General features: G+C 37.8%; 4 protein-coding genes across 10 annotated transcripts; 2 read left to right on the top strand and 2 right to left on the bottom strand.

Annotated features, from left to right (window-relative positions):
- Positions 1 to 13492: 13492 nt before the first annotated feature.
- Positions 13493 to 14915, bottom strand: LOC149818943 (proteasome subunit beta type-2-A-like). The gene is made up of 3 exons (XM_089984406.1): positions 14581 to 14915; positions 14209 to 14309; positions 13493 to 13815 (listed from the first exon to the last, which is right to left on the bottom strand). Exons 1-3 carry the CDS (start codon positions 14736 to 14738, stop codon positions 13793 to 13795), a joined length of 282 nt encoding a protein of 93 aa, XP_089840532.1. The 5' UTR covers positions 14739 to 14915; the 3' UTR covers positions 13493 to 13792.
- A 44791-nt stretch (positions 14916 to 59706) lies between these two features.
- LOC149818942 (BAHD acyltransferase DCR-like) lies at positions 59707 to 65205 on the top strand. Its single transcript, XM_089986535.1, has 3 exons — positions 59707 to 60163; positions 62857 to 63314; positions 64545 to 65205. Exons 1-3 carry the CDS (start codon positions 59729 to 59731, stop codon positions 64990 to 64992), a joined length of 1341 nt encoding a protein of 446 aa, XP_089842661.1. The 5' UTR covers positions 59707 to 59728; the 3' UTR covers positions 64993 to 65205.
- A 12882-nt stretch (positions 65206 to 78087) lies between these two features.
- On the top strand, positions 78088 to 120277 carry LOC149818941 (ATG8-interacting protein 1-like). 6 transcript variants are annotated; one of them, XM_089985953.1, is made up of 5 exons: positions 78088 to 78221; positions 78877 to 78919; positions 80168 to 80611; positions 80831 to 81183; positions 119909 to 120277. In XM_089985953.1, exons 3-5 carry the CDS (start codon positions 80185 to 80187, stop codon positions 119912 to 119914), a joined length of 786 nt encoding a protein of 261 aa, XP_089842079.1. In that variant the 5' UTR covers positions 78088 to 78221; positions 78877 to 78919; positions 80168 to 80184; the 3' UTR covers positions 119915 to 120277. The 6 variants fall into 6 exon arrangements, with proteins under 6 accessions (XP_089842079.1, XP_089842075.1, XP_089842074.1 ...); XM_089985949.1 differs by having other exon boundaries at positions 80834 to 81183; positions 119877 to 120256; XM_089985948.1 differs by having other exon boundaries at positions 119877 to 120255.
- A 1735-nt stretch (positions 120278 to 122012) lies between these two features.
- On the bottom strand, positions 122013 to 132602 carry LOC149818940 (sec-independent protein translocase protein TATB, chloroplastic-like). Of its 2 annotated transcripts, none has more exons than XM_089985957.1 (6): positions 132249 to 132602; positions 132022 to 132143; positions 130910 to 130969; positions 130519 to 130645; positions 122659 to 122778; positions 122013 to 122319 (listed from the first exon to the last, which is right to left on the bottom strand). In XM_089985957.1, exons 1-6 carry the CDS (start codon positions 132454 to 132456, stop codon positions 122264 to 122266), a joined length of 693 nt encoding a protein of 230 aa, XP_089842083.1. In that variant the 5' UTR covers positions 132457 to 132602; the 3' UTR covers positions 122013 to 122263. The 2 variants fall into 2 exon arrangements, with proteins under 2 accessions (XP_089842083.1, XP_089842084.1); XM_089985958.1 differs by having other exon boundaries at positions 132073 to 132143; positions 132249 to 132594.
- Between the last annotated feature and the right edge of the window lie 9439 nt (positions 132603 to 142041).

Genomic DNA, 142041 nt, shown 5'->3' with positions numbered 1-142041 from the left:
TCTCCTCCTGCCCGAAGAGACACTTCTCTCGTTTAACACAGAGGTCATTCTCCTTCAGCACCTGAAGCACTGTTCGCAAGTGCCCGACATGTTCCTCCATGTTACTGCTGTAGATCACGATATCATCCAGATAGACTACCATAAACTTGTCTAAGTAAGGGTAGAAAATCTGGTTCATTAGAGTCGTGAATGTGGCTGGAGCATTGGTCAACCCGAATGGCATTACTAGAAATTCGTAAGCACCATAGCGGGTGACACAAGTTGTTTTCGGCTCATCACCTTCGGCAATCCTCACCTGCCAGTAACCCGATCGCAGATCTAGCTTGGAAAAGATACGGGCACTGCCTAGCTGATCGAACAAGTCTGCTATCAATGGCAATGGGTACTTGTTCTTCACCGTGACCTTGTTCAAGGCCCGGTAATCCACACATAACCGTTTAGAGCCATCATGTTTCATCTGAAAAAGGACCGGGGCACCAAATGGGGCTTTTGATGGACGAACAATGCCTGCGTCCAACATTTCGTCTAGCTGCCTGCGCAGCTCCTTCAACTCTGCTGGCCCCATACGGTATGGAACCATTGCGGGAGGTTTTGCTCCCGGGGTCAACTCAATCTTGTGGTCGACCTCGCGTCTTGGCGGAAGACGCTTTGGCAATTCCGGAGGCATCACCCCCCGAAACTCCTCCAATAGAGGGGCTAGGGTCGGCGGCACTGCTGCTTCTACCTTCCCTTCATCTGCACGCACTGCAACTAGGAATGTCTGCTCCCCATGCTTGACACCCTTCTTCAGTTGCATTGCTGATAACACTGAAGACTTGCCTTTCTGCGTGAGGCACTGCACTGTGTGGGACAGGTCTGATCCCATGATCGTCAACGTGTTAAACTTTGGCAGCATCATCACATTCTGGCTTCGCAGAAACTCCATGCCCAGAATCACCTTGAAATCGTCCAGGGGCACCACAGAGAAGTTGGCTTTGCCGACCCAACTCCCCACTTGAGTAGCCACATCTCTTGCTTCACCAAGAATGGGCTTGGCCTCAGAGTTTACTGTTTTGATAGTCCTCTACTTTGGCCCAGTTTTCAAGCCCAACCGCTCTGCCTCTTCCCGCGAGACAAAGTTATGTGTGGCCCCGGAGTCTACCATTGCCGAAGTAGACTTTCCATTCATAATGACTTCTACGTACATAAGTTCCTTACTGACCTGCATGTTCTTAGCTGCGCAACTTCTAGCTGCGTTAATCGATCGCATGGCGCCCATCCTCGGTTGCATGGTCTCAGTGTCACTGCCTTCAGTGTCGCTGCATTCTTCCTGTGCAGCATTGGCTTGCCCGTTGTCCTTTACAAGGCGCTTTGGGCATTGCCGGGCGATATGTCTATCACCACAGAACCAACATGTCACAACCGCACCCTTGTTGCTGTTGTTATGCTTTGTGTAGTTCTGTTTCTTTTCGGATTGATGGCGTGTCGACGCCTCACCTTTATCGTTACGCTGCTCATCCTTCTTGCCTCCGTGGTCAGGCTTCTTCCCAACTTTGGTTGATGGGGTGAAAGGTTTGCGCTGAGTATCAACTAAGCGCTCCGCCGCCACATATGCATCTTCCAAAATACGGGGGTTGCTCCTTTCCACTTCGGACTGTGCCCATGGTTGAAGTCCCACAATGAACCAGTTGAGCATGTCGTCTTCTGGCATGTTAGGTATCTCCAGCATAAGCTTCTGGAACGTTCGGACATAGTCTTGCAACGAACCAGTATGTTTGAGTTCACGAACCATCCGGTAAGCCTGTCTCTGCGCATTTCTTGGCATGAAGTAGTTGCGCAACTCTACTTTGAAGTCGTCAAAGGTGTCTATCACACATTGACACCTCTCCATGTCATTGCGCTTCCGCCTCCACCAAGCGATAGCATCACCATCAAGTAAGGCCGCTGCAGCCTTGATCCTCAGATCTTCAAGGGTCACATTTTGGATATCCAAGTAGTCTTCTACTTGGAACAAGAAGTTCTCAATGGCCTTGCTGTCGCGAGAACCATTGAATTTTGCGGGTCTAGGTACATCAATCCTTGACGATCTCTCACCATTTCCGCCATTCAGGGTCACCGTTCGCTGTAACGTACGGTTTCTCAACTCAAGATCGGCCACTGTAGTCGTCAACGAAGTGACCTGCCCCATTAGTAAGTTCACCTGCTCTTGCAGGCTCGCCACCACATCATTCAATCCATTGAATGACTCACATGCACGTGAAATCGCTTCATCATGCGAAGTCACATCTTCCACCAGCTTATTAACAGTTGCAGCCAACTCTTCTTGGCCCTGAGGTGAACCCATCTCCTCAGCTTCGGCAACTGCCTTGCCTCTGGTGTTGCGCAAGTGTTGATAAGGCGCCACGATGTCTTGCTCACAAATCGCAGCCTGTCGGCGTGTCTGTCGACACCGACTCCGGAGTCCCTTCCCCAGCACGAGAACGGGCTCTGGTACCACTTATCACGGGCCTATTTCCTTCAATGGGCCAGCGCGGCGCGACGGTCCTTCCTTACCGCCGCAAGCCTACTCGTCAGCTCGCTTGCCGGTCGCGGAAGCTTATGATCAGAGTGCAAGAGAGCAAGAGAGAATAGAGGGAGAGAAGTTGCAATCACAAGAAGCAATCACAACGAGGGTGAACAAAAGAAAGCTCAACGCATTTGATTCATTCACAATTTTGCCCGCAGGCTATTACAGTTCAAGTATACGGGCTGCCCCTTCGGGGTATTAATTCACCTAAACCGGGCAGCTTACATCAGACTCAACAAAAGCAAAACAGACTCTAAGCGCAACTGTACACTGTAAGTCGCAAGGGAACAATTTGATTAGGTTTTTATAAGGTTGAAAAATTAATGGTCTACAATTTTCATAAAATTTTGAGGCTTCAAATACCATTTTTTTTCATCTAAAATGCATGATTCAAGTGTCAATTTCTAGTAAATCAATCATGCTGAATACATCTTAAGGTCAGAATTTTGAAAAAACATGGAAAAAATTTGTAGTGGTAGGTGTGATAAGTTTTCTATTGGTAGGTTTTTATTTATCTTACACTATATATATATATATATATATATATATATATATATATATATATAGAGAGAGAGAGAGAGAGAGAGAGAGAGAGAGTGGAAATCTCCCAAATGAAAACCCTCCCAAACCTCTCCAATGATATTTTTTTGATATTTTTTTCAAAATTCTGTGTTCAACATGATTGATTTACTATATATCGAAACTTGAATCATGAATTTTGGATAGAAAAAATGGTATTTGGAGCCTAAAAAAATTATGAAAATTGTATATTGTTGTTTTTGAAACTTATAAAAACTTGTCCATGTATAAATTCAAATGCTCCAAGAACTGATTTATATAAAAACAAACATATAGATCACATCTATATGTAAACCTAAAAAACTCATTTAGCACAAACTCATTAATATAAATAATATATATATATATATACTTAAACTTAATGGAGTTGAGCCAAGTTGAACATTGTGATCAAGCTCAACTTGCCTAAGCTAAACAAGCTGATCATGGTTCTGCTCGCCAGCTGTTAAACGATAATGAAATTTTAGAATGGAAAAACAAAATTTTAGTGAGAATGATAATCATCTTACTTATGACAAATATTACAATGCTCAACTTGCCCAATTATTTACGGTGATTATTGTCAATAGACACTGAACAATAATGAGCTTAGCCACAAGAGCAAATATTTTGTGGTAGTCAAGGCCCTCTATTTATGTATATCCTTTTGCAACAAGACATGCTTTATAATACTCCACCTTGTAAATTGCATCGATAGGATGTTTTACCTGGTGAAAGATGTGTAATTATTCAAGTTTGGTTGTCTTCGAGGGCTCAAATTTCGGCTGCCATCGCTTTCCTCCAATGAGCACTCCCTATAGCTTGGGAAAAGGTTTGGGGTTTGGGGTTTTTGTTAATGGCTACACGGAAAGCAAGGTGAGATGGAGAAAATTTTTTATATGTGAGGTAATGAACAAGAGGATACCTTGTACCTTTTTAGTTAACAATCTAAGCATATGTTGTGGGCAAGCAAAATGCAGTGTAACATTTATAATCATTAAGATGAGTGGGTTGAGTTCTCTCCCTAGAGAATTGCCTGAATGGAACAAAAATAGGTGGTTCTGACTGGCTCAAACTAGAAGGGTTTGGATTAACTAGAGAGGGAAAAATAGATTAAAATGGATTGGGACAATCTTGTGAACTCTGTATGCTTTGATTTAGGGAATCAGGTATATGCCAGCCTGAGTATTAGTTGCTTGGATTGAAAATGTACCATATGGTGTGAAATCAAAGGAAGGAATGGGTATGACAACATCTTCATTATTAGGTGGTGCACATGTATCAAATTGGATTGAAAAAATGTGTTCATGAAAGATCATGACTCTACTGGTGAAAGTAACATAGAAATCAAGGTCATACAAACGATATGTAGCTTGGCTATATAGATATTCAATGAAAATGCATTTTCTCACTCTACTATCAAATTTATAAAAGTGATTTATATTATGAGCATAGCAAAAACACCCAAAAACCTTGCGGTGTTTATAATTAGGACTTTTGTATGATAAAATATCATGAGGGGTTCATCCATTAAGGGCTTTGTTAGGGATACAATTTATGAGATATGCGACAATCATGATACATTCCACCAAGAATTTGATAGAAAGATTTGCTTGAAAACACAAGGCCCGAGCCATATTGAGAAGGTCTCGGTGCTTGCGTTCAACCACTCCATTTTGTTGGGGGGGGGGGGTATATATATAGCTATGTTGATAAAAAATACCCTGGCTGTGAAAAAATATTTACATTTCATTGGAAAAAATTCACTCCCATTATCACTCCTAACATTTTGGATTTGGATTTGGATTTTAAATTGGGTTTTGATCATGGCAAAAAAACTTGAATAAAAGAAAATGTTTCAGATTTATAATGCATTAGATAAACCCAAGTTGGGCGAGAGTAATCATCTACAATAGTTATAAAGTAATATGCACAAGATAATGATGGAGTTTGATATCCTCCCCATAAATCAACGTGAATGAGTTCAAAAACTGATGCGAAGTTAACAACATTGTTTGGAAATAAAAGGCATTGTTTAGCCAAAGGACAAATTGAGTATATTCCATCAAACTTGCAAGAATTTATTTTATTAGAATCAACAAGATACTGAAAACGAGAATGTGAAATATGCCCAAGACGATAATACCAAAGATAAGTAGGGCTGAAATTAGAGAGTACAATTCCACTCTTGATTTCAAACATATAAACTTCATTTTGCATTTTACCCACTCCAATCGTTCGCTTTGAGCGACAGTCCTAAAAAATACATAATCCATTGGTGAAAACAACATCACATTGTAAATCTTTTGTCAATTTGCTAACGAATATCAAATTGTATTTTAAGCTAGGGACACATAAGACATAAGTTAAGCATATTTGTGAATTGATGCTTGCACTGCCAATGTGAGTGACTGGAGCAAACAATCTGATGGGTAATCCTATTTGTAGACAAACAATGGGTTATGGAAAATGTAACAAATCTAAACTAGAAACTATGTGATCGGTGACACCAATGTCTATTATCCAATAAGAAAAGCAAGAAAGAAAGGCTAAAGTTTAATTTGCTACGTTGACTTGTGGTTCCGGTTTACCTTGTGACATAAGGGTTACGAGATGTTTATATTGTTTGGGTGTGATCTGAGGTATGATAGCTCCTTCACCTGATGCAGCCGAATTCACCCATGCACTTGTTTTGCCATTGTTGGTTACATTTGGATAACCAGAAGTTGATAACATCGATCCTTGATGTGACCCAATTTACCGTAATGGTCACATTTGGGTCTTAGACGATTTGAACATGGTCTTTGTTGAAAAAATCTTGAATTCATGCCTTTAGCATCCTTATGCTCAATTATGGTAGCCAACATGTCGTGTTCATTTGGTGATAGAGGAAGAACTCGCATCTCTCTTTATCTTTCTTTTTGAATGATGAGGACATATGCCTTCAAGACAGATGGAATCAGTTCCATTAAGAGAATCTGGCTTCGAATAGAGTTGTAGCTATCATTAAGCCCCATCAAAATTTGCATCAATCGATCTCTTTGTTGCATGTCTTGAACTGTCTTCATTGCTCCACAAGAGCAAGTTCGATAAGAGACATATGAAGTTAATTCATCCCATATTCTTTTAGGCTTCGTAAAATAAACGATAATGGATGACTGATGTTGCTTGTGGTTAATCATATCAAATTGAATTTAATAGATGTGTGGTACATTTGATTGAGAGAACTGCTCAGGGAGTTCATTCCAGACATCAAATACAATTTTTGAATATATAACACTTGAAGATAGATCCTTATGAATTGAGTTCAAAATCCAAGTACCATATCATTACATTTTTGTCATGCCGCAAACGAAGTACAATAAGCATCTGGTCTTGAGACCGTTCCATCGATAAAATCGAGCTTATTCTTAGCGCTTAGAGCCATACACATAGCTCATTTACATGTCGAATAATTATCCCCAGTTAAAACCTTGGATACCAACACCATACCTGGGTTGTTTGAGTGATGCAAAAAATATGGGTTAACGGGTTGACTCCATTGATGAATCCCCTTCGGTGTTGGTTTATTTCATAGTGTTTGCAACCATCTTCCTTTTCGTAATTTGCGTAAACATGCTCCACTGTTGCGATTGAATCGACTGTTGTCGCGAACTACAGCTTATAAGTGGCACTTGATATGGCTTCTCACGTTCATACGATTATTGAAAAGAATAACATCAACGAGTTGGTGCTCAGTCCAGCAAACAAAACAAGCAATGCATTGCACGATGCAACAATGAAATATCGAGATGAACAAAAATAAACGACACCGGCTGATATCATGTTAAACAATGATGGAATTTTAGGATAGAAAAACAAAATTTCAGTGAGAATGATAATCATCTTACTTACGTCAAATATTACAATGCTTTTATACAAGAAAAAAACTATGAGCTAAAAATCTCATGACTTTAGGATAGCTCTTATCTATCGGTTATTTACAACAAATAGATCTCGATCACTTCCAAGATTTGATTGGATAAGAATTTTAATCAAAACTGCAACTATTTTGTTGAGCGCTTATCCACAATTTCATGCATAACCGATCAGTGGGATAACAATAAGGCCGTCTAGTCGATTGATTTATCTCTAACATATACGAACGGTAACGAGCTGCACTAAGCCGACTCATGAGCTGCTAGGTTTACTTACCATCTCACGCAAGGGGGTTTCGAACTTGTGACAACCCTTCAGCTTGGTCATGTTTGTGAGCTAGCCCGTATGATATGAGCATAACCGTTGCGGTTATCCGATGCGCGCATACGTATGTGATCACAGTGACAAGTTTTGAAAGGCAAAAAAGAAAAAAAAGGCAGCCAATTCTTTCAAGAAGAGTTTTGAATGGCCATAGTGGCCCATTGTATCAGCAAAATGTTGTCTTAAATAAATAAAACACAAATCAGGAAAATTATATGAAAATAATAAAAACAATACATCTATGAAAATATAAAAATTCCATCTTTTTCTTGAGATATAGCAGATGAAAGATAAAATATCATGACATTTCAAAATATCATTAAAATCTCACGATATTTGTCAAACTGCAAGTTGATTGTGATCTTGGAATGCAAACGGCCCATCAGATTCAGTGAGACCACTAATCAGAAATTGATACATTATTCTTGGATATAGTTCTTAAAATAGAACCTGAATATGTTTTTGTCATACCATGCATTTGGTCCTAACTAGGTCGATCCATTTGTGCTTTCTACGTATAAGATGAATGTTTTTCAAAACATAATTATCAGAAAGAGAAATGGATGAAGCAGAAGGGAGGAAGCAAGTGTTAAAAAATAGTTGTTAATTTAAAAAAAGGTCAGGTGTGTTTTTTGAAAGTTGCCCTAAAAATTAAAAGGTCTTAAGAATATCATTAAACGTGCATTAGAAAAGAATAATATAGAGCTTTGACTGAGGGGGAGAGCACACACGTAATATTTGCAGATAAAAACTTTTCTCTAAGCTACATTTATTCATTGCATAAAAAATAAAAAAATAACAATGAAAGACTGTCAAATCCCTTACAGTTACAGCGGACGGTTGTGGGAAAGGAAAGCTGATGCAGTCATCGCTCACCAACAGAGCCCTACCAGCTCTTTTTGGGCGACGATCGTTGGGGGAGATAAAAGGGTTCCATCCGAACCTGTTGCAGCATTCCGAGTAAGTGGCATTGAGGTCGCCCCGAAGGTAAGGATTCCGGCAAATCGGTATAGAGAACTTTTGGAAACCCTTAGATGGACTGTCATCGTCGGCTTCCTAGGCCGATTGGGCGAGAAAACGCTTTCATATCGCTACACGTTCGAGAGTCTAGCTGCTCAGTGGCCACAGATGCCAGGATTGACCCTCTTCATTCTCAGGGATGGTTTGTTCCTGATTTTAGTACAACAAGAGGAGCAATATAGGATTGTCACTCACAAAGGTGCTTGGCGAGTGACGGGAAAGACTCTGATCACCAATCGGTGGAAACCAGGGGCATCGATCAAGCTTGAGGTATCGTCCACCCTCCCACTCTGGTTTCAACTTTCGGATGTGTTCGAGGGGGTTGCCACCGCATTAGGAGGGGAATCGTGGGCATTGACGTCTGAACTAGGACGAAAGAAAGGCGCCACTTTGAGAGGATTAGGATGGACGTTCCCTTGGATTTTCAGCCCCAACCGTCAGTCACCATCGAAGTGGAGCACAATATCTCATACCTGCAGGAAGTCGTCTATGAGAGTAGCATCAGACTCTGCGCGTTATGCGGCTCGATTGCCCCTACTTCTGAAGGCTGCGATAAGAGATCATCGAGCAGGACCACCCCCCGAGGCGAGGAGGCATATGCACAGGGCTGGACCCAAGTTCGCGTCTCATCCAGAACCCGCAAACGCGCTAAAGATACCCAAAATCAGAGGGGAGGCTCTAGATTTGAAGTTCTTCAAAAGGAGCAGGGCTCAGGCTCTGGTGAACCCCTGGTCCAGCTGATCCCGGGAGGTCCTTCAGACCAGGATCATCACGAAGGCTCTCAACTGAAGAGCAATGGAACCACGCAATGAACAACCCTCCCCAGCAATGTTGATCGGAGTCTTAACCCTCCATTTGCAACACCCAAACTCGGAAAACAGGGCCTCATGCCTGCCGCAAGAGGAATCTCTTCATGTTTGATGTTTCAACCTACAGATTCACGAAGGAATCAGAGTTAAGTGGAGAAGACAGTGTCATGTGAGGATATGGACGGGGACACGGTGACCTCGGGCACGAACACTCCTTAGCCCAGTGGCTGGAAGAAATGAGGTCTCCCACAGCAATCCCGATGCTCTCTGGGCTACATCCAGCAAACAGAAAGCGACAGCTAGCCTGCAGGTACCTATCACTGCCCCTGTACTAACAAGTGACAACATCTGTCCTGATAACCTGGTTGGCAAGAAACTGAAACCCCACCTGGTTTTCCCTTCATGGTCCCTATTTGAAGCAGATTAGACCGAGACTTTTAGGGTGGGGTCTCAAACAACATACATTTGACGACATAGTTATGCCATCTTTGCATCCTTAGATCATATGATTACTTCGTTGATTGAGGCAGAAAATTCGTAACACCTTAACGAAATAAATCTTTTTTTGTTGAAGAGATATACATTACACATTACATCTTTAGTGGTTTATCAGAAATGTTGACTTTAATTAGGCGTTCAGTTGGTGACTTAGTGATTACTTGAAAAACCTGAAGCAGTGTTTTGCGACTTTGAAACTCTTCACTTAAGAGTTTCTTCACCAAATAACATTTTGCGTGGAATAGGATATTTAAAATGCTTGAGCAATATAAATTAGTCATGATAAATATATCCTATACATATACATTACTATTATTATGCAATTACATTTACAAGCAGAGCAGGTACGCTAAACACATATATGCCAAATAAATGCATATAATAATATATATTATTTTTACGCATAAAAGCATGGCAATGCATGAAAATGCTTACAAGACTAAATAGATGCGTATATAATCATAAAATAAGTATGGTTGTGTACGAGAAATGCATACACCTAAATAGATGCACATGTAATTGTAAAATATGCATGACACTGTACTAAAAATGCATACACTCAAATAAATTCATACACATGGCCTAGGCATAAAACAATGTGTCAAGTTAAATAAATTGTGTAAGCACGTGACCTAGGAGCGAAACAGCGTATCAGACTAAATAAATTGTAGACAAAAAACATATACAATATATGTATTATATAGTGAGAATGTAGTTACAAGGATACACGAGTAAACACCTGGTGATCCTATATCGTACACGTGAGAATGTAGTCGCAAGGATACTCAAGTGAACACTTACCGCAAGCGCACACAATGGCCTACATGGCGCAAACCGATAACTAAGACCCTATAACGTGAATTTTAACATATTAATAGTGATGTTATCGACGTACAAACCTACCTTGTGTTTGTAGACGAGGCTAAGCATAAAGTCGCTTCTGGATCGTGGTTGGCATGTATTTTCGTTCGGTGCACTTATGACAAGGTCGATTTGCTTGAGAACAAGGATATAAAAGGAAAATAGAGTGATGCTGGTGGCACCGACTCGCGCCATGCACCTTTATACAATTGACTCACGAAAAGAGCAAGAAACGAGGGATATTGGCCAAGAACAAGTCAGACCTAGCTTAGGTCAAAGTAGGTTCAACCCACTAGGTGGAGCATAGTACTGGTTAGAGAGACCCGAACCTAGGTTCAGTTCGATCCAACTAGGTTAGAAAAAAAGAGAAAAATAACCTGCCAAGGTCAAGTGTTTTTTACCCAGGTAGGCATGGTGTAGGTCAAGTGGGTTCAAGTTTACCCCAAGTGGGTTTGGTCTAGGTCAAGTGGATTCAAACTCACCTCAAGTAGGTTTGACCTAGGTAAGTTAATCAAGAAGAAGCAAGGAAGCGAGAGAAAAACTTGGCTAGGTCAAGTGGGCTTGACCCAGGTAGGCTTAGTCTAGATCAAGCAGGTTTAAGCTCAGCTCAAGTGGCTAGATCTAAGTCAAGTAGGCTTGACCTCAGCAAGAATCAAGGAACAAAAGAGAGAGAGAGAGAGAAACCCAAAAGCAAACGTGCTTTTTCATGAGGGTTCACCTCTTTTTATAAGCAAAAATATGGGTCTTGGATCTAGATATGGGTCATATTCAATCCAGATCCAAATTCAAAAAGTAATAGAATAACATTTATGTCCCTGTGAAACTCACCAATTACTTTTATGGGATATTTATGTGAGGCCTGCAAAATATTTCATGGGGCCTGCATATTTCGAGGGCCACCAATATTTTTTGGAAAAAACAAAAATTCGTCAAAGTTTTGTCTCATCGAGACTAAACTGTTTGGTTTGATAAAAACTTCTTGTTTTGCTTAACGAACCCGATATGACTCAGATTTTTTTCAATCCTTAGGTCAATAAAATGAATATACATAAAAAAATCTTGTATATTTGACTCAAAATACTATAAAAATTCACAGATCTTATAATATCGTCCACTATAGGTATGGATCCGGATTCGAGGATGTCGATGCGAAACCAATCCAAGTCACTAACCAAAGGGTGGAGAAAAGGATAACGCTGGAGTCGGTTCCCAACTTAAAACAAGCTTCAAAAGCAAGGGCCCGACTTCCCCTGCTATCCTTAACAACTCAGTGATATCTCAAAGGGTTGCTTTAGGAATGGAAGTTGATGTCTCTTCAACAGAGGCTATGAGGGACTTCCAAGCGATAGCTAAGAAGCTTCAAATGAAGATGCAACAACCTCCAAGGAAAGCTGCTATCGATGGAGCTACTACTAATGTGGAATGTTAGAAGCTTGGGTCAACATTGGACGCGGAAACAAATTTGGGACACTCCTAAGACCAACCATGTTAGCCTTGAGTTCCTATTGGAGACAAAGGTGACTTTGGAGAAGATCCTTTCTCGAATTTCCGCAAGCTCAAAGGTTCGACTTGAGTCGGGCATAGCTGACATTTTGCCAAGGATTAGAAGCGTCTTGGAAGGAAGAAATACTGAAACAAGTATTTTTGCTCATATTAGATCCTTTTTGTTTAGTTTTGACACTCATTGTACATAAATATAATTTCATTTTAAGTAATTTAGCGAAACTAGTTAGGGGGATCAAAATTTTTTGGAAGGATCACTCCCCCTTGCGGGAGCATACATAATCATTATACAATGTTAATTTTCAATGAATTTTGGTAGGGGTCTACCTAACCCTACCTGCTAGGAGTTGTTAGGACCTCCCTACTAAAATCATTTTAGGTACTGAGTAGCTAAGACAAAATGATTGCAGAAAGCTGAGGCGACGTTAAAGAGCCAGTCATTTTTTTTTCGGGAACTGAGTTTTTGAATGAACTTCACTAGTTGTTTTGGAAAACATTACTGTTATTCTATATTTTGTAAATTACTGTTTATGGGATAAAATCATTTTGGAAAATGTTAATTGCCTTAAATTCAGATTGATTGTGAACGATTTTCACTGGCACAGGAAGTGCGCCAGTAGTTTTTGCTGGCGCAGGATCAAACTTTCTACCTTGATCTAATCACCTTCTTACTACCAGCAAAAGTTAACAAGCTTTTGACCATAATTCAACGATTGTGTGTGGGTGTGTGAAACTTTTATCAATAAACAAAAATAGGTGTCTTCTTGTATTAAGCAGGCAGAACCTATCAATCATGGGTGCCTTCCACTTCCCTTTATAGTTGGGATTCTTGATTTTCTGTCAGCAGATCAATTCTGAAGAATCAAATATCTAAAGTTCTACGCAAAATCTAAAGTTAAACTATGAACATATTTGCGTCATGCATACCTGACTGAAAAAGTAAAAAAATGAGCAACTCAAATATAGAAACTCTAAAGTCGATAAAAAAAAAAAATTCTAGAAACTCCAGGCTTTGGCTTCATCAGTTTTACCTTGATAAAAAAGAAAGAAAGACGGAAACCCATATCCCTGTCCATTCAGAGTTGTGACTCCATCAGATTCTTTGGATTCATCTTTGTTTAAGATCTCTATTTTCCCTCCCTCGATCTTGTACATAGCATCTACCAAGCATAAGGCACTCTCGTACGATACCACATGAACAATGTTCATCAAAAGAAAAGTAATCTGCCTCTAAAAAACTATGTGCCAAAATTGTAGGGAAAAATAAAAAAGAAATGCATGTCGTAGTAGATATTGAAGTCTTTTTCTTGGTGCATAGAAATGAAAAAATTTGTTCATGCATAAGCAAAAATCAGAGTGATTGGACCATAAGCAGCACAAAAAATAAGTGTAGCGAGGCAGCAACTTAATGCCACCTTCTATTTTACTACAGTGAGAAGATATTATTAGATACTATGTCAAAGAAGTTTCTGCATCAATTTTGTCCAACAGATCATAGGAAATTATTTGTCATCTCATGAATTCTCATTCTGCTCCAACGTGCTCTCTAGAAAAATTTAAGTTAAACATATGCTGGAAAGAAATATTTAAAATTTCACTCTATCATGCATTTAAGCCCACCTTCATACTCTTTCCTGAAGCATACCAGCAGGCCACCTTCATACTCTTTCCTTTCCCACGTATCAAATTTTTAGCAGTCCATCTGATCATTCAATATTTTATCCACATATTTCAAATGTTTCTTAGAATTCTCTCTTCCTCAATCATGGATGAGAACAAGTTCTGCATGGAACAAAACTGGCTAATAAAATAATAATAAAGAATAAATGTTGTAGGCAACGCTTGTTCAGAAAGCATGTGCTAGGAATTTACAGAGCTTTTCTTCAAGGTTCTTCACAATAAGTTCTTAGAGAGACCAATTATTAATAGCAGTAGAGGTATAACTGGCCATCAGCATCAATCTGGCCACTGTCAACAAATTAGTTTCTTTTGTTTCTTATTTCTTCAAATAAATTCTTTCTCGTTTATACACAGATCATAGATTCAGCGTTAGAAAATAAAAGGGGCAACTTACCCCTTTTCTCTCAAAGCCCTGAAAGGAAACCAGTTCTGTTCCTTCACGAAAACACCAAAACTGTAAAACCCCAAATATTTTCAAGAAGATCAAAACAGTACCTCCTCGGGTGAAATTCGCTGCCGCGACAATGGTGAGAGGGATCCCGTTGCGGGACTGATAGAGATGGACGTTCTTCTGGATGTATTTCGTAAATTTAACCCTAGATTCCACACATATTCAATAAACAAACAGAAAAAAAAAACTTGCACAAATTTTACCTTTTTCCTATAATGAAAAGTTAAACTAATCCCTAAATCATACGAATCCAGCTATCCAAAAAAAACCCCAAAAATACAGAATAAGCAAAAATGCCTGAAACCATGGAAAATATAAATTTCACCCAACTTCATACAAAACCAATGATTGTTAGGATCTCAGAACCCAAAAAAGAAAAAAAGAGAGGAAGAAATAAGGAGAGAAAGCAAAGAGACCTGTTGCCACTCTTGCCGTTGGTGCCCATGAGCTTGTGGGAGTCCAAGATCATGATCTTGTCTTCGTTGGATTTGTGGACGAGGATGTTGTGCACAGCTGACGTATCGGCCGTGATCAGAGCGATCCCATCACCCACCAGCCCGAACACACACTTCATCTTCCTTGATCTCTCTCTGCCCTCTGCATCCAATCTAGAGACCTTTTTTCTGTCATGCAGGAGAAGAAAGAAATGGGTTGAGGGTGGCTGGAGAGGGAGAGGGCCGACGACGGTGGTGGATGAAGAAGGAGAGGGCCAAGGGCTCGGTGGTGGCCAGAGAGGGTCAGGACTGAGGGCTTGGTGGTGGCCGGAGAGAAAGGAAGGGGGTTTTCGAAAAGGAAAAAAAAGGCCTCAAATTAATGTAAAAACACTTTTACATGAGTTTTGAACTAAAAACAACATTACTTTTTGTTCAAAATATCAATTAAACCAGAGAATCTTATCTTTCCAACAAGCTTTCAAGTAGATTTCACTTTCAGTGCATTTTTTTATCACCAAAACTATTGAATTTGATTTTGCAAAACTATTGAATTTGATTTTGCACTTAAAAGATGAAGTAAAGTTGTGGATGGTAGATTTCTAATGCACCAAATGGTGTCTTAATATGATATCTAGATAGAATGTTATAACCAAAACAAGTTACTTTGTCATAATTGATCTAAAGTATGACTTAGGTTAAGCATAAAGATCTAAAATTTTATTACCTTATCCATAGAAAACCTTTAGAAACCTCATTCACATATGTCATTTGGATAAAAACCACCAAAAAGCTTATCATTGTCTTTCTAGAGAATAAAAACATCAAAATATTCTTAAATTCTATCATACCCAAAGTCTTATCTCAAGCATAACTCATCTTGGATGAGTCTTATCTTCCATAAAAATAAAAACAAATCTATTTGAGTTTGATTCAAAACAAAATATTCTTAGATCCATATTCCATGTAGAATTATATAAATAGGGGTTCACACCCTATAGTCTACTCATTTGGAAATCACAAAACTGAGTGTTGATCTTGGAGAGAAACCCATAAGCCCTTTTTGCACTGTTATGAGACCATTGAAGAACCCTTATACTTACGTGAAAGTGCAGTCAAACCAAAAGGCGTTTGAAAGAACTAAATGGACTCACGTGTTCAAAAAAGGTACCTTTTAGATCCTTGACTCATTTATCTTGATTTTATACGATCTGTCAATCGGTGCTTATACAAGTTTAATCTTTATTTGCTTACCTGAACCTGTGATTGTATGATTGGAGCTACAAAAATCAAGAACCTATCTGGGCTTTACATTTTCTTCGGGCAAAAGATGATCAAGACTTGTAAACGGCATTCTCAAATATTTCAAAAAAGATTTTGGTAAAATCCGGGTAAGTCAAATCCTTCCCCTCCACAAAATTTTGAACACTAGTGAAAATGAAGTCTTCAACAAAACAAAAAATCTGTGCCAATAAAACTGGGTTTACATTGGCGCTACCGCCCGACTGCGCCAATAAAACTCATTTTACATTGGCACTACGGTCGGGATGCACCAGTAAAACATAGATTTCCTGTAGTGCAACCAGATAAGCAGTAAGGTTACTATGAATGCCATAGGCGACTTTGGCTTGTCTAGCATAAACATGAACCATTTCCAAGGTACATCTCTGGCAAACAAAAATTATAATTACGGTGTGAAGACTAAAATTTCATGAAAAATGGGTTCTTGAATTATCATATATAAATCACTGGTATGTTGCCAGGATGTACCCGATCATTGTCACCAGCCATTTTCCATAAGGCATAAGGATAATTAGACTACTCCTCGTTTACTTTGTAAGGAGTCGGTCTATTAAGCCAACTTTATTTCTCCATTAAGTTAGTTAAGTTTAACATTAGATAGATTCAACCTTGTGAAAATAAGTAAAATATATTTAAAAAATAGTATTTTTGAAAATGCAAGGTTACTTTTTGAGGCCAAAAAAACAAACTTTGATGGCTTTATAAAGTTATTGTTTTGAAAAAAATGTTTGACTTTTTAATTTTTTTTCATGTTCAAACGACCTATAATGCTAAAAAAACAATCTTTGTATTTTAAAAATATCATTATTTTAAAAATATTTTAATTATTCTTATAAGGTGGAATTCCATCTGATTTAATGGTAAATTATATATATGTATATATTAGTGATGATAGAGTACTTTACTCTTTTACAACCATTGGATTACAACTATTGGATCAATTAAGATCCAACTGCTATAAATAAAATTAAATATTACGTGTCTTCTTCAAAAATAAAATTAAAGTCAAGAGCTCATTCAATTTGAGAGGTGGAGGACGGTATCTCAAATTAAATGGGTTTTCTTTTGAGCTCTCTCTCTCCATGCATTAATGTGTGAAAGGGACGCATGACATACTCAGACAAGTATGTATGCATGCCATTGTCTTTTTCTTTTTGAAGAAGAAAGAAGAAAATTTATATTAGAATCAACAACTAATACAGAAAAAGAACATTATTAGGATATACATAATAATATTTTCAGAAGGAAAGTTAAAAGCAATCCATCCAAAAAATGGACCCAAAAGTTAGGACCCAATCCACGAGTGATCTTGGTTCAGCTAAACAACAAGGGCCAAGTGAAACAAATCCCGGATTACACGATCCATATCTTGTTTTTTTTTTTTTCCAAAAAATAGCCTGTTATTTCTTTCCTTCCAAGTCTGCCACCAAGCGGAAAAATCCAACAATTCCAAACCCGACTCCGTTTCTTAGAGACCTTGACAAAATGAGGGCCCAAAACCAAATCTCTGGAGGTTGAACTTCCATGAACCACAATGGACAAATCCATCCATGATGTCTTGAAAATCAATTGAAAGAAGGGGCTAAGACAAAAAAAAGTGTACAACTGTCTCCGAATCTTGCTCACATTTTTCAGGAATGTGAAAAATTGCCAGATGGTGAAGCATTGAACTGCATAACACATGGCGAATGAGGGTGAGCTTGGAAGTCTTAGATAGGTAGATACCATCCCAAGATTCAATTCTTGATCGAATTCGCTCCTCAAGAGCAACCCATAATTTCTGTCCATTGGGAGCGTCAAATGCCTACATCCAAAAATGATCTTGACCATTCGAACATGGATCAAGTCTGAGTTGACAACAGATAGTTGGCACTTGTTCTCGCTAATTTTCAAACCCGAGACAGCTTGAAAGGCCCTTAACAATGTCCAATTTCAGGTCAATTGCGAAGGGCAAGCAAGTCCAAAAATCAAAACATCGTCAGCGTATTGAAGCAAAGGTGAGTTCCCTAGACCATCAATGGGGGAGTTGCTGACTATAATCTGAATCCAAGGCCTTCTTGAACATGACATTTAGAGCCTCACCCACAACATTAAAAAGAAGTGGTGAGAGAGGGCAGCCTTGACCAAGGTTGTGATTCATCTCAAAGTAAAAGCCTCATTCCCCATTAACGGAAACTGCAATTTGAGCCGAAGAAACCAGTTCCATGATCCAATTAATGAACTTGGTAAGGAACCCCATGTCACACATGCATTGATCCAGGAAATCCCATCTTACCGAATCAAAAGCTTTGAAAATATAGAGTTTGAATCTCAAGTGAGTGCACCATTTCATTTGCCAAGAAAACCCCATCACGGAGAAGTCGGCCCTTTATGGCAGACCCCCTTTGAGCTATTCTGCAATCACTTTGGCCAAGATCTTGTAAGTGCTATTAAGAAAGAGATGGGTTTGAATCTCTAAATGTCTTCAACATGTACACCCTTGGGAATCAAGATGAACTCAGAGTGATTGATTTCTCTAAGTAAGGTACCATGCACAAAAAAATTTGAAATAAAATGAAAGAGATCCATCTTACAAATATCCCAAAATGACTTTAAAAAAAAAAAAATGGATGGGAAAGCCATCGGGGACCAAACAACAGATTGGATCTCCTCGAAAGTGATGGATTTCACCAAATCATTAGCATACTCCAAAGAAATAGTGGCAAAGGGCAGGTTGACCAACCTTCCGATAGGAGATCCCTGATCATCAAAAAGCGATTTGAAGTAATTGGTGATGTCATCAATTCATTCAGGACCCTACAAAACTTGTTAGTCAATTTTGATAAAAGGAATCTGATTAAGACACCTTCTATGAGAAGCTCTAAGATGAAAAAATATATTGTTTTGTTCTCCACTTTGCAGCCAACAAATCCTTAACCTTTGCTTCCATTTGATCTCATCCCGCAAGCGCCAGATTTAAATATTGTTCTCAAGATCTGAAAGTCGACCCCTAAGATAGTCAAAATTTGGATCATGAGAGGTGATAGAGTAAACTTGGAGCTGAATTTTAAAAGTGGTCTTTCTCCCATTTATGAAACTCATCAAATCTGGACCCACTATGATCAAATGCCTACTTTTTCATAAAACCTTGCATCACCTTTAGTAAAACACAACCCATCTTCCATCGACTGAGATTGCCCACTGATCCAAAACCACAAGTTCAGTAAACCACCAATATTCAAATCGAAATTTCTTCCTTGACTTTAGCTCCCTAGCATACTCCATTAGGTTTGGCCCATGATCTGACACAATTCAAGGGCAAATGGTTACCATGAGGTCATGGTAAGCATCCATAAAACCCATTGAGGCGATAGCCCTGTCAAGCTTCCTTAGACATGGCATAGATCGCTTATTTGACCAAGAGAAAGATTGACCTCCAGTTGGAATACCATATAGGCTGAATTTATCCAGAAAATTGTTAAAGTCCTGCATTGATTTAGTTGATTTTATAAGAAGGTTGCATTCATCAGGCGAACACAGGAGATTGAAATCCCCAAAGATACACCAATGTGGAGGAGCTTGAGTAGCAACCTGATTTAATTCATTCTAAAAAAAATATCGCTTCCTGGAACCAACAGTGGGACATATATGCTGGTTAAGAGCAATGGAGCTTTGAGTGAAGACCTAGAGAAGGAGTTTGATAGTGAGTAATCCCTCAAATGATGCAGAGAGCACCAACCCAATCGGACCGCCATAAAGCAATTATTACCTCCAGAAGTGCCGAAAGAGGTCTTGAAAGCGTAATGGCAATCACTCCACAAAGAGTTTGCAAAACAAGAATCAACAAGCTCAATTTTAGATTCAACCACAGCAAGAAAATCGGGGTTTAAGTCTTTCCTCAAATTTTCGAAGTACAATACTACAATTGCCTCTCTCAAGAGTTGAGGCCTCTCGCATTCCAAATTATGACTTTCATTGGGAAAGGAAGGAGAGGCACTGCGCCGGACTGAGTTACACTACCACCATTCGGGCTAGGCATGATGGCAGCTGCATCAGGTCCAAGATTTTTTTATTTTCCTCTTTTAGCTTGAAGAGGTTAGGGCATTTGCGAGTGACTACAGATTCCAATTTCCAGGAATGAATCTTGGATTACAGCTCTATTGGAATTTCTTTAACACATTCTTGAGAAACCGAGATTTTCAAATATTCGAGGGGTTTGGCGGGTCATGTCAGATTTTGCAAATCTCGGTTTCAAAATTGCAGGCACCCATAAGGTTCGAGTAGTACGACGGACTGACCGGAGTTCTGGTTAAGATTCACTGGTTATAAAAGCATTACGTGAGACATACAACTACATGGATGATCCATGTCCATGTCCAATACTCACCACTGTTTTTATTTGTGAGAGGGAGAGAGTGTCGTTTAAGGTTGCATGGGAAAGATGAGAAAGAGAGAAATTTTAAGGGTAGATGAGAGAGAGAAACTGCCATTTAAGGTATTGCATCCATATTTAAAGTAAGAGCTGTTATATTTCTGCATGCATCACAGCTGTTGGATGTCAAAAGATCCAACGGCAAATAAGAGGGAGTAGGTCCGGGAGCACCATATAGGGTGCTCTCCAAGCACCTACTCCTTGATTACAGCCATTGGATCTGGAATGAGAGTTAAATATTGCAAGTCTTCCATTATTGTTGCTGGAAACTGAATGATATGAAAGGGTAAAGCTGAACATTAAACGAGTTATTAATTTTTGGTCAAGTCTCCCTTTCTCTTTCCTCATGCATTACTAGTGCTCTTTTGGTAAATCTCTCTTATCTCTCATGTGTACATGGATTAGGGATCCACCCCCGCCTCGATCCCCGCACTCCACCCCCGCCTCCATGCCCGTTTCATGTCCTCCATCCCCGGTCCAAACGGGGGCGAGGCGGGGTGGGGCCCCGTTTCCCCTTGGTCTATAGTCATCCCTTGAAGGATTGAGGATGGGGCGGGAAGGGGGAAAGCATAAGTCCATCCCCACACGAGGAGAGGGTGGTGTATGTTCTCCCTGGAACACGGGGCCACGTGTTCAGGGGTCCGACGTGGCACTCATTTGGCTGGTTATGTACGGAGGAAGATCTTGGGTTTTGCAATATTCCTTCCTCCGTACACAACCAGCCGAATGAGTGCCATGTGGCACTCATTCAGACCCCTGAACACGCGGCCCCGTGTTCAGGGGGTAACATACAACCTGCTCGGCCACACGAGGATAGATTTTAACTTTCATCCCCGCCTGCATTCCCGTTTCATGCCCTTCATCCCGGGTCCAAACGGGGCAGGGCCCGTTGTCCCCCAGTCCACTGCCAGCAGCTAAAGTAGGAGCAGTTATATTTCTGCATGCATCACAGCAGTTGCCAGCAGCTAATAACAGAGAGTAGGTACTTTATAGATGGACACCCATCCCCTACGCCATTCCTACATATCCCAACTTGGGATGTCATTGATGCAAGTTGTTTTGATCAAATGGGACTCCACAGATGTGGTACACATCATTTATTTAGTGCAGATCAACATTTAAAATCGCCAAAATCTTTATTTTTCTTTTCCTTAAGAACAAAAGGCTGAAATCTGATGCACAAGATTTTTTTGGCAATTCAAAAATTAACAGTTGCCATAACATAAAATTTTGTGACTTACAAAAACAATTTTTTTTTGGAAAAATACGATCCAAGGGTCAATTATTACTAAATTGACCATGCTGAATAGATGGTCAGATTTGATCGAAACAAGTTGCATCATAAGATTTAGGAGGGGTATAAAGATAGGGAATGACATAGCGGTGAGTGGAACCGACTGTTATGGAATAGCTTCGGTTGGCTTTTTTTAGTATAAATAATAAACTGATTACATTCATATGGAACATGTAATTATATCCAAATGAAACCACTTGTATATTGTGCTTATATTTGTTCAAATTAAAATGTTTAGGCTAAATTTTCTACACATTATGATTGTCTTAGGCTGATCCTTCATCATGGGGCATGTGCATAACGGAGCTCTACTGAGTGCAAAATGCATCGAGTGTAGGAACGCACAATATGCATTTGCTTGATTGGTGACATGCGGCAGTAGCATGACATGCGATAGGCGTCAGTATCGTTGTTAGTGCATTGTTGTTCGGTTAAGCAGTGTCAGCGGATCAAATGATGTTGCCTTTGGAGATTTGGTTAAGGACCTCTCGACTTGCAAGTGTCCTACGCATAACGGTTGGACGCACAGAGGTGCATGTGGGTTATGGCTAATTTTCTCAAAAATCACCTTAGGTGATTTCAACCGAATATGGTGACTCAAGACTAGGCGCCGGTGAATAAGTCTAGGTGGTGCTCTTCGCTATGGTGTTCAATCATCAACTGGTCTTCGGACTGAGAGCCTCAAGGTCTTGTTCCTTCTGTGGTGAGGTTTTGCTATATCGTGCATATGAAACTGCAATACGCTTCATGGCACGCAAGGCTAAAGCAAAATTTGTGTCTCTTTAGGAAGTGATAGTTGATATGGGACGACTATTCACTAAGCGGCATGGACTACATGGAATGCGCATTTGGAAATGCGCTTGATCAGCTTTCGCTAGGCAGCTACATATATGGTGGTGCGCAAGGCCAATGAAAATGATTCAGCACATGAAGAAGTGTTGGTACATGGCCTTTGACCGTTAGGCTGGGCAACTTGGCTTGTCGTGGGTTTGCAAAGCATTCTATGCCCATGATAGAGCGATAGAAAGGCTTGCGGTGGTAAGGAAGGATCATCGCGCTATACTGGCTTATTAGAAAAAATAAACCCGTGACAAATTGGCATCAAAGAAGAAAGATTCATGGAGACCTTGTTCTTCATTGTGTACGACACTGCAAAGAACAATGATGGTTTATCTTGGTTATACAAATTTTTGTAGCTGAAGTGTAGTTGATCGAGCATAGAAGCAAGATGTTGGTAGAATGGTATGGGACATCTTGTCGATGACAAGCAGAAGTATAAGGTTACTGTTCAGTTAGCTAAGAAAACATAGATAAGTTAAAGATTCCTATTAGTTATGTGTTAGGCTCACAGGTAGAGCGTGACGTTTGTCTTGTGCATATAGAGAATGCACGTTGGATTCAGCTGGATGAATTTGCGCCTTTGGGTAATGGAGACTTAATTAAACTTATAGATTCTCTCTCAATATTATGGGTTAGCAGAGTGTCCACGTTAAGCAGAAGGATCATTATTTTAGTCCTTTGAGTTGGCAGATCCTCGATGGATTGTGTGTGCAGAAAAAGTTATTGTTTGTAACTCGTTGGTTCCTGTGAGAACGTTTTGATGACTCTGAGAGAGAGTTGCAACATTCTAGCTTTGGTAGGGGAGTTTCAGCGTTGGGCCAAAGGTGCCCATATGAGGACGAGTGCTCAGGAATACGCTTTGAAGGACCACTTTGGGGTGATATGCAATAAGGCGTCTCTCACTTGAAGACTAGTTTGGACCATTGGAAAACCATAAGTTGGTGATTAAGGGAGTTGATATCCCTGCGGCACGCATTGGTGGTCGTCTTTCTCTGTGACGACCACGAAGGGCTTAGACTTGCCCTTGCTGGGGTTGGAAGGCATCCTATCCATGAGCATGAAGACGACAAGTTTGTCGTACGGGTGATGATGACCCGATTGTATTTGAGACTGCATTAAGGTCTCACGAGTAGAGAATGCTCGATGTTGATAATAAAAAAAAATTATTGTGTAAGTGATTGAATATGCATTAAAGAATCAGACTTGGCGTATTAAATGTTACAACGATGGTGGATGTAATCCAGAACAAGTTGAATAGGTTGAAGGAAAAGAGTAAACCAAAGATAAGTACAAAGAGAAACTGGCATATCAGTGAAGACTGTGTTCTTACCTGCACCAGCATTGTCGATGACGACAATGGTTTTGGGTGGGGGAGAATGTCTCGGGCCAATCTTTCAGAATGGGGCATGTGCAGTACGGAGCTCTACTGAGTGAAAAATGCATCGAGTGTAGGAATGCGCGGTATGTGTTTGCTTGATCAGTACATGCGATGGTAGCACGGCATGTGATAGACATCAGTATCATCGTTAGTGCATTACTGTGTGGCGGCACAGACATGGAGCGTTGTTCGGTTAAGTAGTGCCAATGAATCAGAGGATGTTGCCTTTGGAGATTTGGTTAAGGGCCTCTCGGCTTGCAAGTGTCCCACATGTAGTAGTTGGATGCACAGGAGTACATGTGGGTTAGGGCTAATTGTCCTAGGAATCACTTTAGGTGATTCCAACCGAGTATGGTGACTCGGAACTAGGCGAGTGAATATCTAGGCACCAATGAATGAGTCTGGGTGGTGCTCTTTGCTATGGTGTTCAATCATCAGCTGGTCTTTGGACTGGGGGCCGCAATGTCTTGTTCCTTCAGTAGTAAGGTTTGGCTATGGCGTGTGCATGGAGCTGCAATACGCATCATAGCATGCAAGGCTAAGGCAAAATTTGTGCCTCTTTCAAAAGTGATAGCTGGTATGAGACAGTTATGCACTAAGCGGCATGGACTACATAAAATGTGCATTTGGAAATGTGCTTGATCAGCTTCTGTTAGGAAGTTGCGCACATGGTGGTGTGCAGAGTTAATGAAAATAATTCAGCACATGAAAAAGTGTTGGTACACGGTCTTTGATCGTTAGGCTGGTCAGTTTGCGCAGCTTTGCGCATTGCGGGTTTGCAAAGCATTCTATGTCTATGACAAAGCGATAAAATGGCTTGCAATGGTGAGGAATGACCATCGCGCCACATTGACTTATGTAAAAAAGTAAGCCCGTAACAATGGTCATGGTCAATTAATTCTTGTGCTATCTGTGCCTCCAAAATCAGTAGTTTTTAGATGCCATAAGCAATGATATGTTAGATGCTCAGGATGTGTCATTATTATTCATTAAATGAAAAACTTTTTAATCACCGATATACATGGTATAAAAGTACTAAAATTAAATATATAAATTACGTTACTATCAAGTATATCTAATCACTAGATATACATGGTACTTACTAAAATTAAATTTATACATCACGTTGCTATCAAGTATATGTTTTATCTTGTCATTATTCAAAATTTGTGTTCCACAGAAAAGACATGGTAAGAAGTGTGTGATATAACATATGTCTATTTAACAACGCCTTTTCTTTTTTAAATTGTTGTCTTCAAGATTGTCTAGCATCTTCTTAAACGACAAAACTAGCTTCCTCATTTTAACAACAACGTTGGATACCATTAACAAAACAATGCATGCTCTGGGGTGCCTGCAATTTTTCCGTCCTTTCCTCCTCGGCGTAGATCAGGGATGCAGGTCGCGTGCTCTGGGGTGCCTTCGATTTATTCTCCTTTTTCTGTTCGACGAAGGTACTATTTCTCTTCTTTCGCTATTTTTGATGTGCGAGGAGTTGTTAAGGCCAGGGGTGAGGCAAGTAGGCTCTCCCCGATTCATTTATCGAGATCTCGCCTCTCCTTGTCTTGGTGGTGGTGCTGGCCACTCGGTTTTCGAGCCGTACAGAGATCGGTGGATAGCGTAGGGGCCTTTATCGACGTTGCGAGGTCTTCTTGGGTGAGCAGGGATTTTCTTCGTCCGTTGTCTTCATCTTGCTCTCCTTCGGGGGCGTTGGGGTTCGGGCTTCCATGGCTCCTTGGCGGTGTTTGTGTATCTGTGTCTGCAGGGGGCTTTTTGCAGCCTCGGGGTGCGAGTCTGCTGGCATCAACATCATCATCTGTAGTATCTTCCTTTCTGGGCTCGTTGTTCGAAGTGGGGCGGGTTTTCAGGTGGAATGGCGGGTGTGACGAGGCATCTTGGCCTCGGTCAGGAAGGTGTTGGCGGTCGTGGCTTCCTGGGTGGTTTGAGTCTTGGGCTATGTTGTTGCGGAACCTTTTGGTGGATCCTTTTTTCGAGCTTGATGGGGATCGGGGACCGTCAGGTGTCGCCTTGGCGTCTAAGGATTCTCTCTGCCCCTCGGCAGTTGCAACATCCTCTATTTCGTTTGCTTCGACCTATGGGGCATCTGAGTTTGGGCCTCTCTCGCACAAGAGGTCTCATCTCTCGGAGGACTCTCTCCTTGCTCGGGCCCACGGGTCGCCTATTATCGGAGTCCTGATCCGTCTGTGTTTCTTCTTCAAGCTGGTTGATGGCCTTTCAGTCTTGGTTTCGTCTATCTCAACAAAGTGCATCGTCTGCCAGATTCGCCTGGTATCCATCAGTTTGGTGAGTGCCCCTCTGTTAGCCGTGTCTTGCAGGGTTCCGTTTGCAGTGAACACCTCCTCTTTCATCCGGGAGGGCATCTTCGCAGGCCTGGAGGGCTCCCCAAACTTGGTCTATCTGTCAATTGCGGGTTCGTTATCTATGAGTGGTCAATTCTCATCCTTTTTGGGTCTGTCTGTGGGCGATGCAGCTCGGCGGCTTAAGCTTGCGCTTTCCCAAGCCCAACTACTCTACGTCGATTTTGTTTTGCGTGAGTCCTTGGCCACGATCACATATCGTTTACCGACCTTGGTCGCGGATGATGGGCGTATCTCGTGCATCAACACCCCATCTCCTTCGGTCGAGGGGTTATCTCATCCTGGGTGGGGTGGTCTCCCAATTAGGAGACGTTGTCGACCTTCGCTATCTCCATCCGGCGAGTCTGGGGTCTCTCCTAGGCGGTCTGTGAGGATCCGCACGCCTCGGGTATTTCCCGACTTTTAGTTATGAAGATCTTATGTTGGAATATTCGGGGACTGAATTACCCCACCAAACGTCTTTTCCTGGCGAGTTGGATTCGTCAAGAAAAGCCCGATCTAATTTCACTTTGTGAAATGAAGATGGCAGATATCTCGAGCTCCGTTGTCTCCGATATCTGGCGTGGTGCAGATTTCTTCTTCAAACCTGCGACTCAATATGCGGGAGGCATCCTCATCCTCGGGAAGCATTCTCTAGCCTTACAACGGGTGGACGAAGGTACGTTTTCTATATCCATCACTCTTCCCTTACCTCCTATGACTATTCCAGCAGTGGTCACTATGGTGTATGGTCCCCACCGTCAAAGCCATCAGGAGGAGTTTTGGTTGGACTTAAACAGGATAATTGCTTCATTCGGGGACCAACATATTATCATGGGAGATTTCAACTGCTTTATGTCTCCTATCAATTCTAGCATTCTGGTTAATTTCTCTGCTTCAATGAGGGGCTTCCAAAAATTTATTCAAATGAACCAGTTGTACCACGTTCCCCATGTTGGTGAAGCTTTCTCGTGGTCCAATCGATGATCTACTCCGTGCTTCCGTCTGCTAGACAGGGTGCTCGTTTCGTTAGAGCTGCTGAGTTCTATTAATGACATCTCTTGTTGCCTTCTTCCACCATCTATCTCAGACCATAGTCAGATTGTTATCCGATGGGGTCAAGGCTTCACCGGTGACAGATCCTTTAGATTTGAGCAATGGTGGCTTAAGGAGGCGGGCTTCGAGTCGTTAGTCCATCAATCTTGGAGTAGACCTTGCTTTGCAGTCCGGGCGGCTACAAGATGTATGGTTAAGCTTTTTCGACTATCCCGCGATATCAAATCTTGGCTTATCTCCAATAGAATAAGCAAATTCCAAAATCTGGGGGATTGGGAGCGAGAGCTGGCTTCTATCAATCAGTCTCTCTTGGACACGCCCTATATGAATGCATCATATATTGAAAGTCTCAATGCTAGATCGGCCGAGCTGACTCTTCTAGTGCAATCGTGGCGTCTAAAAGATGAGATTCGTTGAAAGCAGCGGTCAAGGGTGACTTGGCTTAAAGCGGGTGACGGGAATACAAGGTTCTTTCATTCTTTAACATCTCACAGGCATCAAAGACATGTGATTCACACTTTGTATATCAATGGTGTCTCCTTTTCGGGCGATCAGGTAATCAATGCTGTCTCCAACTATTTTTCTAACCTATATTCCTGTAACCAAGCTGTAGGTGGCAATATGGGTTTGACTTTATTTTTGTCCATGGATCGAGCGCTATCTAACTCGATTCAGAGATTATTCTCCGAAGATGAAATCGTCTCGGCGGTGCGGGAGTCGTCTGGGTGGAAAGCTCCAGGATTTGATGGGTATCCAGTGGATTTCTTTCGCATATTCTGGCAATGTGTTAAGAGTGACATTCTTAGTGTCTTCGCCGAGTTTCATCGAAATGGATGATTGCCGGTTCATTCTCACCTAACAATTATGTCGCTTATTCCTAAGGAGGAAGCCGCATCAGATATCTCGCGGTTTAGACCTATATCAGTGTTAGGGAGTTTATATCGCATTATCGCCAAGGTCTTAGCTAACAGGATGCGGTCAATTGCTCCTAGGATTTTTTCGGAGACTCAGTTCGCCTTCATTCCTAACAGAAGACTTCAACATTCCTTCATTTTGAACACAGAAGTGTTGCATTCTCTCAAGATCAGTGGGGGGACCTTTTTCACTCTAAAGCTTGACTTTCATAAAGCCTACGACTCGGTTCATTGGCCGTTCCTCTTCAACATGTTGGCAAACTTGGGCTTCGGTAGGCGTTTCTCTAGCTGGGTGCATGAGCTGGTTACCAATGCCCAATCACAACTTCAGATCAATGGGGTCAAGGGAAAACAGTTCAAACTTGGTCGTTGTCTTCGACAAGGATGTCTTTTGTCTTCGTTACTCTTTAACGTCGTCTCTGAAGGCCTGGTAGTTTTGGTTAAGAGGGCAGTGGAGTGTGATCTAATTGAACCTCTCGGTATTCAAGAGTGTCGTAGTCAGATCCTGACCTACGCTGATGACATAATTATCTTCGGAAGGGCCTCCATCCAACAAATGTTAAGATTCAAGCTTGTCCTTTTTTTTTTCAATCGATGTCAGGTCTATCCTTGAACTACGAGAAGTGTTGTCTATCCATGGTCAACGCCCCTCCATCAATGTTGGACATGGGTCAGCGGATATTCGGATGCTCGGTTTCGGATAACTCTTTTTCTTATCTGGGTCTGCCGCTTCAAATCAGTCGTGTATCAACGGCAGCCTGGAGCACTACTATCCAAAGGGTTCAGAAAAAAATATCGGGCTGGCAAGCGTCTTACCTTTTTATCGCGGGTAGACTAACTCTCATCAAGCACGTCCTTTCTGCTATGCCAGAATTTTTTATGTCTATGTTCCTGATGCCTATGGGGGTTAGTAAGAAGATAGCTCAGGTAGTGACGCACTTCCTGTGGTCTGGGCGAGGTCCCAAAAATAAGCGCCACCTAATAGGGTGAGACACTCTTCGACTACCCCCAAATAGGGGGGGTTTGGGAATCAAGGATCCCCGGCTGAAGAGTATGATTCTTGTCGTGAAGCAGAGCTGGCTTGCACACCAACCTGGGTCTCCGTGTGCAAGCATGCTTCTAGCTAAATACGGTGGAGTGGAATCATTGGTGGGGGTCACAAGCGTGCGTCAACGAACTATGTCAAAGCTTCGACGATCATGGATCCAAGCATGGTCTGCAGTTCTGTCTCATAATGGCAATGTTGACTCGCAGTCTCAGTTCTTTGGTCGTAACCTTGCTCTGAACGGATCTTTCCGCTCAAAAGAAAGCTACTTTGCTCTCCTTCCGTCGGGGGTGGACCAGTTCCCGACGAACCTGATCTGGGGCAAGGGTCTCACTACGAGATCATGTTTTCTGGCTTGGCTAATCTTACACAATCGGGTGCAAACTGACAACTTCCTCAAATCCATCGGATTTCATCTGCCGAGTAAATGTGTGTTGTGTGAGGCGGCTGAAGAATTTGCCTTTCACCTTTTTTGGGAGTGCTCTGTTTTTCAAAACATCTTTAAGGTGACTTGGAATAAGCTGGGGGTCAGCGTGCGCCAGGAATCGTTCGCCAACGATTTGTTGTGGGGTCCTCAACCAGTTCGTCATTACAACAAATGGCGTATTATTTGGCGAACTTGGCTTCTCTCGTCATGGTGGGCCGTATGGATGACTCGTAACAACGCTATTTTTCGGCAGATTCCGGCAGTGTTCAACAAAATGGTGAACCTTATTTTGGCGGACGTATACGCCATTATCTGCATCAACATCCCTGATCTGCAGCACCATCTGCCTCCAAGGACCAGTCATGATCCAGGGTGATGCTCGTCGCCTAACTGTTTTTGTTTCTTGTTTCTTTCTTCCTTTTCATCCTTGCATCTCTACTTTTCTTTTTTCCTTTTTTGGGGCTCCTTGGCATGTCTTGGGTCCGTGCTTGGTTACCCGATAGGTTCAATGTTGGTTGAACCTGTTTTCGTTTCGTAATGTTGATGGTTATAGTTGGGCTCTCTCTCTCTACAGCTAAGAATATTTTAATAATGGTAGCAGCTTTTGGATCTCAAATCCAGTGAGTACATGTGGATGCATGGTAGTGGAGGAGTATGATGGTACTAGTGATAACTCCGGAAAAGTTGTATGAACTCTGCCAGCATCCATAAAGAAGATTTGTATCACAGTCCTCCAACAGCATTTGTTGTCAGAGGCCCTCAACAGGACAGCTTCATGCAGTATGCACTTCCAAAAGAACTCTTCCAACTCTGAAGTTTCATTTCTACTAAGAATATCAGAAGTGCCTCTGTTCAAGTCAGTGAACGCTCTGAAGGGTGACCCTCCCTTTGTTTTGCATATGCTACCCTTTGCATGGTACAGTATGCATACTGCTGTCAATACATAATAAATTTGTTACTAAGAAAGAAGAAAACTTTCCAACCTCTCTATTTCAATGGCCTTTAAACTTCCGACTTTTCCTCGGTTTCAGCTTTTCTTTAACAATCAAGCAATCATTATTCCTGTGAATTGGAGTACTATATTCAGCACATATAGGACTTGGCCGTTGGTTTTTAGAGATGGGCGATCATGCACCATAGGCTCGTGCAAGTACACCGAACACTGGGCTGCTGCATTCATCACCCTATTTATTTGTAGGGCAAAGTAGCTCGACTAAGTTGAGTTGATCGCATTGGACAATTACTCGAGCCAATACAAGGCTTGTGAACAAAGTCAGAGGCTCAGAAGTCTCTCTTTTCCATGATGGTGGTCCAGCTGAACCGCTCCTTTTGAAGATAGCAATTCAACCAAAGGAAAAGGATAAGATGCAATCAGCTTGCACATTTCAAATATGCTGCTGCACTTAAGCACCCACCATCTGCTTTTGGGCCCCACAGCTGACGGGCTGCATGGAGGGTGGTCAGGTACGTAGCAGCACATAAAAATCTGCAACGTGATTGTACCTTATCCAGCCTCTCAAACTACACTCCTGAGTTCTGTAGACAAAGAGTGTGCAAAGAAAAGAAAGGACGTGTATCATCATTATCATCTTTCAAATGGGAAAGCTCTCTCTCTCTCTCTCTCTCACCCACACACACACATCTTGCTTCCAGCTTGTATATATCAAAGAGATATGACGATGGCTATTCACTGTGTACTGATCAAACCTATTACCATAACTATAAAGGTGTAAGGAGAACAACCACCAAAGAAAAAAAATTACTTGAAGTTACTGTCTAGTTCTGATATCTGGAGTGAATATAGTTATTTTTGTGAATTATATTTTCTATCTAATGCGACAAATTGTATGGATGCAAACTTATGTAAACCTCACTAGCCTATGGCAATCTGTAAAGGTGCCAACTGCAAGAGGGGTGCCCAGCAATTACTTTTCACAGATATAGAATAAAATGTCTTCATAGTTCATATGTAACCTAGGCTTGCTAAGCTTTCTTCACGGTATTAGATGAATCTGGAGGTCATTTAAACTAGTTAAGCTAATAATAATAATTATAATTGCAACAACAACAACTACAACTATGCCTTCATCCCAAAACAATTGGGGTCGGCGATATGAACCAACAAAGAAAATCATTCTCGGTCTTCCACATGAATCCTTCTCCTCCAATCATTTTTATCCAATGCCATGTCCTCGGTAAGGTTCAAAGCATTCATATCCTTTCCTATCATCTCCATCCAAGTCTTCCTAAGCCTACCCCAACCTCTTTTAACTAATATATTTTTTCATTTCTCCATCCTTCTAACTGAAGCATCATTAGGCCTTCGCCAAATATGTCCAAACCACCGTAAACGATTCTCTCTTATCTTATTTTCAATGGGTGCAACGCCTACCTTCTTACGTATCTCCTCATTCCGAATCTTATCTTTTATTGTATTTTCACACATCCATCTAAGCATACGCATCTCAGCTACACTCATTTTTTGAATATGATGTCTCTTGGCAGCCCAACATTCCGTACCATATAGTAAAACAGGTCTAATAGTCGTCCTATAAAACTTTTCCTTCAACCGCAAACGATCGCACAACACTCTAGTTGCAGTTTTTCATTTCATCCACCCAACCTTTATCCTATAATTTACATCTCCATCAATTTCTTCATACTTTTGAATGATAGATCTCAAATATTTGAAACAATCATCCACCAGTATTTCTTGCTCACCAAGCTTCACTACACTCCCATTACTACTTTGTTGCTTACTAAACTGACATTCCATATATTTTGTCTTACTCTTACTCAACTTAAAACCTCTTGCTTCCAATGTCTGTCTCCATAATTCTAACTTAGCATTAACCCCAGCTTTAGACTCATCAATCAAAACAATATCATCAGCAAACAACATACACCACGACACATTTTCTTGAATTGATCTCGTAAGCTCATCCATCACTATAGAAAATAGGAAAGGTCTTAAAGCAGATCATTGATGTAACCCAACCGTTATAGGAAAATTGGTTGTCACCCCTCCACAAGTGCGGACATTGGTTACTACTTCTTCATACATATCCTTAATTATACTAATGTACTTGAGAGAAACACCTTTCTTCATCATTGTCCACCAGAGAACGTCCCTAGGTACTCTATCGTATGCCTTCTCTAAATCAATAAAAACCATATGCAAATCTTTGTTTCTCTCTCTATTTCTCTCAATAAGTTGTTTAAGAAGATGTATAACTTCCATAGTTGATCTTTCAGGCATAAAACCAAATTGATTCTCCGATATCATGACAACCTTCCTCAACCTAGACTCAATCACCTTCTCCCAAAGTTTCATAGTATGACTCATGAGTTTTATACCATAATAGTTTGTGCAATCTTGTATATCACCCTTATATAAATTACAATTACAATTATAATTATAATTGCAATTGTATTATAAATTACAGGACTTCACTATTTGTTCCCCAAGGCATGTTTGGTATTTTTTAGCATAGACTTCAACTTATGTCAAAAATGGCCTGAAAGTTCACGTAACCTAGGCTTGCTAAGCTTTCTTCACGGTATTAGATGAATCTGGAGGTCATTCAAACTAGTTAAGCTAATAATAATAATTATAATTGCAATTATATTATAGATTACAGGACTTCACTATTTGTTCCCCAAGGCATGTTTGATATTTTTGAGCATAGACTTCAACTTATGCCCAAAATGGCCTGAAAGTTCATGTAACCTAGGCTTGCTAAGCTTTCTTCACGGTATTAGATGAATTTGGAGGTCATTCAAACTAGTTAAGTTAATAATAATAATAATCATAATTGCAATTATATTATAAATTACAGGACTTCACTATTTGTTCACCAAGGCATGTTTGGTATTTTTTAGCATAGATTGGTATATAGGTTTAGCATGGAGGGAAATTTTGGTTGGTTGGTCTGTCTTGAGAGTCAAGTATTCATAAATCCCCTTGGAGGGATGGCAGCTGGGAGACTGAACAGCCCTCATGGTCTCTTCGTTGAATGCAAATGCCAATTCAAAGGTAGTTCTTTAGTCACTTCAGCATCTCCAATATATTAAGAGATGAAAACTTGGCTATCACAATGAAACGAAACAACTCATGTTTAGTGATCTTGCGTACCACAAATGAAGTATATTTTTCATTTGTTATTGTCAGCTCTTACTCCTGATCACACTCTTGGTAATTCTTGCGGTCCTAGCACATCAAGTATGAAGACGACGTTTCTTTGAAATTTCAGGAAAAAAAATTAAAGAACTAACAAGAAAAGCTGTTCGTCATCAATGCTCGAGACAAACCAGCTTGCACCAAACCTTCCGCGGAGGGCAACTTGTCATAAAAAAAAACTGATTGCCTGCAAGTGTTTGTTATTATTATTATTATTTTTTTTAGAGAGAGAGAGAGAGAGCTGGACCATTCTTTTATCCTTATTGTGGACTGTATCAGCAAGATAAATGTTCTCGCGGTATTGGTGGTATTGGGAGAGCACCTATCCAGCCAACCCCGTAAAAGTGTTAGTTGTGGAGCTCAGCAAAATATGGGGCCCATAGACAACACACAAATTGAATCAGGTGCAGTCACATTGCAAAAGGTGCCTGTGCCGCTGCCCCTGAGCAGCCATTTTTCTGACACGTACAGCCTGTGAGCTCTGTGAGCCCATGGGTGGTGGTCAGGTGTAGGCTGCAGCAGCACATGCATTTTCAGTATCACCAGATCTAGCCCAAAGGGTATCACCATGAAAAAATCAACACTGATGGTGATTTTCAATATCACCAGTGATGGAATGATCGAACCGAGTGCCTTATAAGGTGCTCAGCCAATCAAATTGCAACACTTGTCCCCCGCCTAGTCTCGCTTGTTTTGCATCAATGACATCTACAAAATTCGCTGAACATTGCTTCTCTTCAGTGTCTTTTCCATGAAAATCACTAATTTAGCATGGATGGCAAGATTCACCTCATTTTTTTGTTTATGAATATTGGCTAATCCCCTTTAACTCTTTGATTAGCAAACCAACTCTAATTCAGCTACAACATAAGACAGTCTAGAACACATCTCCAATATATTAAAAAACACACACACACACACAGGGCCAATACCAATTTAAATTAGCACATTATGTACCATCATCGATAGGAACAATGCACCTTAACAATCCAATTGATGTGGGTATTTTATGAGAACCTCCTTCAGGGAAGCCCAATCACTGCTTCTTCCCCTCTCTACAACGGTCAAAGTGACCATACCAAAAAAGAGCTCAGGCAATTCTCCTTCTAGGGCAATGATGAAGGTTTCTCAAAAGTATGGATGGAAGGGTTTGAATATTTCCACCATTAGGACATTCATCGGTTGAGTAGTCTTCAAAATGGATACATTGAAATAGATCAAAATGAATTTATCTTTGCTCACCACTAGACTTGATTTCTTCTCAAATTCTTGCACTATTTCCAGCAAAGATTCCAACCACTACATCTCTTTATCCCTTATGAAGGAGAGGCGTCATCCTCAATCCATGTAAAGGATTGTACACTACATCGAATGATGCTATTAAACAATTATTCTAATTGAAGTCCTAGTCAATAAAAATAGGTAAAGTGAGAGAGGATGATCACCTTGTCTAATTTCCTTACTACTATGGAAAACTTCACTTGAGCGCCCATTAGAAAAACTGCAATGTTGGTATTTTAACATGCAACATGATCGTTTGAGTCTGCATGCGGTGAAAACCAAAGTAGTCTAAATATGTCTCAAGAAATTCCCAATCAATCATAATCCTTAATCAAACCAGTTTTAAACATGAAACTTGCTGATTAATTTCCAATCAAAGAAATTCATCAGGTCATGAGCAATAATAACACTCCCTTGGATGTGTTGACATTTCAAAAACTCCCTTTGATTGTGGAGAACAATATGTTGTGAAATATCACACATTTTATTAATCATATTTCCAAAAATAAAGTTGCAGAAACTGATCTAACAACTTTGAAACACCCACATGAAATTTTTCAAAATCAATAGTGATTGTGTTGATCTACTAAGGCATCTTACTACTATGGAAGAACTGTTTTAATTTCTTTACATTCCTCTAATCTACAATGTCCAGTAATTTCTAGAAAGGCGGCCCCGGCAGTCCATGTGGCACTCATGCATTGTGCTCTTCAGTTCAATCATTGCTTTTTTAACTTCATGGTCGGTAGCTTCAGCAAGTGAAAACTCATTTTAAGTTTCACTCACTTAGGGAACAGATATGCCTAATTTTCTCTATCAACAGTTCCCTAGTGAAAAAGAGTGGCAACGAACTGTGTGGCTTCCTAAGTAATGTCATTATCCTCATATAGTACTTATGCAAATGTCATTATTCCCATAGTATCTCATGCCATCCTAACAGGTAATAAATTTGATAGAGCTATGCTGGATATTTTTTCATACTTGTCATGGAAATCTATTGCATTTCGATCAGCTTCTTGAATGAAATTGCATTTGCACTTTGCTACCAAGTCATTTCTTTCAAATGAAACATAGATTGTAACTCATCTTTCAGTTTAACAGTACTCTCTTCAACCAATGCAATGCAACCTTCATGAGCATAAATACAGCCATTTTTTATGTTCATGATTTTATCCTACAAATTAAAGTGCCAAGAACATGTTCGTTTTAACCTACGAAGTAAAATTTGGACCTTGTGCAAATTAGTTTTAAGCGTGAATATTGGAGATCCTAATACTCATTTGAGTTATCCTGAGTTATAGACCAACAACTAGCTTTTATCATTCCCATTTTAAGGATTGGAAATTGCTATAATTCAATAAGCACCTTTAACCATGTATCCAGTATTTAGTAAACTAATTAATTAGCATTAACAAAAGCTTTAACAATTTTCTTAGCTTTGGAATCTTCTCCGATGTGGTTAATGTAACAAGTGAATCTTGCTTGAATATAAGCCTCCTACTAAACTACAAACTTTTATAAGTCCTCACTGACTAGCATCTCCAACCTATTTTTCCACCTCTTGTATGAGATATTTACAACATTCTAATAGTCCAAAATAAGCAAAAGAGTTTTTTGTCGTAACTAACCAAGTTTTATATAGTTTCCCTAGTGTGACAATTATGGCTATATATACCTAGTTGTTCTCAGTCTCACCCTATGTCTGCCAAAACGATAGGGGATTGATTTATGTATAGAAGGGCCACATCTACTATCCTTTTATTCTAGAAGCAAAGAATTCAACATGCAGGTGAGAAATCAAAGTTACCCTATACTCTCCATATCAAGAAAAGCTTTATCCTCTCTAATTCACTACAAGATATTTTAGCTTCAAGCAAGAAACTCATTTGATTGAATGTCAATTTCCTTCACATGAGTAAAGTTTGTGGGTCATAAAAAAAAGACTAAGTTTTTTGGCACCTCCATACAAATCCTAGTATAAAATCTTTTAATCAAGGTGATGGTTAGTCTTCATAAGTGTAGGGTAACTTTGATTTGACTCGTGCTATATATAATTGGGTCATACCAGGTAGATCATATCAAGGGGAAATTAGTTTTGTTCCTATGGCATAGGTCCTTAATAACTATTAAATCATAGATATGACCATTAAATAGGGCATTGATGACTAGTAAGATCACCATGGACTCAATTCATCTAGATGAGTCCACTACAGCAGCTCCAACTCATGATCAAGTTGAATCTAGCACTTGACATTCTCCATCTGCAAGCATCAACATCGGTCCACAGCATCCTCGCTTTGATTTAGATGAACTTGAGAAGTTAGGACAGCCTAATCATGTTAATTCCTCAAACTTTGCATGAGAAATTATAGCAAGCCCCAAAGCCCACCCATGCAAGAATATCATTACAAACATTTCCAAATGATGTATTGGTGATCATAAATTCCGCAAGGGGCTTCCAAGTCTATAGAAGCGTCCCAAGTGCAATTCCATGCCTTGCCTGCAAGGGCTTCACACCCTTGGCTAGGTCAGTTAGATCAAAGCATTCAATTTGAAGGACCACAAGAGTTCAATACCAGGGTATGCGTTTCTTGACACAAGGCCAAAGCAGTGGAGAGACCTTACCAGTGGGCAAAGGGTACGTGGAGGTTTTATGTTGCCGATTGGCAAAGGCATAGTCAACAGAAGCTTCTTGCTACATGGGGAGCTCGCTTCCTCAAAAGCGAAAAACATTTTGCTTCTCTTAAAAGAGGAAAAATTGAGAAACCTGCTTCTATAATATGAAAAACTCAATTCCTTTTAGTGGGTAGTTCACTTCCTCCTTGTTTCCAAATTGATTCCTTCGCTTTCTTAACATTTTTCTCTAGCTTCTTATACTATCACTTTCTATTTGCTTCTCCTTCACTTCTTATGTTTTTTATATTTAAAAAAAATATATTTTTTGCAACAAGTTTGTATACTGGTTTTATATCATTTTATGCTTGTGTTTATGTCATTTCGTATTTGCTTCACTACGAGGATGAGGGTCAATAGCGGCAACACTTTAACAATGATAATAAAGGTCACCGTAATTGATCAATTATGGTACACATGTCGTCATTATAAACATAGCTATAATAGCGACTTTATATATCCCAGTTAAAGATGTCTTTAACTACGACATTATTTGACCATTAAATATTGCCATTAAAAACACTTTAACGACAATATTTAATGGTTGATAATCTCACCGTCGCCGTTATAAGGTTTCATAGACTCTATAACGATGATATTTATGTTGCTTTTATAGATTACTCTATAACGGCGACATAACTGTTACCATTATTGAGTCTACAATTAGGGCCCGATAGGCCCTCTCTCTCTCTCTCTCTCTCTCTCTCTCTCTCTCTCTCTCTCTCTCTCTCTCTCTCTCTCTCGCGCGCGCGCGCGCGTGCCTCCCTACTCCCTACTCAAGTGACGCTGCCAGACTTTGGCCTCCCTCTCGAAAGTATCTCTATCTTTTTTCTCCTCCTTCTCTCCTCTTCTCTTTCTTCTTCTTCTTCTTCTTCTCCCCTTGTTGTCGCAGGTGTCAAACCCAGCCTCGGCTGGGTTCGGCTCTGTAAGAGGAGGGAGTTGGCAGGTTGTTTGATGCATCTGAGGAATACTATTGTGATTTTTAACTAGATTTTTGCTCAATATTTCTAAAATTAAGTTTGATTTGATCTTGAATATTTATAATTTAAGATTTAGTATGGTAATGATGTACATTACTTCTCTCTTTTCTCTTCTTCTTGGTTAGCATTCTTTTTTCCATTTTCTTTGTAATTATTTGATTCTTAGTTGATTTTATTGAGGTTTCATATTATCTACTTGAGGTGAGTTAGTTTTTATTGCATTGATATGGTTGATTTGTTAGCCAATAGCATGAGATGACCTTATTTCCCAAAAACTGCATCCATTTGGTGGTGTCCCACCACTTTTGTGTGTTATCCTTAAGATGATAGGTGCAAAAATCAATTTTCTTTTCCTCAGGCATCGATAATACTTGGAACGCACATTTTGTCTCTTCAATCCAGCTCTCCATAAGCTATGGATCAACTTTGTTGGCGAATATCGATAAATCTACTTTAAGGATTTTTTTGTACATAATTCCTCTCTTGTTCTCATTGTGAGGCACTTGCCTCTCATATGATTGTAGCTAGGTTGTTGAGGGTTTCTCTCTAGGAGAAACTCTTGAGTACCTAACTCCTCGCTCGATATGGTCTTGTTTCTTGCGAGAGCCATCCTTCTATTTTAAAAGTATAACCAACACAATTTATTTCTTTTGACCATACATATTAAACAATGACACATTCATATATTTGATTTGCAAAAACAAACACACATTGCCGTATTCATAAAGTCTCACATGACCAGTGGACATAAGCAACAAAAGCATCACACATGAGTCTATTGACTCGAAAGCATGACCAATTTAAGAGTTGAGTTTCTTTTTTGAACTGAACAACCTCAAAAAGTTCTGTCTATTCCCAAAGTGCCTTGACTTGGGCAAAGGAGGATGAGTCAGAGGTGACACATTTAGAGTATATTTCGATAATGTCTATGTATGAGTCAGTGAAGTTGTGGTATAGACTTACAAATCCTATTCATACTGAGGCATTGATGGATGGTTACTCGGTGAGTTCGAGATATCAATCAGTGAGTAGAACAAATTGTACAAATTTTGTGACCCGTATAGGCCATTAGGAGGTGTCGCCAGATGATAGCTTGGTGAGTCATAAGTCAAAGTAGTAAATGCTAGTTTGTCTTCTCTCGAACTCTGTATTTTCACTAAAGCAAATAAGACACAACTCCATCGATTGGAGTTTCAGGGTTTGTCGATGCGTGAGGCCCTAGTCTTGAGACCATATGCTGCATATTAACCCATGTCATGGGTGTGTTTCCTTTGACATTCATTGTCAGAATGCCCTTCTTCTCTGCAAAACTGACATTCCTCAAATTTGAGCGAATAGAGCCACTTCGATTGCATAATTTGACATCGATAGCAATACCCTCTCGAGTCATTAGATGTCATGCATATTTGAAAATATTTTTCAAAGTTAGAGTCTTGAAATAAGTACTTACAATGCGATGTCGTGAGCATAACGGATCTTGAACCAAGTTTCCTAGACTTAAGCTCTGATACCAAGTCTACAACGCTCTGGATTTTCATAACCAAAACTTGTCAAATCTTTTGAATTTTTTTTAATACAGCGAAAAGATGATGGTTAGTCATCGGTTTAAAAAACGTTGGATGGGTCATAGTTATGTATCCAACAACATAATCAAACTTTAAGCAAACAAAAATATTTTATTTACAAGTCTTTATTGCAAAATAGTACTGCTTAGTAAAGCAGTACTATAATAAATAAAGTCTACAAACAAGTATAAGTAACGGTATGGTAAAACACTGAATCTCGATGCCACTCTGCTCCACACCTCGCATAGCAGGTCAACTACCTAGATTTTCAAAAAATGTGGTTACTACCATTCCAGTGTGGTAGGAAAGCATTTCAGTTCCAAACAAGTATAATATATTTAAACACAATTAGCTACTTAAGGGACACAGTTTGAAAACATCTATTTTGGATCAAAGTTCAAGTCTCCATAACTTAACATAGTATCATTTGCAGGTTCCCCATGTACCAAAGCATGAACAACTCAAACTCATCTTAACCATGTGAACACAACTTAGGTCATTCACCCATTTGGTCCAACAATGTACCGAGACAAGTGCCTTATATAAGGCGATGCATGAATAACACTAATGTACATCCATTCATTCGTTAGTGAAACTAAAACTAATGTATTATTTTGATAATTACTAGTTCATACCCTAGTATGTGGGGGGAAACCTTGTTCGATATCAGAAGAAACATCTGGGTGTCTTTTATGCTATGTATTTGATTTTGTCCAAAGCAGGGAGACACTCTTGCCAAGCGAACCCAATGCTAAGGCTATTTTGGATGCATCTGACTACTATACTAGTTGAGTCTATCGCCTAGGACTAATGAATAGCCCGGTCTCCTCACCTTCAAGGGATGAGAGATTGCTGAACACTTTGGTCTAAAATAATATGTCACTTGAATGGTACCACCATTGTCTCCATGATGAGCGTAAGTCATGAATGAGTTCAACGGTATAATCTTGATTATAGGAACGTCGAGTGCCTCTTGACAAACCAGTGTATTACTCACGAAGGGCAATATGAACCCAACCCAATTCAGTCAGTTCTAAAGCACAAGCCTTTGCTCGTGCGGTGGTGACCATCATTATGTTTATTTATATGCACACAGACATTGCTCTTGGTGCCTTTGACCTTCACGAGTGTTTCACCCATTTAGGTGGGTGATTTTTTGCATCATGAAGGAATTTTGCAAGGTACATGCAAATTTCAGTTTATTCTTTTTAATTTAGGAAGAAATTTTGCAAGGTATGTGAATTTTCATTCATTCTTTTTAGATCAGAAAAAAATTTCGTAAAGTGTGTGCAGATTTCCATTCATTATTTTTAAACCAGAAATGAATTTCGCAAGGTATGTGCAAACTTTGGTTCATTCTTTTTAAACCAAAAAAGAAAATTTGTGAAACTCCGATATTGTGAAATTTCTTATTAGTATCGCACCGGTATTGTGAAATTTCTTATTCTTGTGAAAGTATGGTATTGCAAATATTCTTATTTGCCTCCACCATTCGTAAGAGATTCACTGAAAAAACCGTTGGAGGAGGCCGTAATTCAGGGTTTAAGAAAATAGTGCATCCGGATGCAAAAAAGGGGTTGAGAAACAAAGCATCATTCTTTCAACTAGTATGTTGGATCATCTATTTTTGCTCTATTCACGATTTTTTTCTCTGATATTCGTTGTTAATCAAATGAAGATCAATTAGTTTACAAAAATCTAAAAATTTGAACATTTATTTACTTATTAATATATATCCAATATTTATCATCTAATAGTCTTTGGTAAAAAAGTTGTAAATCTCTTTCCACACTTCAAAGTTGACTCCTTCGGGAGGATGTTTTGTCGCTTTGTCATGGTCTTTAAACCTCTTGTAATGCTTATAAAAACTTTTTTGCACCCTTAAGTATGATAGCTGAAGATGTTTATCTACGATACCATGAAGTTCGGCTATATCCTTGTCTAAATCAAACTCTGTCTATACCAAATTATCACAATATAGTTAGTAACACTTTATTTATGAATTAATCTGTTTATCAAAATATAGTTAGGCAATATACTTATATAAACAGCCTTCAACAACACCATCTTCTCGTTCTCTGGGACCTTTATCAATAATTTGTGAGTCATGTTGGCTCGCTCCCTAATGATGCACGAAAGCCTCATAGAGAATACGAATGCACCCTCGCCCATGATTCCTTGCATCTCAGGCTTGATACTTACTGAAGCATTTCGATGCTTGATTTGCTTCTAGTGGGCTACACATTTGTTTTTTCTATGTTTTTGCTGAGAAGATTCTACAATTGTTAATTTGTTGTAAGAAATAAATATATTAATAAGAATGTCACTAATAAAAATTTAATTGTACAAAAGAAATACTAGATTAATATTTACCTAAGGTTGCCATAGACGGCTCTAGAGCTGCGGTGGCCTATGGTGTTTGGGGAGGCATCTCTTCCTCCCTTGAAGTATCACCCACATGTGATATGAAGTGAATTTGGTCTAGGTGTTCACCTTGGCTAGCAGGTGGTGAACCATTCTATTGTGAGGAAGAATGTGTACATCCTCATCATGAACGATTGTATATCAATATCTGTTAATTTTATGCAAACAATATTAGATCAGACTACACTGTACAAAATTGAATCATACAAGAACAACATTAAATTTGATATATATTACGAAAATTGATATATATTTTTAACTCATTTTCAATAAAGAAAAAGAAGGCAAAAGTAGAAAACAGAGCAATAACACATGCACTTACAATACACTTCCTTTGTGACCCTAAATGCTTTGTCAACGCTTTAATAGATAGATGTTCAACTGCATTTATATCAAATTTTGGGTCTAGCCATGAGTCCACAAACCAATTACGACTTTGTGGTAACACATGGTCCTCCTCTGCTTGTGATTCTAACATGCTGCAGTAACTGATATACATTTAGGTGGTCAAGGTTTGATTTTTATATACATTTTATTTTTATTCAATTTTGTTTTAAATTCTAATTCTTCATGTGGTTCTTAACAACCATCTATCTTATATAAAGTTAAATGAATCTCATAAAAACATTAAAAAATATAACAAATTAATATAAGCATTGCATATATTGTATGTTATTAATTGATTTGTTTTGAAAATAAAATACTTTTATTTAAATATGCCACTTTTACCCTTTATAAACCAATTTAAGCTTATCATGTATCACTTTATCAATAGTTATTATAATAGTACATATGACTTATTCCACTTTGTGTGATTTACAATCATATGACCTCAAATCACTTACAATCATATGACCTCATAAGTGAGAGAGATAGAGAATAGAAGAAGGTTTGGAGGATTAGTTGAATCCTTGTATCTTTAACTCTCTTGCATGCAAAACACTTGAACAAACTTTGTCCCTTTTTAACTGACACTTCCTCATTGATGTTTTCATAGTCTCCTTATTTATAGAATTATAAGTGACTTGTCTCCTAATAACAAAAGCTCGTTATGCTATATTTCTTTTCCTTTATTGTCATAGATTTTAGACCTTGTAATTGATAAAATCTTACAAATTTAGATAATTTGCTCTTTTTGGATGGTGATTGAGTTTTTCTGAACGAGTTTATATGGAACAACAAAATAAATTGAGTTGATTGTTTAACTTCACTCTATGAAAGGAAAAATTAATTGTTGGATGACAAACTCCAGTACTTATCAAGAAAATTTAGTATGTGTTATATGTCCAAATAGTATCCCTAAAAACAATGGCTTTTCATATCTATAATTGTTTAGTTGTTTGTACATTATGACCATTTTAATTCTACAGTTTTATCTCATGATAAAGTTGATTGTTGGATACCGCTTTGAAAGACTTTTTTCTTTTATGTTTTTTAATTTTCAGTTTGTATTGCAATATTGTGCTTAAACAAGTTGTGTAGCAATGGAACATTGTTCTTACTGAGATGATCACAATTGTGGGCACTATATTATGAGAGTATGCCCATAGAAGCATGAATACAAACATATTGACAAACATTTAAAATGAGAAAGCAACAACATTTTCATGTTTTACAACATTCAATAACACTATATCAATACAAAGTGAAAGAAAAGTACCCCTATTAGTTTTAAAGCCCAAAACAAGTAAAAATGTATAGGTCTTATATCAACAGGGTAGCATCATAATCAAGATTCATATCATCGAATCTCATCTGGTAACATGGAGCTATCATGGTGCCCTAAATTCAAAAAAATGAAAATATTTTTGGAAGGCCTTTTCTCAATAACTACTTCCCTCTACACTCCATAAACAAGAAGAAAATAGAATTCCTAGAGTTGGGACAAGGCAGAATGAGTCTAATTGACTACACTACCAAGTTTTAAAACCTCAAACGATAATGTCCTACGTTATTCAAAACTAACTAGGAAAGAGCAGACAAGTATGTTCGAGGGTTGAAAGAAGGATTACGGTCTTGTGTACTAACGACTATGTCACAAACATTCTAGACTTAGTAGCAGCTACCAAGCTAAGTGAGGACTGAGAATGATCCAAGGGGGTCATAGGAAAAAAACCAGCTGGGAATGAATGGAACAATTATCACGACCACCCTCCCATAAGGAGTTTTGAGAAAAGAACTTCGCTCCACCAGTGAAGAGGTCATCGTAGAAGGATGGAGCTGCTCAACCCCTCTAATAGTCCAACTTTAGTTGCCTGAGGTATAGTGCATATCACCCCAGACAATCTTGTTCTAACGATACAGAAGGTTGTCTGTATTACGGCAAGCATGGCCACTTTATGAAAGAGTGTCATAAGAAGACCATGGACGATCAACAGAGAAATCTCAGACCTGCACAGCCCTCCCAACAACTGCAGTAACGTCCTCCATCCCAGTGGCCGCCACCAACAAAGCAGATAGAGCAAAAACCAATGGTGGGTCAAGTTTATGCCACTACGACCGAACAACTCACCAATGATGACTTGATTGAAGGTACCATACTTATCAATGGTCATGTTGTGTTTGTTTGTTTTTTATTGTGGAGTCACCCACATTTTTATCTCCTAAGATTTTGTCAATCAACTCTATATCCTAATGTTGCCAGTGGATCATGTGTTCGAAGTGTCTAACTTGTTGGATCATCATACTATGTGTATAAAATGTGTAAAGAATCTAAACGTAGAGTTAGAGGGGCATCATTTGCCTACTAACATAGTTCTACTCGATATCACAGAGTATGATGTTATTTTGGGCATGAGTTGGTTAGGCCAGAATTATGCTAAAATCTTTCGTCATGAGGGTAGAGTCATATTGTCTCAACCTGGGATACCTAAGGTAGAATTTAGGTTATCCAAACCAGTTTTGTAGAAATGAGTGATATCATCATTGAAGGCACATAAGTACCTTAGGAAGGGTTGTGTAGCCTTCATGGTCAATCTTTCGGCAGTTGAGTTGATGTCTACGCTACTTGAAAGCCTTGAGGAAGTGCAAATTTTTTTGATGTTTTTCCTAGGAGTTGCTAGGACTCCCTGAAGTTGAGTTTGAAATCGAATCCTTACCAGAAACGGTGCCAATTTCTAAAGCACCTTACCAGATGGTGTCAGTTGAGCTCAAAGAGCTGAAATAGTTAATGGAGCAAGGATTCATCAAACCAAGTGTGTTGCCTTGGAGAGCACCTATGTTAATTGTGAAGAAAAGGGATGAATTGTTAACGTTATGCATCGACTACAAGATGCTTAGCTAGGTGATTATAAAAAATAAGTACATGTTATCTCAAATCGAAGATCTATTGGATAAACTCCAAAAGGTCAAAGTATTCTCCAAGATCGACCTTAGATATGGATAACACTAACTCAAGATCAATGAAGAAGACATCCTGAAGACTGCCTTCAAGACGAGGTATAGACATTATGAGTTAACAGTAATACCTTTCAGACTCGCTAATATGCCAAATTGCTTTCATGGACCTGATGAATAGGATATTCAAGCCATATCTGGATATGTTCATCATAGTTTTTATCGACGATATCCTAATTTACTCTAAAAGTGAAGAACAACACCGAGAGCACTTGGAAATCATCTTGAAGATTCTCCAAGAGCATCAACTTTACGCAAAAATTTTGAAATGAGAGTTTTGGCTCAACAAGGTAATGTTTCTAGAGCATTTGATCTCCAAGGATGAAATATCTGTAGATCCTGCCAAAGTATATCTCTTTCTAATTTATATAAAAATTCTTATGTTCATAAAAAAATGAATTTTGATCGTTTTAAATAGAACTAGAATACCCTGATAGGTAGGAGTTGTGTTGGACTGAAAGCAACCAGAGAATATCATAGACATTTGTAGCTTTTTAGGCCTTGCTGGGTACTACCAAAAATTCATAATGGATCGCCTTACCAAAGACAAAACTCCTGAAGAATGGAACCAAGTTTGAGTGGAACGATCGATGCAAAGAATGTTTTCAAGTTCTTAAGCAGAGGCTTACTAGAGCCCCCTGTTTTGACCTTACCTTCTTGTTAAGGAGGCTTTGTTGTTTACACTGATGCCTTAGGGATGTGTTTGGGTTGCATATTGATGCAACACAAAAAGGTGACTGTGTATGTATCATGATAACTAAGAAATCATGAGAAGAACTATCCAACCCATGCCCTGGAGCTTGCAACTGTGGTGTTCATACTAAAGATTTGGCGACACTACTTATACGAAGAGAAGTTTGAGGTCCTATCAGATCATAAGAGCCTGAAGTACCTCTTCTTTTAGAAGGAGTTGAACATGCGACAATGATGTTGATTTAAATTCCTTAAAGTACAAATTTACGCTTTCCTATCATCTTAGAAAGGCGAATGTTGTGGCCGATGCCCTTAGCTGCATGGCTGGAGGCACTCTCAACAGCCTCATAGGACAGTGGAAGTTGATCGAGGACTTCATAAACTGGAAGCCTCTTCGAATAGATTTAGAAAAGATTTAATTGTCAAATCTGACAATGCAACTTGAGATCTTCACCCAAATAATAGCAAAACAAGTCAAGGATCCTAAGTATAAGAAGCTGAAAGCAAGGAGTTAACAAGATGACGCTTCTTTTCATTTAAATGAAGATCGGAGTATTTGAATGAAGGATAGGCTATAGATCCTAGATGACCCTAAGCTAAGAAATGAAATACTCCAGAAAGTACACAAGATTAAATATATCATACACCCAGAAGGTACCAAAATGTTTAAAGATTTACAAAAGAAATATGGGTGGAAAGGTATGAAGAAGAATGTGGCTACTTATATCTCGAAGTACTTAATCTGCCAGCAAGTCAAGATAGAATACCAACGACCTGACGATATAATACAACAGATCGAGATTCCATAATGAAAATATGAGGGCATTGTGATGGATTTTATCATAAGGTTACCCCTATCCAGGAGACAACATGATTCAATCTGGGCGATCATCCACAGACTCATCAAGTTTGCTCACTTCTTGTCGACCTGTACCAAGCAATCAACAAAGAATCTGGCAAAACTCTATGTAAGAGAGATCGTTAGCCTGCATGGAGTGCAGGTCTCGATCATCTTCGATCGTGATCCGAAGTTTACTTCTCACTTTTGGGAGCAGTTGCACAAAAGCGTTGAGGATGAAGCTAAAGTTTATCCCAACGTTCCATCCTCAAACAGACGGGCAATCTGAGTGTATAATATAAACTCTGGAAGATATGCTATGAGCATGTACATTGAAATAGAAAAGAGATTGGGATTCACACTTAGCACTTGCTGAATTCACCTACAACAATAGTTGTCATGCTAGCATCAGGATGGCTTCATACAAAAATTTGTACCAGAGGCCTTGTTAATCACTAATCTACTAGGGTAAAGTTGGTGAGTGAACTTTGGACTCACCTATCGTATTACATTACTACATCCATCAAGTGAGTATAATTCGAGCAAACTAGTTTACCGCTATGAGCCGACACAAGTGTTATGCAGATCAACAACGTAGGAAACTCACTTGCGGTTGGAGACAAGGTTTTTGTTAAGGTCTTTCCAACCAAGAGTGTTTTCTGTTTCTGAAAGAAGAAAAAATTAAGTCTCAGATTCATGTTTCTTTAAAATCTTGAGAAGAATAAAAAAAATGGCATACCAGATAGCATTGTCACTCAAATATGCTCAAATACATGATATTTTCTATATGTCAATGCTTAGAAAGTATGTCCATGACCCATGTCATGTCATTCAATACGAGAATCTCGACATCCGAGAAGACATGACTTTAGAGAAAAGACCAGTCGAAATCATGGACAATAGGGATCAAGTGCTTAGGTCGAAGGTCATCCCACTTTTTAAAGTGAGATGACAACATCATGCAAGCGAAGATTACACTTGTGAGCCTGAATCCAGTATATTAAAAAAATATCCTAAATTGTTCATGTAATACCCCATGACGAAATTTCGAGGATGAAATTATTTTAAGGAGGGAAGATGTAAGATTACGAATTTTCTATAGTATCACCGACCAAAGGAAGGACACGAAAGAAAATATGGTCTGTGGTCGAAAAATGAGCAAAGGCAGCAATTAGATGTCACGTGCCTATACGCATGGTGACAGAGGCAACATGTCACAAGAGGTTGCACAAAGAGGTTACTGATGTTGAACTGGCCTGGAAGCCCCTAACATGTGGAGATGGAATAGATCGAGGTACAACCATGGGGTTGACAGAGAAAAATGCAAGAGCGTCGGAGGATTGGTCCTCCAACTGCTAGAAAACATAGGCAAATGAGGAGGGGCGGCGGCATCATGTCTGCATGCCTGGGTTGGCTGAGCAGAGCACGATATACGCTCAGATCATCACATATCTAGCATTTGATCGCTTGATCAGGATGATCAAGTGATTGTGACCTCAAGAAGATGGTTTAAGCATACAGTGACCATCAATAGTAGCCAGAATTGACCCAACGTACCTCAAAAGTCGCCAGTGGTATGCGATCACATGACCAACACAGTGGACTGATCAATCAGGGTGAATTGATCATCTACGCACATCCACACACACAAATAATTTGTCAATTCTATAACATGCTTATCTAACATAGAATTGCAGGGATCTAGCATGCAAAACATGAATTAACCAAACTATTTATGTGTTGGGTGACTCACTAGAGTCCAGTGAGAAAGAGTGGTTGAATGATGAGATTGAATGGTCACTCCACTTCTTAATCAACTTGTGCATTGCTCCTCCCGTGTTAGTGGACGAAAGATTTCCCATGAAGTTGTCGAAAAATAGCATAAACTCATCGGGTATGCGCGATGATCAGCCAACAAAATGAGCCCAAACCTTGAGCTAGCCGAACCCCCACGTAGAGGTCTTGTGGTGTGTGTAGATTGTGTGTAACGCCTGTTATTTTTGAAAAATATTAATTAATAAAAAATAAATTTTTAAAATTTAATTTGAGAGAAATTGGGATTTTATTCAGTGTCAACTTGAAATTGAATTTACATGTTAAATTGAATCATAATTGAAGTAGGATTAAAATTTGATTTAGATTCGAAGTTAATTTGGGCTTAATTTTCATTTAGAATTTCAAATGCAATTTAATGTTAATTTGGAATTGGGTTTTGGTAATTGAGTCCGGATATGTTCAAGGGTTGATTTGGGTTTCTTAAATAGGTTTGGATCCTAATTGGATTTGAAATCCAAAAGAGGAACCCATTTAAGAAGTTAATTTTAATTAAATCCATGGAATAAAAATTTAAATTAAACCACAATTTGATGGATAAGTAGGAGTCCATGGGCTGGACATTCCCGCCTATAGGGGTCAGCCCAATGGGTACTCTACCTTGCCTATAATAATGATAAAATATGGAATTTTTTGTATTAAGGAACCTCCCTTAAACCCAAGTCAAGGAATTCAAAAGTTACCTATTTGAGACTTAGGAGAAAATTTTTCTTTTCTTGGACTTAGATATTTTTCTAAGTCAATAGGCAAGAGACCACCCTAGGGTGGGACGTCCCACCCTAGTAGGCCCCTTAACCATGGCTGGAACCTCTACAAGAGGTAAGCAAAGGTAAGATAAAAAAACTTATTTAAAAAAAGAGGAAATATATATCTTGATAATAAGCATTAAACAAGAAATAAAAGAAATTTAGTTGAAAAGGAAATTTTAGAAAGGTAAGCGATAGGTTGGAATTGGTTGAGAGAAGAAACTCGTAAGGGTTTGAAGAAAATCGAAACTTATATAAAGGAAAGGGCTCACATACCCCCATATTTTGCCCTTTTTCTTTCTTTCCACTCCCTCTCCAATTCTCTCTCTCTCTCTTTCTCCTATGTTCTTCTTCTCCCTGTTTTCGGTCCAGATCTTTTTCTCTCTCTTCTTTAAAGAAGTGACCTCCATTAAAGTGGAGGCATAGCCACGAAGGAAGAGGACCAGGCGAAGGATCCGGTCGGCCCATGCATCTCGGATTTTATCTTCTTTTTGACCTTTGAGATAGGGGTTCTAATATGATACCCGTAGGCTAAGACTTGTATGTGTGAGCATACTTCAGGTGCGTACAGATTTGAACTCGTATATCGATCCTAATTTATGACAGGGTCAATATCGGTTCAGACTCACTAAGCACCAAAATCGATTGTGAAAACTGATATATTAATGCATGGACTGATCCATTCCTAGATCAGTCATGCACATGCCTGTAAAACCAACTTGAATCAATCCCTGGTTGTGCGAGACTGATCAATGATGTGTCATTTAAAAAAAAAGAAATATGGATCAGTGTTGGTCGGTACCTATGTGCATATTTGATAGTCTTTTATTGCATAATAATTTATATATGACATGATATCAGAAAACTTGACTGGTTTGCTTGAATATGGTGGTGATATTTGTCCGAATACATTGATAAAAAATTTAAAGTATGCATTGAAAAATGGATTACTGCGTTATCTTTGTGTGGTTACTAGCATTAGCCATCGACCATTGATTTATTTTTTTTGTGTATTGCTACATTCTGTTAAGGCTTATTGGTGATGTAACCCATATAATGCATGCAATAAGGGATTATTGCAAGTGCTTCACAGTATTGGTCCTTGGATATATATTACTAGTGAACTTTATTTTCTTAGCTTTCATTCATGTTGTTGCATGTGTTTGTATTATCAATGTCTATTTCTCATTTATGTAGGGAAGGTTTTTTTTAGCCATTTGAATAACGATCTTTTTATGGTTCATGTTGTTTTCTTTACTAATATGGATTTACGAGTGATAACTTAAATACTGGTCCACCTCTGGTTCATTGAGAATTTATGCTAGGAATCGCCATTTCTAGGTTGTTGTGTCACAGGGTTTAACAATTTGAAAAATCTTTGTGTTTCTATTGATTTTGGATCATGTCCAAATTCTGAAGGTGATATGGGTCTGCTCGATCACTAGAAGAAAAAATATAACAGACCAGCCATGATACGGGTTGGGCATGTTCAGATTAAAAAAAAAGGTGTTTGGACCTTTGGGTCCTGAGCCCAGATCCTAATAACGGATCAGAGCAGTCCCTATATGGGACTGGGTTTGTCCAGCATTATGACTAATGTTCCAATGATAAATAAATAAATATATATATATATATAATATTTGTTTTTATGTAATGAATAAATAACGAGTGGGCAGATTCCTGGACTGATCTGAAAATGGATCTGTCCTAAGACCAATCCATAAAGGGACAGGCCAATTCCTATGGGAAATGGGTCTAAATGGGATTCAATGGTATCACTTGTGTGTTTGAAAAAAACATGGTTTGAAAATTCATGGCAAGTATTGTTCGAGAGTATATATGTCCTTGCTATAGCACAATCAAGTTGTGATGTCAAGGCATTGTTGACAACCTTTTTGGGTAAAAGTAAACTAGATGGTCTTATTACCTATTTATGAAAATTATGCGTTGTGTTTTAACGAGTTGCATACGTGAATAAAAGTCTTGCCTATTCACCTAACCAGGTTTCGAACTGAATGCAGACCAGATTAATTATGCATAGTATGAATCGCCAATGATCATGCATTGTTTCAAAGGACTATTGTATATGTGATTATAACCTGAAATGATGTAAATGCATATTTTAAGCTTTGAATAGGCCTGACATCGCGTGAATTAACACTGCATGCCATTAAATGAATGTTTGTACTGAATTTCTAATGCATGTACATTAAAGTGTGTGTGGCATGTAATGACGTGCAAATGCATGGTATGAATAGTATTTGATGTGAATGTGTACAATGAGTATGCCTCATGAAAGTGACACAGACATTGAATCATGCATCAAAATGCTTAGATTGGAGGCACGAATCGTAGTGATAATTTTTTTGTGTGCATGAAAATAATAGAATTAATGTAATTAAAAAGATTCTTGATCCAAGTTAAGCCTGTGTAATAACCACAAGGCTAAGAAGTGAAACAAAAATTATATGGGCATTAATTTTGTCACCCATGCATGAAAGATCCACGTTTTATATTAGTAAGTGCATGCATTATTTTTCTGCTCATACATAAAATTATTATTGACTTCTGAAATTGTGTCTTATTATGCAATTATGATATCATTTATATCTAAATTGATGATTAAATGCATTGTAATATGTTTCACGTATATTGGTTTTAGTTTATCTATATTGGTTTAATAACTTTTATTGAGGCTCGATGAATCTGATCCCAAAATATAAATGCAGGTACTGAGTGAAGAGGCCTAACGATGACAGGATGTGGCAACGAGTCAATAGCAAATCTTGTTCCTTTCCTAGAGATTTTTGAATGGATATTAAATTCAACTCTAGTGTCATTTTAAATTTATGTGTCTGAATTAAGTTATTTATGTGATTGATAAATTCAATTTAATTCAATGTATAGATTGATAAATTCAATTTAATTCAATGTATAGATTGATAAATCTGCAACCCACCCAATCTCTTTAATCGATCTTTTTAGCAAAAGATTTTCACTTTGATTTTCAAAGTATTCAAAAAAAAAATCAAATTTTTTGGGTAAAAATTTTGGGGCATTACATTGTGTGTGAGGTGTTCCAATAAGCGGGAACCATTCCCCTATGCACTCAATGTGCCACAATTGTGTGCGTAGGCAAGCCATAGTCTGTGCCAAATTGCGAATTGCCTTGGTGAATCCTTCCACTGTCGTGCACTCCCAACAACACACCACTCGCCTCCTCCATTCGATCCCCAATCCAACACCAGTCCCACCAACTAAGAGGTGAATTCAACTCTCTCTCTCTCTCTCTCTCTCTCTCTCTCTCTCTCTCTCTCTCTCTCTCTCTCTCTCTCTCTCTCTCTTTGGCTTTAATCATTTGCCTTAAGGTTACCAGGACACGCATGATATTGTGATCAAATTCAATGTTAGGGGCCAAACACATGCCACAACAATGATTGCCCCATCCTTTTAAGAGAGGAGGGCGCCCCCAAAGATGGTGAGTAGGGCTGGTAAATAAGCTGAATGAATTGAGCTTGCACTACAAGAAATCTGTGGATTAGTGACGGCTGCAATTCATCGCTAATCCATCGCCAATCCGTTGTTGTAGAGCTTAGTGATGGATTAGCGACGACTAACTTTAATCGCAAATTTCTAGTCGCTAATTGGTGATGAAACATATATGTCGCTACTTTCGTCGCTAAATTGCTACGAATTAACGAATGCTATGATTCGTTGCAAGGTCGTCGTTAATCTGCAGAGATTTGGGTTTGCAACATATATGAATCTGTCGCTAATTTTGTCGCTATTGTAGCGACGGAATTGCGATGGATTACAATTCATTGCACAACAATAGCCGATTTAGTTTTGCGATGGTTAAATATCTGCCCCTGATCTGTCGCTAAATTAGAGGTCGATACTAATTAATGACAGATAAAATCCATCGCTAATCCTTCGTAAAAAATAAAATATAAATATCGAGAAAAAATTTCTCGTGATACAATTTATATATCCTGTGTATAAAAAATAAAGTACACATAAAAAATACATATACAAAGCAACTAAAATAATTTATTGTTCCACTATAATAATCACCAAGTTCTAATTATTTACAAGTGAACATTTACAAAGAGTTTCTTTTGAAACAACAAGAAAGTACAACAAATTTCACACATGAATCTAATCATCGTCAAGATTCTGTGTGTCATCTTCTTTATTGTCTTGATCTGCCCCTTCAGCTCCTCTACGCGGATTATCTCCAGCATCCTAAAAGAAAAAAAAAGTTAGTATTGATAAACAAAATATAATGAAATAAATTATATACAATGCACCTAAGCTAAGGCAATCAAAGTAACATGAGTGAATTACACATAGTCTAGCTAGCAATAAAGTGAAGGATATTAACAGAATTCAGATGTGTTCTAAGGCTGACAGAAAAAAAATCATAAAGATTCAATCATGCAAATATGTGTTCTAAGGTTGTCAAAAAACTCTAATAGTGATTCAATCATGCATATATGTGTTCTAAGGTAGTGAAAAAACTTTCATAGTGATGGAATCATGCCTATATGTGTTCTAATGTAGTCAAAAAATTTTAATAGTGATGAAATCATGCATATATGTGTTATAAAGCAGTAAAAAACTTTCATAGTGATGAAATCATGCATATACTATCTTGAAATCTAATGACATGAAACAAATGACATGAAACTTTCATACCTGACAGGCACCTGCAGACAAAGTTTTCCTGTCCCAAAAAAAGCTGCACAACTCATTACGGACAACGTCAAAAATTGTTTCATGTAAATAGTCATGCATTGTGTCCTTAACAAGCTGGTACTTTCATACCTAACAAGCTTCACGTAAATAGTCACCATTCATATATTCAAGTGACACCTCATTATCAATTATCTTACAGTACATCCATTCACGGTTTGCAGTCATATTGTCCTATGATGTTACGGATATTATTCTAACCAGTTAAAAGAGAATCATAAGAATGCTATGATGAAGAAAATATCAAATTTATCATGCATTCGTGGTAGATGTAATGATTTAATATATATCACATACACACATATACATATATATAATGTCATTCAATCACAAGAACTATGATGCATGCATTGATAACTTAATATTTTCATGTGCAAAACCATTCATTTGAAGCATGTTTGAAGTATTGATAACTTATCATTCATTTTCATGTGCAAACTCATTCATAACACGATATATTCATTTGAATGCATGTTTTCATGATACAATTTCAGATGAAAGTCATAATTAAATTGAAAGTAACTTCATGCAAGCATGGATACAATCACATCAAACATTGCAATACATTCAAATCATTTATATCAAAATAATGTCAAATATGTACCTGCAACAAACACACTCCAATATCCTGCTAACTACTACCATGACTAGCATGAAATCTGAAGTCCAAAAATAAGAACACTTCTATTTTCATACATTAAAATCATGCTTAGCATGATCACTGAACTTCATCAAAGCAGTTCTAGATATCCACAACTAAGTGAGTGTGTGAACAGAAAAGTATTGCATCCAAGAAATTAAATAACCTGTGATGTGCATGCATCACTTACTCATCATAGGTATTTACCCAATTTGCATTGTTTTTGTCACTTACTCACCACGGGTCGCGGGGCACAAGCAGGATCCGTTGTGAAATCTGCAGGAGATACTGTATTAAAATAAAGTTTATTACCCAATGACAAGGGGGTGACGCCCCTTGTTAGAAATGAGCCCGGACAGGGAGACACAACCATTTACTGAAAGCAAGACAGGTAGGGGCGTTGTCTCTGCCGGCAGTAAGGTCAAGACAAGGAGCGAAACCCCCTGCCGAAATATTCACAGGAGGCAGGGGTGGGACCCCCCAAAGGGAAGCATCGGGAGGCAGGGGCTAAACTTCCTGTCGGGAATCAATCATGAGGCAGGGGGTCTCGCCCCCTGTCGAGGCAAATTTTTCTGGTAGGGGGTTCCGCCCCCTGCCGGGAAAACAGACAAGGGGCAGGGCACTTCTCCCCATGCCGATCATAACGAGGATAGGGCGCTTCTTCCCATGCCGATCATAACGAGGACAGGAGGTAGAGCCCCACTGTGGGAGAAGTCAAGAGGACAGGGGGTGAAGTTGGCATTCAAAAGGACAGGGGCGAAGCCCCTTGTCCTGCCAAAGATCAGGGCCAGAGGAGGGCCTGGCAGAGGCGATCGGGGCCTCTGCCAGCCCCCGCCAACTACAGAAGGGTGGGGAGGGTTCGACAGAGGCTGTTAGGCCTCTACTGGCCCTCCAACAACCATAGGGGGAAAGGGGAGACTCCAGCAGAGGTTGGTGGCCCTTTGTCGGACCGCCAACGACCCTTATTTCAAAGGAAAAAACAAGGAAGAAAGGGGGAGGGTTACCTGCGGGAGGCGTCGATGAGAGGTCGCTGGCAGGGTCATCGTGGGCTGGGGTCGTCTGCTCGCCGAAAAACGTAGAGGGGGAGCAACAAGAGAGAGAACAGGAGAGGGAACGAGAGAGGAGGTCGTCGGATGGGGCTCGACGAAAAACACAGAGGGGGAGCAACAAGAGAGAGAACGGGAGAGGGAACGAGAAAGGAGGTCGTCGGGCGCGGGCCAACGACAAGAGGTCGATGGGCGGTAGGCGAGCGGGCGGGCGACGGGAGTTCGACGGGCGACGGGCGGGCGACAAATGAAGCAGAAAGAGAAAAGGAGCTCACATAAGGGTTTTACGACGAAACAATTTTGTCTCTACTTCGTTGCTACTTGGCAATGGAAAATTTTTGTCGATGATCCGTCGCTAAAGTGCGAAGAAACTTGAGACATATTTTTTTCATTGCTAATCTGTCGCCAAGTAGCGCCGGAAGTTTTCTGTCGCTAATTATGCAAATGTTAGCGACGATAGTTTTCTCTAGCTAATCAGTCACGAATTGGTGACAGATTCTTTCTGTCGCAAACGTCCATCACTAATTAAAGTTTTTCTTGTAGTGTTGGCTTGTTTGGGCTCAGCTCATTAAGAGTGCACCCCTTGCTCAGGCTCAACTCGTTAGCTCGTCATGAGGCAAGTTGAGCTTTGCGAGCCAATCACGAGTTGGCTTGTTTTCAAAAAAATATTTTTAAAGTATTTTTTAAAGCTTAATAATCCATAAAATATATATAATACATGCATAAAGCATATATAATATGTATTATATATATTATATATTTATAATATATAAAATAAGCTAGAGCTGACCATGTTCATGCTCGGCTCATTTACGTAAATGAGCTAGCTAGCTAATAGTTGGGTTGAGCTCTCATGAGTCGAGTCAAACGACGAGCTGGTTCCCAAACCTAACGGTGGGTGAGCAGGTAAAAACACACACTAAGAATGTGTTTGATAGCGCTAACAAAATATCTCTATTTAACATGTGTACCATACACGCTATCAAACGCGTCAAAATTTCTCCCCCATCCAGAGGGAGAGGGTGGTGTGTGTTCTCCCCAAAACACAAATTTGCGTGTTCCTGTGTGTACGAAGGAATATCTTGGGACCCACAATAATTCATATGCCAATGTTGCCCACGATGACCTTATAATAAAACAACATATAAAAAAGGTAGATATGTTTTTGACGGAAATATCCTCCTGTAAGATAGATATGTGTTGGATGAAAATGTCCTTATACTCCCCGTAAATAGATTTGCACGTTTCGCCTTTGTTTTTAGTTTGTGTTACAACAGTTTTGTGCAAAGGAGATTTATTGAAGAATGTCGCAAATCGAATGACGATTTACTAAAGAGGACTACAAATCGCAATGGTGATTTATCGAATGACACCACAAATCAAAATAGTGATTTGCTAAAGAAAGTAGCAAGTCGAATGACGATTTGCTGAAGGACACTACAAATCGAAAAATGATTTGCTGATGGATGTTGCAAATCGAATGACGATATGATTTGTACTGTAAATCGCTACTCTTTTATTTGATTTCTACTATAAATCGCTACTCTTTGATCTGATTTCTACTGTAAATTGCTACTCTCTGATCTGATTTCTACTATAAATCGTTACTCTCTGATCTGATTTATATTGTAAATCGCTACTCTCTGATCTGATTTCTACTGTAAATCGCTACTCTCTGATCTGATTTCTATTGTAAATTGCTACTTTCTGATTTGATTTCTACTATAAATCGCTAATCTCTGATCTGATTTCTACTATAAATCGTTACTCTCTGATTTGATTTCTACTATAAATTGCTACTCTCTGATCTGATTTTTATTATAAATCGTTACTCTCTGATTTGATTTATATTGTAAATCGCTACTCTCTGATCTGATTTTTATTGTAAATTGTTACTCTCTTATCTGATTTCTATTATAAATTGCTACTTTCTTATTTGATTTCTACTATAATACTCTACTCTCTGATTTGATTTTTACTGTAAATCGTTACTCTCTTATCTGATTTCTATTGTAAATCGCTACTCTACTCAGTTTGCCATTGCCACCATTATCTCTGTTGTAAATCGTTATTATTTATCTACTCAGTTCTACGCTTGCACCCTGGTATCATGATGAACAATAGACAGAATGCTGATTTTTCTGATAGTTCAACTATTTCTCACAAACAGACAATGACAAAGGGTGCACCGATAATAATAGACGACTATGACGATAAAAGGTGTTACAACGACAGCAAACGATGACAAAGGATGCTCCGACGATAATAGACAACGATAAAGGGTGCTCCGGCGGTAGCAGACAATGGCAAAGAGTGCATCGTCAATCGGAGTTTCTGTTACAGTAGATGGTGCATCATCAAAGGGTGATCTGGAACGTTTGGAGCGACATATTGCGAGAAGCTCCTGTTAAAGCAAAGGAGTTTACTCCTTGGGGCGAAAACGATGATGATTTTAACCCGTTCTGGTAGAAGAACATTTTGTCATTTTCTCAAAACGTCATTTTATAACGTTAATGGTGAAAACGAGTACTTAAGTCTTTGCAAAGGCACTAAACTCAGATGTTGAGTGATGCTGACACAAAGGAGGAAACAATCCCCAGGTGATTACATACTCGGTGCTCATTCAAACCCGATAACACGCACCTGCATGTTCTTGGGGCAACATATAACCTGCTCCGCTCGAGAGGCGTGTCTTAGATATATTCTCAATAAAACAACAGAGGGGGGGGGGGGGCGGAAGAAAAGGACAAAGTTCGCCCTTGGGGGGCCGACTTTGTCCCTTGGAATCGTTGCTTTTCCGCTGAAACTTTTCAGCGTGTCAAACACGCCATAAAAGCGTGCCATCACCTTGCACCTAATCTGCTACTTTGCCCTCGGTAAATTTGTGGGATGAATTTTCATTTTACGCGAAGTTGGAAAAAAAAAACCGCCAAATCAAACTCCTCGGTGTCTGCACCTGAACCGATTTAATGCCTCCCAACCAACTTCTCAGAATCTGTATAAATACGGCAGCCAGCACCACCATCACACTGTATTATCCCTTTCTTCCCTACCCATCCATGGCTCCCATGGTGATCACCAGAAGGAAGAAGAGCGTTGTCGTCCCCAACGTGAAGGCGGAGAAGGAGGTGTGCCCTCTGCTCACCTTCGATCTCCCCTACGTGACCTTCTACTACAACCAGAAGATCATGCTGTACAGTTGGGGAGGAGGAGCAGGGGAGGAGTTCGAGAAGGCCGTGGAAGCGCTGGAGACGAGCCTGGCTGAGGCATTGGGCTACTTCTACCCGCTCGCCGGCAGGCTCAGGAAGGACGCCGAGGGGATACTGGAGGTGGAGTGCAACGACAAGGGCGTCGAGTTCATCGTCGCCGCCGCTGAGGACATCGAGCTCGCTGAGCTCGCCGCCGCCAATGCCTCGCCGCTGCTTCAGGACATTGTGCCATACACCGGAGTCCAGAACTCCGAGGGGTTCGACCTCCCACTGCTCGCAGTTCAGGCAAGTGCCTCCGTTATCTCAGTGCCAATACTGTACAACTTGTTTTGGTCATTTTATTATTCAGTTAGCCTATAAGACAAGATCAGCTGATCACACCCAGTGTTTTGCAAGGTACTCAGCCCAATCACTGGATGTCATGCATCGAGTGATTAAAAAGAGGGTGTGGTAGTGGGAAGTGTGGCATGGCTTCATTAGGCCAAGTACCATTGGCGTGGTCAGCCGAGTCTTAGATCTGCTAGAACAGGGACACAAGGTTCTAGGGTTCCAAATTCAACGGATCCAAGAAGAGGAATTTGAAAAATATGACTGTTATTCAAACAGACCCAACTCCCCAATGTATTTTGGGATCTAAAACCCGACCCACTTGCATCTTTATGAGGTTCGCTTTATGTGAATCACATGAATTGGCTTCTATCACATAGGTAGGCACTTAAGCAAGCCCTGGATCTCATTCAAATCTGCTATTCTAGCTACCACCCAAATGAATTTGATTGGATGGTCAGGATGTTAAGATGCCTTCCTTTTCATGTGTGTGTGTGTGTCGGCATTTGAGTGCCCGAACGCAAAGCCGTTATGGTCATTGAGCGGGAAGACTTCCTCATACATTAAATTTTGGCCTTTTTTTCCTGAAAAAGTTTTTTTGAGAAATTTTTTTCCCTGAAAATGATAAAAGGATGTGAAAATTGCAAGTTCTTGCAGTGAGTTTTTTGGTCATTACACAGGTTAAGATCGTTTTCGAATATGAATATAAAATGCAATTTTCATGGGTGTTGTGTTGATCATTTTGGGGAAATATTAATTGCTTTTATTTAATTTTTCAGGTCATTTGTGTTTCCACAAAGCATTAATACCGCTGAATTTTAGAAAAGGCTGTTTGGTCACTAGACTTTATTTCTCCGCTTACTCCCTCCATGTCATTTATTTACGAGGACACGAAATCACCAAAATATCCTCTATAATTTAAAATTCTCAAAGAAACCCTGAAATTTGTACTTAAATTCCTTGTTTTAGTTAAATTCCTTGTTTTTCCATTGCTTGACCAACTTTGGGGTTAACTTGGATGATTGTTTATATATATATATATATATACTAACTGTAAAATGACACAAAATGCCCTTGCTATTCCTTTTAAAGTCACTCTGCATCGGATAGGATGTGAATAAATCGGGTTTGTATCAGGCCTCTTCTAGATTTGATTCAGTCAGATCGGATCTAGTTTGGGGTTTTCGTATCTGAAGCTACTTGTAGTCCGAGTCTTATTTGGATTCAAATCTTTTGACGTGTAAACTGAGATCCTATAACCGCTATATATATATATATATATGGGTTAAAGGTTAATTGGATCTGGATTTGGTATCGGTTCTTCTCCTTATAAGAGTTTTCATCCAAATCCAACTCCGATTGTTCTATGTCCAGTTATTAAGGATTCAGCTATACTACCACCCTAGTAGATTAACCCTGACAAGGTTCGTCAGTGTTTGCCATCACCAGCGTCCATCACGTCCATTGTGCAAACCACGGGCCCACCCTCATGCCGCTGGTAATGTCATCATCAATCGCTTAATGGTTTGGCCGGTTGCCATTGATTGCAAAGGATGGGCAGTCGGTGATTCAGTATATTTAATTGAGCAATGATACTCTTGGTACCAGGTACGGGCAAAGCCCTCAAAAGTTTTCAGGTACCACGTGTATCTAAAAATTTTGGTACTGTTTTGGTAGGGAGTTTCTTGAACGGTGGTAGGAGTTTTTAACGAAATTGATACAAGATTTTGGAAATTAGATCTCATGAACTAAAAATAAAAAATATCACATAATTTCACCATGTATAGCTATAACAATGAAGTGATGTCTCAAGTTACATGTAAAAGCAAAATATTGACAGCAAATTGTTTTAAGGCACTAGTTAAGTAAAAAAAAAAAACTTAGAACAATCTCAAGCTAATAATATGATCAATAATGTAAAGGTTGCCTCTTGTAAGAATTTGTAAAAGGTATATGCAATTATGAGGATGATATTTTGTGTGTCTTCCAAATCTCAACCATGAAATTGATATAAAAATACAAAATTGAAGTTTAGATTTAAGAAAAAAATCTCTTATAACAGTAAAGTACTCTAGGCAAAGCCAAATAGAGTTTTTATGCAACTGTGGTCTTGAATGTGCTATGAACCTACTGCCAGCTCAGCCACTAAGGATGTGGTTCTCAAATTCAAGCCAACCTAAGATCCCAGGGTCTCTGATCTGGAGATCTTAATTAATTTGGTAAGGCTCTTCTCTAGAGCAAATCCGGAAATCCAGTGATCGGACCCGAGTATTTTACCAAGACCCAAAAACACAGAAAATCGCTGTACATCTAACCTGAAATGTATGGTTTTCGGGGCTTTTGAGACCTCGAACCCTTGGATCTAAGATCCTCCGTTTGCGTGATGTCAGGCATAAGTTGGCACACTTCCTCTGCATCCATTTAAACTGACCTAACTACAGCCAAACCATACATAATCTCATTCACAAGTTGGTACAGTCCCATTGAACCTAGTCAAACTCAGCCTACTAGTAATCAAAAGGCACAGTTCAATTAGACCTACTTAAACTGAGGCAAGTATGGAAAGCTAGTTCCTAGTCAGAAATCTTGGATATGTTTGGTTCTCTGAACTTGGAATTAGCAGATGTAAAAATGTGTGTGGATATGTGCAGGTGACAAAGCTGAAGGACGGAATGGCACTAGGCTATGCATTTAACCATGTCATACTAGATGGCCACTCAACATGGCACTTCATGAGCTCATGGGCTGAGCTAGCCAGGGGCTCAGCTACAATCTCACTCCTCCCCCTCCATGACCGCACCAAGGCTCGAAACACGCGTGTGAAGCTTGACCTCCCACCGTGCACACCTCTTGTCGCAAACAGGGATGAGCCCGTCCACCAGAACGGCGAGGTCAAGCCACCCCCAACGCCTATGAGAGAGAAGATCTTCCATTTCTCCGAGGAAGCGGTCAACAAGATCAAGGCTGAGGTCAACATGCACCTTGGACCGGACCAGAAGCCCTTCTCAACCTTTCAGGCACTCGGCACACACGTGTGGCGCTCCATCATTCGTGCTCGGGAGCTGCCCCCGGAGTCGTACACCGTGTTCACACTCTTCATCGATTGCAGGTAGGGATTCCAAAGTACAGGTTTGGGTCATACTCCAAAAGATGAAAATCCATTTAGTCAGATTTGGTAAGATCTTTTCATATCCCATTAACTGATTAGCATAGCCACAAATATCAACGAAATTTTGAATTTACCATGGCAAATTCACATAATGTGATATTCATGATGAAATTATATATAATAAAACCCAATGTATTGTCTATTCTCAGTATTGTAATTTTGCTGTGAATTTATTTTAATTGTCTATTTTTTTCTTTTACAAAAATTCCCAATTAAGTGCCCATGTTTGTACCATAGTGATAAATATCGTGAGATTTATTAAAATCTTGCCATAATATCATGAGAAATTACCTGAAAGTTAAAAATGTCAATTTTTTGATTTTTTCAGCAAAACATAAATACTGTGATTTGAACGAGATATTTATGTTTTTAATGTCTATTTATTGTTAAAACCCGTGTCTTTTTTATTTTAAAATATTTCTTATTTATATTTTATTATAATAATTTATTTTTATATTTAAAATTTATTGTTATATTTAAATTTTACTTTTTTATTGCAGAGATTTTTTCAAAAAATGCAAGATTTTCAAGAAAATTTCAAAATCTCGCAAGTTTTTTACTGCCGAACAAAAAAAAAGCATTTTTAACTTTTGTCACTATGGTTTGTACCCTATATTTCAAAAAGAGATCCATTGAGAACAAAGTAAAAAATGTATCTGAAGTTAATTTCAAGATTAAGATGCGTAAGAAAATGCCTTTTTGATCTTGCCTTTATTGTGCTTTACTTTCTGTATGTTTTTAGAGTCAGCCAAGACTTTTTGATATTTTGACAAAAAAAAAATTTAACGAAACAAGATTTTTGCCCCAAAAAAAATTCATAAATGATTTTTTGACCATACTAACTAGATTAAATGGTCAGGTATGTTGTGGGCCTCAAAACCAAATCCCCATAAGAAGTCGTGATATTTGTGTTTGGATTTGCTGAAGGAGAATTCTCATGGAACCAAATCACCTTTCCAAAGAATCTCTCTCTCTCTCTCTCTCTCTCTCTCTCTCTCTCTCTCTCTCTCTCTCTCTCTATATATATATATATATATATATATATATATATATATATATATATATATATATATATACTATGCGGTTATCCAATCATGTTGTATCCAACTAAATCAGAATCTAGTTTACATAAATCCTATCCAAATCTAAACAATTTGCACCTCTATGTAGGAAGAGGTTGGAGCCACCAATGCCTGACAACTACTTTGGCAATTTGATTCAAGGGATCTACACAGTTACTGTTAGTGGAATGCTTCTGGCCCAGCCCCCCGAATACGCAGCGGGTCTGCTCCAACAGTTGATCAATTCCCACAATGCGGCGGCGATCGATGCGAAGTCGGCCGAGTGGGAGAAGGCACCGAAGCTCTACAACTTCAAGGATGCAGGGATCAACTGTGTGGCAGTTGGGAGCTCGCCGAGGTTCAAGGTCTACGATGTGGACTTCGGTTGGGGCTCGCCTGATTCGGTTCGGAGCGGGTCCAACAACAAGTTCGATGGCATGATGTACTTGTATGCTGGGAAGGAAGGGGGGAACAGTGTGGATGCAGAGATCACTCTGGAGGCTGAGACAATGAAGATGTTGGAGAGTGACGAGCAGTTCCTTAAGGGGAGTGTTTGAATCAAATTCAAAAGCATTTGGGGGGCTTGTTTGTTCTTTCTTTTCCTTTATATTCTGCTTTGGAATTAGGTAGTGTACTTATCACCTTCATTACCACCTTTTTATAGTTTCCCTCTCTTATTTGTTTGTATGTCTTTGTTCCCCAATGTTGGTGAAGAACGATTTAACAAGTTACCCGTTAATTATTTGAAGTATTGATGGAACGTTTTACTAGGTGGTTGGAATATGCTATTAATGAGGTTGCTGTTAAGACTCCCAAAATTCCTGCATGTAGTGTTCAAATTGGCTCTCTTTTCTCTGCAGATGATGCATTGTTGTTTACAGTGATGCGGATCCTCAGTTTATTCTGAATTTTAAAGGGATTTTAGGGGAGTTTGAAAATTCTGCTAGTATCAGTATTAATTGCTCCAGCTCTTCTCTTATGGTTCCCTTTAATGTATCTGTTGAGTTTTCTGTTGAACTTAGAATGCTTATAGGATGGCCGACCTCTGCATTTCTTATTAAGCATTTGGATCTTCCCTTATTTGCCGGCAAGTTGAAGACTAATAATCTATGTCAGGATGTGATTTCTAGAATTGGTAAGAAGGTAGAGGGCTGGAAAGAGAGATTTCTATCATATGCAGGCGGGTTTGTTTAATCAAACATGCCTTCAAGTAATGTCCCGGTCTATTTGGTTGCTTGCTTTTAAAATCTCTAATGCTATGCCAGTGTTAATGGCGCGGATTTTTTTGTGATTTTCTATGGAATGGATGTAGTTTTTCTCAAACGATTTGCTCACATTTTATGAAGAAATTCATTTGTCACAGGATGCTAAACAGGGTCATTAATCAGGAAATTGTTTGGTGGTATTAGTGTCAGTTTAAATGGCATTGACTTACAAGCTGTTGGAAACTTATATTTCACAGCATAATTTGGAAATTGTGGTTCTATAGGAGCAAGTCAATTCATGAGAATTAGTGACCGCATCGTAATCAAGCCTGTCAAGATATCTAGTGGGCCTGTTTAGAGAACTTTTTCAAGTTGAGTTGGGATGATTCTAATTTATAAGCTATCAAATATTGGGTTAGGTATGGGTTTGTACCGGATCCCTGGCCGCCTGCAGAAGTGAGTGGAGGAGATATCCAGATTGCATCTGTGAGGATGGGAGGGACTGTTAGAATTGCGTTTGTGTATTGTGAGGCAAGTGGGAATATTTTGGTTGCAGGATCATGTAATCAGAGATTGTTGGACAGTCTGTTCCCAGAGACTGAACTCTTGGAACTCTTCTTGAATTTAATGGGACCTTTTGTTGGACATAACGGATTTGAGTTCAACCCATTGGGTGACCCGGTTTGACACCATTAATGGGCCTCTTAATGGGCCACGTAATGGGGAGTTAGTGGGTGGGAGTTACGTGAACGTGGAGTGACCACATTCACCTAACTGCCTCTTCCCCTAATTATATAAGGGGTAGGCTGCCATGAAGATGATGAGAGATTCATAGCTATTAGTCTATCTCAAATTTCACATAAGGTTTCGGCTAAGGAGAATGCCGAGCACCCGCACGTCATTTTCCATGGCGTCTTCAGGTATGCTTTTTGTGTTTGATTCTGAAGATATGCCGATATTGGGTTATGGGTCAATGCGCAGTGCATCAAGCATTTTCTTTTGGCGCTGCTAGTCGACTGCGACTGTCATCGTGGGGCGACGTAAGTCGCAGGTTCACAGTGATTGTCGCCTGATGATGCATGAAATGCACATCATGTTCATACAAAATTTATGCATTCTCATGTGTTTTAAAGGTTTAGAACCATGCATTGATGTAATTAGGTATAAAGAGGTCTCGGTTCAAATTTTACTCGAATCGAAGTTAAAACGAGAAAAATATTGCATTTTTAGGGTTTTAAATCGGATTTCACGGTAGACTGGATCTAGTTATGACCAAGAGCTTCAATTTGGATCTTGGACTGCACCCAAACCCTACATTTTTTCAAACCCACGTGATCTAAAGTGTTTTTTAAATATATTTTCCGAAAACCCCCTCTTTCTAATGTATTTTGGTGGTTCAGTGCAAATAACAAGTACTTTAGGATTTTAATTAAAATTAACTTTTTAAGTAGGTAGTTTTTAGAAATAGCAATAATTTAGAGTATAAAAAGTCTGAAAAAAACGGAGTCAACATTTTTTGGAGTTTGGAAAACTCGCCCCTCTCTCTCTCCTCTTCTCTCTCTCCCTCTCTCACACGCCCCCTCCTTTTGTGCGTGTATCTTCTTCTCTTCTTCTTAATTTCATTTCTTGTTCTTGTATTCTTCTTTGTGTTGTTTTCTTTTCCTTTTGCAGGTATTGTAGACCACGTGGAGCTTCACCTCGATGGTGTGTCATCTACACCTCGTGGTTGGTTGTCTCTTCCTCCACACGACTTCCTTCTTCTTCTTCGAATCCTCTACAAATCGGTTTCAACGTGGATGTAGTCGTGCAAAGGAAAGGTGCAGTGCATCGGAGGACGTGCTTGGGCGTGTGGACCATCTCCAACTAACCGCTCTAACTCATCCTCTGTAACACCCCAACAATTTGGACGTGAAATTTTGGATAATTTTTTTTTCTTTTTAAATAGCGGAAGTGACAAGTCCAAGTGTCGGGCGAGTTACAGGGTAAGACAGAGAAGTACTGAAATCATTTCATTCATTAATTAAAGCATTAAGTATATCTCATAAATGAAAATACAATTCTAACTACTCAGAGTCTAAACAGAAACACTGAAAAACTGAGATCTCTTGACTACTTCCATATGTGACGCCCACGATGCTCCATTTATTCGCTACATAAAAAATTTTAAAGCAGAAGGGTCAGACTCCTCTGTCTGCGTAAGAAGCATTATATTTATATGTTGTGCTCAGTGTCCTGTGTACAAATATGTGCAACATTTAAGGTCTTAAATATCATGCAACATGACTGTCAAAAGAAAAATTTCTGTAGAGATAGGTATGCTTCTACCTTGCTATGAAACAAGGAAAACAATACTAAATCTAAGTTCATTCATGCAGGTATGTCTTGTTTCTATCATCTCTATAATCCAATACAAGGATTTACAATGTTTACTCAGAGATCATTTCTAGAATAATTCAACACTTTTATGTTTATCTTTCACTTACCCTGTGGGTACGCACAGGTGTTCAACATCGTATCAGACCGATACCATACGTGGGTTTATTATTTGGTAACACGTATGACTAGCCGTACGGATATCCAAAGAGAACGGTCCATGATCGAGAGAAAACTCTCCAGAGGCTAGAAACTAGAATTATGATGCACCCTTGACACTTCTGCAGAAGACTTGGATCTACCACCTAGGATGCATTGGTACTCATGACCCCCTAACCCCGTGGACTGGGGACCTGGTGAGATGCCTAGCTCTCACAAAAAAACGAATGTCCATGAAACTTGTACCATCTACCCTCTCCAAGGTAGACCATGGGTTCAGTAACATACACCCTCTTTCAGATGTACCCAGAGGTTGAAGAATCTGGTAACATATACTGTCTTTCAGGTATACCCAGAATCTCTTAGGTTTTATATTTATGTTATATTAAATCTTTTCTTTACAATCACGTGCGAACCATTACACCACAAGGAGTCTGATATCATATATTGTCTTTCATATATACCCAGAACCTCGCGAACCTCATGATTATGCATACATTTTGATTTCTCAATTATTTTTCTGTGCGAACCATCGCACCACAAGAGATTTCCAAAATCCCGAACCCGTCACTGGGTTCACACACCTTGTATGCATTTTATAGCCAGATTGCCATAAACACCATCCAAGGAGTGAACCTCCCAGAACTTGGCTCGACTCAGAGCCCACATTTACATTTAAGTCTTGAGCTAGGGTGTACACACCCGCACCCCCCGCACTATGCCAGCCTTGTGGCATAATTTACTTGTTTTATATATTCTATTCTCGTGTATCTTTGTTTACGGTCATAGTGACTTATCACACCATGACGACTATCTGAATCCTTTCGCAACATGACCTCTTTGTTACCCATATCGAGTCAGGCCATCAGGGTGTCTAATATGCATTGACAATATATATATATATATATATATATATATATATATATATATATATATATATATATATATCCAGAATTTTGGCTCAACCCGAAGCCCAAAAGTTCATTATGTAGACACTTACTTTTTTGAGTTTTGGTGTACGCCATCGTACCCCACATGGCAAGCTTCACTTGCTACAATTTCTTTTCATGTGAGCTCTTACTATGGTCTTAGATAATTATAGCACGTACTCGGGCTGCCTTGAGCCTTTTCGTGCCGTGGCCTAGTGATTGCCACAACAAAGGTATGTGACCAGGGTAGTGTCCTACCCTACACCCATGGTCGGAGAGGAGTTGGACCCATCGGTCCGGCCTGCCACACTTGCACCTGTGCGGCCCCAACTATCACCTGAAACGGGAGATTTCATTGGTTGCAACTATTCCAGTGGTTCATTAACATAACCATATATATATATATATATATATTTGGTTGTACTTCCACAACACTTTCCAGACATGAAGTTCACTCCGACCAGCAGTGCCCACATGGTGTGAGATGCTCTGTCGTGCAAGAAATGTCTGGTGCATGGCCGACCTACCGTGAGTCGCACCGAGTCAACCTAGGTTCGGCTGGGGTAGATTGACCGAAGTGGTCTAGTCTGTTGTGATCATTGCAAAAATTTTCCTCTTGTTCTTTCTTTTCCTTCTATGTCCCTTTCTAGCCTCTATTTCCTTTTTTAAGGAGAATAAAAGATAGAAAAGAAAAGAGAGAAGAGAAAAGAAAGAAGAGAGATGAACTCTTTTGCAAAGGTCTCACTTGACCTTAATTTTGAAAAATGATTTTAAATTACTCGCCTCCGTATTTTAAAAATTTGTGGGAAAATGGAGATACGGGGCTTGCTCATCGGTACGAGGTTCAACCATTCCTGGCGTCTTTACCAGAGGTAATTAAACCAAGGATCAAACTTATGCATTTGCTTTGCCTAAATATTATCTAAGAATTTATTCTAAGTCTAGAATGCACAAAGAATCATGCTTGTGCGAATGCAGAGATGCATGTTTTTGAGAAAGAATATTTTTAGAATTTTTTGGGATTATCCAATTGGTTTTGAGATAAGTTTGAAAACACTTTTAAGAGATGTTTTTAAAAGGTTGAACTTGATTTGGAAATCTTAAGATCTGAGTGCAAACTCGAAAGTTAAAATGAATTTGAGATTTTGAAAGGATAACTCGAAATTCCGAAGTTGAAATCACTTCTGAAATCAGAGGTTTGAAATAAAGTTAACTTTGATTTAAAGAAGGAAGATTCAAAAGAAAATGAAAGATTGAAATAGAATTAAAAAATAAGAATGGAATTTTGAATCTGAGATTGAATAGAATTAAAAAGTGAATTTGAGAAATAGAGTTGGAATTTAAATTTGGAATTGAAAATCAAGGTGGGATTTGAAAATGGGAATTAAATTCTCGATTTAAAGTTTGAAATCAAAATAAAATTTGGAAATAGAATAGATTTAAGAAATCCAAATGGGATTTGGAAATAGACTTTGGATTTAAGAATGAAATTGGGTCTGAGAAATGGAATTCAAGATAGAATTGGATTTCAAAATCTGGAATTAGAAAATGGAATTGGATTTGAAATATGGAATTCAAGATAGAATTGGATTTCAAAATCTGGGATTGTCAATCCATATGAAATTTAGAAATGGATTTGAAGTTGGAAACCTAGATTGAATTTGGATTTGAGAAATCCAGATTGAATTTTGAATTAGAATCGGATTTGAGAAATGCAGATAGAGTTTTAAAATCGATTTGAATTTCAAGACTTGAAAATGAATTTTGAGAAAGATGAAAAATAAAGAATTTGAATGAAAAGAATAAGGATTTAAGATAGAATTTGAAAGATATGAATTTGAATTGAGAAATAGAGATTGAAAAAGGATTTGAAAAGATATTTTGAAAATTTATCTCAAAATCACTTGAATTTTTAAAATAATTTTAAAATATGATGTAATTCTATCCTAAATGATGAATGAATTAAAAAGAATTTTGAAAAATGGATATTGAAAAGCATATTTCATTCTTTAAGTGAATTGAAATAAGATTGAAGATATAATACATTCCTGACTATGGTCATAAAATGTATTATAAAATAATCTGTATTTAAATTCAGATAGAGAATAAAATACATTTTGGTGCTTTTATAGAGTTTGAAATGAAATTAACTCTCAATATATCCTGACTATGGACATTGATATATATTTTAAGTTAATTTCAAGTTAAACTCTGATAAAGGAAGAAAAAATCAGAAAATATGATGATTTTTTAAAGAGATCCAGTGTGGATCTAATGTTATCCCATAAAAGATGAAAACCCTAAGTTTTTTTTTGCATTTTGATTATGGCCATAAATGTGAATCGTTAACTTAGAATTTAATCACCTTTTATTAGAATGGTGCACGTGTCGTTCTTGTTTTCCATTGTGGAATTTTTGAAATAAAAGAAGAATGATATGAAAACATATAATTCATGATATTTACATGCTTATACACTCTAATCTAAAGCTGGAAAGGTAAAGAATTCTCATTAATATCTAACTTATTATAATCTTTAAAATTGAAAATTGAAATCTGAGTCTTTCATACCTTCCCTGCAAGACTGAGTTAGTTCAAAAATATAACACATAAAGGAAGAATTGACACTGAAAGGCACATAATCATGCCTACTCTAAATAGAGAATATATATATATATATATAATTTTTGAATGCCTTGTATGAACAAATTAGAAAAAATACACATGTGATACCTAAGCCCATGCATGAATTGACAAGGAAATGCAAATATGACACCTATGTGTCATACATAAATCAATGAGGAAAATGTACACATGATACCTATATGCTATGCATAAGGTGGTGGAAAAAATGCACATATATATTTTCCTAGGAGAATGCATGAGAAAAATGAATTTTGCAGCACAAAAGAAATATGGAAATGGGGGTTGATGCTTGCATTCACAAATCTGGCAATGTATCAAGACTATGATATGCATATTAACTGCTATATGCCATGCAAGGATTAATGAAGATGCAAAAATGATTGCACATGGCAAGGGCAAGGGCAAGGGCTATATGCTATTGGTTAGATACATAAAGGCGACTAACAGATGCAGAGTATTAAGTCAAATGAAGGTTTGCTGTGAAATTGAACACAGTGAGGGGGGGGGGGGAGGAGGTTGATTGGAGGTGAAGGTGGTATATGCATGGGATGTATTATGGAGGCTGTGTACAAGGAATAAGTAATAGTGAGTGTAACATGTGATGAAAGTGGATTGTAGAGAGGCATGGAAGATGGCGGCAGTTGGAAGCTGATTAGCACTTATAGTAAGTGTTGTGATGGGGTGTTGGGTATAGTAGGTGATTAAGATAGATGTGTAGTGAAGATGCACTGGTGAAAATATATCTACAGGAAATGTGACAGAAAATTCAGTGGAGATTCGAATCCGAATTTCGCAATGTATGGGGCCAAAAATCTATTGTATCAACACCCTATGGTATATTTGACATCTTAGGAGAAACGCATTTCATCAAAGAGTTTCCTGACTTAATCTACCTGCCCTTAACAGAAGTATTGCTTTAGGATTTCCTGATCATGGAGAGGTTTCTAATCTCAGACAAGAATCATGGAAACAGCCCAGGGGATCTATACAAAGAAGGGCTTTACTGACTCCAAACAAGAGACTAATTAAGATTAAAATCAGAATGGGGTGCATTTGGACACAAAATTTGGGAATTTGGCTAAATGAAAATAAAAATAAAGTTGCAGAGGATACCGCAAGGACAAATCCAGTGAACATGCATTCTATATGTGTTGCATGATGGTGGACAGCAAGGGGGGGAAGATGGAAAAGAAGAACGTTGTACACAGTGTGGTGGTAAATGGTGATAGGGGAGGCACAGATGGGAAATGGAGGGATGTAAATGATGGGAAAGTGATGAAATGAAGATGGGGGTGGAAGTGTATGTTGTTGAATCAGTGATGATGGGTATTATGAACTGCCCCAAGTGATGGAGGTTGGCACCTAGGAGTTCCTACAACATTGTTGGATGAAGAAATGGCATAAGGGCGTGAATAGTGCCATTTGCAGGTGGGGGAAGAGTCTGGTTAAGTGAGTGAGTGCTTGTGGTAGATGTAACTATCAACATGATCAAACAGGTGCAATGAAGATGTATTACCATGTGATGTATGTATGCATCAGTGAGTGAGTACATGGTGAGTGGGTGAGGTACAAGTGTTGGAGGTAAGGGTGCTGGAAGGTATGTGTTGTAGTGTGAAGGTTGTGGGGATGGAAATGTAATAACGAGAGTGCTATAGGTATGGACACCTCAGTGGAAGAGGTAGATTTACCAGAGTATAACAGATGGCAGGGGATTACGGTGGTTGAATGGGTTTGATTGCAATAATTGCTTAACAAGCCAAAAGGTTACCATCTCACTCATAAAGGCAGCAAAGGATGACAGTTAGGTTGAAACAGAGCTCCAAATCCTCAAAGGCACAATCATAACAGAGGACTATGCAGTAATGATAAGTGATTACAGAACACATAAGGCAAGCATAAATATCAGAGCCAGATTACAAGATAATGAGATACCGAGAAGAAAATTTTATCTGGAGAGATCAACATATATCTTTATGAAAATAACACGAGTCTGATGCATAATAAGATAAAAAAAAAATCCAGCCAAATCAAAATCCCTTATACAGCATAGTAGAGCCAAATTTTCAGAGATCACCCAGGGGAGATGACTCAAACAAAGTAATCTGCTGATGCGGCCACATTATATTTGAGGTAGTCACAATAATCCCACAACCATTGAGCTTGTTTTTTTTTATTGGGCAATAAATACTCCTGTTATTTGCTACACTGTGACAATTAAGTAGCATTGTCTATTTCTATGAAACTGGGTATCTCTTAATCATGGAAGTAGAAAGTCTCCAAAGTTGATAATCACAAGCAAGGGAAATGGATGGAAACAGAAATTACAATGGGAAATGTTCATAGAATACTTTCCTGTTATGCAATGAGTATAAAGGCCTCCTACGGTAGATTGCAATTTGGAGGCAAATAGGTCCGATAGAACAAGAATCTAACTAAGAGGACGATCTTGGTGCTGAATTAAATCCAACGCAGATGCAATACTGAACTAAATGAAATGCTACAAGTTCGATACAAAAGGATCTATTAGATAAAGTATATCACAACATTAAAAAGAAAAGGAAAAGGTAACGATCGTAACATTACATCAAACAAAAGATTAATTATGCAAAGATCCAGAGAAACAAGAAAACATGGGAAATCAAAAGGAAATTCAGGGGAAAATTATAGGAAGGGGAATGGATGTTAGATAATTAAAATTACAAGAAGAATGAAAATAAGAAGTAAGATATCATGACAGAAATCAAAATATAAACAAGAGATCAAAATCAGAAGGAAAATCGAGCTATAAACAGGGAATTGAAAATCCAAGAGGAATCCAGATGAAATACAAAATAATATGAATGGAGAAAATAAAATGATATATAAAGAAATGTTGGAACATGATCGTTCCATTTGTTGTAGCATTAGGTGGATCGACACTGCTATATGCAGGTCGATTCTGCCTGTCGTGCTTTTAAGGAAAACAATGTTTAAAACAGAGAAAATTCGGTAATACAAAATCTTTACTAAAACCAAAATAAAAAAAGAAGGAAGCTTAGGAAAGAAAAGAAAAGAAATGAATACGATGAAAAAAAAAAGAGGAAGCAGTAGGAAAGGGAAGGGGGTGATTCACTTACCGTGGTTTTGCTGGGATTCCGAAGGAGCGAGGAGAGCTCTCTTCAGTAGCTCAGAGGGGAAGAGATCAGATGGTGAACAACGGATCGCTCGATGGTAGATGGATCTTGCTTTTGCAGAAGAGGATTCAATCTTCAGCCAAGTGGTTGATGCTCCGTGATTGAAACTCCTTCCATTAATGAGGAAGACCAGCAGAGAAGAAGAAGGTGGATCAGAGGGAGAGAGAAGAATGCATATGGAGGGGTGAAACGCGATGGATGAAGTGTGAAAGGGGCACATGGAGAGGTGAGGACGGATCAAAAGAAACACGACGTGGATGGGTGAAGGCGATCAGAGAAGAGAGAAGCAATGCGATGGTGAAAACAGATGGAGATGAAGGAACCCATGGCTCTCTTTTTATAACGAAAATCCGTTAGAGATTTTTCAAATTGGATCCAAGGAGTTTTTTGAAAGTTTTCAGAATGTGGTTCCTTTTTAAGGATTTTCTAAAGAGATGGTTTTAATAAAAAGAAACTTTCAAAAAGGGCTTCTAAAACCCATTTTTTTGTATTTTTTTCATTTTCCATTTTTTGTTCTTTTCTTCGTATTTTCTATATTTTTTGTGTTTTTGAAATAAAATTTTATAAAACTATGGGATTTGTAAACTATTTTGTAAAAATTTGGAAATATTTACAAATGAAGGGTTTTTTGAGAATTCGAGGTTATTCTTTAGAAATTTCTTCAGAAAACGGGTTCAGATCCGGAGTTTTGAGAAAATATTTGAGTTTTGGACCTTGAATCAACAAATACAGAGCAGTGGATCCAAACGGATACGGGATGGACTGTCTGAGCCATTCAGAAACCATTTTTTGGTATTTTTGTAATTTCAATTTAAAAATTGGATAACGAGGTTCAGATTTGAATTTTGACACTGAATCCGGATTTGAAATTGAGTCAGATATAGAAAATGGATTTGGATTCTAGTGAATCTGAGGAATAATTGGAATTTTGATTAAAACTGACTCAATTATTCAAAAAATGAGGGTCATGGGTAAAAAGGGGAATTTTGTAATTTTTGAAAATTTTGTGGTGTTCACATCTGTCCAAGGTTGCTAATATACCAAAAACGAGGTTGGGGTCCAATTCGAACCTTCAAACCTCGATTAAGGTTCAGACCTCATGGGCTTCCTGAAGCCTCCCATAAAATGACAACTGAACTCTATATTCAGTGAGCAGTGAAAGCAGTAATGCATGAACAAAAGAAATCAAAACATGAGAGACTTTCGCATGCGATCAATCAGTGTGTGCATGGTTTAAAAGGATAGTTTAAACCCCCAACTATCATATATATAAGAACAATACTCAACCGTATTAATTCCAGTTTTGCTAAAATGACCAAGGTACCTATGCATGAATCCAAACCACCTTGATATTTTCCCACATAAAAGAAATAACCTCAGCCCTATCGTGATCATGCATATAACATAAATCCCTCTTTGTTTTGGTCACTCAAACAATCATTTCATGGTTCCTTCATCCCCTAGTATATTAACGATGCTCCAACAAAAAAAATTACCCTTTTGAAAATCTTAACAATACATGTTTTTAACATGGGTACATGACAACATAATATGACATTTCATTTCCACATTCATCTAGCTTTAACATGCCTACCATGATATCTTTGACATTTCATATGCTAACAAAAATGACAAAGATAAATCATAATGTTAGCTTTTTAATGTCACTAAGATCACATTAGCGGTTGAAAAGAAACATTCTCTGAAAGATATATTGTTTGGCAAATTTTGAAAGAAATTTACATGTTTGAAAAGAAGTTAGCATATATGTATAAGAAAGTCCGCATACTTTTTAAGAAATCCACATGGTAACATATGCAGACTTCCTCAAAATATATGAACTTCCTTATATACATGCAGATTTCCTTATACATATTTTGGGGGAAGTCTGTATGGTAAAATATGCAGTTTTCATGCAATATATATATATATATATATATATATATATATATATATATATATATATATATATATATATGGATTTTCTCCCAAATATTTCATTCACATATATATCACGTGCATGAAGGATGATCACTGTGCAAAAAAATTATGAAAAAACTGCAAAAAATAACATTTAGTGGCCCTTTCAAAGCACTACTTTTTGTCCTATCACCTCCGCCTGCTCTCCCCTCAACAACACAGTCGTCAATCATGGTTGCCCTCACCTCACCTCCGTCTGCTCTCCCCAACCTCAGCCTTTTGTCATATCAAGCACCACCATCACCACCACTTCGTTTGCTGCACATCCATTAATATTTCTCCCTTTCTTTTCCATAACACCGCTTCATCCTCCTCCTCTTCGTCTTACGCCACTACCACCATCCCCTTCGTCTCATTTTCTAACATTTATTTTATTTTATTTTTCTTATGCACAAACAAGTAATTTTTTTTCTAAATGAAAAATATGAGAATTTTTCTTCCTCCCAAACGTGCGAGAAAGGGTCAATTCGCTCTATCCTACTGTGTGAGAATGAGAGAGAGAGGACGAAGGTAGAGAAAGGCAGCCAATGGAATGACTTATAGAGATGTCTTGCCCTCAGCCCTAATGCAAAAAGTAAGTTTTTTGATATAAAAATTTTTCCATCCCGAATTTTCAATCGAAAAGTCAGATTTTTTAAAAATAAAAATTTCTTTCAAAATTTTTCTCACGTTTGAGATTGAGAGGGATAATTTTTCTTCCATAGTGTTCTCTCACTTCCAAACGTGCCCTCAGATGCGATAAAATACAAGTGATACCGGGTCGAATCAGACATCTGCCTCACCCAAATTAGTTTAAAAGTTTTTGCTGACTAGTACTAAATAAAGTTAGATAATTCATCTCCGATTCCTATTAGACCCTTTTACACGGAAAAATAGGTTGCCAAGATAAACACGTTCTACTATATCAACCCACATCCGGATCCGATAATTCAAGATCCTACAGATCCAATTATATCATACCTAGATCAGATCCAAAACCAGCACATTTACATCTCTAGAGTCTAGACTGTTTCATAAATCGCGCCCTTAATTCGGTCGGATAAAGACTTGCATGGCCGGATCCAACCCGAATCGAACTCTCATGAGTCATGAGCTTCAGTAATTTCCATAATCCAACGCGGAAATTGTTGTCAATTCACGTATTTACATTTCTCAGTATATAATTATTTATTTATCTCCTCCTGTCAGAGTTTCCCTCTAAATTTTCTCCCGTTCTCCGGCGGAGAGGAGCAGAGCAAAACTCCTCCGGCAACCCGATCGGAGCTCCAGATACTGACTCCCTTCGCTGATCCTGGATTAAATCTAGTGTTTCGAAATTCTGGGGTAATTTTTATCTATTTTTTGCGCTTTTTTTGTCTTTTTTCCGTCCATGAATTGACGAAGAAATCGAATTCCGTTCTTGTTTTTTCTTTCGTTCCTCTGGTTTGGTTTTGATTTTTTTCATTTGGTAGCTTCATTTTTTGGCATAATTATGATTTCTAACGCATGGGTTTGTTAATTTATCTATTTCTTGTGCTTTTTTGGGTTTTCAGTCTGTGGATTGGTGAAAAAATCGATTTTTTCCTTCTGTTTTGGTTTTGATTTTTTTCCCTTTTAGTAACTGGAGTTTATGGCGTGATTATTATTTGAGTTTATGTATTTTTTGCATTTTTTTTGTTTTTTTTCCAATCCGTGAATCGGTGAAGAATCGATTTTTTTTCTTCTATTTGTTCCTATTCTTTTGATTTTGATTTTTTTTTAACTTTTAGTAACGAACTTTTTCCGTAATTATGATTTTGCATGTATGGGTTCGTGTCCCTCTTGTTGGAATCACTAGGGTTCTGATGCAGAAGATGGCTATTTTTTGGATGTCGGGTTTGATTTGATTCAATTGAGATGATGATTCATTTTTCGTTTAGTTTTTCTGGTTTTGTTCTATTCTTTCCTTATTGTTGTGGCATTGGATATGGTGTTCAATTTTTTTGCGTGTTTGCCTCAGGAAGCTTTTCAGAGAGAAGGCATCAGTGGTTCCTTTTTATTTGGTGAGTTCTTTACGTTTTCTAGACGGTGGAATTTTGTGGTTGTGCCGATTCTAAATAATTTGGATGGAATCAGTTCTGAATTCGGGTTACTGGTAATCTGTAGGCTTTTGTTTTGTTTGATATTTTCTGGGTTTAAGTTGTTTTACGGATGGTGCTGAATCATTGGATCGATTTCTTTCATGAAGATTCCGAATTTTGTGTTCTAGCTTGGTTAAGATGTTTAAGGGAAGGAAATGAATGAGTAGGTTAGTTTAGTTGGTGAAACTGATGTTTTTTTTTTCAAAAAACAGAAGATTGCTTCGCTAACCTTAGAAAATGGTCCAGACGTTTTGATCGGTCTTTTATTTGAATTAGTTAAAATTAAAGTTATTTGATCTTATTCTGGTGAATGTCTTATTTGGATTTCTTTTTCTCTTCAATCAGTTCCTTAATATCACTACACACACATGTGGGTAGGTGGGTGTGGTGAACTGCTCGCTAGGGAACCTTTGGACACCTGGGAAATGCATTGCAAGGAAGTCGGCAGATAAAAAATATATATAACTTCATGTGTTAGGAGTTTGCTTGTGTGTTGACTGTTTTCTATTGGTTTCATTGATGCTGTTGGTAATCTTCTTTATATTGCAAATGATAATGATGAAATAAGTACTTGGGCATTTAAAAAGATGCCTTTTGTTGTGGGGGAAAAATTAGATCACTGAAGCATTAGTTACTTAGGATTGGGCATAGCTTTGAATGCCATTAGATGCACCATGTGCATCCTATCGGTGGGAAATGTGCATTAAAATGGTTTTTAGTGTTGGTTATGACTGCTGCTAAAGACCTTTTTTCTGGCATTTGGTGGTTTTTGGGTGTAGGCAGTTACACCCTACTCTTAATCAATTGTTAAAAGTGAAGATTGTATCTCTGTTTCTGTTGCCTTGTTGATCAATATAAAATTTCAGGTTTAAGTTGTTAATCAATTAGACATTTCTCATTTGATATTGACAGATTCGAGGAATGGTCATCTAATTTTTGGACTGGAACCCTCACTTCTTATATTTTTTCAATGAATGGAGATGCATATTTGTTTTGCATAAATGGAATGGTGGATTTATGAGTTCAAGTTTGAAAGACTTGTGATTGACTTGCGGCTTGCTTTGTTTTGATGTAATTGTTGATGTTACAACTTACAACATTTTTGGTGTTGCTCCATTCATTTCCAAGAAAAATAACTTGTCGTTTTCATTATTCTTTTTCTTTCTGCAGAAAAGGTGTCTTCATAGATGGCGGATGGTGAAAAGGATGGGATAGAGCCCTTGACCCGTGGAAATGACTGGGAAGTAGTATCTCTTACTGCATCAGCATATGATGCATCTCCAGGTCCTAAGACACATGAAGAAGATGAAGGTGGTAGGCAAGGAGAGTTGACAGATGGTCAACAAGAATGTGCACCCACGATGTTCATGTCGGATCATTTTGTATTCCCACCCAACGAACATGAGAATCTTCCCTTGGTGTCTGATGAAACCCTTATCATGGGAGGACTGAAAAATATTTCAGGGAATGTTGATCAAAAGTTGCAACAGGGATTACTCCACAGTTCTGAAATTTGCAATGAATCTGGGAGTGAAATTGTTGATCCCATGGAAATGCATGACTTGGACACAGAAGGGGAAACAGCTGGGAGAACTGATGAGAACTGGGATTTCAGTAAGATGCAGAGGCCTGTTAAATGTTTTGCAGTGTCAGGCACTTCACATGAAATTCCATTTTTTTATGAAAAGGATTAGGAGCTTTTGGTTCCTGGTAAAAGCTTACAAGAAGCCAATACTTTGGAAGGGCTTCAATGGATTGAACTAATTCAACAGTCAGGAATGACTGGAGAGCAGTGTATCCACAAATCCACTAAATTTGGATCTTTTTATGCAGAAGTTGATAGAAGCGGATCAACCATTTTCAACGATAGTGGCCTGATTGAAGCTGAGCTGCTTAAAGATGCAACAGAGCCAGAGGATTCTGCTTCAAGGGTGGATTATGCTTCAGATTCTGCAAACTCATCAAAGTTGATGAAAGAAATAAAAAGCAAAGGGTCTGGTCTTCCTTGTGAAGCATGGTGGAAGCGTCAGGCATTGTCTTTATATGCTCAGGCTAGGGAAGCAAATGCTTTCTGGTCTGTTTTTGTTGCTGCAGCTTTGATGGGACTTGTCATTCTAGGTCACCGTTGGCAGCAGGAAAAGTTCCACATTCAGCAGCTTAAGTGGAAATTGAGCATTAATGACAAGGTAATCTTATCTTGTTAGTTTCTCTCAGGATATTAGGTGCTATACGTATCTTTGTATGAAGGCAGACTCTTGTTTCATAATTCAGTATTCCTATTTCTACCTAGTCTTGTTTGTGTGATATTTCTTTCTCCATTACATTCTATTCCCTCTTCATATACTAGAATCCATGGTTATGATGCAAGGAACAAGTTGATTTGCAAACTTCTCTGATACTAATCATAATCACTTTTGTTGTAAATGAAACATAATTTCACTTTTGGCATTATTTTTTGTATATTTGCCTGAGATTATGATTTGAAATCAATGATCACTTTCTAGGGATATGATTATAACATTATTAAAGTTCTTTAGTTCTTAACAATGTGGACTGATGAAGCTATGATGGATTTTTTTCTATTGGCAGCATGTTTCACTGATTCAATCATTGAAATAACTATATATCATGCTTATCTATGTCTCATATAGACATTTTGCATTTGGAGATTGATGTTATGGCTTACCTGTACTAGCTTGTGTTAAATGTAAACATATATGTATATATGTTTACATATGCATTTATGTATATTCATAGTTCAGGGGTATTTGGTCTTTTCTCATGTACAGCAGAAATAAGTGTTTTTTTATTTTCATTTTTCTGTTTTTATTTTATTCTTTTTAATGTAATAATTCTCAGCCTTCATGGGCTTTTTGGAAATTAACAAAGAGTTGTTCGACCCTACCCAATGGCTAGATTTCTAGTATTTGGATAGGTCCCAACGGCTCTCTATAAGCTCCCTCTTGTATATAATGGGATCTACCTGTTAAAATGTGTCACACACACACACACACACACACACACATATATATATATATATATATACACACACACACACACACACACACACACAATAAAGTTACTATTATTGAGGAAGGGGAGATTAAGGTCCTTGAAGGTGAAGAAAGCGAGAGGGCTTTTGAAGAATATAATAAGAAGCATGAAGAATGGGAAATGAAAAACTACAAAATTCTTTCGTGGTTCTTTTCTTCCGTTGAAATAAAAATCAATGCCAATATTTTGAAGTTTAAGAAGGCATATCAAGTATGGGAATATCTTGAACGGATGCATACATCAAGAGATTTATCCCATAAATATTATCTTCAAAAGAAGGCTTTGACTCTCCAACAAGGAGAATTGACCGTAAGGGAATATTTTGCCGAGTTATCGGCTATATGGGATGAGTTTGCCCTCCTCGAACCAAAGTGGAGTGAAGAGGCAATTGAGCTAAGGCAAAAACAACTTCAAGAGGATCATTTCTTTAATTTTCTAAATGGGCTTAGATCCGAGTTTGAGCAATCTAGATCCTCTCTTTTATCTTCCTTCTCTTCTCCTCCTTTGGAAGATGTTTTAACTAAATTGAGTGGAGAGGAAACTAGATTGAGAATGAATAGAACCAATCAAAATGTGTTGGCCGTTCCTTCTAAGAATGAAGATGAAGGAGCTTATGCGGTGTCAAGACCGGGGAACAATGTAAAAACCTACAAACCTCCTCATTTCAAGAATCAATATCAAGGAGGAAATGGGCAATATGGTAAGCGAGACTATAGCAAGCTTCACTGTCATTTTTGTAAAGAACAGGACATATTAAGCCTATTTGCCCCAAATGGAAAAAATTGCTTGCAATGGATACCACCTCTCAACCGGAAGAACGGCCATCCTCATCAAATGGATCTCTTTCTCTCCAACAAATTGTTGAAGCCCTTCAACCATTGATTAAAGGATCTATCTCCGGAGCCGCTATGTCCTCTTCACCTCCAAGTAAAATTCTTTGGCTCTTAGATTCAGGAGTATCCTTTCATATGACTCCGAATGCACTTGATTTGTCCAATTATTCTAAAAATATTTTACCGTCCTTTGTATCTACTGCGGATGGGGCTTCTCTTGAAATTAAAGGAACCGATGATCTTGAAAGACAAGATTTTTTTATTCCTAAAGTTAGATTTATCCCAAAATTGAACTTGAATTTACTTTCTGTCTCTCAACTTTCGGATTATGGGTGTGATATCAAATTCTCATCACATAAATGTTGGATACAGGATCGCCAGTCCGGGAAGTTGATTGGGGAAGACTCTAGAAAGGGTAATCTCTACTTTATGAAATTTCTTCAAATTCTGAAAACATCTTTTTGTAACATTGCCCAATATAAAGATATAAATGTTTGGCATAAATGTCTTGGGCATCCAAATATTGACAAATTTTCTCATATTCAGTTTACTAAAACTCTATGTAAGGAGGACTTCAATTGTAATGATTGCATTTTGGGAAAAATGAGAAGCTTACCTTTTGGATCAAGATCAACTTTTTCAACTAAGCCTTTTGAAATTGCGCATTCAGATGTATGGGGACCTGCACCCGTTGTCTCTAAGGGAGGTTTTTCGTATTATGTTATTTATGTTGATGATTATTCAAGATATAGTTGGATATATTTTCTTCGACATAAACATGAAGTTTTCTCCACCTTTAAAAATTTTCATGCTATGATTCAAACTCAATTCAATGGAAAATTGCAAATCTTTAGAACTGATTCCGGAGGAGAGTATCTCTCAAATGATTTTATAAGATATATTGAGAAAAACAGGATTATACATCAAAGGTCTTGTCCCAAAACTCCTTAACAGAATGGTTTAGCCGAAAGGAAACACATGCATATCATTGAAACTACAAGAACTTTATTAATCTCTCAAAGAATTCCAAAAAGATTTTGGGCTGAAGCTGCTTTGGCCTCTGTCTATTTAATAAATCGTCTTCCATCCAAAACCTTAAGTCAAAAATCTCCCTTTGAAGTCTTATTCCAAAAAGAACCTGATTATAACAGATTACAAATTTTTGGTTGTAAATGTTTCGTTCTTACCGATAAAAATGATAAGTTATCCCCCAAAGCCATTCTTTGTGCTTTCCTTGGTTATTCAGAAACCCAAAAAGGATTTAGATGTTATGATTTTCAAAATGATAAGCTTTATGTGTCAAGAAATGTAACCTTTTTGGAGAATGTAAGTGGTTTTGAGAAAGACAAAACTTCTTCTGATGATGCTGATTATTCATTTTTATTTAAATTATTAGATAAGAACGATGATTTCAGTGACGATGAGACAAACTTTAAGAAAGAAATGCCTGTGTCTGTTGAACAAACAAATGATAGAATTCCTGTGTTTGTTCAAAGTGAACCAATTACTTATTCACACAAAGATTGGGATTCCTTTAGAAGTGCCATGGAAAGATATAGTGATCTTAGTGAGTCTACCCAATCTAGCAACTTACGAAGAACCGAGAGACCCAGAAGGAACCCATCTAGATTTATATCTTACGAATCATTTTCTCCAAAACATAAAGCTTGTCTTAGTGTCATACATTCATATGAAGAACCTACGAGCTCTAAAGAAGCTCAAGAGAAATTAGAATTGAGAGATGCTATGAAAATTAAGCTTAGTGCACTTAACCGAGCCAAAACTTGGGAATTTCAATGCCTTCCTGAGGGAAAGAAGGCAATTGGATGTATATGGGTATTCAAAGTTAAAACCAAGAGTGATGGGACTCTTGAAAGATACAAAGCTAGACTTGTTGCAAAATGGTACAATCAGGAGTATGATATTGATTACGATGAAACATTTGCTCCTGTGGCTAGAATGGTCACTGTAAGATGTTTAATTACTATTGCATCTATTAGAAAATGGAACATATATCAAATGGATGTTAAGAATGCATTTTTGAATGGAGACCTAAACGAAAAAGTCTACATGGAAGCTCCTCCTGGCATGAATGCTCCTAAGGGTAAAGTCCTCCGCCTTAGAAAAGCCTTATATGGCTTAAAGCAAGCTCCAAAAGCTTGGTGCGATCGATTCAACGAAATAATGATTCAAATAAGATTCATTTCTTGTTATACTGACACAACTCTTTTTAACAAAAGATCTGATGATGGAATTGTGATTTTGTTGTTATATGTTGATGACATGCTTATTGCAGGTAGTGATGTTAAAGGCATCAAAAATATCAAATCTACTTTGAAGGAAATGTTTGAAATGTCAGATATGGGATATCTGACATATTTTTGGGGTATTGAAGTTGCTTTTTCTCATAGAGGTTATTTTTTGTCTCAATCTAAGTTGGCCTGTGAGATTCTTGACAGGTCCGACATTTCAGATGAAAAAAATTTATGAGACTCCTGAAGTTGTGGGTTCTAAAATGAAGATTGATGATGGGGTTCCTCTGGATAACCCTACTCCTTATCGGAAACTTGTGGGGTCTCTTATGTACCTTAGTATTACAAGGCCCGACATATCTCACGCCATTCATACAGTAAGTCAGTTCCAGCATGCCCCCTCCTTGGTTCATATGAGTGTTGTCCTTCGTATTATCAGATACATAAAAGGCACAGTAAACAAGAGAGTATTTCTTTCCTCATCTTCTAATTTAGAATTGATTGCATATACTGACTCTGATTGGGGAGGTGACCCAAATAACCGTCACTCCACCACCGGGTTTTGTATCTTTTTAGGTGAATCCCTAATCTCATGGAGGTGCAAAAAACAACAAAAAGTGTCTCTTTCCTCCACCGAAGCAGAATATCGGGCCATGACTTCTACAACTATGGAAATCGTGTGGATTCATCAACTATTAAAAGACATGGGTGTGCAAATTCAGGGATCTACAGGATTGTGTTGTGACAATAAAAGTGCAATTTATATTGCTAAAAATCACATGTTTCATAAACGTACCAAGCATATTGAGATGGACTCTCATTATGTCAGAGAAGCCTACTTGCAAAAAGTCATAGAACTCCCCTACGTGACTTCAGAATACCAGTTAGCATACTTCTTCACAAAGGCGTTATGTTCCCCCAGATTTCATTTTCTTCTTGGCAAACTTTCGGTCATCGTGCCCTAAGTTTGAGGGGGGGTGTTAAAATGTGTCATATATATATATTGTAATCCCTAGGGGCATTTTGGTCATTTCAGCATTTCCCCCTTTTACGCATCTTCACAATTGTGAACATGCATGTAATTTTTTATTTTTCATTTATTTTTTTATTATTACTTTGACTAAGTCAAAGTGGGAGGGGGTAGACGTTGAACCCCCTCCAACGGCTAGAAGGGCTCCAACGGCTAGTAGGAGCCCCTCCCACTTGGTCTCCTTTTGTATTATAAATAGGGGGCTTTCCCCCCTTGAAGATGTATTCTTGTGAGAGCCTTTAGTGCTCATCCTCTCTTATTGAATTCAACTTATGCATTTGCGGGTGTCCCCTTTGTACCTTTTTGGTACTTTTGCTCAAGTGTCCTTGGTGTGTGTTTGAACACATATTCTTTTATGGTGTTGGTGCTTATAGTGCACATCTTCAAAGGTATTTTCACTCTACCCCCTCTCATTTTCTATCACTTCTCCAAGGGATTATTCTCCAATAATATTCATTATTTTTGTGTGTTCTCAGCCTTTAGTCGATTATTCCTATGTTTTCATGTATTAACCCATAAGAGTTCATATTCTCTATGTGTTCTCTTGCCCACAAGTGGCACACCAAAGCATATACTTCAGTTCTTGACATGGTATCAAAGCCTATAGACTCCTTAGTATTATTCAATTCTTTTTCAAGCATATTTTAAGGTAGCGTGAAGATTGGGCCTGCCTCGGGAAACATGCCTACCAACTTTCTTGAAGATTGATCTTCTTATGAATGTATAGAGACATTGGTGCTTCAAAAAGAGTTGAAAGTTTGCTCAAATATTTATTTCTATTCCTCTTTCTTCTTTATTGCTTTGTATTCCTTGGTTCTATGATCGAAAAAAAAGTGGTGATGGTAGTTCTAATAAAATTTGATGGAAAGAACTACAATTTATGTGCTACTGCCGTCAAAAGAATCTTTATTGGTAAAGGATTGTGGGAGTATATTGATGGTTCCTCAATAGAACCACAACTCAATCTCACAAAATCCATTTAAGAAAATGATAGAACCATTAAAGAGGAGGTTCTTAAAGGAGAAGAAAATGAAAAAACTCTTTTAGGCTATAAGAAAGCTTTGAAGGAATGAGAAATTGTCCATGCCAAGGTACTTTCCTTATTTATGGGAAGTATGAACGAAGATACATGTGAAACTATTTTGGAGTTTGAAAGAGCCAATGAAACATGACTCTTCATTAAACAAACATATACTCAATGCGACATTGCATTTCGCCGAGAGCTTCAAGATAAGATACACAATTGTAGATAAGTTGCAAGAGTATTAGAGAGTACTTTGGCTCTTTAAAGAAGTTGTGAGATCAAATGTCTAAGTTAGAGCCTGTTTGGGAAACTCCTAGTAATGCTCAAATTAAAAAGAAGTGAATAAACAATGAGCAATTATTTCAATTTATGAGAGGGTTGCAACCCGAGTTTGAACAAATGAGAAGCAACATCATACATAGAATACAAGATGAACTTCAAGAGGTTTTAGCTCAAGTATGCATGAAAGAGACTAGATTAAGGTTTCAAAATAAAGCAAAAGAAGCTAAGGACAATGTGTTGGCCGTTTCAAAATCAATTGCCAACACTCATGCATAGAAACCCCACACTTTTATAAGAACAATAACTATGAAAAGAATCATGTGTATGAAGGAAAAGGAGATAGAAGGAAAAAATGAGGTATTTTTTGCCATAATTGTAGGGAACTAGGACATATTAAACCATTTTGTCTGGAATTCAAGAACAAAGATGAAAAGAAAGTTGCTTCGGTTGACTAAGATTCTTCAAGTAAATCAATTTCGAACGTCTATTTCTCAACTCATGGAGGCATTGCAACCTCTACTTAAAGGACAATGTGTAACTGGTGCTGCTGTCTCCTCTTCTTCTCCTCGAAGTATGACTTCTTAGCTTTTAGACTCTGGTGCATCATTTCATATGACATGTGATAAATTTATACTTTCCAATTGTAGAAATTCTACTAGTAAAAGAAATGTTTGCACAACCTCTTTTGATATTAATGGAATTGAAAATTTTGAAAAATGTCATAGTTTTAGTATTCCTCAAATAAGATTTGTTCCAAAACTAAATTTAAATTTATTTTTTGTTTCTCAAATCATTGATCATGGATGTAGAGTCTCCTTCGCTTATAACCAATGCTTAATACAAGATATCCAGTTCGGGAGGCAGATTGGGAAAGGGCATAGAGAAGGAGACTTGTATTGTATGGATCAGTTGAAAATTCTTGTCAAGACTTGTTGCCTTAATGTTTAAAAAAAATGATAAAGTTTTGTGGCATCAAAGACTAGGACACCCTAGTATCTGTAAATTATCTAATATTCCTCATATGAGGATCTTTTGTAATGAACAAAGCTCTTGTATAGATTGTATTTTTGCAAAAATGAAATCAATTCTATATCAAGAGAGGTCTTTCTCTGCTACTAAACTGCTTGAATTAATTCATTATGACGTTTGGGGTTATGCCCCTGCCCCCTCCAAGTGGGGATGAACTTATGTTATTTTTGTGGATGATTACTCTCGCTATACTTGAATATATTTTTTCAAACATAAACATAAAGTATTTGAGAATTTTAAAATTTTTCATAGGTTAGTGACAAATCTTTTAAAGTCTAATATATCTATTTTTCGTTCTGACTCAGGGGGTGAATGCATGTCTAATGACTTTCAACAATATCTAAGAGAAAATAAAATACTTCTTCAAAGGTCATGTGCTAATATGCCACAACAAAATGGTTTGGCCGGAAAAAAGCATCGGCACATAATAGAGACCACTATAACTCTTCTCATATCTAAAAGTATTCCCAAATATTTTTGGTCTGAAGCAGCTCTCACCTCCGTATATCTTATAAATAGGCTACCTTCTTTAAAAATTCAAAATCTTTCACCATATGAAAAAATTTATAATATCTCTCCTGATTATCCTAGACTAAAGGTCTTTGGGTGTAGATGTTTTGTTCTCACCCATAAGAATGATAAATTATCTTTTAAAGCAATTCTATGTATATTCTTAGGATACGGAAAAAGCCAAAAAGAATTTAGGTGTTATGATACTAAAAATATCAAACTTTATATTTCTAAGAATGTCACATTTCTGGAACAAGAAAATGGTTTTGACACTGTCTCATCTAAAGATGAAAGTAAATAAAAGGTTTTAGAAATATCCCCCACTAAATGAAGACATTAATGAGATAACTTGTAATGAATCTCAAGCTACTTAGCCTCACGATCATCCAAATGTCATTCAATATAAAAAAAAAAGATAATGAACAACTAAGTGCTTTTGAAAAATATTCAACCATATAAGAACAAGAAAACACAAGAATTAGATACTCAAAAAGACCACATAGAGTTCTAGATAGATTTATGCCATATGAATCTTTCGAACCTCAACATAGAGCTTGTTTAGCAAAAATTTATTCATACTTTGTTTGAACCTTCCACATATAATCAAGCAAAGGACTATCCCGAGTGGCAAAATACAATGAGTGAAAAAATTAGAGCCTTAGAAAAATATCAAACTTGGGAATTATTTGATATACCAATCAACAAGAAATCAATAGGATGCAGGTGGGGTTTTAAAGTCAAAACTAAAAGTGATGGATCTCTAGAGAGACATAAAGATAGGTTAGTCACTAAAGGATATGCTTAAGAATATGATATTGATTATGATGAAACATTTGCTCCTGTAGCATGTATGACTATTGTTGGAATTCTAATAGCCATAGCCTCTGTTAGGAATTGACCAATTTATTATATGAATGTTAAAAATGCATTTTTAAATGGTGATTTAAAAGAAAAAGTATATATAGATCCGCTCTTTAGATATAATGTTCCTAAGGGAAAAGTTCTATGTCTTAGAAAAGCTTTGTATGACCTTAAACAAGCTCCAAGAGCTTGGTATGATCATCTTAGTTTTGTTATGCTTAAACTTTGATATAATTCCTGACACTGCTTTGTTTGTTAAGAATTTTGTTGCAGGTATTGTTATTTTGTTACTTTATGTTGGTGATATGATTATTACTGGAGTAGATAAACAGGAAGTAAATCAAGCTAAATTTATTCTTAAACAAAGTTTTGAAATGACTGACCTTGGTTTTTTCATATTTTTCTTAGGGATTGAGGTTGCATATTCTCCTGTAGGGTATCTGCTGTCTCAATCCAAATTTGCAACATAAATTATTGACAGGTCTGAAATTACTTATGACAAAAGAGTATACACTCCTGAAGTGATAAATGCAAAGACGAAAATTGATTATGGAGAAACTTTGAAAGATCATACTCTATATCGGCAGATGATTGGAGCATTGACATACTTGACTATTACCAGACCAGACATAACACATGCAGTTCACACGACCAGTCAATTTCAACACTCTCTTACCTTTGTGCATATGAGTGTTGTGATGCATATTATTCGATATTTAAAAAATTTTGCTTGTAAAAGATTATTTTTATCTTCGTCTCCTAATAGCTTATTTTGACTTTGATTTGGGGAGGAGACCCAAATGACAAACACTCAATTACTGGTTCTGTGTTTTTGTACGAGATTCTCTTGTGTCATGGAAATGCAAAAAGCAACATAAAGTATATCTATTCTCCACAGAAGCTGAATATCGAGCCATGACAACCACCATGACTGAAATTGTATGGTTGAGGCGTCTTCTCAAGGATATGGGAGTAATTGTGACAGAGCCATCAAGACTATGCTGTGATAACAAAAGTGCTATCTACATTGCTGAAAATCATACTTTTCATTAGCGCACTAAACATATTAAGATTGACTATCATTATGTTCGTGAAAAATTATTGAAGAAGACTATTTCACTTTCGTATGTGACTTCAGAATATCAGCTTGCAGTGCCTTCTCCAAGATTTCATTTCCTTTTGGACAAACTTTCGGTAATCACACTGTAAGTTTAAGAGAGAGTGTTAAATGTAAACATATATGTATATATATGTTTACATATGCATCTCTGTACATTTCTGTATATTCGTAGTTCAGGGGTATTTTGGTCTTTTTTATGTACAACAAAAATAAGTTTTTTTTTATTTTTATTTTTTTTATTTTTATTTTATTCTTTTTAATGTAATAATTCCCAGCCTTCATGGGCTTTTGGGGAATCAACAAAGAGTCGTTGGACCCTACCCAATAACTAGATATCTCAACGGCTCTGTATTAGCTCCCTCTTTTATATAATGGGTCTACCCCCTCTCATTTTGTATCACTTCTCTAAGGGATTATTCCCTAATAATATTCATTATTTTTATGTGTATTCTCAGTCCTTAGTGGCTTATTGTGTTTTCATGTATTGACCCATAAGAGGTCATATTCTCTAAGTGTTCTCTTGCCCATAAGTGGCACACCAAAGCATATACTTCAGTTCGTGACAACTTGATGACTAAGTATTATGATTATTTTTCTGTAATCTTTCTGGTCAAACTAGTGTTTTAATTTGCAAAATTCATTCATTATGATGTATGCGATTTTTAAAATCTCTTGGTAATTTTTTAAACTCATTTGCTCTTTTATGAGAAATGGTTGAAATATTTTCATGCATTTTACATTGTATATGCTTTAGTTGCATGAGTTATTTCATGATTAATTGTCTTGCATAATTTGCATAAGGTTATGTTTTACAAGCATATATTCAATAAACAAATATATATTCTTTTTTTCTTGTGTTACCTTTTGTTGACTCTTTGTATTGTCCTATAGTAGACTTATGCTTATGCATTTTTGTGCTTGTATTGTGCTTTCGTGTCTTTGTATTGTCCATGCTTGAACTTGTATATGCTTTTGCATTTTGTTATTGTAATTCTGCATATTTTATTACATGTTTTTCTAAGCATTTCATTAGTGAAAACTCTTATGTATATGCCTATAGTAACTATTGTGTGTATTTGACACTTGGTATAATCTTTTGAAAAATTAATGTTTCTTTAACACTCTTGTCTTTTATGTTTTCTGCTGTGTAAAACTGTCTTGTGATTTTAACTCTTTTGTGAGTTCTTTCTTTAATAATCATGCCCTTTTTGTGATAGATCTATATGTGCACAATTTTCATAAAATAACCTATCACATGGGTGCGGGTGCGGGTGCGGGGATTCAGCACTTCCAAAAAACCCGAGTGCGGGGGTGTGGCAGGGGCAAAAATGTAAATATATATATATATATATATATATATATATATATATATATATATATATATATATATATATATATATATATATATATATATATATATATATATATATATATATATATATATGGGGGGTCCAAGGTTCCCCCAGGCGCGGTCAGCGGGCGGGGGGTTATAGGGGGGCAACACCCACCCCCTCAAGATTTTTTTTAAAATTCCGCAGCCCATTTCATATGGCAATTTTTTTTAAAAAAAATCCAAAAAAAATAGACCGAAATGACCCTGGGTGCGGTCAATGCACCCAGGGTCGGGTTGACCGCACCCACGTCGAGTCGCGTCGACGCGGGTGCGGCACCCTGCTAGCCGAATCCCTGTGACATAGAAAATAACTTTATCATTGTGTGCTTATCTCTTAACATTATTCTATTATGGTCGAGTTTGTGAATGACTATCATGTTTGAAGTTAATGACTGTCCAAAATCAATTCTTACTTTAAATGATTTTGAAAATGTTAAATTGACTTATTAAATATTTTGTATATATTTTATGTTTGTGTGCTTAGCCATCCCTTCTCCATATATATATATATATAGTTATAGTTATAGTTATTTATTGTTAGATTGCTCTTGTTTTGCTCTCTTTAAAGGTTCTCCAAATATTGGCGTTATGGATGATTCTAAAGACATTTCGAAAATATCAAGAATTGATGATATTGAAGATTCTTTATATAATGAAGCGTACAATTAAGCACCCCTTGAAGAGACACTAAATGGAAGAACTTGGAGAAGTCTATGAAGACATTTTGTGTAATGAGTTTCTTCTTTTGTGATTTCAAACTCACAGTGAGTCACTATAAGTTTGAGGGGGGTGTTAAGATGGATGTAGTTTTTTATGCATATATATACACGTATGTGTATATAAATACATATGTATATATATTGTTTAATATAATATATATACTAGTCAACTGAGGTTGACTATTTCTAGCTGTTGGAAAGGTCCAACAGCTAGAAAAGGTATTCCCCTTTTCTCTCTTCTCTACCTTTTTCTATATAAATAAATGGGTGTGTGCATGAGTGAGTTATGAGGGAGTGATGGGTAGTTCTAGATATTTTTTCGATTTGGCATTTCGATTACAATTTGGAATGTCTTGGGTTCCACACCATTTCATGACAATATACATGTAGTTATATTTAACTCATGAATTTGATTATTTAATTATCAAGAACAAGATTAAAGAGATCAATTAAACAACTCACCATAGAATTAAATCCATCCTAGGAGAAAATAAAATGTTCATGGAAAGGATTTAAAAAAAAAACTTTTTCATATAAATGTGCAGCGAAAATAATGAGGAAATTCAAAAGCCCACATACAACAAATCAAGAGAAATATACTTTGCAACAATAGTTTGTTTACCATAAGTAATCATCTTTTTTTTACCACAACACTCAAAGGAGTTTACAATAATTGAGGAATTAATTAAATTTATGCAAAACATGCAAGATGGAACAAGTCTAAATAACCTCAGCATATATATATATATATATATATATATATATATATATATATAACATGCAATTAAAGCATATTCAATGCACATAACAATGCATGGAAATATTTTAATGAATAAACATTTCCCATACAAGGGCAAAATAGTAAAAGTTTAAAATTTTTATGGAGATTTAAAAAATCTCACTTAACAAAAGGAACGATATTTACAAATCTCAACACCAATTTACTCACCACAAGCAGCCACCTCTTTGACCTCCAACCCAAACGACATCACAATTCAATTGTATCAACACATAAGACGAGATAAAACACAAATGTTAGAAATAACCTTACTAGTGACCAAGACGATGCACTAGCAATACTGGCTATCTGACAATACAATAATAATAACATAAGCTACAATGGGTGCATATAACTCACCATAACCTTGTAAAACTAATAAACAAAAATCTCTTATCCAACAAAAAAAAGTCACTCAAATGAGAGGTATGGGTGGAGAAACAAATGATCTAATCAATACTTGCAATAAAAACAAACCAGTGTCACCAAGAAAACAAGATTTGAAATCAAGGTAAGAACAATGAATTTTTACAAACTATATAGTAAACCATCATGGTTTAAACGAAGAATATAGCCATCACAAATAAGCATAAATACAAGCATTAACAATATATCAATGGTGATACAACACACTCATAATCAAAGATCAAACAACTGTCAGTTAGAGCCAAACTATAAGTCGACAATCTAAGCTGACAAAACTGAGGTGCACACAACTCACCCCAACAAACATCTTTGGTTCTACAAAAGCAATAGAGTGAACCAATCCATGGATTCAAAGGCCAATCAACTATCAGTCAGACCCAAGACAAGTGTCAACCCAACACTCATAAACATGATAGTCTAGACCGATAAGATGACTTGAGGTGCACACATAACTCACCTCAACAGCTAACTCTGACCCAACAACAAGGCCAAAAAGAATATGATGCATAAAAGTTAAAATTCTATGATGAACAAAAACTAGTGTCGTAAGGAGGTGATAAAAGCATATGGAAATCAATTTTCAAATAAGTGAGTTCATATATAAGAATCGATTTGAAAAACACAGTTTCAAATCAAAACCAATAAAGGTAGATGGAATATAGTGTACTCATATGCAAACAAGGTGTCAATTGATAATTTTTCATAAACTTTGTGTAAGCAAAGGCAATCAAGGTTACATCAATATCAATGAAGAATGAGCACGACCAATATAAGCAAACTATATAGAGAGATAGCTCAATCTAGATTATAAGTCGATTATGAGACAACAATGACATACGACATTAAAGGGGCCAAAACATATATAGAGATTCTCAAATAATCACGGTATTGAGGGAAAGTACCCCGACATTCTTTGTCTTATTTTTTATTTTTTTTATTTTTGACTTTTGACCATGGACAAACTAATCCATGTTTATAGGACTGTTGGGACCCTCCCAGAGTTGTCAGTCGAGGAAGTGGGAATGAGAAGCGATTCGGGAAGCGAGGCACTTCTAAAACTTTAGGAAGCGGGAAGCATGGGACGACTTAGAAGCAAACCGAGAAACATATCGGAAGCAACCTATGAAGTGAACTGGAAGCGAACCAGGATTCGAAGGGGGAACGAAGAAGGAAGCGACCTAGGATTTGAGTGAAAAGCGAAAGGGACGCTAATAAGAATCAAAGGGAAGCGAAAATGTAATTATATATATTTTTAATTTACCAAAATATAAGATTTATATTATATAACTCAAAAATAATCAACCAAAAATATAAGTTATATAATCAGAAACAGTCAACCAAAAATATAAATTATATAACTCAGAAATATAACTTAGAAACAGTCAAACAAATTATATATGAATTGCACATATAGAAATATATATATATATATAAATGAAACACACGAACACAATATATATAATATACATATTATAATAACTGAAATACAGAATATATAAAATAATTAAAACACAAGATTATCAGTTATATATATAATTGAAAAACATAAGCTATAGCAAAAACATGAAGACCGAGAGAGAGAAACAAGAATAAGAAGAAAAAAACAGGAAGAAGAACGAAAAACAAGAAGAAAAAAAGGAAAAAAGAAAAGAGAAGGGAAAAAACAGGAAGAAGAAAAAAGGAAAAAGAAGGAAAAACAGGAAGGAAAAAACAGAAAAAAGAAAAAGAAGGAAAAAAAGGTATTTCTTTTATTTTTTTGGTAAAATTTACATTTTTAAGAGCTAAAACTGGAAGCTCGCTTCCCATTTAAAACTTGCGCTTCCCCCACACGTTTTGGAAGCTCTGCATTTTGTGCTTCCGAAGTGCATTTCAGGGAAGCGTGCTTCCCCACTCCTATAGGCGCTTTCGGTAACCCTGGATCCTCCCCAACGATCACAAATCTATAGAGCTCCCCTTTTGTGTATAAATAGGGGACCTTGGCCCCTCTCAATGTAATTCTTTCTTATGAGCATTTCTTCAATAAAATCATTATTTATTTATGCTCTCTTGTGCTATTGTGCTTAAGCACCTTGTGTCTATGTTTTGTTGCTCATTAGTGGCCTTTTGACTTTTTGTATCTTGCCCATTAGTGGCATTATTGTGTGATTAGGGGTATCTCTTATCTCTTATTTCATTATATGGTATCAGAGCCCATTGGGTTCTTTTGATCTTGGAAGACTGGCTTGTGGAGATTAAAGATCGTGACTAAGGTGTGTTTGTCTTCTTTTCCTTTTTACCTCTCTTTTCATCATAGAACATGAATCAAGAGTGGAGCTCTTTTTCAAACTCGATGGATCCAACTACTTGATGTGGGCCTCGGCCATGAAAAATCATCTTAGATGAAAGAAACTTTGGGGCTTTATGATGGATACTTCTCTTGAACCATCGTTAAAGCTCACCAAGGTCGAAGAAGGTGTTGTCAAAGCTCTTGTTGGAGATGATCATGATAAAGCCATCAATGAACATCAAATAAAGGTAGAGGATTGGGAAAGCAATCATGCAAAAATTTTGGCATGGTTTATGAACAATGTTGACATAAAAATATGTGCCAACATCACTAAATTTAGAAGAGCCAATGAAGCTTGGTTCTTTCTTAAGGGTATATATACCCAAAAGGTTCTTGCTAGACAATATTTTTGTCAAGACAAGATTAGATCCACTAAGGAGACATGTGTATTCGAGATTATTTTAACATTTTGTCTCCTCTTTAGGATGAATTAACACTTTTTGAGCCAAAATGGGTGGCTCTCGAAGATGTTGAGATTAGAAGAGAGCAAATTGAGAAGGAACATTTTTTTCAGCAAGTGAGGTATTCTCTTCTTCATAGAACTAAGGCTATTCCTCTTGAGGATGCTCTTGCCGAGGTATGTCAAGAGAAAACTCGTTTTGGCATGACAAATAAGAATGATGATGTTTTGGTTGTTACTAGGCTGGGTTTCAATGGAAGGGCCTATAAGCTCCCTCACTTTGTAAAACCAAATAACTATAATAGTGCATCCAATTACAATAGTAGATATAGAAAGGATGTTATTTGCCACTATTGTAATGAACCAGGACATATTAGACTAGTATATCCAAAGCTTAGAGGCCAAATTGTTTCTGTTAGAGAAATCACACCCAAGAAAGAAGAGTCAAGAAAAAATGGAGATATTAAAGACACACTTAGTCAAATATCAGAGACACTTCAACAACTTCTAAAATCATCTCTTACATAGGGTGCCGCCATTGCATCTTCTTTATCTCCTCTAGGTATATAGATTCTTGACTCGAGTGCTTCCTTTCATATGACACCTCATAAGAATGTGTTCTCTGAATTTCGCACTAATTCTACTTCATCTTACATTCCAACGACCGATGAAACTTCTTTAAAAATAAATAGTGTTGGAACACTTGACTCTAAAAAATTTCTTGTTCCAAAAATAAGAGTTCTAAAGTTAAATTTAATTTTTTTATGTTTCTCAATTTTTTTATCATGGTTGCAAAATTTCTTTCTCATCTAAAGATTGCATTGTGTAGGATCTCCAGAAAGGGAAGCTGATTGGGCAAGGCCATAGAAGAGGCGATCTTTACTTTATGGATTTTTTGTCCCTTCCACCCAAGTCATTTTGTAATTATGTACAAGACAAAAGTATTGATAATTGGCATAAGAGACGGGCATCATAGTTTTTCAAAGATGTATTTCTTTCTTTTTTTGAAAAATATTTGTAATGAAAAAAATATATTATATAAAGATTGCATTTTTGAAAAAATAAAAGTTATATTTTCTCATAGAACCTTTATTTCTACTCGACCTTTTGAATTAGTGCATTCGGATGTATAGGGCCCTTCATCGATTATATCAAAAGGAGGTTACTCCTATTATATTATTTTCGTTGATGATTTTACTAGATACACATGGATTTATTTTCTAAATCTTAAATCAGACTCTTTCTTTAAGGAATTTTATTCAATGGTTAAAAATCAATTTCTTAGCAACGTATCCATTCTTAGATCTGATTCGGGAGGTGAGTACATGTCAAATGATTTTCAAAGCTACTTGAAACAAAACAAAATTTGTCATCAAAGATCTTATCCTAGAACTTGGGTTAGTGGAAAGAAAGCATAGACATATAATAGAAACCACTATGACTCTTCTAATCTCAAGGGACATTCTAAAATTTTTTTGGGCCGAAGCTGTTTTAACCTCAACCTACTTAATAAATAAAACTCTTTCGTCTTTATTACAAAATATTTCTCCATTTGAAAAACCTTTTAAACTAACTCTCGATTTTAAAAGACTAAGAATCTTTGGTTGTAAGTGTTACATACTCATAAAAATGATAAACTATCTCCTAAAGCCATTAAATATGTTTTCTTGAGATATGGTGAAAATAAAAAAAGGTACTAGTGTTTTGATCCAATAAATAACAAGCTCTATGTTTCAAAAGATGTCACCTTTCTTGAAAATGAAAATGGTTTTGATAACAAAGGACCTAAAAAAGAAATTGATTATTCATTTCTATTTGATCTATTACCATGACACGATGAGTCCAACTCTATTGAGGTGTTTGATTCTTTGAATAATAACTCTAGTATTGATTATCCGATTGTTGATAAAGTTAGTTCTCAACATGAAAGTTTGAATGAAAATGTGTCAAATGATATGCATGTTCATACTCGACGGGGGGAAGGTAATCACCTATGTGCCCTTGACAAGTTCTCTCAAAATATACCCTTAGAAGAATCCCAACTTAGGAGATCAAATTGAATCTCTAGTGTTCCAAGTAGGTTTGTATCATATGACTCTTTTTCTCCAAACTTTAAAGCATGTTTAATAACTTTGCACTCTTATTATGAACCATTACATTATAATGATATCAAACAATACCCGAAATGAAGCAATGAAAATAAAACTTAATGCTCTTAGGAAAGTCAACACATGAAAAATAGTTGATCCTCCTTTAGGCAAGAAATCTAAAGGATGTAGATGGGTGTTTAAAATAAAAACCAAAAGTGAAGAATCATTAGAAAGATATAAAGCAAGATTAGTCACCACAAGGTATGCCAAAGAATATAGAATAGATTATGAGAAAACCTTTGCTCCCGTCGCAAGAATGACTAGTATCCGAACTCTTATTGACTCTATTAAAAAATGGCTCATTTTCCAATTAGATGTTAAAAATGCCTTTTTAAATAGAAAACTTGGTGAAGAGGTTTACATGGAACCTCCTTCAGGGGTGAATTTAAACGAAAAAAAATTAAAACTTAAAAAGGCGTAATATAGTCTTAAACAAGCCCCTAAGGCTTGGTATGATAAATTTAGTAATGTTTTAATTAATTTGAGATTTATCTCTTGTTATATTGACACTACTCTCTTTGTCAAGAAAACAAGTACTGCAATTGTGATTTTTCTGCTACTTGATATCACTCATGTCGTTTATACAACTAGTCAATTTTAGCATGCCCCTACCACAGTGCACATGGCTGCAATTATGCGGATTGTGTGATACATTATAAACATTATCTCAAAGGGATTTTCTTATCCTCTTATTCATCTTTAGATTTAATTGCTTATCCTGACGTTGACTGGAGTGATAACCCAAATGATAGAATCTCAACTACTGGTTTTTGTATTTTTTAGGGGATTCATTGATCTCTTGGAGCTGTAAGAAACAACTGAAGGTTTTGTTATCTTTAACTGAGGCAAAATATTGTGCAATGACAACAACAATGGAGCTTGTTTGGTTCAGATCTCTTCTGCAAGACATGAGAGTTTTCATCTCCAAATCCTCGAAGATGTGTTGCAACAACAAAAGTGCAATATACATAGCAAGCAATTATACTTTTCATGAAAGAACTAAACACATTGAGATTAACTGCCATTATGTTCGTAATGAATATTTAAAAAGAACTATTGAGTTGTCGTATGTCACATCAAAATACCAACTTGCAGATTTCTTCACCAAAGCTCTTCACACTTCTCCTTTTATTTTTTTTCTTGACAAATTTTCGGTGATCTCAGTGCAAGCTTGAGGGGGGTGTTAATATATATATAATATATATATAGTTGTAATTTGTCACAATCCTCAAGGGTATTTTTGTCTTTTTGCTCTTATGTAATTAGCAAAGTCCACTAGGGACTGTCCTTTCTTTTTCTTATTTTTGACTTTTGACCATGGACAAACTAGTCCATGTTTATAGGACTGTTGGGATCCTCCCCAACGGTCAAATTTGTGACTATTGGGGAGCTCCCAATAGCTCTATAGAGCTCCCCTTTTGTGTATAAATAGGGGACCTTGTTCCCTCTCAATGTAATTCTTTCTTATGAGCATTTCTTCAATAAAATCATTATTTATTTATGCTCTATTGTGCTATTGTGCTTAAGCACCTTGAGTCTTTATGTTTTGTTGCCCATTAGTGGCCTTGTGACTTTGTCTATCTTGCCCATTAATGGCATTAATATTGTGTGATTAGGGATATCTCTTATCTCTTATTTCATTACAATGCAGATAGAGCAATCTCATGAGAGTATACAAAACATCTAGGGCATACTAATGAACTTAAAGTCATGATGACTCAATATATAAAACATAAGAATTTTAAAAAAAATTAAGGAGCACATCTCAATGAAGACACCGCGTAGAATTCAAAGAACATGCTTTGATATATGCATAAAGTCACAAATAATCATAAGGGTTTTAAAATTCCCAAAATAAATATCTATACTTTGAATGAATACTTACACAAATCCACTAAAGGGCATACATGAGAGCATAAAAATATATAAAATGGAGAACCTACCATAAAGAGCTCAAGAATAAACTACTTATGAGTTAATGTCAAAACACAAACACAAGGGCCATTCAAGCATACACAAGAACCAATAAAACAATATTTCATTAAAAGAAATTTCACTAACTCTAATTCCAATTGATTTTTAAGAAAAAACATTTTACATACCCAAGAAATAACCATAATATTTCAAACAAATTTTGAAAAAATATATATTATAAATACCTTTTAAAGATAGACAACTAAAAAATAATCATATATATATATAAACATTTAAGATGCATACTGAGGCCCACATCATGTAACTTCATGGCGAAGACCCACATCATTTAGTTGATCCATTTAATTTGAAAGATAGATCAATCTTGGAATCGTGCTCCATGAGAAAGATTAGAGAGAGAGATGTAGAAAACAAACACGTCCTCTTGGGCGCCACAATCACCACGATCACTCAAGCACTTTCCCACAAACACGATCACATGATGATCACACTCCAAGAGCACTATGGCTCTGATACCATGTAATGAAATATGCAAAAATATAAAACAAGAGCCTCTAAGGACTTAGAAGATGACAAACACAAAGTGCACATGTGATAAATCTGCTAATAAACTGACGTGATCTGCAGAAAGTATGAGAAAAGGAAGGGAAGAGAAGAGGTTTTAGAAATCGGCAGTCAATCTATCTTATTGCTGCACTAGTGCTTCATTAGTCTTAATAGGGTTACAATAATCTTTTACAAGGACAAAAGTGCCCCTTATTAGTAACACATGTTACATTATAATACAACTAAAGCAAAACTCGTGAATGGATATGGATCCTTTATCGGATCCATATCCAATCCATATTCCACATTCTAATACCTTCCCTCAAGTTGTGCATGGGGTTGAACCATGTGCAACTTGTTCTTCAGATACCAGAAGCGGTGACTTGTAAGACCTTTTGTAAACATATCAGCAACTTGGCCTTCTGAAGGCACATAAACTGGTTCAATCTCTTTGTCGGCTATCTTTTGTCTGATGAAATGTTGATCAATTTCAATATGTTTAGTCCGACTGTGATGAACAGGATTGAATGCAATTTGTATAGCACTTCTATTATCACACATAAGTGTCAAATTTGAGATATCCTCTCCCATCTCTGTAAGAAGATGCCTAATCCAGGTTACTTTTGCTGTGGTAGCTGCCATAGATCTATACCCTGCCTCTGTGCTAGATCTTGCCACAGCCTTCTGTTTTCTGCTACTCCATGAGACAAGATTTCTCCCAATGAAAACACAGTATCCTGAAACAGACCTCCTCTCATCTGGATCCCCTGCCCAGTCTGCATCTGTATAGGCCAATATGTCATGTTTTGGTGATTTCCATGAACATTGAGTATATGTGAGTCCATCACCCACCGTTCCTTTTAGATAGCGAAGGATGCGTTTGACAACATCCATGTGACCAGTCTTTGGTTCATGCATGAATTGAGATACTTGATTGACAGAATACATAATGTCTGGTCTAGTGAAGGTAAGGTATTGTAGCATACCTACTAAACTCCGATACTTGACTGCATCAGGATATAACTCACCATCACAAATACTGAGCCTTTGGTTAACAACACTGGGTGTGGGTAGAGGTTTACAATCCGTCATTCCTGCTTTAGCCAGAAGATCAAGAGTGTATTTATGTTGAGTTAATGACATTTTATCACCTTGTTTGTCTACCTCTACTCCAAGAAAATATCTCAGCTCCCCAAGGTCTTTCATTTTGAACCGCATACTCAATAGAACTTTAATTCACTGAATGTGGTCTGAAGCATTACCAGTGATAACAATATCATCAACATATATGAGTAAGAAAACCATAGTGGTACCGTTCTTATATATGAACAGAGAATGGTCAAGTTGGGAACGAAAGAAACCATGTTTATGGATTTCTAAGGAAAAGCTTTCAAACCATGACCTAGAAGCTTGCTTCAATCCATACAAAGCTCTGGTTAACTTGCATACATATTTTTTTGGGCTTCCCTCTGCATAACCTTGAGGCTGCTCCATATAGACCTCTTCCTTTAAGTCCCTATGAAGGAATGCATTCTTAACATCAAGCTGACTGATGATCCACCCATGTTCAATTGTCAGGCCAAGTATAATGCGAATAGTTCCCATTTTCACCACTGGGCTGAATGTCTCATCATAATCCTGACCATATTCTTGAGTGAAACCCTTGGCCACAAGACGTGCCTTGTATCGTTCAATGCTACTATCCGGTTTATATTTAATTTTATAAACCCATTTGGAACCAACAACATTTTTGTCTGGAAGACGGCCAACTATCTCCCATGTTCGACACTCATGAAGTGCCTCGATCTCCTCATTCATCGCTTCAATCCATTTGTTGGATTGGATAGCTTGATGAAAACCAAGTGGTTCATCGTGTTTTTCAATCTGGGATAGAAAAATCTGAAAGTCCATAGAAAAGTTGTCATAACTAACCCACTTTTCAATAGGATGCCTTATCCTGCCTGATCTTCTTGGTGCTTCTCTGTCATTAGACAATGCAATGTGTTCTTCAGCAGGTACATTCGTTTGCTCTCTAGATCTCCTGGTATACACATTTCCTTTGTATCTCATACACTTTGCTTGCGATGCATCATCTGAAACTGTCTCACCATGTATGCTTTCAGGAGACAGAATAGTATGCTCGGCATCATGTGAAATAAGTTCAGCACTAAGCCATGGATCATACCAATTATCAACTGCACCAGTAGGTTCATGATTGACCTCTGCTTCTTTTCTCAGAAAATGATTTTCATCAAAAACATTTCTGGAAATTCTAATCTTCTTATTGGCAGGATCATAGCATCTATAACCCTTGTGTTCATCTGCATAACCTACAAATTTGGCATATAGAGGCTTTGTCCTGGAATTTAGTCATGGATTTGTCAATATGAACATAACATGTGAATCCAAAAACTCGTAACTCATTATAATCGGGATGTGCACCAAAGAGAACATAATAGGGAGATTGATTTTCAAGAATAGGCATAGGAAGACGATTTATCACATGAGTGACAGTGTGAAAAGCTTCAGTCCAAAGACTAATGGGTAAGTTACTCCCATGCATTATACTCATTGCACTTTCCACAATATGTCTGTGTTTACGTTCAGCAATTCCATTTTGTTGTGGAGTGTACGGGCAAGAAACTCTACGATGCATCCCATTATCTTGGAGAAAATCTAAAAATTCTTTGGAGGAATACTCACCACCTCCATCACATTGGAGAATTTGGATATTTTGAGAGAATTGATTTTTAACATAGGCATGAAAGTGACGGAAAATGGAAAAGACCTTTGATTTGTGTTTCATAAAGAATATCAAGGTAAAACGAGAGAAACTGTCAATAAAAGATACATAATATTTACTTCAATAAAAGATACATAATATTTACTTCCAGAAGAGGAAGGATTAGGAGCTGGGCTCTAAACATCTGAATATATTATCTCAAAGGGTATAGAAGCTCTTTTATTTATTTGATGAAAAGTACATGACTTTTGCAGACCTGACAACTGGGACATATTTTATTCCTCAATAAAGGTGAAATAGATTCCGAAAGAAGACCATTGGATACTAACTTTTCAATAAAGACTTGACTACAATGACCAAGACGAGAATGCCAGAGATCTGACTTATTACATTTGGATGTACTTAGGACACTTTTGGAGACGAGATCAGACTGGGGCTTTAGGACACTGGAGGCTGGATCTTCATTAAAGACATACATGTCTCCACGTCGCTCTCCTTTAGCAAACATCTCCTTCGTTTGAAGATCCTTGACAAAGACAAAAGGAGTAAATTCCACAGAAGAATTGGTAGAATCAACAAGCTTGGAAACAGATACAACATTTTTCTTTATATTTGGTGCATGAACAACATCAGATAAAGGAATAGATGACTTAGACAAAGGAATGACGACATTGCCTATGTTTGAAATAGGGTGGTGGGTGGAACAGAGAATAAAAGGCTAACAAAGAATTAAGATAAATGAAAATAAGTAGGTCGAATCAAATAGATTTGAAAATGGCAGCAGTACTGAACTTGGCTTTATAGGGCTGAAAGTGCCGAAGGACAAAGATAGAATAGCAGATCTGAAGGGATTTCAGATCTGCGAGGAATAGAAGAGGCTTAAATCAGACAATGATCTCTAGAGATAGGAGAAAGCACTGATGGCAGATCTGTCGCCACTTTCAGATTTGCGACAGTGAGAAAAGAAGGATAAGCAAAGATTATAAATCTGAAAGTATTTCAGATTTACAAGGTAATGGAAGAAAAGAAACAAATTGACATTTAAAGAAATATAAATAACAGAGAGAAAAGGAGGAAAAACAAAGGTTGCGTGACCTACCCACTTTCACGCTAAAAGGAATATTTTCAGATCTGTCAGATGCAACAACTTTTCATACAGATCTGTCAGCAACTGTTCACGCTGACCAGGCAGGCACGTGATTTGGAAAACTGTTCACGCTGAAAAAGGGCTCTGTGAAATAGAAGAAAGGAGGTTTCATATTTGCGATTTTCAGATCTGTCAGAAGTTGTTCACGTTGACCAGACACGTGATCTGCATGCTTTCAGATCTACGAACTGCCAACTTTTCACGCTGACCAGGCAGGAGCTTTAGGTATTCATCACCCACAAGATTAACCTGGCTCTGATACCATGATAAATCTGCTAATAAACTGACGTGATCTGCAGAAAGTATGAGAAAAGGAAGGGAAGAGAAGAGGTTTCAGAAATCGGCAGTCAATCTATCTTATTGCTGCACTAGTGCTTCATTAATCTTAATAGGGTTACAACATTCTTTTACAAGGACAAAAGTGCCCCTTATTAGTAACACATGTTACATTATAATACAACTAAAGCAAAACTCGTGAATGGATATGGATCCTTTATCGGATCCATATCCAATCCATATTCCACATTCTAATAACATGCACAAGTCCACTATAGGACAATACAAGAGCCAATAATGGCTACAACAAAATGTAAATAATGTCTTTGTTGAACAAATGCTTAAGCAAAAGCATTAACTCAAGGGAGACAGCCCCCCCCCCCCCAACACCTCAGTTATACACAAACACAAAAGAGACCATTGGGAGCTCCCAATAGAGTCATTGGGAGCTCCCAATGGTCATATTTTGCATTAGATAGATATTCTGGAACTGAAACTCAGTCTGAAGTCCAATCTAGGTCATTCAAATTTTCAAAACCACCACCTGGAAAATTTATATCTTATTATTCTTTTTCACCCAAGTGCAAAGCCTATATTGCTTTAATTTATTCATAGATATATATATATATATATTGTTAAAATATATGTAATACATATATTTATATATATATATATATATATATATATATATATATATATATATATATATATATATATATTTAACAGTCACTACCCGATAAGGGGTAGTTTTGTAATCTCGCCCAATAGGGGCATTTTAGACTTTTTCCTTTTTCTTTTTCTATTTTTTTCTTATTTCTTTTTTTTTCTTTTTTGTTTCTTTTTGTGCATTTAATGCACAACCATTGGAGGCCCCAACAAAGAGTCGTTGGGCCCCCAACGGTCACAATTGTGACCGTTGGGAGCCCAACGACTCCTTGTTGGGACTCCCAATGGTCCCTCTCTCTTGCTTTTCTCTAACTCTCCTTCAATCTTCTCTTGCCTATAAATAAGTGGGGTCTCCCCCTTTGTAATGTGTGACTTCTTCAAGCCCTTTAGTGCATTTATAAGATTTTATGCTTTCTAGCCATTATTGGCTTTTGTGTATGTCCTCTTTTGGACTTGTTCTTTGATTTCTATGTGTGAATGTCCATTATAGGACATACATTTCTTTTCCGCATATTTCATTACATGGTATCAAAGCCTTGGTTGTGCTCTTGATTCATATAGCTAGTTGTCTTGTTTTTTTTCTCTCTCTCTCTCTGTTTGTCCTCCATTCTTGATTATATAATGGAAGGAGAACAAAAGATTGATCTCTCCTTCAAGCTTAATGGTACTAACTACATGATGTGGGCCGCCGCCATGGAGAACAACCTCAAAGGTAAAAAGCTTTGGGGATATGTTATGGGCACCATTAGGGAACCTCAACTTCAACTTACAAAAATTGATGGTGATCAAGAAAAAGCTCTAGAAGGAAATGCTCGCATGAAGGCTATTGAAGATCACCAATTCAAGGTAGAAGATTGGGAAAGTAAACATGCAAAAATTCTTGCATGGTTCATGAACAACGTGGAACTAAAGATTTGCGCCAACATTGCTAAATTCCGCCTAGCAAATGAAGCATGATTCTTTATGAAAGGTATGTATACCCAAAAAGACCTTGCTCGTCAATTTTTTATCCAAGAAAAAATCCGTACCATTAAGCAAGGTGAAATGAGTGTAAGAGATTACTATAGCACTCTTGGACCTTTATGGGATGAGCTATCCCTTCTTGAACCCAAATGGGTATCAAGTGAAGATGTGGAAATGAGAAGAGAACAAATGGAGAAAGAACACTTTTTCCAATTTTTACATGGGCTTAGGTCTGAATATGAACAAGTTAGGTCCTCCCTTCTTCATAGATCAAAACCGCTTCCATTGGAAGATGCCATAGCCGAAATATGCGAAGAAGAAACGCGTCTTGGCATGATTAAAGGAGGAGATGAAGTTTTTGCCGTGTCTAAACCCGGCAATCATATGAAAGCTTATAAGCCTCCACACTTTGGGAGGCAAAATAACTATAATGGCAATTATAGGAAAGCCATTTGCCATCATTGTCAAGAACCGGGTCATATAAGACCTAATTGTCCAAAGATAAATGAACCTCCAAAAGGTAAAGTTGCTATTATTGAAGAAATCCCACAAAAGAAGGAGGAGCCAATGAAAGGGAAAGAGTCCTTTTCCCTTGCTCAACTATCTGAAGCACTTCAAATTCTATTCAAATCGCCGTCAACTTTGGGAGCCGCCATTGTCTCTTCTTCTCCTCCAGGTACGCCTTCTTGGATTCTTGATTCTGGAGCATCTTTTCATATGATCCCTATTGAAAATGGACTATCCAATGTATGTAGCAACTCCAAAAATTCTTTTGTTTCCACCGCCGATGGTACCTCTTTACAAGTTAAAAGTTTTGGAACCTTAGACTTTTCAAAAGATTTTTTTGTGCCAAATGTAAGAGTAGTACCTCAACTTAATTTAAATCTTTTATCTGTCTCTCAAATATGTGATCATGGATGTGAAATCTCCTTCTCAACCAAGGATTGCTCTATACAGGATCTCCAGTCCGGGAAGTGGATTGGGCAAGGCCATAGGAGGGGAGATCTCTACTACATGAACAATTTGAAACTTCCCACTAAATCATTTTGTAATCATGTCCAAGATAAAAATATAGAAACTTGGCATCAAAGACTTGGACATCCCAGTTTCTCAAAAATGTATTACTTTCCTTTTGGAAAGAAATTTTGTAATGAGAAACATTTTGTTTGCAAGAGTTGTATTTTTGGAAAAATGAAATCCACCCCCTTTCCAAAGGGAACATTTGTGTCCAAAAGACCCTTTGAATTAGTTCATTCGGATGTTTGAGGTCCTTCTCCGGTCATATCAAAAGGAGGATACTCATATTATGTTACTTTCATTGATGATTTCACTCGATATGTGTGGATCTATTTTCTCAATCTAAAATCCGAAGTTTTTAATTTCTTTAAAAAATTTCATATGATTGTCAAGAATCAATTTTCAACTAATATCTCTATTCTTCGATCCGATTCCGGTGGAGAATATATGTCAAATGAATTTCAAGAATATTTGAAAACCAATGGAATTTGTCATCAAAGGTCATGTCCTAGGACTTCCCAACAAAACGGTCTAGCCGAGAGAAAGCATAGACACATCTTGGAAACCACTAGGACTCTTTTCATTTCCAAAGAAATTCCAAAATGTTATTGAGCCGAAGCCGCCTTAACCTCCACTTATTTGATAAATAGAATGATATCCTCTTCCCTATAAAGTATATCTCCATATGAAAAACTTTTTAAAAGAACACCCGACTTTAATAGATTAAGAATTTTTTGGTGTAAGTGTTTTGTCCTTACACATAAAAGAGATAAGTTATCTCTCAAAGCTATTGAATGTGTGTTCTTAGGATACGGAGAAAATCAAAAAGGTTTTAGGTGCTTCGATCCCAAAAGTAACAAACTATATGTATCCAAAGATGTTACCTTTTTAGAAAATGAGAACGGCTTTGAGAAAAATAAAGATATTGATGAAAGCGAATATGCTTTCTTATTTGATCTTCTTTCTCAAGAAGATGTGACTCCTCACGTAGAGGATGTTCCTAATGATTTAGAGGATACTCCTCTTAGTAATGTTGAAAATGGAAGTAATGATTTTGAAAATAGGTCAATTCAAACCTATACAAGGCGTGGTCAAGAAACTCCCATAAGCGCTTTAGAAAAATATTCTCAAAGTTCCAACATAGAAGAAACCTCTTCAAGGAGATCTAGCCGAATCTCCAATCCTCCTAATAGGTTTGTTTCCTATGAGTCCCTAACACCTAAATATAGGGCATGCCTAATTGCATTACACTCTTATCATGAACCATCACACTATAATGAAGCCAAAAACATTCCTCAATGGGTTGAAGCCATGAAACTAGAACTTAGTGCCCTTGAAAAGGCTAAAACTTGGGAAATAACTTCATTACCCACGGGAAAGAAGTCTATTGGATGTAGATGGGTCTTCAAAATTAAAACTAAAAGTGATGGGTCATTAGAACGTTATAAAGCTAGGTTGGTAGCTAAAGGATATGCTCAAGAGTACGGAATAGACTATGAAGAAACCTTCGCTCCCGTAGCTAGAATGACTAGTGTTAGGACTCTTATTGCGGTTGCATCCGTTAAAAAATGGCCTATCTATCAATTGGATGTTAAGAACACATTTCTTAATGGTGAACTAAGTGAAGAGGTCTACATGGATCCTCCACCAGGAGTATCTATTGGTGAAAACAAAATTCTTAAACTAAAAAATGCACTTTATGGGTTAAAACAAGCTCCAAAGGCTTGGCATGATAGATTTATCAATGTAATGACTAGCCTAAATTTTCGTTCATGTTATACTGACACTGCGTTATTTGTGAAAAGTACAGGGTCCTCTATAGTTATTCTACTACTATATGTTGATGATATGATCATCACTGGAAGTGATGAGCAAGGAATCCATGATATTAAGAAAATTTTAAAAGAAAATTTTGACATGTCTGACCTTGGTTTCTTAAGATATTTTTTAGGTATTGAAGTTGCATATTCACCCCGAGGGTATATTCTATCTCAAATGAAACTTGCTGCTGACATTTGTTCCAAGTCTGGAATTTCAGATGATAAGAAGACAGAAACCCCTGAGGTTATCAATGCAAAGCTAAGGCTGGAAGATGGGACACTTCTTGAGAATCTTACTCCCTACCGTCAACTCGTTGGGTCTTTGACATACTTATCCATCACTTGGCCAGACATAGCTCATGCAGTTCACTCCGTCAGTCAGTTTCAACATGCACCTACAACTGTGCACATGAGTGCAGTCTTAAGGATTGTCAGATACATTAAAAACACCATAACTAAGGGAGTTTTTCTTTCCTCCTCCTCATCCCTTGATTTAATTGCTTATACAGATGTTGATTGGGGAGAAAATCCCAATGATAGAGTCTCAACCACTGGTTTTTGTGTTTTCTTAGGTGACTATGATTTCTTGGAGATGAAAGAAGCAGCATAAAGTATCATTGTCCTCAACTGAAGTGAAATATCGTGCAATGACCACTACAACCATGGAGCTTGTGTGGCTTAGAAGTCTCCTCTGTGATATGAGCATCGTCATCTCAATTCCTTCGAAGATGTGTTGCGATACAAGAGTGCTATCTATATTGCAAGCAACCACACCTTCCATGAGCGTACTAAACACATTGAGATGGATTGCCACTATGTTCGAGATGAATACCTAAAAGGAACCATAGCACTGCCCTACGTCACATCCGATTACCAGTTGGCGGACTTCTTCACCAAAGCTCTTGTTGTTCCTCGTTTCATGTTTCTTCTCAACAAGCTTTCCGTTGTATCCCTGTAAAGCTTGAGGGAGGGTGTTAAAATATATGTAATACATATATATATATATATATATATATATATATATATATATTTAACAGTCACTACCCAATAAGGGGTAGTTTTGTAATCTCGCCCAATAGGGGCATTTTAGACTTTTTCCTTTTCTTCCTTTTTCCTTTTTCTTTTTCTATTTTTTTCTTTTTTCTTTTTTTTCTTTTTTGTTTCTTTTTGTGCATTTAATGCACAGCCATTGGGGGCCCCAACAAAGAGTCGTTGGGCCCCCAACGGTCACAATTGTGACCGTTGGGAGCCCAACGACTCCTTGTTGGGACTCCCAATGGTCCCTCTCTCTTGCTTTTCTCTAACTCTCCCTCACTCCTCTCTTGCCTATAAATAAGTGGGGTCTCCCTGAAAGAATGAAACCCTAATCTACGGTGAGAGAAGAGAAGAGAGGGAGAGAGAAATTTCCAGTTGAAAGGAGGGTTCAATCCATCGTGACTGCCCTCTCATTCTATTTAACATAAAGTGTAAACATTAGGGTACGAAAATACCCTTTTACAAAATAATAATTTACAATACATGAACTGGATCTGGACCCGATCCATCATACAAATGGATCGGGTCAGACATACAATGAAGATAATAATGTCTTCTTTTCAGCCTCCCTCAAGTTGTGCATGGTGTTGGACCATGAACAACTTGTTCTTCAAAAACCAAAATCTATCCTTTGTTAACCCTTTAGTGAGGATATCAGCAACTTGTTCTTTTGTTGACACATACATGGGCTCAATCTCTTTGTCTTCAACCTTTTTCCTGATAAAATGTTGATCTATTTCAATGTGCTTTGCTCGACTATGGTGAATGGGATTGAATGACATGTTGATGGCACTTTGATTGTCACACAGCAACAGTGATCGAACAATCGACTCTCCCATTTCAGTCAGAAGATGTCTTATCCATGTACCCTCGGCCGTGGCAGTGGCCATTGATCTGTATTCGGCCTCAGTGCTCGATCTAGCAACCGCCTTTTGTTTTCTACTGCTCCAGGATACCAAGTTTGGCCCAATGAAGCTGCAATAACCAGATACTGATCGTCGTTCGTCTGGATCCCCCGCCCAATCAGCATCAGCATAAGTAATAATCTCATGGCTCCCACCTGGATCTAATTCTTCCTTGCCTTTGTATACCAGCCCATCACCCACTGTACCCTTTAGGTAGCGAAGTATACGTTTGACTGCCTCCATATGTGACACACGAGGTTCATGCATAAACTGGGATACCTGATTAACCGAATATACTATGTCAGGTCTAGTAAAAGTCAGGTATTGCAACATGCCAACTAAACTGCGATACTTAGTGGGATCTCCATATATATCCCCTTCTTGCGAACTCAATTTCTGATGAATGACACTTGGAGTTGTTAACGGCTTACAATCTGTCATGCCTGCTCTGCCGAGAATGTCCAGCGTATATTTGTGTTGAGTAAGGGTAAGTGTATCATTCTTGTTATCAACTTCTACCCCAAGAAAATATCGCAGCTCTCCCAAATCTTTCATCTTAAATCTCTGATTTAATAACTTCTTCACCTGCTCAATGTGGCTTTTACAATTCCCTGTGATGATGATATCATCTACATATATCAATAGAAGAGTAGTAACTCCTTGTTCATTGTGAATGAATAATGAGTAATCCAGATGGGACCTAGTAAAGCCATGCTGTTGTATTTCTAGAGAAAAACTGTCGAACCAGGAACGAGAAGCTTGTTTCAAACCATGGAGTGCTCTCTTTAATTTGCATACATATTTTTTGGCGTCTCGTTCTGCATACCCAGTGGGTTGTTCCATGTAGACCTCTTCTTTTAAATCCCCGTGCAGAAAAGCATTTTTTACATCCAGCTGACTCAATGTCCATCCATGTTTAATGGCTAGACTCAACACAATACGAATAGTCCCCATCTTAACAACAGGACTAAAAGTTTCATCAAAGTCTTGGCCTTCCTCTTGTGTGAATCCCTTGGCTACAAGTCGAGCCTTGTACCTTTCGATGCTCCCATCTGGTTTATATTTTATCTTGTATACCCATTTTGACCCAACGACATTTCTGTTCAGTGGTCTATGCACAATCTCCCATGTACCACATTCATGTAAGGCCTCCATTTCTTCATTCATTGCTTCTACCCATCTTCTAGAGCTCGCAGCTTGATAGAACATAAGAGGCTCATCCTCTTTACTTATGGATGTCAAGAATAACTGAAAATCCATTGAAAATTTTTTATAACTTACCCACTTGTCAAGCGGATGTCGAATCCGTGAAGATCTTCTGATATCTCCAGATGGATCCGTGTTCGTACAAGGAATGAATGAGGGCTCTTTCTCTCGCCGAGTGTACACAATTCCCTTATACCTTGTTGGCTCCAATTCATATGTGACAGTTTCCTTCATTTGAGTCTCATTGGCTGAATCCTCATGTGGCTCATTTTGACTGCAATTTTCTGGACAGTCTACTGTACCGTTGGAGAAGAGTTCTGAATTTAACCATGGGTAGTATACCTCAATGCTGGAGCTTGAGTTATCAGTATCTACCATAGTTGAATTAGTATCCTGATCGGCAAAGTTCATTTCATCGAAAATAACATTCCTTGATATTTTGACACGCTTACTCAGGGGATCATAGCACCTGTACCCTTTGTAATCTTCTGCATATCCTATAAACCTGCATTTCAAAGCCTTATCTTGGAACTTGTGCCTGAGAGAGCTATCAATGTGCACATAACAAACAGACCCAAACACACGTAATTCATGATAATCAAGTTGTATGCCAAAAAGCGAGAAGTATGGTGACTTATTCTCTAAGATATTCATGGGTAAGCGATTTATCACATGAACTGTGGAGTGGAAAGCCTCAGTCCATAATGATAATGGGAGATTGCTCCCGTGCATCATGCTCATCGCAGTCTCAACAATATGTCGATGCTTCCTCTCAGCAATCCCATTTTGTTGAGGTGTATGAGGGCAAGACACTTCTCTTTATCCCATTATGTTGAAGAAAATTAACAAAATCACTCGAGGAGAATTCACCTCCTCCATCACACTGGAAATTAAGAATGTTGATAGAGAAATGATTTTGAGCAAAAGAGTGAAATTTCTGGAACAATCCAAAAACTTCTGATTTGTGCTTCATAAAGAATATCCAAGTGTAACGTGAGTAACTATCAATGAAAATAAGATAGTATTTACTGCCAGAAAAAGAAGTGATTGGAGCAGGACCCCAGACATCTGAACAAATGACCTCAAACGGCCTTGAAGCTCTTTTATTAATGGAAGCAAAAGGTAAAACATGACTCTTACATAGATGACAGCTAGAACATTTTGTATCAACGACTTCTGAACTCAGACTGGACTTAGGAATAAGATTATTCATGGCAAGTTTTTCAATGAAATGACGACCACAATGGCCAAGACGACTATGCCAAAGTCTTGGCTTATTACTTTCAGAAACATTAAATATAAAATCAGAATCAAAGACTTGACGTTGGTGAGGCTTCAAGGATGAATAGTTGGAATGAATGAAGGAAGGATCTTCTTGGAAGATGTACATGTTGCCCCATCGTTGTCCTTCAGCGAATATCCTCCTCGTGCGAAGATCCTTGACATAAACAGAAGAGGGAGTAAATTCGACTGAAGCATTAGCATCATCAACAAGTTTTGAGACAGAAACAATGTTCTTTTGAATATTAGGGGCATGGATGACACTTGGAAGTTTAAGAGAGGATTTTGACATGTGTATAACGGCATTTCCAGTGTGTGAGATGGCATGATGGGATCCATCTCCTGTGACTATGCTATTCTTTCCAACATAAGGTGTAAGAGTCAAGAGCTTACCTACATCACCTGTAACATGAGTAGCTGCTCCGGAGTCGACATACCAAATTCCTTTGTCATTTTGCTTCATATTTAATCCTGCCAAAGCTGCCAACAGTAACTCTTTTACTTCTCCATCCCTTTTTGCCTCTGCTTGTGGAGCTTTCCCTTTGTTTTGGGGATTAAACCAACAATTCGCTTTAATGTGCCCTTTCTTGTTGCATAGGAAACAGGTGGGAATGGGTCGTTGTCCCTGGACATTGGGTGTTGAAAGAATGTCACGACCTCCATAGTTATTTCTCCCTTGGCCTCCTTTTCCTCGAAAGGAACTTCCTCTACCTCGACCATAACTCATTCTCATAGCCAACACATCTTGTGTCTCGGAATTCCCATTGGAGGTTTCAGAGGAACCTTTCAGATTCATCTCATATTGCAATAATTTTGCACGAAGATCTTCAAACTTTGGAAGTTCTGGTAGACATAGTAAGGTTGTCGTCATAACATGATAGTCTGGCCCCAATCCACTCAAGGTTTGTTGTACTTTATCTTTTTCACTGACAAGACACCCAACAACTGCCAACTGATCTGTGATGCCTTTCATTTTATTCAGGTATTCCATAATAGACATGGAATCTTTCTTCAGCATTTGAAATTCTCGCTTAAGAAACATGATTCTTGCCTCAGAAATTTGTGAATATGTTTGAACTAACATATCCCACAGTTCCTTTGCCGAACAATCATCAGGAAGAGCAATAAGGACCTCCTGTGAAAGAGTTGAAGTGATGTATGCCACTAGCGATTGATCTCTCTTCATCCAAGCAACATATTCTGGATTCTTGTGAAGAACAACAGATTGTTCTCCTTTATCGTCTGCCTTTTCTTGCGAAAGAAATTCTGGAGGCGATGGGACTGATCCATCCAAGTGACCAGAGAGGTCCTGACTCTTTATAAACGGAATAATCTGTCTTTTCCAGGTTAAGAAATTGCAGTTATTCAATTTTTCAGAAACTAGTTGACCAAGAAAACTTGAGGACAGGCATGATTGCCCGTGAGTGAATTCCATTTGAACTGACACTTAGGTAAAACAAAGAACTCGGCTAACTTCTTCAGATAAGGAAAGACAGATGGCTGCTAGCAGACAGTTCTCTTTAGATTCAACAAAAGATGCAAAGTAGAAGAAAGAAAATTACAGATTGACAGGGATTAGCAGGTAGCAGGAAAACACATATTCAATGCAGGGAAAATCAGTAAGGAAAACAGCAGGAGGAAATCACAGATCAAGAGGGGTAGATGGGTAGTGATTTCTTCAAAACACAAATCACAGAACTGTAGGAAAAACAACAAGAGAACAACAGAAATTAACCACGGATAGAGAGATGATCGAATTTTTACAAAGGAAAGAGGGAACCTGATTTTATTAGACACAGATTTTGTTGACAGAAACACACAGATGAAGGTTCCAGAATCACGCTGGGTATTCACGCTGATTGGTGACAAAGGCTGGTATTCACGCTGGGTATTCACACCCAGATTCACGCAGATAGCTATGCAGATCCACGCTGATGCAGATCCACACTGAAATCACGCTGATGCAGATCCACGCTGATGCAGATCCACGCTGAAATCACGCTGATTCACGACCAGACATTCTTCACTGGGTATTTACGCTGGGTATTCACACCCAGATTCACGCAGATAGCTGATGCAGATCCACGTTGATGCAGATCCACGCTGATGCAGATCCACGTTGATGCACACGCTGTGCTTTCTTCACGCAGATCCATGCCTTGCTTTCTTCACGCAGATCCACGCCCTGCTCTGATACCATGAAAGAATGAAACCCTAATCTACGGTGAGAGAAGAGAAGAGAGGGAGAGAGAAATTTCCAGTTGAAAGGAGGGTTCAATCCATCCTGCCCTCTCATTCTATTTAACATAAAGTGTAAACATTAGGGTACGAAAATACCCTTTTACAAAATAATAATTTACAATACATGAACTGGATCTGGACCCGATCCATTATACAAAGACATACAATGAAGATAATAATGTCTTCTTTTCACTCCCCCTTTGTAATGTGTGGCTTCTTCAAGCCCTTTAGTGCATTTATAAGATTTTATGCTTTCTAGCCATTATTGGCTTTTGTGTATGTCCTCTTTTGGACTTGTTCTTTGATTTCTATGTGAATGTCCATTGTAGGACATACATTTCTTTTCCGCATATTTCATTACATATATATATATATATATATATATATATATATATATATATATATATATATATATATAACCGTTTAGGATCCTTTTGCCTAGAATATTGAATACAGTTTTTGTCCTTGTGGGATTGCTCCTCATTCACCAAATCATCTCTAATCTTATGATGTTCATTAAGATCACATTCATATTCATAATCATAATCATCATCAAATTTTGGGATTAAATCCAACAGAAAGGAATAATTATTTTCTTAGAATTTTCAAAATAAAAAAAACTCTTTTTTTAAGAATTATACATTTCTTGAAACATAAAGTTCTATTTTTGAAATCAAAATACCTAATGCCTAACCTAAAAAGATACAAGGTATAGCACGAGAGGACAATTTATCATTTTTGTTAGTAAAATCAAAACATTTGTATCCAAAGACTCTTAATCTAGCATAATGAGTTATTTTAAAAGGTTTTTCAACTGGTGACATATTTTGCAAAGAAGGGGATGGCATTCTGTTGTTGATGAGAAAAACAACAGTTAAAGCAACCTCAGCCCAAAAATCCTTTGGTACTTGGTTTGTTATAAGCATTTTTGTAATGTGTCTATGCTGTCTTTGACAAACCATTTTGCTAGGGTATGTATGGAAAAGATCTTTGGTATATAATGCCATGTAAATTTAGATAACCTTTAAATTCTTTTAATAAAAATTTTTCTCCTTGGTATGTGATGCCATGTAAATTTAAATAATCTTTGAATTCTTTTGATAAAAATTCTCCCCCTAATCGGTTCGAAAGATAGAATATCATTTTTCAAATTTATTTATGACTAAATTGTGAAATATTTGAAAATATAAGAAAACTTCAGATTTATGTTTAAGGAAATAAAGCCAAGTATGCCTAGAAAAATTATCAATAAAAATTACATAATAAGCATATTTACCCTTTGATACAGCTGGTGTCGGGCCCCATACATCCGAATGTTAAAAGTAACAAAAATTCTTTCTTGAAATGGTAATCTCTTCATTTTTTCAAGAATACAATCTTTACAAGTAAAATTTTCAAAAATACAAAAAAATTTCAAACTTGAAAAATATTTGAATTTTGGATACATTAGGATGGCCAGGTCTTTTATGCCATAAATCCAAGTGTATTTTCAGTTGTCGAATTCTTAGTTTTGCAAAGTTCTATACAAGTTAACATTAAATATTCTTGATTACTTACCTTAATGCTATTTCACGATGTCAGGTATGTTTCCAATATGGTCATAATTTCACTACTTTTATATATAAATTAGAAGTTAACAGACCCTGTTAGTTACTGGGTTGACCTGCGCAAGTCCCAAGTCAAGCTTATACGAGTTGAGTGTCAAGTCTCTGGGTCTTGGTACCATGAGCCAGCCTATTTGTTCATGGTAGTCTCATGACAATGTGCAACAAAATTGGTTGGAGAAGGTAGGATTAAAAAAGAAACTGCAAATCTCAACATAGTACTTTCGCATTGATTAGAAGCTTACAGCAAATTAGGCAACTCATAAAAATTTGAGCAATCTATGAAGTTTCTTAGCTCAAATAAGATATCTATTTTTATGAGTTTTTATTTGGACCAAGAAGATTCTCTTCACTCAACACATTATTCGAAAATATAGTTTAGTTTTTTGTTGATTTGGTTCAGGGCTCTATAGTGCATGACTTAAATGTGCACTTAGAATTGAATGGTGATCTGTTCAACTTGTAATACAGGTGGGCCATTAGCCACAGCATGAAAGCTGAGCCAGCTTGGTTGTGCCAAGCTTTTGATTTGTGCTCTGGATTTTGGATTCAAGGAAGGAAAACATGAGCCAAGATCTTTGTTGAAGCAGGATTTTGGTGTTGCTTTTGTGATTTTTCTGCTTGCATTTGAGCCATGTGCATTCAATCTTGCTCGGTTGAGAAAGAATTACTCATCATGTGGTCAAATTCAGCACATCTAAGCTTTGATGACAGATTTTGATTTATTGGCCGTTTTCTCTTCTACATATTATGACATCTTAAGCAGGTGATTGTACTACTTGTGGACAGGTTACTGCAGTTTTTTTATGGGCAACTAGGTTTTAGAAACCATAATTGCATTGGCAATAGTTCAATTATTATCTAGCATGTATTTTGAAGCCAACCCCCCAAAACTCTTCCAGCGCAGGCATTATTGCACCTTGCTCTGATAATGTAGTGTTTAGGACAATGTATGACGTTTGAATTTCGGGTTCTAATAAGATGGCTGGATGGTTAGGTTGCCTGTCATAACTGAGGGGTTGGTTTTGAATCCCAGGGGTGTATCCCCTTGCTTGCCTAACAAAAAGAAAGAACGGATGTTTGAATTTTTATCTTGGTTGGTTTTGCAAAATTCTGAAAGACTTAATTGTTCTTTCCTTTCATGTGTGATAGATCATCAGCCCGCCCCTTTTCTTTTTTTTTTGTGATATTCTCTATGCATGTTGATTCTGCTATACGGTAAATTTTTTTATTGGTACATTGTCATTGTTTTGGGATATGTTTATCTTCCAGTCCTTATCATCGATTTTTTTTAATTTCTATTGCAGAAACTAAGCCGTGTGTTGGCTCCTGTGTCAAGGTTTAAAGATGCACTTATTGGCCAATGCCGGGCTCCAGTTCTGCACTACACCAACTCGGTTGAGCAATGAAATGCCCTATATCAAACACATTGAGATGATGACGACAAATTATGAGAGAGAGAGAGGCATCAATGCCATGGGCATCTATTATGAACATAGCCATATTTAGGTAATTTCACGGTATAAACTTCATATTCTGTGTCAAGTTATGCAGTACATGGTGGGAATATACTGATTGATATAAATATTCTCTTTCATGGAATTGTAAATTCTTAACCTATGTGTTTCTCTTCAAAAGTTGAAAAGTCACTTTGTGATCAGGTGAGCTCAAGCTTGAAACAAATATTCCACAACCAAACCAACAACCTGAAATTAGTTTTGAGAATCCCAGTTTTGCCTAAAATCCTGGTTTGGTAGAAACTAGATTTTTATTCTGTTTGGATGACCAAAAACCTGAAATTCAGGTTTTTGGTCATTAAAACCTTTAGAAAAAAAAAGGTTGGCCATTTCCCAGCCAGGAAATGGTTGGAATGTCAAAAAAACTAAAAAATGCTCAGTCATTTTTTGGCCACAGTTACCTCTTTCTGGGCAACTCTTGGAAGGCTTTGTTTGGGAGCCAGTACTCAAAGGTAGCTGGGGAGGCAACTATAGAATCTATGAAGGATAGAGAAGCCCCATCTCCTACCTGGGCTGTTTGGGATCACCTTAAAAAGTTGGACCAGTTATCCACCAAATCCATTGGAAGCTGTTTGTGACATTAATAGTCTCTGCAAATGGTCTTCCTATGCATTTAATGTGATGGCTTGGAGGACTGTCGTAGACCGCTGGAGGACCTTTGAAGATGGGCGTTGGCATGGAAGTTGCAGACTACCACCTCCCTGCAATGGCAGCCGGTTTATGGAAATGACATTCATAAATCCACTCTCAATACCCTCAATTACCCTGTTTCCTATCTCTCAAACAATGAATGATGCTGGGTTTTTTCCACCTCCTGCTCTACGGTTCGATGACAGTTGGCTCCCAAACAGAGCCTAAAATCCTAAGATACGCTTGGTTTCAAAAAAATTCAGGACTCATCAGATGACCTTAAAATGATTAAAATACTGCTCTTCCAGTGAGTGAGTGTGTGCGTGTGCAACGACCACTCATATATTTTCCACCGGGCACGTTTGAAAGCAAGAAAAGTTTGCCTATGAGAAGTTTTGATATGACAACTTTTCCAAATGAAAAACTTTCCCTTGTTTGTGTAGCATGAGAATAACAATGAAAATATGAGAAAAATGTGTGTGAGAGAGAGGTCATGGTCTCAGGCTTGTTGGGGGGCATCAGGGACGATGTGACCTTCCTCTTGGTGCAAAGCTTCCAATTTGCCACCTCCGCAGCCTAAGCAAGGTCACCCCCCTTGGCTGGCAGGGTGCCCCTCTCATGGTACCCACCATCATCTCCTACCTCATTTTCCTCATCTTCTGCATAGGAGAACGTAGAAAGCAGTGTGGTAGAGCTCCGCCCAGTAGTGGAGGGGCAGCCAGCAGGTGGAAGGCCATGTTCTCAGGGCAGGAGGCATGCCAAAGGACAAGAGGATCCTGACGACAGAGCCGCGAAGGTAGGCGGTGTCGAGGCTCATTGCAACATGGATGGTGTCATTGGGATCACAGCCGGCGCTGTTCCGGAACTCGGGGGCCTCATGGAAGGCCGGCAATGGCCACTGCTGCTGTTGCTGCTGATTCTACTTCTCTGGTGTTGCCTGCTGGGCCAATGCAAAATGCAGGAGGGCAGTGGCCGTGTTGAGAATGAGGTGGTGGTGGTGGATACGCATTGCCAAGGATGGTGGTGGAGAGAGAGAGAGAGAGAGAGAGAGAGAGAGAGAACCTTCAATAGGAAAAATTCCTCTCCCTTAGTGAGGAATTTTTCCTATAAAAAATCATACTTTTTAGAAAAAAAATTCTCTCGTTTGAAATGGTTGGAAAAGGCATACTTTTTTCTTTACTATTTTCACTTTTCCTATTATTTTCTCACTTCCAAAACGTGATCGCTAAGCCAAGAATCTGCAAGAGCTTTCCAACTTTTCAGGGTTTTAGGTATACAAAACATGATAATACATGACCAGGAAGGACAACAATTACAAATCGAGGTACATTGTGTAAAGTTAGTAGAGCTACAACCTTACATGCTCTTACATTTTTTAACTGACAAACAATAAACTTATGGGCTTCGTAAAAAAATTCCAAGTGATGCAGGCTAAAATTTTCTACTTCCAGAGACCACACAGTTTATGAAAAAAACAAACAGCTTAGTCCAAAAGTGCCAAGCTACCCATCATATTCCCAATTGCTGCTAGTCACTAGGAGTCTTTGCTACACAATCTTCTCATCTTCAGGGTTCTTGGGCTGACTAGTTGTTTCAGATTGAACTGGTGAATTACATAATAGGAGTTAGAACAGTAATTCTTAATGAAGTGTAATTAGCAACTGACAAATGGGTACACCATGAGATGTGGGATAAGATTATTGGCAAACCATGAAGACTGAGGAAGTACTTTATCCAGAAAAAATAGCTGACTGAGAAAGCACTTTAGTAAAAAAAAATACATGTTTTCTGCCAATTAATTTGTCAAACAACTTGGAGGGAGTCTTTTCCAGAAAATAAACTTGCTTAGTGGTAGTTTCCCTATTACTTTGTGACTTGTTTGTACCTTTTCTGATTTCAACTAAGGAAAATAAAGTAGCAAGTATGGAAGAGAGAACGAGACCTTCATCACTAGCAGATGGCTCTGGTTGCTGTTTTGCAGCAGCAGTAGCCTTCAGTTGTTCTTCAGTTACTTTCAGATAATCTTCACTGGAATAAGGTTCTGCAGCAGCTGGAGGGCCATCTGACAATTTATGCCAAGATTCTTTAAGCGATCCACAGAAAATCCTCAAGAAAAAAAATTAATTGAAACAGAGACAGCAATGGCTATGACACTTTCAAACTCTGTATCTTCATTCACAGTCTCAATCATAAAAACCTGATGATCAAAGGGAACCTGAAACTGGATATCCAGGAGTCTGAAAAGGTACCCCTCTGGAACTGCAATCACCAAACAGATGATTGAACTGAATAAACCATGAAGAGTCAATTGATTTACCGTGGTGTCAGGCCAGACAGCCAGGTGTGAACCAATAAGGACTAGTCTATTGGGGTTTGGGTGACTCAAATCCAACAAGGCCCTGCACAATAATTGCCAGGTTGTCGTGGGTTTAAGGTCCAGTCTTATTGAATTGGAGCACACAGTTAGGACCACGGCTCTCCTGTTAGACTCGCTAGGCAAGGTAATTGGGACCGATCAGACCAAAACCTGGTCTGAAGCCATATCCATATAATAAAAACAAATTTTTTTATTTTATAGGCTTGCTTGATAGTTTGATAGACTAGGCCTAGTTAAGGTCCGCTCTTACCTACACACACACACACACATAAGGGCGGCAGTATCGTCGGATGCCCAAAAATCGAAGGGTCGGACACGCAAATGCACACGAGTGAACTTTGTATCTAAAGTTTTAAAAACTTGCATATGAGAGCCTGGGTCTACAACAATTGCACGCTATCTCTGTTGTTCTAAAAGTAGTATCATCAAGAGTCATGGAACTACAAGGTGCAGTATTCACTTGCATTAACTTTTTCTTTAGAAGGGCAGACTATGAAATTGGTTGTTGGTTACCCAAGTATAAGACTGAAACGTGATTCCAGCACAATTGATCTGAGTTTAGAGGCTTCTATGAGGGAAGATGGGAGCTGCTGGGACGTGTGGATGTCCCTTCCTGATCCAACGCATGGCTAAGATTTTTTTTTTTTATGCTATATCTCAATCTACATCTGCATCTTTTCATATATCAACTCTATGCTTTCATTCGCCTACTTAGATTGCATAATATCGCTGTATTACCAATCCACTACACGTCCACACATCACCTCTTGCCACGGTTGCACAAACACTCACAGCCACCTGCGCTTAGCCTTTCCCTATTTGCATTTCCTGCAACTAGCACTATTCATATTTACTCATCTCCTACATTTGCTCCATATCTTGCCCCTTTCATGTATATGTCGACTGTGAATTAGGCTTGTTAAAAACCTATGCTCACTGCATTTCCATGGATGTGCAAGTCTAGCATCTTATCAGACCTGTGGGTTCAACCCACTAATCTCATCCCGCTGTGAAGGTCCCCTCTATACTCGTTTAGTTCAGCTTGGTACAGGTTCATGCTGGGTGCTAGTCAAGCCAGTGTCAGAAAGAAACCTGTCTCTGCCTCGCCTCCCTTGGTTCAAGTTTGTAGGATGATCTTTCAGCAAAAGGTTACGGTGGAAGCTATTCATCTATTGCAAAATGAGGGATCAAAACCTGGAATGATCTGTACAAACCTTCAGAGGATGGATGCGCTGAACCGAGCTGTTGAATATCGATTTGGGCCTCATCTTGGTGATTGCATCCCCTTGCTGGTCGGCTATTGTAAAATGCATCAGAAGTCGACAAAGAACCTCGTAAATACAACCTACAGGCCTTAGAGAGCTCTATTTTAAGATGTCCTAGGGACATAAGTGTAAAAAAAGACCCTTTAGCGGCGTTTCTGACTACTGCTAAAGGGTCTGGCGAAAAAAAAAAGCTTTAGTGGTGATCAAGACCACCGCTAAAGGTCATTTTTCTGAATAACGCATGTGTGCGCGATGTCAAATTCATTGTGAGTTCAACATTACACCTACTATATATATATATATATATATATATATATATATATATATATATATATATATATATATATATATATATATATATATGATCTCTTTACACTTTTGACTCCTTTTTTAATTTCACACTTTTCATCTGTTTCACAGTAAAAACTGCGCTCTTATATCACTTCTCTTCCTTTTTTCCTTTCTTTACTTTCATTTCTTTTTAAGTTAGGTAACTATAATTATAAGGTCTGCAAATTTTCTAAACTCAATTCCAGTATTTTTATGAAATTCATCGACCGTGGATAAATCGATGAACTCTTGGAAGTTAGAAAGGGTTGAAGCTTAATCAAACGCATTATGAATCTGGATCTCAGTAGAAGATCCACACAAATCGACAGCCATGAAACTCAATTTTTTTAGGGTACTTTTGACATTCTATAGATTTCCTAAATCTCTAGGTTTGCAATGTTCAGATCGAATCCGAGCTTATAAAGAATATAACGAGAACTTGGATCCATTTAATGGACCTGATCCAATTACAAACCTTCATTTCTTTTTAGGTTGTTTTTGGTTTGGATCTTCAAAAGATCCAAATCCAAAACACCTTTGCTTTGGCTTTTTGGATATATATATATATATATATATATATATATATATATATATATATATATATATATATATATAGTGGAGGATTGAATTGGGTCCTACTGGACCCAACCCAGTCCGATTTGGGTTCCCAACCCAAATGTTGGGACGGATCCAACCCGGATCTGGGTTGGGATGTCAACATCCCCTACCCATGTTAGCTCTCTATTTAACCCCCCCCCGGGGGGGGGGGGGGGGGGTCTTTAAAAAAAAGGCACCACCATCCCTCTTTCCTTTTACTCTCTCCCTCTCCCTGGTTTCCCTTCCCCTTCTCGTTGCACCCTTACCCCCACCCCACCCCCCCTCGTCGGAAGCCTCATCCCCCTCGTTGGAAACCCCCCTTTTCTGTAAGTGGTCTCTCTCTCTCTCTCTGAATGACAGGAGGGTGTCACCCTCCTGTCCCGCTCCCTCAACTCTCTCCCTTTCTCTCCTCCTCCTCTGACTGGCCGGAGGGCAGGCGCCACTTACACCAACCTCTTCCCATGCTCCTTTCCTTTCTTCGGTGCATTCAACAGTGGCCTGGTCGTCTCTCCCTTTTTTCCCCTGTTGGAGGACCGAGCCAGGCTCAGTCATGTCCCAGTTCTAGACCAGGTGTGGCTCAGCCTGACTGTCAAGCCCTCACCCCCCATCCCCTTGCTGTGTTTGAGCAGCAACAACTACTGTTGTTGTTGTCTCAAGTCGGACCGAATCAATCTCAGCCTGATTCGGTCCAGCACCCCCGAGCAGGCTCGATTGCACCGAGTTTGACTCGATTCCACCAAGCCAGCTCGATCAGACCCTACCAGCCCTTCCTCGGTTCTCCTTGGCCTGGCCCGGCTAGTCACCGAAATCAGCTCGACTTCTTGTACCGAACCCGTCTCAGTCCGATCAACTCAAACTGGGTTCAAGTTCAACCACTGTGATGCAATCGTCGCCACTTTCGCTAAATTTAAGAACTTAATCTCGTTCCTTACGCAGTGCGATAAAAACCTTTTGAAGTGCACCACATCAACACAATGGATGAGACTATATTTTTAACATGCTTATCGAGGCACGAACAAATTGATAGCCTATACTCAGAATCGTCAAAGATTCGAACCATCTCCGAGGTAGGAAAAAGTTGCATGCAATAACGACATCAGAACACTTCTGATATATATGTATTATATTTATGTCAAATATATATATGTACGTTTTTAACTCAAGGACAGTTTTGCATATTCTTGTCTCATTTAAATTATGTTATTTACATTGCCGCCGCGTTGTAATGTGCACAAGCTCCTGCTTTATGCAATTTACTTAGCCCGATGTATGGTTTCGTATACTAGGCCTTGCTTACGCAATTTACTTATTCCGATGTACGATTTCGTACACCAGGCCTTGCTTATGCAATTTATTAGCCCGATGCATGGTTTTACGTATCGAGCCATGTTTTACGCTATTTACTTTACCGTCGTGCTCTAATGTGCACAAGCTTCTGCTTTAATATATATGTATCCTATATACATATATAATTATATAAGGTATGCAATTTTGCGTACTCTTGCTCTATTTTCAAATTATGCGTACATTTATATTTGAGTACGCAGTTTTGCATACTCCTGCTTACTTTAAATTAAGCCAGTATGTATTTAAAGATGCATATTTGTGCATCTTTGCTGTAACTCAATTTCAAATGAATCTTCATGCGATATTTCAAGCTCATATGCTTCGATGTCTCAAAAAAAAAAAAGTGTTTTACGTTCGCATGTTCATGATATTCAGCATATACATGTGTTGCTTATCCCACGAACAGATTAAGGCTCATATGCTCTTATACATCAAGGTTGTTGTGTTTGTCCTTATCGAAAAATTGTGATTTTCAATGTTGTGATTTAGGGTTCTCTCTGAGAAACTAATATCTTCCTCGTCATGGTAGTACTATTAGACATGCACGACATGCTAGTATGACAATGAATGAATTAGAGGTTTATGACAAACCTCGTGTGCAACAATACACCTCTCTATGAGAAAAATCACGTAAATGAATATGATCGCCTTCACAGGCAAGATGCTCAATTTGGTTTAAAAGACCAGAGCATATTGAATGGGTTGTCAGATAAAATAAGACCTGACGTATCCATTCATCATTTGGTTCTGTCAAGAGAGAGGATATGAGATACAAACTCCGATGAACAAGTTGTTAACAATTATGCTCCTCAAGTGACAATGGTTTAACGTCCCCGGTCGAAGTTAAGAGACTGGGCTACCAAATATTATCCTAAGTGGTAGATCTCATTGACTTCTGCAGAAGTTCGAATGCATCTCCCGGTTGTTCACGCCTCTGAAGAATTCTCTGTCGGTCTCTGAAACTGTTCCCATTAGAACGGACTCAGATAGTCGTTCGGGTTATAATTTACATAAAATAATAAACCCTCAAATGATTTCAGTTGTTTCTACGTATTGTCCTATAAGTACCCACAGGTCATTAATTATCGAAACAAGATTATCATGTTCACTTTGCTTCTCTTGAAACTGAATATATGAAATATGATAATGCATATGTTGGTCTTGTTTGATATTGATGCACCTACCAGGCTTTCATGAGTCTAACCCGTTTTATGAGATATAGGTGACGACTAGACCGATGTTGTAGGTGATGGTGCGATGACGTGATGATATCAAAAATCCACTTTTTCTGTTACTCGCTTCTGAGCACATTTTTGTAATTTTGTATAAAGGTTCTTTTGTAATAACTCTTTATACATAAAACTTTGTTTTTATCTTCAAGGTTTTGAATGAATGCATGGAGATAAAAGAAATTTGCATGTAATCCGCCCAAGGTCCGTCGACTTGTTCTTTTCAAACATTATTTTCGTTGAACTATCATTTTTAACTCTAAAAAATGATTGATTGTAAAGTTTCAATTTTTTTCTAAAATTTACAAGTTCGAGATTTTGAGGCGTTACAATAATTATGATAATATCACAGTGGAAACTGAAAGGGGTCTCAGCAGACTTCCTAAGGCACCTTAGATGAGAGTGGCTTGCTTCCAATTCCTGCGTTTTCAACTAATGATCCAGTAGCAGTGGCTCACTAAGGAGGTATCTTGACACTAAGTGAAGCCAACAAAGATTGTAAACATGATAACAAGGGTCAATTTTTTGCAACAGTCATAGTAACAAAGAACCAAACAGTATCCGGAATGATGCTAATGGCAAGACTTGAATCAACCATAGCAAGACAATCTTAGCCTAGCTGCACTGATTTCAAGCTTTTCATCTCTTCATTTGCTAGTATATGTGCAGGGTTGCTGATCAGAAGTTCTACCAAACTGCTTAGAACAAGGTTCATCTTGTTTAAAGTTTGGATGGAAAAAGGCTTGCATTGAATAAAGGTCCATGCACATTTTTTGTCTCCTCTGGTTTCACCTTCATTTCCAATGAGACTTGTTTCACCATGGTTAGGGTTAGAACCCTCTTCTTATATACTTCTTTGATGCTGAACCAAATACCACGCAGGTGGAGATAATAATTCAACGGCCCGTTGAATGGTAGCTTTATGGACAAGAAATATTATAAGATTTAAGTGAGACATAAATTGGCGATCCATGATCATTGTCTTCTATGTTTGCAGGAGAATAAATTGAATAAGATCTTGAAGCAACAGTTGCTGGAAACAATTGGATTATAGATCTTAAACAAAGTGTCATATATGTACTGGAACCATTACCTGCAATGAGTCATGCCTAATTCTCTCTTTCTTCCTTTTCCTTCTTGAGAGTTGAGAGGGAAGAATAAACCATCAGTGCTGCATATCCACATGTTGAGGTTGAGATGGTGCATATCTATCCAAGAAACACCCTTATTTGTCCATGCAATGGTTGCACATGGTCCAATTTCATATCACACATGCTAGTGTAGGTAGAGCACATGGGGAGCCCAATGTCATCAGAATATCTGGGTTTCAGATCACAACCTAACAGTAGTTGTGAAAAATATATCCACGAATTCATTATCCAACAACACAAGCAAAAATATCCTTATCTAGTGCCACATAAAGCAATCTCGAGAAGCCATGAGAAAAGGGCTCTTCATACAACCATGGATCTAGCAAAAAATGAATAAATAAGTGGTCACATACCCTGGTTGATATGCTGTTGTCTATGAAGATGTCATTCAACTTGAGTGCAACCTAGAAAAGGTTTCCCATGAAGATGATTCCTTCTAGTGTCAAGGCAAAACCTAGAGGCATGATTACAATTCCCACCCACCAACAATCTCCTTAGCAGCGATCTACCATCGCAATCACTATTTGCAATAAGTGATCTTAAGAAAACTTATGCTCTTAATCCCCAATCCATCTGATGCAGATGGCATAGAAATTCTCCATTTTACTCATCTCGGTCTAAGTTGCAGAACCTTTTCCTTTCTAGGAGACTATTTTATCCAGCAAAAAAATATAGATGTATATGCAAGAACAGGTTCAGAATGAACCAGCCATAGTGACAAATGTTTAAACAGCAAAATAACAGCCACCACATTCTCATGAGAAATTGAAATTTTTCATATTTCTACATTTTTATCACCAAAGTGTTGGCAAAATAAATTAATTAAATAATAGAAAATATGTTTGTAAGAAATAAAGTGTTTACCCCCCAAATACTGGCTCTCGCGTGTGGGATATGAGATTAGCAAAAACCTTGTAAAGCTTGGGGCCTAAATACTGTCTAACCTTATCTAAGTGGTTCTTCCAATCTAATAAAACAACTACGATGCTTACTAGAGTTGCCACCATTAACTATACTGCTTTTTCCATAGATGACATTGCATCATCTTCAGAAAATATTTTTTTTTTCAAAAAAACAGATCAGTCCATACAAGATTACTGGGTTTGCTATATGTCTTAAAGAAACAGAGTTTGTCAGTTTGCTCAACTTCTTACAGACTGAAGGATCAGGAATGGTGGATAAAGTGAAATGGTGCACTATTGTTCATCATCAAAGAACATAACAAGATTTAACCTTACATTTTGTTATTCAACTACACTGAGGCAAGACCGAAGGATTTCTATAAAATGCCACTGTATGGAGGTTTAACACTTCTATGGATAGATTAATTGACTTTGAAAATTTACATAGGTTCTGCTTGCAGAGGTACATTTGCTCTTAGCCTCTTAACACAGATATTTCATTTATTTTCAAGCTTGACTTTAGATTTTTAATAAGATTGATTATCCCTGGAGTAGAATACTAAATCTAATAATGAAATGACAAAGAAGGAAAGAAATCACTCACTTTTGTCCATTGAAGCTTTCAGAGTCTCATTTATGAATGTCGAAGTGGGTCTATAATTCTGCTGAGGTGGAACATCATCAAGTCCAATCTCCCGTTCAAGTGTACTCCTGAAGTCTCTTGACACTTCCTGTGTCAAAAGTAATATCAAAAGTCCCAGCTCAATATCCACTTGTAACTCATAAATAATGGAATGTTCCCTTTGACAACTATGATAAACTCGTTATGCCTTGTCACACATGAAAGTCATGGATGTTACATGCATATATACATACCCACACGTGTGCAAGTGGGTGGGTGTTGAAAATCTCAGCATTTACAAAATTGTAAATGTAATAGATGATTTATATTATTAAAGATAAGGAACAAGAAATATCATATTTAAAATACGGACCTGAAGTTCCTGAATTGTCGGTCGAAAAGCACGCAAAGTCTTTCCCAGATTACGGGCCACCTGCATTTATATCAATAGGTTCAAAAAACAGCATTGATAACAAAAAAAGGAAACAGGTTTGTGTACATAGCCCAGACATCCCGAGTTCAAACTCCCAGGTGGGCAACTGTGGCCTTGATACTGGAGCAAATGGAAGACCTACCTAATGGATAAGGGGGGGGGGGGGGGGGGGGGGTTGAAATAGTCAATTACTTATTCCTACAGGTTATAAAAGCCAAGTACAACAGGAACACATTGAACCATAAACCAGTCAGTTACAGGCCACGAATCTCTGCGATGCCAAAATAATCAATCTGAATCAAGTTATTCCAAAGAATATTTTCCTGGCTCTATCCCATTTTTCTCTAGCTTCTATTTTCCAAATATAACTCTTTCCTTTTAACAAAAGGAAAATGCTTTCCTATTGCAGTCACTATTCACCCACAGCAGAGAAAACTACTTTTCCAAATGGGCCATTGTCCAATTTCATAGTTATATGAAAGGGACAATTACTCTATTAGTGTATCCATAATATACAACAATGATATCTGAGGATTCACCTTTCAAAGAATGATAAAGTTTATAGGACCTCAAGAAGCAGACCAATTAAATCATTTCTTGTCACAAAATTTCAGCAGTGCTATTAATAATCGGGGACTCAATTCCGAATCCTACTATCTCAAGGGAAAAAAGAGGAAATTATGTTCTCTTTCTAGTAAATGATACATACACGTCCTGAAATTCCACAGAGCATTTAATGATTGATTTCTTTGGAATAACTAAGGCTCTAGAGTGGAAGAGAAGGAAATGAACAGGGCTGCCGACAAACTTCAAAGACACTATTGAAATAAAACTGGGAAGCAACCAAAAGCTGGTAAACATTCATACTTATGCAAGCCTGTTAGAGAAAAAGCTTTTACATAAGAAAGACTAATGCCACTCCAATCACATTATCAGAAACACAAACAAGCATCGTTTCCTAAAACAAAAGACTCGTCCTCCTTCCATTGGTGGTGGTGGTATCAACGAATGAGCAGTTTAAGTAATCAAACACGCATATATCAGTTTGGTACCTCAGCAAGACCTTTAGGACCAAAGACCAACAAAGCCACCACCCCAATTACCAGTGCTTCCGGAGCTCCAACCCCAAACAGAGAAGCATAAGCCACCCCATATGTGAATTTCCTTCTCCTTGCTGCAATCCACCATCAAGTACAAACATTAATTTCACAAAGAAAAAACCCTAAGAAACCAAAACCAATAAAACAACACTTTGCAACCAACAAGGCAAAATGGGCACCTGTCCTCCTTGGTCTTCTTTGCCTTAGAGAGAAACCCAAATGAATGGGGCCATCACAGGGTGCCAATGGTTTGAAGGGAGGAAGATTGGAGTACTGGAAGAGGGAAAAATGGGCATGAAAGGAGATAAAGGCAGATTTTGGATGTGATGTTGGGACGGAAAGGAGTTGGGGAAATGAGGCTGCTGCAGAGGCTACAGCTAAGGCCATGAAGGCTCAGATACACACTCAACTCTACTCTTCCCTCCTCCAATTTGTAGTCAAGACTTACAGCTCATCCCACACGTCTCTAATCTAACTTCATCCATCTCTCTCTCTCGCTCTCTCTCTCTGAAGTATATCAACAGGAATTCGGCAAAAATGGGTGATAATCCCTTCGTGGAGATAGACAGATAGCTGCTTGACAATGGATCGGATACTAGCCCCACTCCTGATCCAGACCAAACATTGGGTCTCATAAACTTGCATGAAACCAGATAGGCAGACAGAATAGAAAAACTGTTGAGGGGAACAGGGACACCGGAGACAGCATCAACGGCAGATAGGAGCCAGGTCATGCTTTTAGATTTTGAGGGATGGTGTATTTTCAGTGTTTCGGAATATCATGTATTTTTTTTATGATTTTTAAATTCAAAAATTCTGATTTTTTAGCTAAGTATTTAATGAAAATGATAAAATCGTGAGAAAATATCTTTAAATGTAAGTGAGGTCAGTTGGGTTTCGGCATGACCCAGAGCCCACTGACAAGACCTAGATGAGCCAATTATTATTTGATAGAATTTTCGTTTTTAACTTTTAAATTCGAGCAAAATTTAAGTTAAATTCAGACAAAATTCGAAGAAAAGAATGTATACCGTTAGATGCGTCTCGTAATTCTAAGCACATTGGTGCCCTGTTTTTCTTAAATCGAGTTATGGTTGGCCCGAAAATCGTGTTTTTCAAAAATAACCTGCCTCTATTTTTATTTTAATCATATCAGACTGTATCAGCTTTGTTTTATCCAAATTATTATAGATTTGGACCTAGTTCAGGACCCGGGATCTGGTCCAGGTAGGATCCATATAGATTTTAGATATGAATTTGGATCTTAAATCTAGATCTAGATCTAAACTTTATTTATGAACCATTTAAAACTTTAAAATTAATTTAAAATTTAAATTTGGTAGGTAGAGTTCTACTTGGAGTAGAACTCTATTACAGAGAGGCTTCCAGAGGGGGGGGGCGACACCCTCTGAAATATTTTATAAAATATTATATTTAATAATATAATAAATAATTAATTAAAAAAAAAGATTATCTAGAAGAGGTTTGGTAGAATTCTACTCTCTAATAGAGTTCTCTAGAGGGAACGTCACCCCTCTAAATATATCTTAAGTTTAATATATATATATATATATATATATATTAAAAAGATAAAAAAAATTAGAAAGCATATAAAGAGGAGTTGGTCTCCTCTCTTTCTAGAAAACGTATTCTAGAGTGAGAGGAAGAGAAAACCCCAAACTCGTTGGGGAGAGTGTAAGGCCCGTAATTTTTCAGTGAAAATTCTGAATAAAACTAAAAGGTCTTTTATATAAAACTATCATATGAACCCAAAATGTGAAACAAGTCAAATTCAATGAGCCAATTATACTTAGGACGTATATATCCTCGAAGATATATGCTCAAACAGTCAGGAAGCCATAACTCTCTTTCTGGACAAAATTAAGAGATTTCAATGAGCCAATCTACTTTGTCTCGTCGATACGAAAAAAATGGTGTCCTCACTTTTTTTTACAAAAAATATCGGTAAACCCCCAAAAATACGTCGGCCCTTAAAAAATATTTGGCGGGCTCCATGAAAATATCTCACCAAAAATATCTTGTAGACCCCACATAAATATCTCATGAAATTATTAAGTGGGCTCCACAAGGACATAGATGTCATTTAGTTACTTTCTCACTAAGTTTGGATCTTAGATCAGGTGGGCCATTTGGATCAGTCTCAGACCCCATATGGATCTTAAATAAGAGGAGACCCCCTCCTTTTAAAAAAAAAATCAGCCCTCTCACTCGCTCCTCTTTCTCTCTTCTCTCTCTTGGTTCTAACTTAGGTTAAGCCTAGTTCACTTAAACCAAGCCCACTTGCAGTGAGTTTGGACCTACCTAGCCTAAGCTGAGCTCAGTTGGTTTAAGTCAACTTGACCTACTAGGCTAGCTTTTCTCTCACTTCCCTTGTCTTAGTCTTAGCCTAGGTCAAAGCCACTTGACCTAAACTGAGTCTGCTTAAGGTGAGCTTGGACCCACCTGACCTAGACTGAACCTAGTTGGGACAAAACCCGTTAGCCCTGATTGCTTGACTTCCTCTACCATTTTCTTGACTAGGTTCAACCCATCTGACCTAGCATATCCCACTCGAGGTAGGTTTAAACCCAGTTGGACCTAAACTAGGTCCAATACAGTTTTGGCCTAAACCTCGTTGTTTTGCCACACCATTGAGTTCTGCAAGAGACATTCTTGGTTATGATCGTACCAGACGTAAAGAACGTGTCGGCCATGACCTAGGAGTACCACAACTCCTTGTTGAGCCACTGTCGTCGATCCTTGGTAGGTTTGTGTATCAAACAGTGCCAAAACTTTGCCTTCCGCAATATATATGTATTTGCTTATGCATTTGAGATTATTGTCGCATCAAACTGTGCCAAGGCTCTTACTTTTCAATATATATATATATATATATATATATATATATATATATATATTTGCTTATGCATTTGAGATTCTCGTTGCGCCGAACGGTGCCAAGGCTCCTACTTTCCATAATATATACATATTTGCGTATGCATTTGAGATTGTCATCACGCTGAATGGTGCCAAGGCTCTTGCTTTCCGTAATATATATATATATATATATATATATATATATATATATATATATATATATATATATATATATATATATATTTGCTTATGCATTTAAGATTATCATCATGCCAAACAGTGTCAAGGCTCCTACTTTCTGCAAGTTATTTAGTATGGTTTCACCTGCTGGACCTTACATATGTTATTTATATTACCGATGTGCTATATTATGCACATGCTCCCGCTTTTACTATATATATTTGCACATAAGTAAGCGTACAAATGGAGATTTGCTCTCTATTGCCAAAGCGATTCCAAATACCTATTCTCATTCAAGTCATTGTTTGGCGAATAAACCCCTATTAAAAAGGTTTTGCAGTTTGCGCAAAATCGCTTTTACGTAAATATCTAAGTCACTTGCATATGGCCTAACTAAGGCTGGGGTTTTCAATAAATCATGGTAGATGCAAAGTATGCACAACAGTGCACATCTATCCTCGGATAAGCGTAGGGCTTTCTCCGTTAAAGAGAGGAGGTGCTGCCAAAATTTTTTGGAAAGATGTTCACCGAGCTTAAAAGAGTGTAATGCTTTCTCTGTCAAAGAGAAGAGGTGTTGATAAATTTTCTGAAAAGTTGCTCACCAAGCTTAAAAGAGCATAGTGCTTTCTCTGTCAAACAGAGGAGGTGCTGCCAAAATTTTGACAAGTTACTTTTCATAGTAAAAAAGAACATCATGCTTTCTCTGTCAAACAGATAAAGTGCTGCAAAAAAAATTAGCAAAATACTTGTCTGAGCTAGTATAAATAACACGATGATGCCCCCATTGTCGGAGCCCTACCTGGATAACTCATTTCACTTACGCCTTCAAGGGCATCATACTCGTAAAGGGTGATGTGTCAGAGTAGTCGTTGTGCCTTGACTAAGTCAATGCTTATTACAGTTACATACACTGAGCAGTCGATCCAAAGCGGTCATTGTATATGTATGCCTATGTGAAACATTGTTATATAACAAGACTCGTAAGGGTCGTTGTGCCAGAGTTGGCTGTCCACCCGAAAGAGGTGAAGCGCTTGTGAAGGTCATAGATGCCCAGAGCGAGGTCCTGCATGCATATGAATAAAACATAATGGTAGTCCTTAGACTACACAAGTGGCTCGTGCTTCGAAATACTTAGTGGGGTTTGAGGTACGTATTCCCTTGGTGCAAAATGCACTAAATTGTCTATATGGCACTCGACGTCCTAATAAGAAAAGTTATGTCATCAAACCCCTTCAGAATTTGTGATCATCATGGCATGACAGTGATGGTACGACCTCGAGTGACCTGTATTATGTTATGAACCAAAGAGTTCAAGGGACATCCCGTCATTCGGAGGATAGAAGGTCAAGTTATCCTTAAGATCTAGGAATTGAACTCCACTACTGCAGTAGAATGATGCATCCAAACCGGCCTGGTGGGGATCTCCCGACATGAGCTTTGATTGTCACTCTGCCATAGATTAGGGTCACTCAGGTTTTTGAGATATACAAAATACATAGCATAATAAATCCTCAGATGGCTTCGTTTGACGTCAAAACTAAGTTCTCTCACGTATCAGGGGGTGAACGAGTAAATATCAAAACAATGCATTAATTATAGGTTCAACAATGCATGAATAAATGAATGTGTGTTATTATTATTCATACATAACATTGTGAGAGGTATTGATATTGGTACACTGCTGGACCGATCCGGCAAAAGACCCAAGTTGTATCCGCACGACTAAGCTAAACTTGAGGAGCTCTTGCTTTGATTCGTGGGATACTGATATGCTAAGTCGTAGAGACTTGAGCTATATGATATTCCAACTGCGGCTCTCAAGCGGTTGTTCATGTTATACGCTAAGTCATGAAGACTTGAGCTACGTTGCTTCCAACTACGACATAAAGAGACTTCTTATATTTTCAAGCTTTATATACTTTCCTACAAGACCAGCGATGGTTCTGACCCCATTTTATGGGGGATATAAGTATTGAAGTTGCGATGTGATATGCGGAGTAGGGCGGCATCAAGTTTCAAGGTTTCTCTAGACTGTGTTGAACATTTCATTTATAAAACCAGTTTTATAGAATACTGCTTTTCCAAGCAGTGATGTTTGTAATAAATAACTCATTTTGATAAATGGAATACTTTGGTGGTCAATGAGTGCTTGACAACATACTTGTAATGTAACACCCCAACAATTTGGACAAAAAATTTTGGGATTTTTTTTTATTTCATGAATTGTGAAATGAAACTAAGAACTACAACTTCGAAAACAAAAACCCAGCAAGGTAGATTAATGTATAACTATGTTACTTGAAAGACATCTAAGGGGTATTGGCTGATGTTGAATCCATAAGAAAAATAAATCAAAACTGCAATCTTCCACAATAATAATGTAACATATAAGGCTCACAGTGAATTCGTGAAGTCTGATCAGTGGCTATTGATGAACCAGTGTAATCACTATTGTGAATACTGTTTGAGTCAGAAACTAGCTTGATCAAATAAAGACCATGGGGTTGTGAATGCAACCCTTGGTCGTGCTCCTAAAATGAAACAGTCATCATGTATAACTAGATCTGATAGATTTTTTTTTCATCTACACATTAGATTTAGTCTGTATCTAAAAATGAATGCAAAGATGATATTGCATCCCATGAAATGACTGAACCCACTTAAGAGAAATACTCAATCATACCTACCCCGATACGTTTGTATTTCAAGGCATCAATCAAAATATAACTTCTATTTTCTCGGTATCCCAATTTAATAGTGGGTTACTATAATGTTTCCCTTGTAGTGACGCACCTGATCGCGTGCGTATTGGTCGCAGCAACCTGCAACCCCTTATGTGGCCACAGTGAAAACCCAACCCGGTTGAACAACCCTCAACGTCAGACCTGACTGCCATAGGGTTGACATTGTAGGTGTTCAGCCCCTTTGGGACTGCAACATGTGAAGGAGTGCAACACGATTGGGCGGTCAGAAACCCATTATGGCGGTTTCCAAATAACCCTCACAATCAGGCTTTGACCCCATGCCAACAATAGCCATGATCACGGCTCGTGACTACCATAGTAGGCACGCCTCCTTCTGCATGAGTTCGGACGGGAAAAGCAACAAATTCATACAATAGGGCATTGAACACCCACACATAAAAGATAACACCCCTTACTTTTTTGGAGCTTCAAGCCAACGAGGACGACTCTTCTTCTTTGAGAAGGAGCAGCATGTCGTCACGAGGAGCAATACTTTCACTGTCCAACAATGGGGGTCGAGCACGATGAGAGAGAGAGAGAATAAAAATCCAAAATGTGAATTCACAATTTTCTCTAGGCCTTCCCCTATTTTATCTCCACCAACTTAGGTGGGTTTTCAAACTTCAAACCAAATGAATCTCCCCCAATCCCATGATTTTTGGTGGAACACTCTCCACTTCCGATAATGCCACTCACTCCCTTTTATTATTCTTTTCTAACTTCCACAAAAAAAATGTTCTACTGTGGTACCCCTCATCCCATGATGCATGGGATTCTCCTCCTTTTTTGGTAAAGTGAGAGGAGTAGAAACTCCTCTCACGTTTTTTGTGGAAAGAGGCTAAAATGTAGGGTTTACCTTGAGCCCACGTTTTACCTTTTTCAACAAGGTAAAAATTGTAGGTAGTTTGTGCAAAAAGGACTCCACGCACAAGGGGTTTCAAACTGTGGTCATCCACCAGAGGGACAATAAACCCCACCACTTGCACTATTTTCAATTTCGTTGCAAAGAGTGTGGAATTTATTGTATTTATCCTTTTTGGTTTAATTCTGGTTTCCATGTAAAAAGGGAAAACATTTTTCTTTTTTTTCCTTTCTCCCACGCACGTGCGTATAATGGGTTTTGAACTGAGTTGCGGCTCCACACAACAGTGCATCCTACCACAACACCCCTTCACCACTTGTTGTTTGATTTTGCATAATTAATTCTTATATGCTTACTCTGAACGTTTCCCTAATTCGACAGATTTTCGCGTTTCCATGCGAGCTTTCTCGATTCTTCTTGTCCCCGCACTAACTTACATGTAATATGCTTCAGATCTTACGCTATATTCCTGGAGTGTTCAAATTCTTTGAAATAACCCCGCGAACCGGGTCGGATCTTCGGATCTCACTGAAGTCCGAATCCGAGTCCAAATTTGAGTATTCTTTATCAGATTCACACTAACTAACCCGTGTGCATTGGAATCGTGTTGAATTTGACAAAATCATATTATTTCACATAAATACACATTTTTATTTCATTGAGAATTCCTTAAAATTCATGGGTTTTACATGTAACTTACCTGTCATCTTCTAAAACCGATGACTCATTATCATCTATTTCTGCTACTAAAAACATTTTCTAAATTTGACTATAAAAAAAAATTCATAATTTTTTTACCAAGTTTTGTTTTGAAAATCTGGGGCGTTACAGAGAGAGAGAGGAAAATGGGAAAAGAAAAAAAAAGAGAAAGAGAAAAAAAGAAGAAGAAAAAGAGGAAGGAGAAGAAGAAAAATATGTTTTCTCACCATTCATCTGTCGATTTCCGATCTTTTTCTATGCTTCAATTAAGGTAAGGGTTCTTCTCTAAGTTCGTATGGAAAGAAATGCGTAAAAATTAATTTAATGTGTAAGTTTAGATGGAAAAGGAAAATTTGATTCAAAATAAGTATGTGTACAAGTATTAAGTGACAATTTCATGCATTTCATGAGATTTTGATTTTTCTAGTGTATTAAATTCTGAAATACCTATGTTTATATGTCATATTTATTGATTTAATATGAGCTGGTTATTGATTTTTTCCTGTTTAAGCAAGTGTTAACCGTTGTTGATTTTAATATGCATAGATATATATTGTCGGTTTCTTTTTTAGCCAAGCATGCTGAACATATATATATATATGAATATATGTATGTATATTATGCTCTTGAGAGCAGTTTGATTAGACTACCGATGGGTTTGTATAAGCAATCTGATCAGATTGTTGATGTGGGTATGTTGTGTGATCTAACCAGATTACCAATGTGTGTGAGCATGTTCAATCTGATCAGATCAACACTATAGGTGTGGATGCAATCTAATCAGACTGGCCTACATGTCATGTGTGTAGTCTGCCAAGAGGTTATTTTCTTCATGTGTTGTTTTAGATCTGCCTATATATGTTTTTTTTATGTTGTGCAATCAGATCAGATCTGCACTATGTATTATGTATATAGTCTTATCAGACTTGCCTATATGTCGTGAGAGTGTAGTCTGATCAAACCTGCAATAGGTTATTTTCTTGATGTTATCAGACTTGCCTATATGTTGTTTTTTATGCTGACCAGACTTGTAATATATGTTAATTTGATGATTATTATCAAATTTAACTATATATTATTTTTTATGACTGTTATCAGATTTAACTATATTTTATTTTGTTGTCTGCTATCAAATCTGACTATATGTTATTTTGTTGTCTGTTACCAAACTTGACTACATGTTGCTTTTGATGACTGGATCAAAATTGCCTATATGCTATTTTTTATACCGATCAGACTTGTATATAGATGTTATTTTGATGACTATTATCAGATTTTTCTATATATTATTTTAATGTTGTTACCAGATTCACACATGTTGCGTGTATGCCATCTGATCTAATCTGCATTATATGAGTATCGATGCAATCTTATCAGATCTGCACTACGTTGTGGGTGCGCAACCTGATCAGATTTGCCACCATGTTGAGTGTGTGCAATCTGGTCAGATTTGCCATTGTTTGTGCATGTGAAGTCTGATCAGATTTTTGTCACGGTTTGTACATATACAATCTGATCAGATTTGTCACTATTTGTGCATGTGAAGTCTGATCAGATTTTTGTCATGGTTTGTACATTTGCAATATGATTAGGCTCCTATGTGTGCATGCATATTCTGATCAGATTTGTCAATATCTTGTGCTTGTGCAATCTGGTCAGATTTGAAAATATGAAAACTTATGCATTTTTATCAGATTTATCAAGGTTTTGTGCTTGTGTAATCTATTTGGTAGCTTGTGTGTATGTGTAATTTGGCCAAGTTGTCGATGACTGTGTGCATGAGCAATTTGATCGAATTTGTCAATATGCATTAATGTGCAATCTGATCAAATTTGATATTATGCCATGTATGTTAAATTTGAACATTTTTGTTATGTTCAGACTTGCATTCATGTTGACTGCAGGATTATGTATTTGATTATATGTTTTGATTTGGTTATGTATGCTTATGCATTTAAATACCATGTTGCAAATATGTGTATCATATGTATAGAATCTGAAATTTATTTTGGGGTTTACATAGATATGATCATATGCATGTTTGGGTGTTTATGCATGGAATTGATCATGACAATGTGTGTTGCAAGCATATGTACGCATGCATATGCATTTAGCTTTATGTGGATTCATGTTGTGTGTTTGAATGTACATTGTGGACATATTCTGAAATAAGGTATGTAGCATGTTCACTAAAATTTTACAAAAGATGCATAAATCAATTTTGAGATGCTTTGGTGGTCAAATATGAACCACAACAGGTCGTGTAGGCTAGGAGCAGATGTTGCTCTACTTGTTGTTTATTTTATTTATGCATTACAAATTTTATTTATGAAAACTATTGGTTTTTTTTAAAAATTAATTAGATTATTACAATATGACGAGCCAAGGCCCGAAGTTGATTTTGCATATGGATTTGCAAAACGGTTATTGTGTAAAGAACTTGAAATTATTTGAAAAGGTAAAAGAGACCAAACAGTATAATTAATCCCTTCCATGATGTCCCTTTCGCAGTGTGAGAATCTTGGATAGCGGTAATGGAGGACCGTGAGGAAACTAAAACTTTGTGTGTGATTGTGCCCCTGAATTTGATGTGGTGGTTCACCTCTCGAC

This window comes from Nuphar pumila, chromosome 13, assembly GCF_984573655.1.
Source record: "Nuphar pumila chromosome 13, dmNupPumi1.hap1.1, whole genome shotgun sequence".
Classification (NCBI taxonomy): domain Eukaryota; kingdom Viridiplantae; phylum Streptophyta; class Magnoliopsida; order Nymphaeales; family Nymphaeaceae; genus Nuphar; species Nuphar pumila.
Note: the sequence above shows the minus strand (reverse complement) of the source record. Positions and strands in the feature narration are given on the sequence as shown.

Bases quoted from the DNA above. Each gene is read 5' to 3' on its own strand.
- LOC149818943 (XM_089984406.1), bottom strand. From the start codon at position 14,738: ATGAAGTGTGTGTTCGGGCTGGTGGGTGATGGGATCGCTCTGATCACG. The intron at 14,310-14,580 runs GTCTCTTTGCTT...TGTGGAATCTAG, and splicing joins AACGGCAAGAGTGGCAACAG to GGTTAAATTTACGAAATACA. The intron at 13,816-14,208 runs GTACTGTTTTGA...TGTTCCATGCAG, and splicing joins AGCGAATTTCACCCGAGGAG to AACTTGTTCTCATCCATGAT.
- LOC149818942 (XM_089986535.1), top strand. From the start codon at position 59,729: ATGGCTCCCATGGTGATCACCAGAAGGAAGAAGAGCGTTGTCGTCCCC. The intron at 60,164-62,856 runs GCAAGTGCCTCC...GGATATGTGCAG, and splicing joins TCCCACTGCTCGCAGTTCAG to GTGACAAAGCTGAAGGACGG. The intron at 63,315-64,544 runs GTAGGGATTCCA...ACCTCTATGTAG, and splicing joins ACACTCTTCATCGATTGCAG to GAAGAGGTTGGAGCCACCAA.
- LOC149818941 (XM_089985948.1), top strand. From the start codon at position 80,185: ATGGCGGATGGTGAAAAGGATGGGATAGAGCCCTTGACCCGTGGAAAT. The intron at 80,612-80,830 runs GTAAGATGCAGA...CTTTTTATGCAG, and splicing joins TGATGAGAACTGGGATTTCA to AAGTTGATAGAAGCGGATCA. The intron at 81,184-119,876 runs GTAATCTTATCT...TTTCTATTGCAG, and splicing joins AATTGAGCATTAATGACAAG to AAACTAAGCCGTGTGTTGGC.
- LOC149818940 (XM_089985957.1), bottom strand. From the start codon at position 132,456: ATGGCCTTAGCTGTAGCCTCTGCAGCAGCCTCATTTCCCCAACTCCTT. The intron at 130,646-130,909 runs GTCCGTATTTTA...CTTTTGACACAG, and splicing joins CGACAATTCAGGAACTTCAG to GAAGTGTCAAGAGACTTCAG. The intron at 122,779-130,518 runs GTGAGTGATTTC...ATAAATTGTCAG, and splicing joins GAAAGCTTCAATGGACAAAA to ATGGCCCTCCAGCTGCTGCA.